General features: G+C 35.4%; 3 protein-coding genes and 1 long non-coding RNA gene across 9 annotated transcripts; 2 read left to right on the forward strand and 2 right to left on the reverse strand.

Moving 5' to 3' along the window:
* Nucleotides 1-17272: 17272 nt before the first annotated feature.
* LOC123525092 (uncharacterized) lies at nucleotides 17273-21198 on the reverse strand. Its single transcript, XM_053538187.1, has 2 exons — nucleotides 19150-21198; nucleotides 17273-17704 (listed from the first exon to the last, which is right to left on the reverse strand). The coding sequence occupies exons 1-2, from the start codon at nucleotides 19378-19380 to the stop codon at nucleotides 17459-17461; spliced, it is 477 nt and encodes a 158-aa protein (XP_053394162.1). The 5' UTR covers nucleotides 19381-21198; the 3' UTR covers nucleotides 17273-17458.
* Nucleotides 21199-29451: 8253 nt separating this feature from the next.
* Nucleotides 29452-40064, reverse strand: LOC128555554 (2'-5'-oligoadenylate synthase 2-like). Of its 4 annotated transcripts, XM_053538184.1 has the most exons (7): nucleotides 37297-37412; nucleotides 34183-36808; nucleotides 33227-33780; nucleotides 32805-33066; nucleotides 32307-32476; nucleotides 31935-32173; nucleotides 29452-31508 (listed from the first exon to the last, which is right to left on the reverse strand). In XM_053538184.1, the coding sequence occupies exons 3-7, from the start codon at nucleotides 33767-33769 to the stop codon at nucleotides 31364-31366; spliced, it is 1359 nt and encodes a 452-aa protein (XP_053394159.1). In that variant the 5' UTR covers nucleotides 33770-33780; nucleotides 34183-36808; nucleotides 37297-37412; the 3' UTR covers nucleotides 29452-31363. The 4 variants fall into 4 exon arrangements, with proteins under 4 accessions (XP_053394159.1, XP_053394158.1, XP_053394160.1 ...); XM_053538183.1 differs by lacking the exons at nucleotides 34183-36808; nucleotides 37297-37412 and adding an exon at nucleotides 40014-40064; XM_053538185.1 differs by lacking the exons at nucleotides 34183-36808; nucleotides 37297-37412 and adding an exon at nucleotides 34015-34161.
* On the forward strand, nucleotides 34394-72475 carry LOC128555556 (uncharacterized). Of its 2 annotated transcripts, none has more exons than XR_008370159.1 (3): nucleotides 34394-34480; nucleotides 45989-46197; nucleotides 72203-72475. It is a non-coding gene; the product is annotated as an uncharacterized LOC128555556 (long non-coding RNA). The 2 variants fall into 2 exon arrangements; XR_008370160.1 differs by lacking the exon at nucleotides 34394-34480 and adding an exon at nucleotides 40104-40197.
* Nucleotides 72476-81524: 9049 nt separating this feature from the next.
* On the forward strand, nucleotides 81525-98577 carry LOC123525090 (probable mitochondrial 2-oxodicarboxylate carrier). 2 transcript variants are annotated; one of them, XR_008370161.1, is made up of 9 exons: nucleotides 81525-81676; nucleotides 84839-84992; nucleotides 87376-87444; nucleotides 88076-88138; nucleotides 90476-90548; nucleotides 91388-91435; nucleotides 92509-92714; nucleotides 94820-97807; nucleotides 97959-98577. XR_008370161.1 is itself a non-coding variant. In XM_053538189.1 (8 exons), exons 1-8 carry the CDS (start codon nucleotides 81619-81621, stop codon nucleotides 94992-94994), a joined length of 846 nt encoding a protein of 281 aa, XP_053394164.1. In that variant the 5' UTR covers nucleotides 81525-81618; the 3' UTR covers nucleotides 94995-98577. The 2 variants fall into 2 exon arrangements, 1 of the variants encoding a protein (XP_053394164.1); XM_053538189.1 differs by having other exon boundaries at nucleotides 94820-98577.
* The last annotated feature ends 6218 nt before the right edge of the window (nucleotides 98578-104795 follow it).

Here is a 104795-nt window from a genome sequence, read left to right on the forward strand (position 1 = left end):
AAACTTACTGAACCATTCATCTAAGTCCACTTTGAATCACTAAACCAGAACTTACTGAACCATTCATCTTAGTCCACTTTGAATCATTAAACCAAAAATTACTGAACCATTCATCATCACTAAATCATAACTTACTGAACCGTGTGGCCCTTTGAATTACTGAACCAAAACTTACTCCTGAAGTGTACTTTTCTAAACCAAAACTTACTGCTGGAGTGTACTTTTTTACTATTCTGAGATGATCAGGCAGTTATCGGAGACACGCGCTTTTCTCAAAAGCAGCTCTAGTTTATGTTTATGATTTAATGACTAGATCTACTGATCTTAATATTTGTGATCATCCTAGTATTATGTCGTGTCAATACAAATCAGTGTGTTGTTTTAATTACTTCACTTCATGTTTTAGCAAGTGTATGTATTCCCATCTTTCAATTCTAAAGTGATGTTTTTTTTTAATATTTATTACCCATAGACGATTCCTTTAGAAACCACATAATTGAATGCATGGTTAATGTTTACTTTCTTTTAAAATTAAATAAAGTTTACATAAAGAAATTCCTTAATAATTTACCTAATTTTGCTACACTTGGCACTAAATCATGACAGAATCTGCCGAATATAACTGCATTTATGTTTCTTGTGCGTCACATTGCCTTATTTCATACGTTTTTATTTTTTTCTCGAGACATAACACAGATACATTTGTATGAATATGAGAACTCGGGGAAAATATATACATAAAATGAATACTAGTACGTTACAAATAAAAACCAAAAGACTAAAACAAACAGCAACTAATGTGTTATTGCAAATTATTAAGGTGCCACCATGATGTTAGTTTTTTAGAAATTTCACTGTGTCTTAGATACTAGTACTCAATAAATGATATCAAAATCTTAACCCTGTTTTTCATAATATTTTACTTGAAAACAATCTATTTTATAGATTTACTGTGAAAGTCTTGGCGGACATCTGGCTGACATAAAGACAGAGCTTGAATATAGATTCATTAAAGAAAACATTTTTTCTACAGTTGGTAAGTATCACTAATCAGCCAATAAGCAAAATTATCAACGCTAAATGCATAGACAAAGAAAGGAAAACAATAACTATGGTAAGTTCAACAGTCTATTACTTTCAGTTATTTTGCGTGCATGCACGAGTATGCATTGTGTGGACAACGGGAAGGGCTTAGAAGTAACGTACTGTTCTGAACTGTATGTTTGCCTTTCAATGATGCCGTGCCATACATATTGATTTGATATTTAGATGCGGTATTCACCACAATACTCTAAATTTATAAATGAATTAATTAAATTATACATCGATAGTAAACGGGAACCTGAAGTATTTTTCATTAAGTGTTTTAACAATTATGCCGATATATCGGTTCTTGCATGTAGTCAATCATCTGTGTTGAAAAATGAAACCACTGATTTAAATAGTAGAAAACCGTTATTACCACTCTTGAGGTCACATTTTAACTGATTTAAAAAACATTTCTATACGGAGAAGGTGTTAATCGCACTGAAATTGCCGGTAGTCATTACGTGTGCATTAAATTTAGTTAGAACAAGTGTCTATATGGGGTGAAAATAACAGGTCGCTGGACCAGATCATTGTTATCACTTTATTGACAACAACCTAAGTCAGAATGTCTTTCTGTATGAAGTGTTGTCAAGTTCGAAACTTGACCGTCTGCGATCAACAACCACAGAAAAACCTTATTTATTCTTATCTCCATTAACCTGGTCGGAAAATTGTCGGGACAAATTTAGACCAAGTTCCAAAAAAGGTCATCTATGATCAAAAACATGGTAATTAATTAAGTCAATGTGTAGATAAAACGTTACTTACATTCTACGGGCTACATTTGCATCCTGATTTACATGGAATTTAGTCAGAATATTTGTCTTGAAAACTAAATCTGGTCAAATTCTAGATAACTAAGTCAAAATACAGAAGAAAAAGACGTTGTTACGTATTTCCAACTTGACAAGTGAGACCTGTCCAGAAAACAGAAAATACATAGAAATACAAACATGTACATCTTATAGAAAATATGGCATGTAGAGTGTTAACAGTTTTTTTATGATGAAATCTATTTCCCTAGTTTTTGAACTCAGATACGTTTACTCTTGTTTCATGAGACTTTATTTGGGAAAACATTTCGATCATGTTTCATCAAGACTAGGCAAAACTCTGATCTTTAGAGTGTAAACAGTCGAATCATTGACGTCGGCCCGACCAATGTTATTACGCACAAAATAATTTGGTATAGATGTTACATATATTATATGTATATCTTTATAGAAACCTTCACGCGGCTAGGAGCAAATGACGAGGAGGTTGAAGGGACTTTTATCTGGTCAGATGGGACAAATATCGTTGATGGGTACACATATTGGGGATTGAGGCAACCGAATGGTGATGGTACGGAAAACTGTATGTCGTACATGCCTTATAGAAAAGGGAAATGGTTGCACGAGTGGCACGATTCAAAATGCTTTAGAAAATGTTGTTGGAGTCTCTGCGAATTTTAAATATGACTTTTTTTATAATGTGATATCTGCGATCATAATGCATGTACCGTGACTTTGTGTTTGAAGATATATGCATTTAGCTGTCATGCATCCGTATTTATGTCTACATGCTTTAGAGGAGACAAAATGTTTTGTCTTTTGCGTTTGTCTGTGTGTAGGTATTTCATCGAATCTTTCGAGACTGGCTTATTTGTTCGTTTGGTGTGTGTGTGATACACGTCTGCATGCTGTGGGTTTCGTTTTGGGAGGCTGCGTTTTTGGAACATGACATTCTCTGTTTGATATTTGTCCTTTTTTTTGGTCAAAACCACTTGAGGGAATTCAGTCAAAGGTATATCTGTCGCATTCTTTTTCCTCTTCTGATTTTTAAAAATGTCATAAGTTTACATATGAAATGCTTTAAAAAAGTATCAAACCTTAAGATTTATATCAAACAGACATAAGTCCAGTATTTAAGACAAATTTAGCTAGCCCCATGCGACAATACAAGCAGTTAAGGTAGTATCACATTTTGAATTTCCAATGAAAGACAAATAACAAAAAAAAAACAACAGTTGTTTACAAAATACAAAAAACGTTTAGTGTCACACTAATATTTTCTTCGCCTATCTGAAAGGAGCCATTTTAATGTCTTAAGAATGAGATTTATTGCTCTCATTACCAGCAATGAACTAAAACAATTGAAATCAGTATGAATGTTTTTGTTATGTTTCACACTATAATGTACTACCACGATATTTACAAAATCAGCGCATTTGAAGAATTGAGAGATAAAACTAATTTTAACAGGTCGTGTAAACCAATGACAAAATGTGTCAAGGGGTAAATGAATCATGACCTAAATAAAGGTTTGCTGCTATTTCTCCATTCCAGTTCAATTTTCTTAAAAAGGCTCTTCTATTCTCTAGTTTACAACACATAAGTAAAACAATAAAAAACTGATTGTTAACTTAACCCAAATCCTATAAGATTCCTACTGGTTCATTCAACTGACACTAATTAGAGCCATTCATATTATTGTAAATAGTCAAACAGATCATCCCTTATTTACATGTGTATATCAAGGATTTATCTAACAAGCACATATTTTGGTAATAAAATTTCAATACCTATTGTGTACTACATTCTAATATGCCTGTCTCTGTTAAAACATACTTACGCTAGAATGACGTCACGTTAACGTGCGGTGACGTCAAAGATTTTGTTGCGACCAAGAAAGAGCGCTACTATATTTTATCTACTGTTTTAGATTAAGGGCATATTAGAATTGAAATAATTCACAACAAAAGCGTGTTTAACACTAGTTATACACTCGGGCGGTAATACGTCGTACAAATAACTTCATTCGGGCTGCGCCCTCGTGAAATCATTACGCCCGACGTATAACCTCCCATCTAGCATAAATAGTGTTAAAACACTCTTTGGCTATAAATTATTTCTTAAATAATTTAAAATATCTTATCCGTGACGTGCCCTTAAGACATATATCTCCTGTACTCACGTCACATGTACATGATGTTGTGTTCCCTTGACTATCAATCCAACATGTGCACATACTATACCGTTAAAACATTGTTTTTTTGTTTTTTTGTTTTTTTTTTTTTTTTTTTTTTTTTTTTTTTGCTTTCAATGCTTATTCTCCTCATCATACTCATAGCTGACGTCTACGTGTGGTAGAACCTATTACGTCAGCTTCTGTCGAAGTTAATTTCTCAATTTGTTCATTGATAACAACACACACACACAACGGACAACGGGTCTTACCTTTCGCAGCGGAGCTGCTTTCAAGGCCGGCTACCTAATACCAACGTACGTTGTATATGCTACACTGTGTATCTTGAAATAGGTGAGTATCCGAAACAACCAATAAAATCTGTAAAACAGATTCTTTGGAAGCAAAGAATGCAACCAAGAAGAATAATAGCAGACTCGGTTTGATTGAGTGTGTTCATGAAAGGTAATGGAATTGTGCAACACCTCACACGCCCCCTAGCAAAGGCTTAAGCGGAACTCTATTACACATGTTGAATGGGCTCCATGATTCCAAAGGACCAAAAAAATATAACAGCACTGAATCCAAGTACGAGGAGACTTTTTACAGCCGCCACACGGCCTTTAAAAATTGCTGTTACCTAATGTCTGACATATTATCGTCTTCAAAGCTATCATCTTGCCCTTTGCACGATAGTAGGTGGAATGAAGTGAGTGATATTCCGTGTGCTGAAAGTTTGTATAATCACCCAGGGAACGGAACGATAACGTATGGCAGTATCTCAACGAAAATTGTACCGATGTCGCTCCGTTTGGCCTTATTGATTCAATTACATCTGTGATAAAACTCATTCTACGTTTTCGTGAGTGAAGTGTAATTTGAACTGAGATATGCTATATTAACTATGATGTCAAACGAACTTATTACGAAGAAAATTATAAACTCTACAAATGTTGCAATCTAGCAACAATAACAGAAAATATATCGTCATATGAGCGCAAAAACTGGATAACTGACATTTTTTTCGAAAATTACTTTTTTGCATATTTTAGTCCAAAGTGATGTCATACATATACCCATCATTTATTTTTTCAAGTTTTTATTTAACACCCCCCCCCCTTTTTTTTTTAGAAGTTTGCAAAAACCTGCTATCTGCAAACCAATTTTAAATAAGAGCAAAAACAGGACAAGTGCACTTGCCTTGTTTTTGCTCTCATAAAATATCATATAATTGCATAAATTCTAAACGCAAAAACAAGTCAAGTGCACTTAACTTGTCTTTGCAGCAATGATTTGTTAAAAGACAATATGACAGATAAGCAAACAAAGTTATAGTTAATTTGCATTTTATTATAATTTTAACATTAAGTGAGTTTGAACACCAATCTGTACTGCTTACTGGTCTTAATTTGTTTTTATAGCTCAAAATGTTTTTGTTATACTTCATTATTCAAAGCTAACAAGCGTGATAGAAACATACATTCTGTATATTAAGTAATTTGCCTAAGTACAAATGAAATAGCTAAATGCAAGTCTCCTTGAATAAAGCATAGTAATAAACTTCTCTGAGCAGAAATGGTACGAAAATGGTTTTTAATTTTCATAATACATTGATTGTATACTTGATACCTCAGTAGAGTTTGACTGCTATCTTTGAAAATACTGAGTTAGGTACATGGGGTACAAGTTCTCTATTTTGCATTCACTCTTTAGATTACATATTGTGGAAGAAATGTAGGTAGGTTTTACTTCTGCCCCAAAGTTATTTTTGAATGAAGTGAGCAAAATTCAAAACGGATCCGCAGGATTCGACCTTAATTTTTCAGTGTTGGAGTTAGAATTCTGTCTCATTAAATCCCTTTACTTAAGGTACCCCAGAAAAAAAAATATATTTACAGTTTTATTTTGTGTTTTATTATTGTTTACTAATAGTTTGATGGGGTTTTTTTTTTATCAAAATTAATGGTAAAATGAATTATCTGCGAACATTTTGGATAGTGGCCATCACTTTGAAATTTGTCTGTAATTGAGCTTGAGGAAATATCATGAATTGTACAAAATTTAAAAAAAAAATAAAAAAACGGCCATGGTAAAAATTCTTTCAAAATTGCAACATAGTGCGAAACATGGTCAACTTTAAGAATATACCAAGCAAATGCCATTCTTTAAATATTAATACCTTAATGTCTAGAGTTGTTTGGTTCGACAGTGAGATGTCTTCAGCTATGGCCAGTTATTGATGACACAAAGTCAGTTAAGATTATTTTTCAATTTATTGCCATCGACAACAAATAACAGAATGCTGTAGTTCATAATTTACAGTTTTAAAGCTAATGAAATTTTACACAGACTTTATAATCAGTTCATCACAGTCTGTGATGAATTCTGTGTATTGTAAAGAGTTGAAATTACAAATATTGTTATTCAAATTATTTAGTTTGTGTGTTTGAGAGCTATTCTTAACAAAAACTGTCCTTGCCAAAGCTCGACTTTTTGAACTGTTGTCCAAGAAGCAGGAATATTACCATAAAAGTATCTATAGAGATTCAATCCAGTATCTGCATTAGTTAACATGAATGCAAAACTTTAACCAGGATTTTCTCTATGTCCAAAAAGGGAAATAATTTGACAAAAATGCATGTGAGAGTTATAGAACTTGTGCTATCACCTAGTTTTATAACCCTGCAGTCACAAGCGAGGTTTCAATTTTAATATCTACCCTTACAAAAAAAATAGTCTGTGGTGAATGGATGCGGTGAATGGTTGGTGAATGATTTGTTAATAGAAAGTGAATGGACTTGGGACCATTAACTTTTCATTAACTTTTCACATGCAAATGAGGTCTGCGGTGAATGACTGCAGTGAATGAGCTGCGAACAGTCTGCGGTGAATGAGCTGCGAACATTCTGCGTTGAATGATCTGCGAATTGTCTGCGGTGAATGAGCTGCGAACATTCTGCGGTGAATGATCTGCGAACTGTCTGCGATGAATGAGCTGCGAAGTCTGCGGTGAATGAACTGTGAACAGTCTGCGGCGAATGAGCTGCGAGCTGCATGTCTGCAGAAAGTTTTCATCTTGTAGGGCAGAATGTCGAGCCCGCCAGCTGTCTGTCAAGTGTGACCTTGACCTTGAACCTAGGGACCTGATTCTTGCGCATGACACTCTGTTACATAATGGTGAACATTCCTGCCAAAACACATCAAAATCCCATCATGCATGAAGAAGAAATGCTCCGGACAAATTTCTATTTGACCTTTGACCTCCAACTGTGACCTTGACCTTTGAGATAAGAACATGGAGTTTGTGCATGACACACCTTATTATTGAGGTAAACATTCTTGCAAAATATAAACAAGATTGGACCATGCATGTCAAAACTATGGTCCGGAAAAATATTGGACGCACGCACGCACGGACACACATACACCAAACCGCCAAAAGTGGTGACTATATCGAGCTCAACGTTAGTGAAAAAAAATCACATTTTACTTTTGACATGCCTAGTGTATATCATAGACAATTCAAAAAGCACTTATTGTAGCTGATACCATGCCATTCACATAAATCTGCTGTGCTCTGAATGGTCCAGAATTTCAAATTATACAAACCATTTTGCCGCCAAAACTGGTGCAGCTATTTTATTTACAAATCATGAAATTCAAGTTTCTCCGGTGAGTAGAAAGTGAATTAATGATACAATATTTAAAATACCAAGTCCTGCGGTGAATAAGAAGCGAACACTGGAGTCTGTGGTGAATAGAATGTTAAAAAAGAAGTTTGATCGCCAATCATTAACCGGATGCGGTGAATGAACAGCGAACTGCTGCAGTGGATAGCTCCATTAACTTTCTATTAACTTTTCATTCACCAGAGAAGGCTTGTTCTGTAAGGGTACGTTAGTTTTGGAGAAAGGAACTTGCATGCAAAATTTTAACCAAATTTTTCTAAGTCCAAAAGGGGGCATAATTTGGTCAAAATGCATGTCAGGTTTATAAGTCTTGATGTTATTACCTAGTTTAATAACGCTGAAGCCAAGTGAAGTTTCAAGTCAATATATGCATTAGTTTTGGAGATAGTAACTTGTACCAAACTTTATAACTGTAGCCAGGATTTATTTTCAAAGTACAAAAGGGGGCAAAATTGGCAAAATGCATGTCAGAGTTATGGGAGTTGTTACTGTGGCCACAGGGGTTGATATTTTAACATAGAAAAAAGAAAAAATAAGTTTTAAGGCCATATGCCTTTAAATAATAGCTATATGTACTTGCATAAGGCATATTACATCTTATGTTACATTTTATTTTGAGAAAATGTTGCATTATTTCTGTACAAGGGGGGACGTAATATTTTGCAATTTGTGCATGCTAAATCCTGAATTTTAAGGCGATTTCAACACTGATTATGGTTGTCAATTACTTTTGTTAAAGTTACATATTGTCATTAAAAAAATTGGAAAAATGTATTTTAAGTAGAAATCTTTATTAGTGTACAAGATCTTTGTTGGAAGTTTTACTGCAGATGGTTCTGAATATTTCAGCAGCCAACTGCTGAATTCAAGTGAGCTTTTAGGATATAATTATCAGTATGGTCTTATAAATAATAAGAAAATATACCAATATATATATAATACTCCAAAAATGGTATTCCCCTCCCCCATGCCTCCTTGAACATATGCTTAGGTTTACAGTACAGAGTATTGTTCATATACTGAAATTATCAGTACAAAATATTACAGTCATTATTACACTACACAGAATCAATCTCATCTTCAGCAGTGTCCAATATTTAAATGAAATGCTGCCAAGAAAAAGTGTTATGCTATAAATGATATAATAATTATACTAACCTTACTATGTGATTATAAAATATTAAATCTAAGGGCAGTTTCGAAACGAAGAAAATGGCTTTCAGAGAAATAAAAATATTGTTTTTTTTTTAAATCTGACTAAGAGCATTACAATCGACATCGTACTTGCGACCACCTCTATTAAGCAATTCTTTTTATTAAATGACCACTCAAAATCCCTCACGAATGTTTTCAGTACATAGATACATTCCATTAAACAGCATTTTTATTAAACAACTATCTACCACATTACTGTAGTCCTGACAGGTAAAATAAAACATTTAGATGTTGATTCTGAATTATTCAGGAAATGACAATTGCCATCTATTTAACAACTTTTCTGTTGGAGAGTGTATTTGTGCTACGAAGGCTCTTCAGAAATTACGTAGACTTTTTCTCTAGCTTTTACATTCTTTAATGAAGCAAAACGAGAAATATAACATCCTGATTTGCAATCTTTGTACTAACTGCACTGCAACTTTGACGTGACTATAATAGAGTTACACCTCTCGAAAAAAGTAACTTACAGTTACACGGACCTGGCGCACAACGATCATATTTCAACGACGTTAAGGACGTTGTGCCTACATTGTGATGCTTTCATTAAGTTTACATTCATTTATATTTGTAAATTTATTTCGTAAATTTTCATGAGCTATACTTAAGTCATACCAAGCTTTTTGGTTAGAGTATAACAATGTATGAACACTTATGACACGCATCTTGGACAGGGTACTCAACGCGAGTATTTGATCTTTATCTACGGCGTCATACATTGGCGTTAACATTCATTTGCAGTTTTTCCATTTTTGCCCTCCATCTTCACTGGCTTTAAGCAATTCTGAACCATTTGAGAAACTTGAAGATAAAGACACAGATAACTGAACATTGTTGTAGTGTCTGCTACATTAGTTTATGAGTTTCAGTTGTTGTTCGCCAAAATTTCTCCAAAACTAAGCAACTGTCTTAGTATCCATGCGAGTCGATGACGACATTACATGCATTATAAACAGTAATACTTAGTTTAAACGTTGTTTTCCTCCGCCTCCCACGTCGGAATGACGCTATACTCTAGGTGCATGTTGCCCTGACGTGTTGCTGCACATTGGCAAACATGTGCTTTATTAGTGCGAATATTAGCGATCGAATACAAATCATGACAGATCAAAAAGCGACTGTGTTGGTAATGTGTAGCTATGAATAAAAACGTTCGACGCACTTCATCTATCAACAAAAATGTTACGAAAAATGTACAGAAAGATTCCGAATTACAACGATATATTTCACATTATTATTTACACAAAATGCAACATTTGACAGCAGAAGTCTACATTATTTTTGAACAACCTTCTTATACTTCAAATTATTGGAGGAATAAACGTATCTATCTATCTATATTATTATGCTGCAAAGGGGTCCAGCACTGAGTGGATTGAGTTTTGTGACTTAATTTTGTGTCTTAGAGCCATATTGAGATTATTGAGATTATTATGTAAGTTATCAATTTCAGTCACTGGCTTGCACTAGGTTTCTATATTTTCAAACCATTAACATAAATGGTTATAATAATTAACACCAATTGTAATTGAATGTAGTAAAGTAAAACATATCCCGCTATACAGCATAGTATCTTTAATCATGCAGATGCTCTCTAAACATACTGGTCATGAGTGTGAGTCAACTTTGAAAACTATTCTTCTTATTATCTAAGCATATACAAAGCTTTATTTTGAGTTTGGTTGTGCAAATATGCATTAGGGAAGTGCACATAGCTACTTTTGCACACACAAAAATGATGCAAAAGCCAGTTATGAGCATTTAGCCTCTTTTTGCACAAAACAATTTCGGAACAAAATCAAGCTATATGCATATTTAACAAAAAAACTCTTTTACAACAATGATTTTATAGAAAACACATGTAAGGTATAAATTCATGTATTTTCAACTGTTGGAAAATTATACACATAAACAATGAGCTCAAATTAAAGTAGGAGTTATTAGTTTTTTGGCTCTCCTGAAAAAATATGAAAATGTCAGTTATCCAGTTTTTGCGCTCACATGACGATTCACACATTCTGAAACAATCTAAAACAATCTCAGCATCTCAGTTGTTATATTAAATAGGCTGTATGAAATATGTATGTGCTCTTTAAGATGAACACTTTTCTTGCATTACTGACTATATGATGTTTGAGCACGAAACAACAATGACTTTGTCAGCTGAACGTTTATTCTACATTTAAGTGTTACCCAGGTTGAAAAATAACTTTCTAATGATTGCATAAAATTGTATTATTATAATAATTCAGTTTTAGCATAAATAAAAATATTATTTTTTAAAAGTTAATTATCTACAATAAAGACAAATATCTTCAGGAGTTCGTAAAATACTTTCATCTTAAATACCACTGACTTTTAGAAGCATTTCGGTGATTCCTGCACAAAGGTATTATCAGTGAAACATTACATTTTTAAGTGTATAATGCCTTCTTTTGTGATCGCCCTTTGTCCGTTGTCCGTCCGTCCACAATTTCTTGTGAACACGATAGAGACCACATTTTGCAACCGATTTTAATCAAACTTGCATGCAACTTGTATTGGCGTAGTATCTCAGTTCCTTTAGAGAACTGGCCAGATCCCATCATGGGTTCCAGATTTATGGCCCCTTAAAAGGCCCACATTTGATATTTTTGATCTATGAACACGATAGAGACCATATTTTGCCTTTGATTTAAATACAACTTACACAACTTGTATTTGCATAATATCTCGGTTGCTTTTGAAAACTGGCTAGATCCCGTCATGGGTTCTAGAGTTATGGTCCCTTAAAGGGCCAAACTTTGCTTTTTTGGCTCGTGAACAATATAGAGACCACATTTTGCAATTGATTTTATTAAAACTTGCGCAAAACTTGTATTTGTATAATATATTAGTTTCTTTCGAAAACTGGCCAGATCCAAAGATGGGTTCTGGAGTTATGGTCCGTTAAAGGGCCAAAATGTGCTATTTTGGCTTTTGCAGCCATATAGAGACTTCATTTATGGTTGTATTCGATACAAACTTGCAGGATATCTTTAACAACAATAGTTCTTGGATCCAATGATAAATCCGTCAGATCCAATCATATGTTCCGGAGTTACGGCCGCTAATTAACCCATGAAATAGCCAAAAATTGTTAAGTTCATCGTACATCTTATATCGATTATGCACTATATTCAGATGTTCTTAATGCAAAATCTTAAATTTAATCTTATTTCATTTTTTTGTAGACCTACTATTTTGCCCCACCCACTTTTGTATGCACTCACAACGTAAATTTTAAAGAAGTACCACTTGAATTGTTCTGTATGAATAGTTATTGGTCATAGCTATTATTTAGAACCACTAACACTCCAAAAAACAACTACGAATATAAATGTACCAAAATTGTTACTGAGATTTGTGGGAAATTTGCCTGTTTTTGCCGATATTTTGACATTCTTATTAATATTCATAAATATGCAAATAAGAAATATATGGTTTCCTGTTTAACAGAATAAAGCTGACTGTATAACCTTTATGTTGATACTAATTATGTTGCTCTACAATAAAAGGTGAGAAAGGTATGTTGTGCTAAAGTTGACTTGATCCGTATCTATTTTTCAATGACGGTTACCATGGAAACGATTTAATATTATATCTTTCAAATTAGTTTATCTTTGGGGACAGGTTTGAAAATTGACCTACTTGACTTTCTTAACAACTTGGTATATATGAAAATTAATCCCAAGGGGGATGCACGGCAGCCACTACTGGGACACAGTGTAATTACATCTCCTTATTTTCTTTTTTAAAAATTCACAAAATTTGTAAATTTACTAAAATCCACCATACTTCTACAGATTATATCATCTCTTCCTTTCCTATACATTTATATTTTTCAAAATGCAATTCATGAACATACTTTCGCTTATATATTTTGAAACTGTTTTCTTTTCTTTAAACACGAATAGTTTCAATCTTTGATCTTCTGCATTTTACTGCCTCAAATTCTCTAGCAAAGCACATTTACGCAAAATTCTTGTACTTTTGCAATTGACTCATACTATATCTTCTGCAATTGACTAATATATTTATTTTATTACGCGATAATTGCACTAGTTTTCTGCATCTGTTTCGCCTCTCCATTTTGAAAGCTGCAATCTATCATATATATTTAAAAACATGAATTTTCTTTAATCCTTAGTTTTACAAACAGATGTTTGGTTATGCTCTATTCTAGATCTTCTTGTAGATTTACTGTTCGATCCAAAATATCTGTAACAGGAGGTTTTAGAATTTTGCGAAACAAGAAAAGAAATTTAAAGAAAACTCTTTATGGTGGCACATAATAGCATACTCGTGCACACGTAATAAATAGTATGTGTATACGCAGTAGGTTATACATGAGCATGTAATGATTATTATAGGCGTACGCGATAGTCAACACTTTGTAATATGGATGGTCTGGTTGGATTACTACTTGAACTGTGCTTAAGCTAACGTTTTCACATGCTTTCGATATGCCAAGCATATATATCACACATTGCGTCTGCACGTATAACATACTGCATGGTGTATAGTTTGATGTCGAGCTCTCCGTGTTCATATTCAAGGTGATTCCCCATATCGCAACTGTTACAAATAACTGCAAAGTTCTGTAGATTTTATATATATAAGTGGTTAATGCTTACAGTCGTGCATTTGAGTTTGAGTTTATGCAAATAATATGCAGTAAATATATTGCGTGAAAAAGCTAGGTCATGCTGCAACGGCATTGTAACCTGCATCCTACATTAAAAGTGATATTCTAATTAGAAACTAGAATTGTGTTCAGAAGACATGGATGCTCCAAATACTGCGCCATCCAATAAATAGCAAAGTTTGTAGTACAGACCATCATCACATGAAGGATATTCGACTAAACGTTTGAAGCAAATTGTATTCATAGACTGTGTCACTGTAGTCTATTTTGTGAAATTCAGAAAGGAACATAATACTTGCAAAATCAGCCACATAAAAAAGTCTGTAATTTATGGTGATCTTCACATCAATATCTTTCATCTGTGAAACTTTCAAGTATATCCTTTCAAAGGTGTATGAGGAGTTGGACACAATATCTTTCTCTATATTGTAAAAAGCAAAGCTATCAAAGAGCCATAACTGTAGTAAAATAGTCACAGCAATCGTTTTTTCCTTTATGGTCATCTGCCATCAAGCTTGTTCATCTGTGAAAGTTTGAAGCAAAGCAGGCTAATAGTGTGGAGGCAGTTGGACACACAAGATGTCGGGACGTACGTACGGATGTACAGACAGCAGCAACGCTATATGTCCCATACATAAATGTAATTGTGGGAGTATAACAAACAAGATCAGCCAATTGTAAAAACTAGTATGCAATCAGTTTATTATGATTATGTTATATTCTATAAAATATTTTTGTCATGTAATTTATATTTTGTTTTCAGTAGACAATACGCGCTTACAAGGCATCAATATTGGATCTATTTTAATAGCACTGTTATGTAGAATTTGCTTATTTGTGGATCGGGTACTTTATGCGGATACTGCTTTAAATGCTTATTTTCCTACGTGTAGTAGAACCTATGACGTCATGCAGCTTCTGTTGAAGTTAATTTCTCAATTTGTTCATTGATTATAACACACAAAGCGTCTTGCCTTTCGAAGGGGAGCTCGTTCAAGGTCGTCTACATAATACCAACGTACGTTGTCCATGCTATACTGTGTATCGTCTTAAAATACGTGAGTGTCCGAAAAAGCCAAACCTTGCGTCTGACAGCATCGTTTCCAAAGCTATCTTCTTGCCCTTTACACAATAATAAGTGAAATGCAGTACACAGAGATCTTGATTTTTTTGTATGTTAAAAGTTTTCTGAATGTATAATAGCTCCGGGAGATATACGTTCGCACGTGACTCAGCGATAACATGTAAAAATGGTATTCTTGTTTAACATGGGTAGGCAACGAAAGTCCCCACCTGGAATGGATGGAACAACTTATTTCCAGCCGAGCCCAAGGCGGGTGTCAGATTTACCTCCCCAGCACCCAGTCTAGGCCGATGCTGCTGGAAACAGTACCAAGTTATGTAAATCACCCAGCACTGAACACTAGTCGGGATATCAGCCGCGACCGGGAATCAAAACCGGACCGCGGGCGTTGAAGTCCAACATGCTAACCACTGCGCCACTGATTTCTTGTATGACAATATCCCAACGAAAATTGTTCCGATGTCGCTCTTATCGGCCTTGTTGATTTAATTACAGTTGTAATAAAACTTGCTACGTCTTCATGAGTAAAATGTAATTTGAAGAGAGATAGCTGTACAGCCATATTGTCGTTTACTGCAGACCCTGCATATAACATAATCGAGGCACCCAAGAAAAATAGAATATAGCATTATTTCACAAGTTTTCTTTTCTTATCCCTACTGTGTAAGGCGTAGAAAGTCAAAAAATCCGACTGTTTAGGTGTGTGGATATTATATTCCACATCTTTCATGCTCTTCTAGTGCTTATCTTTTTTCAAATTTCTATTTATAACAAAACTCGTGCTTTTACAAAACTCTGATAGTTTTTTTTGCAGTTTACTTTTCTTTTCTGTTTATTCTTTTCTTAAAACTTCATTTACGTTAAAGCCCTGCTCCGCGGCTATTCAAATTCTATTGTGTGTGTGCAACCCATGATTACAATAGGTAAAGGTAACGGCCACGCGCCACACTTTAGCACGCACAGGTATTTTATATAGAATTTTATATAAAATAGACTCTATTTTGACAGGCGTCACTGTTCATAATCAGAATTTCATGCTTTTTCAGTGACAATTTAATGTTAAAAGGTAGGACGGCAGCAGATCTTTAAGAGTTTGGGCCGTTTTATAGCAAAATAGCCTCTTATTTCATGGAAATACAAAAATACGAAGTGTGCTTTTTACTTAGATATGCCGTCAAATAAGCTACCATGAACGTGTATGATACAGTATGAAAAAACAAATGGCAAAATATGGCCAATATGATTATGTTCAACATAAAGTGACATTGAAATATATACGAAGTACATATACTAGTATACCACTGACTAATTACGTAATTTCTTTGGATTAACATATCTTAGCTTGTGAATGTATTTTTACACTTGTTCGCACAGAAAGCATAGAAGTTGTCTTATTAATAATAATTGATTTTTGCGGACGTATGTCTAGCGACTAATTTTCATACAAATGAAACCCAAAATCAAGACACAGATAAGGTGAATTGGAAAGGAAATGTCCTTTCAAGAAGAAGACAAACATGCTGAAAATACATAATAATGTCATTCTATACTTGTGTTTTTGCTATATTGTGAACTATAGTAGTCGCTTCAGAAGAAAATATTTGGACCTACAAATGAATATCAACTGCGAAAAAACTCTTGATTAAATACTGAATACATAAGTTACGACGTAAAAAACACAGAACCAATATTTTGAAATTCTAAAGTTAATTTCTAGGTAAAATTTGTTAATTCTTCAACATTCTTCTTTCCGTTCGCTTTTTGCTACTTGCTTTTCGTGTTTAGCTGATTGCGTTTTTCGTTTTCGCATTTTCCTGACGGTTACATGCAAATATTATTAAAAATATAGTTCCCGGTATTGTACCTTTAAAAACAGTTGTAAGCAAAAGCTTATATTGTATAGCTGTAAATACATACTATTAAAACCAACACAATGGAAGAAGCAAAGAGTAAAAAAATCGCAAAAAGGTTTAGCATCACATTTTGGTCTGTACAGCTATACTAGTACTATTAATAATAATAAGTTTATTTAACAAAGATAACTTATTTGGACATAACCAGTTTATTATATGGTTCTCAGAAAATAACAATCAACGGTTTTAATATTTGTAATGTCTGATAAAATGTTAGCCCCTGGTCATATCAAATTGTCTGGGTGGATTATTGACGATCTTTTCAAAATTGTACGTCAACCTTTCAAGCTTTCATTTTATGAAATAGTCACCCGGTAAATATATTACAGGTGCAAGTTTGGCAAAATTAATGTACATTATATGCTAGATTGAAGTCCTGTTTGACGAGTTCTTAGCCATCAACAGTTCACCTGGCCCAGTTAATCACAAGACATCAACGATGCTTCATATTGAAAGTCACAGGGAAATAAATCCACATATATGCGACTGTCTATTTCCATCTATGTTCTGTATTTGAAACGCCGTAAAATAATGGTTCACTAAGCCAAAGTCGGGCTTCTGGTACAACTCTGTCCCAGTCAAACGCTTGACCACCTACAAGTCCATGATACATGTCGTTATAAGGATAAGCAGGATCCATAATATACAGAGTCGATCTAAAATATAAAAAAAAAGTGTATCAACTTTTACCATCATGGTAAGAGAGATATGAAATATAAGAGAAAAGGGCAATGGGATGAAAAACAAATTGTCACCTTGTATTCTTCTATTTATTACTATCTGAAATATTTACTCATTTTCTGCTCCAACATTTTGATAATGTAGAAGTGCTTTGTTCTATTTACAATTATTAATGTTACCTTGACCGTAACATGGTCATGTTGTACTTCATTTGTCGTCTTAGAATGATTTTAAACTGTCTATGGTTAACCAGAGAGGTTAGAATTGCATGCAAAGCTCGAGTCGTCATGTCAAAGCTGACAGGTTCATTAGCTTCAGTCCAGGCATTCATCACCACCAGTTCTAGAGCATATGAACTCGGCCAGTTTGGTTTTCCATATCGTTTCTCAGCAAAGCTCGGCATTTCTTGCTCATCTTTTTCCTGAATCGATACAAGGATTAAAAGGATCCTGAGTAAAACAGGTTTTCCTAAACTGAAAAACTGAGCGCTAGCGCCAGGTCGAAAACACCTTTCTTACTTAAGCAACATGTCAGATAATTGTTCTTACCTACAGTTGATATTGTTGCTACAATTGCAAACATGTTAAAAACTAAAACTCATTCATAAACTGTAACTTCATAATATGACGCCACACTACGACGTTAATATGCACGCGTGCAGCTTATCTTTTCCATAATGATCTCCGACACAGATAACCTTGTCTTTCCCCGCTAGGTAGGCTAGAAAAAATGTATCTATTATGCAGGTATATGAACATATTCTTTCATAGTCTACCATCTGATATAGAAACATTATGTTTACATTATCTATACAATCAAATTTAAATGATATCGCTATATTTCACGTTCATAAAAGTAACTATAATACAATTATTCAATGTTGTTCATCTATGCCATATCATAACACATCACTGTTAAGGGAGAGTAGACGGAGTTGGCAAGATTGGGCATAAAAGTATTCTCGTGCCTTTTCTGACTGTAGATAATTTAGACTTCAAGGATCTTATTATAGATTTATTTTACTGCTAACCAGCCTCTATGTTCCGAAGGGTATTCTCATACATTTGGCTAACCTTTTTTAACTTAAATTTCCGTCTAGCAGTCGCAGATATCGCTATGTATTTTGACTCGGTGCAGATGTTATTTCTGTGGCTTGAGGACCATTCATTCAATTTAATGTTTCTGTGTAAAACAGAGTTCCGCCGGTGCTAGAGAATCACAGTCGGCATCCCGAGAACAGAGTCAAGTGCTTTCTTGTGTCTTACTCTTCAAAAGGCATCTCGTTTGATCAGTATGAAATATTTAAATTATTATAACATCCTCGTTTTATTCCAATGTCATAAAAAATTACGGAGATTATTTTGAAGCATAGAATGCAATCAAGCGAAACAGTGACATGGTCTCATGGAGTATTCACGAGTCTCACGACAGGTAATGTAGTATCCGACGCCTCCCACGCCTACAAGTACCTGCTTAAACATTCAGTCGAACCCGTCTGTAAAGACTACCCGATCTTTGTTGCGAGACAGTCTCTAAAACACAGGTAAATTTACTCTACATGTGTTTATTAATAAACGCGAAGAAATCTTAACGGCATTAATAAGTTTTTATTGAGGTGTCATAATAGCAGCTTTTATTGACAGGAGATCCTTTGCAAAGGTTTGACTGTACATTGAATTCAAAGTCCAGCCATTAATCTTCTTGTCTTTCTTACCATCATGATTCATGTCAATAGTCACTACGCCCTGTATAACTATTTTCTCAGGGTAATTTGGAAATACACAACGGCTTTATAGTGAAGCGTACAAAATATTTTTAAATCCGGTAGAATGCAGGGGAAGATGCTTTCTAATTCAAATGTTTTACCTTTAGTGTTTTGTTTTTCCAGTATTTGATAAGTTTGATAAGGCTTTTTACTTTGGTAGGCAAAACACCAATGATCTCTAATACACGTTTGTTTTGTGTATTAACGCCTGCAGAAGCCCTTGGGATATGTTTGTGACCTCGACCTTCGGTTAATACACAAAACAAACGTGTATTGTCGCTATTCTTGCATAAAAACATTACACGACGAATATCCATAACCGGGGCACACATAACAACAACACTACTAAAAGCGTGATTTGAAGGTTTTTGAGCATCTTATTTTTATTTTTAGTTATTACAAACGTTACATTACACATAATTTTGCATATAACTAAAAAATTTGATAAACAGGAACACAATTATTTTAAGAATAACAACTTTACATTCGAATTATTTTGAGTACGAACAAACAGAGTACGGATGAGTACGAAGCTAGTGACTAGCTTTCGAGGTTTATTATATGAATTCTGCGAACAATCAGGTAAAAACAAACTGACTGAAAAAATCATTAATATAATACCTAAAAACGGGCAATACCACAAGTTACACGCGATACTTATTTATTCACAGTTATTTACAATAACTGAACAGACGTTTTGTAAAGGGAGTAAACTCTAAGAGAAGCTAGTGCGTACATTGATGGGGGCAGTACGTTTGGGGTTGGAAACTGATACAGCTAAACATACTATGGATTACATTGTATCTATAATGCTACAAGAAGAGGTTATTATGGAAGATACAAGATGCAGATGCCAAATATCAGTCTGCGCAGAAATACATACATACTGCCCTGGCAAAGCATTTCAAAAATAAAAATCATTTGTTAACAGCACGTGAATTGCCTTGTTTGCACACGATTTTTCTCCCGTTTACACATGGGCGGATCCAGTGAAAAAAGTAGTTTTTATGCAAGAATGAGAAAAATCGTGTGCAAACAAGGCAATTCACGTGCTGTTAATACCCGATTTTTATTTTTGAAATGCTTTCCCAGGGCCGTATATGTAATTCTGCGCAGATTGACAACTGGTATCTGCGTCTTGTTTCTTTCATGAAAACTTCTTCTTGAAGCATTAAAGATGCAATCTAAACCATAGAATGTTTTAATGTATCAGTAACTAACGCCAAATGTGCTGCCCCCAACATTGTCAACATTGTTCGTACTCGTTTCTTCCCTTGTTTACTTCCCTTTTAGAACTCGGCGTCAATTCAGATTTTGTAGACAACCGTGAATGTCAAAGAATCGCGTGTTTACCTATGCGATTCTTTGTTTTTAGGAATCATATTTATGATTTTGGTAAGTATCAGTCGGTATGTTTTTATCTAATTTCTCGAAGAATTTATATAAACAGCTTTGAAGCTTGACACTACGTTCGTACTCATCCGTACTTCAACTGCGTGTCCGTACTCAATATAACTCGAATATAAAGTTATTATTCTTGAAATTGTGATCGAGTCCAAAAATTGTGAAATGATATGAACAATTATTGGTAATTTTATGTTTGTAATAATAAGAGATAAAAAAAATCGCTTAAAAACCTTCAGGATGTACTTTTGATAGTGTTGTTTATTTCCGGGCTCTGGATACGGATATTTAAAACATGTTTACCGTTTCCAAGAACAACAGGAATGGTAAATAAAAAATGTACCGGAATCGTCAAGTCATCACATATGAAAACAATACATAAATAGTCGTGAAATATTTTTTTATGCAAGAATAGCGACAATACACGTTTGTTTTGTGTATTAACGTCTGCAGAAGCCCTTGGGATATGTTTGTGACCTCGACCTTCGGTCTCGGTCACAAACAATCCCGCGGGCTTCTGCAGACGTTAATACACAAAAAACGTGTATTATCCCTATATTCTTGCATAAAACCTTTGTTTTTTGCCGATTTCGGGCATGCACAAACAGGGAAAAAACGTGTACAAACAAGGAGATTCTCGTGAGCACGCGCTGTTGGTGAACGTTTTGAATATGCTGTTGCGGGTCCAACGTAAGCAAATTATGGATCCCGAATCAGTGTTGGCCGAAGTCGAAAGGTCCGAGATTTATGAAATCTTTTCATCTGCATTTTTATTAAAAATATCATTTTTCAACCTAACTTTACTTTAACTTGTAATAAGCGCTACCTCTCTTGATACGCGACTGAATTGACGTTCCTTATTATTGTATTATTACGCGTATATGACTCAAAGTAAGTTTTCACGCCGCGATTTAATCCCTGAAAATAATAGGCACACAACATTTACAAAAATACAATTTCGTTTTCCAAATTAATTTGAGTCGAGAAAGTTGACATGCTAACTTTAAATCTTACACTAGAACTTTTAAAAAATGTTTGTGTCTACTTTACACATCTATGCAGTCTACTGATGTAGTGATGGTGTGTAATTTAAAGCATAAACATGACGAAGCGTTAAGTTTGAAGGATTTTTCCATAGTTAATGAACATTTGATGAACAGAAGGTATTTATTATATATTTTTCAATTTATTTGTAGATCTCACCAACCATGTTTGAGTTTATAAATCCAATCTAAGTTGATTATATCGATGTTGGAAAAATTCAAATTTTTGTGTTTATCAAACTTTGATCGCGATGCGATGGGGTGCAAAGCAAAATTTTCTAGTTATAGGCCTAGAGATTTCATTTTTAACGACATGAAGGTATCGATACCAGTTTCTATTAAACGATAATATTTACATTTAAAAAGCGTAAGGGACAGACTATTAATTTAAACCAAGCAGAAATGTGTTCTGTCGGCACCTCACCTGCAAATTGTGTAAAGACAGGATGCCGTGTATGCCCTTTTCTCATAATTCCGAGCCTCTAAAGCTAAAATTCCTATCTATATATCGGAAAAAGTGGGAGTCATGCTTATTTTACATATATTTAATATAAAAGAAATTACCACAACAAGAATGTCCGTTCGACATGTATAAAATATGCACTGTTTCTGTATGCCCTGGAAATGCATAAATAAAACATGTGTCCATAACAACCTGAAACGGCCGACTTCGATCGGCTAATGTCAGCTGAATAGTCTTGTTTTTTCGATATATCCAGCACTTTAGTTGTGTTTTATGCAAGAATAGCGATAACACACGTTTGTTTCGTGAAACAACATCTGCAGAATCCCTCGGGATATGTTGGTGCACGAGCCCGTAGGGCTCGTGCACCAACCAATCCCTTGGGATTCTGCAGATGTTGTTACACAAAAAAACGTGCGTTAACCCTACAGTCAAACCATGGACGCTACCGGCCACCGTACTCAAAATGCTCCTTGTTGTTCCCAACAAATATTATAAATTATTATACTTCACTTTTGTCTACAATGATAAAATCCCATTATCCGAGAAAGATATTTTGACTATCGGAAACATTTTCAACAATTTTGACACGTGACCAAGCGAAAGTGACTGTCAGGTCATATGACAGCGTTGATATTTTGAATGTCATATAAGGGTACATAACTGCTTCAATTTTTTTAGCAAAATCTTAAATTATTGCCTCCCTTGTACACATATAGTAATGATTATTCAATCATTATTCAATGTGTGCAAAGGCGATTACCGCGCTAAAGATGAAACTATTGAATTAAATGAATTGAAAAAAAATATTTTTTAACTTTTTTATGCGCTTAATTTTGTTCGGTATAATAAAATAAATATCATATGACAGCGTGTGTGACATTGACATTGTCTACCCTCGAAACAGAATGTCACCACTCGGCTTTCGCCTCGGGTGACATTCTGCCCTCGGGTTGACAATATCAATGTCACACACGTTGCCATTTTTATGTTCCCGCGACATTTTATACAGAGACTATAAAATTTCTCGCGGGTTTAAAATTGCCTACTTAAGGAAGCATGCTTTTTCAAGAAGCAGCCATATTTAGAAAGAGTTTACCCAATAATGTAACAGAAAGCAACGTAAAAAGCGACACCTCATCTAAATTACTACTAAGTCTAGCGCTGAATAGCGCTGCTAGGAAGTGTTATGTGTTTTGCAAAATTCATTACCTGACGTGAATAGACTCAATGAAATAGAGTCTTGCATTTCTGTGCTTCCGCATGATCTTCTTGTTGATTTCATTACGTTATATTGCATTTAACTATGACATCACGAATAATAGCATTACAAATTACCTATGTCAAGCAGGTCAACAGCAGGTAGAATATCAACGTCATGTTTATGCCCCGAACGGCAGGACAGTTCCACTTGCATGGATTATCGTGTTGTTCTTTGATGTTTTGCTGTAGTGTTAACCTTCAGATGCCTATCCAGACTCGAGAGAATGTCACTCATATCCCTCATAAGAACTTCAACATTATCGAAATTAACGAGCATCAGTATGAGATCTATGTCTGACCTGTCTTTCACTGTCGTACCTTTTCCAAGCGAGCCGGACTTTAAATAAATTCAAGTATACTATTTACAGATTTTTATACATATGCAGTTTTCATTTCAAATAAAAAGGTTTTAAGGAGGCAGTATACTTTAACATTTGTATGCTCGCATGCCTAACCGGTAGCTAACGTGGGGATTTACGACAACCTTTACGACTAACTAAATGTGTTTTTATATTTATTCTTCTGAAAAAAAATCATTAGCCTGCCTCTGATTTGATGCTTAATTGTTTGATAATGTTTAAGTAATGAATAAATTACCGCAGAAGCCTTGATGCCTTAAAATGACGTCAGCGGTGTCTTGGCGTTACGTGTTCGTTACCGCGCAAAGTTAATAGCTTCTATCTTAAGTTATTTTATCAGTCTTTTGCTTTGAATAATGATCCATATTTTGCGGCTTTTATGTACTTATACTGAAACTCCTAAAACTCATCTCGAATATTACTAATCTGCACTAAACATAAGTGTTTCAGCACTGATTAAACGCTATTGAAAAAAAACTTATTCCTTCTACTGGCATGCATTCAACATAACACTGACCGGTATAATTATCTTAATAATTCGCCTTGGGTGAATGTTTGTAGGTAACAAGTCTGTGTCTTGTAATTTACGAACAAGGTCGTTTATGACCTCTCCACAGCACCAAAGAAATAATGAGTTGGCTTGAATGCTTTTAGCAACAAATCTCTCTAAAGTGTCTGTACTCTGGGTGTATATATCTAATGATGGCGTTGATAAATGTAGGCCTCCAAAAGCTACAGTTAGCCCTTGATTCCTCTCGTTAAGCGAAAAGGGGGAAGAATACTCATTTCTCTCTCTACCATTTTCTTTCATTCCTTTATGATGTTTAGCCATTTGATGTTGTGTTATGCTGTTTGTTGAAAGGAAATGCCTTGAACATTCAGAACATTGAAAACTTTTGTTTATCTTGCTCATATGCATATGTTGTTTCATGCCCGCTTTCTTTAGAAACTTCCTGCCACAGTCACACGTCACAGACCCATGGACATGTCGTCGATGACTTCTTAGACCTCCTTTGCCCGTAAAGTACATTCGCCCACAATCAGGACATTTCCCCATTTTCGTTATTCTAAAAATGAAATATATCAATTGATATTTTAAACATAAATTGTACTTTCTTTAGTATCAAACAAACAATAACATTCTTTTCAGGAAACATAGACATTTATGAAAAAGAAATACTTTGTCAAAGTGTTAGCTGAAAGACCGTAGAAAAGTATGCAAAATGCCCTCATTTATAATTAAACCAACTTGTAACTATGTTCTCTTTCCCAGTACCCAGTATGTTTCAACATAAGCGGAAACAGGACCAGTATTATTTTCTTTAGATCAACCCGTGAGAGGTACGTTGGTTCCACTGCAACTTAAGTCATGTGTCAAGACAAAAACATCACATCTCATCGAATTTGTGATACAGCGTCGCTCCAAGCTATCTAGCTGTGTTTATAATTATGCGTAATTGATGCATCTGTCCTTCTAAGGTTACAAATACGAAAAAAGTCTTATCTATTAGGTTGATAAAACTATAGCGTAAATAGACGCATTTACCTGATAAAAAGTTAATATCACTCGATTAACAAAATAGTTCAGACAACTGGGCAGTTGTAATGGCCAGATTTGATTATTCTCTAAAGATTCCTTTCTGTAAAAAACAAGGATAAGTATGAAAAAGGAATGTCCACGTTCCTGGAATGCAGCCCCCCCCCCCCCCCCCCCAAAAAAAAAAAAAATAAAATAAAATAAAAACCAACAGCAGTTTATGTGTGTACAACAAATAGACAATCATATCAAGGAGAACTGAGGCACCACCTTGGAACGGTCCGTGGCAATAACAAATCTGGGGAGCTCAAAGTGGTTATACGGCGTGCAAACCCTCGCGTTTTATCCCAACTTAGTTCTCCAAATGGAACATTAGAGTTAAACAGGTTTGGGCATAACATCGCGGAATAAGACGGGGCTCTGATATTAAATCATAGAAACACGTTAGATGAAATGAAACTTGGCGATGAAATGTTCGCTAAAAAATAGATGAAATTCATCTTGCACGTTCAAATTTCTATTGTTACACTAAGCATTTTAGAACTAAAGTACGAGTACTCATAAAATGGTGTGTATTACATTACTTCCGCTCTAAGAAACAGATGCATTCGTAAAAATGATCCAAAAAGATTTTGGTATGCTACTATTATTTAGTTAAGTTGGTCATTTTTCTACCGTTCATGAAGACCATATTTGGGTAAGCTTTATTCGGGTATACAAGAAGTCGGTCATCGCAAAAGAATATCGAATATCAGTTTCAGTCGTTACCCCGTAGAATAATGAATTGATTGACCAATATTTTCTATGGTAAAAGGTAAAGTTGATTTTCCGTTGGCGTCATTTTAAACATTCGTTGGGTGGATAAGTGTTTGGTCTTACCGCTTGTTTTAGGGAAACAACTGGGAAACGCCTGCTTCTTGTGAGAATATAATGAGATAACAATTTTAATGATTAGACGTTAAAGTTAATGAAGAAACAGTAAATTTGAAAAGTATGCTGGTACGGACTATAATATGTAATAATATTTCATTTTTGTCAGTGCGCGCTGCTTACTTCATATGATACCGCCCTTGGTCCATCTGCACAGGTGACAATGGTCAAGCTTCATTTATCACAAAAGAAACCATTATGATTGATCAGAATGAATTAGCAATGAATGAATATAAAAATGTAAGCATACGATTGCCACAAAGAACTCACTGCGATCTATTGAAGCGTTTGAAAGTCCTTGGCGGTAGAGTAGCACGGACAATAACGACAAAGCAATTTAGGAAACTGTTTACGAATAGTATATTTAAGCAATTTACGACAATTATTATATGAGTAACTGAGAATATGATTACTTTATTATCCCTTTGTTGTAGAGCCCTTTTAAACGGCAGATAGATCAATGAATGATTTTTGTGAGCTCTTTATACGTTAGATCAATCGGAATAACTTTTGTTGTAGAGCATTGTGATAGGGAAGATTAATGTCTGTATGGAACAAATTATAAACGTTTCAAAATCTTAAAATATTCCAATCAATGCTTGCAGATGAAAATCGACGCTGATATTCAACAAGCTGTAGGGCATTTCCACATTTTTACACTATTTATTTCTAGATGTTTTGTAACGTCAGTTGTATGTGAGACCATGTATGACAAAAAGTTGTTTATTTTAAACTCAAGCTTTGTATCTGTATCTGTATCTGTAGAATACTGGGCTAGACTTCACTAAATGAATATATTGCCCAGGGGGGACGGTACTACGCCTACTCGCACTGGGAGCCTCTTTGCCCAAAGAGCTCTCCCTTAAATGTCTCTAAGGATGTTGCTGTAGTGCACTTCTCACTAAGATTATTCCAATCTAAGATAGTCCGTGGTATAAATGAGTATTTAAACGTGTCAGATTTGCAGCTATATACTATGATTTTGTTTGAGGTAGATGATCTAGTTTTGCCTTTATTCTTTGTGATACTGTTTGATGTCAATTTATTTCAATAAATACAGGCCCCCTAGCTTATAACGGTACCATGTATAGTCGATTAAAAATATTTTAAACAAAGTTGTAGAGCTACTCTTCGTATTTTTTTAACAACCTACTTGTTTGCTACTTTCACTGTCAAACAAAATATATTTATAAACTTCTTACTGCTCAGGTTGAAAACTTGTAAAAACATAATCAAAATAAATCAACCAAGCAATATAGTTATAGCTTGAATTTGTGCTAACAATAACTTCTATTTCCTTTTCGGTGTACCTTGACACAAAAGATAGCGTATCATGATTTCACTGTCACATAACGAGAAACATTCACATAGAATATAATAGAATTGTATATTTACTAAGGCAGGGGATGTATACAGTTTGGCAGTTGAATGGGTACCTGAGAAGAACCACCAACCTCCGTATGTTAGCTCCATTGGATGGCTTCCTCCCATAAAAAAAATCTATACCAAATTTCTATACCAAAAGTGATGTTTCCAACCCAGTGTGGTGGATGGCACTTATATTGTTTTTGTTAACTACTATCTTTCTATGGCAAGGTGACGCGTAATGATTTGTTCTGTTTTAGGATTTCTTGTATTTACTTTTTGCTGTGCCGTTTTATGTTTTAGTGAGGGTTTTGTGCAATATAATTAATCGGTTTAAAATCTCAAACGGCGTTTTGCCACTTAAATCTTTCCAGGCGATGTCTCACTATGTTTCTTGTTCATTTCAACCTTGTTATGTGTTTGTTTTTTTTTTTGTGTATAGTTCTGCAAAGTTACGATTTGCAGAGAATTCCTTTATGAAAGGTGGCTTTTCCTACTAGATATTTATCCTTGTTTTTATGATAGCACAGGACGGATAACATGTGATACTTAAAAATAACATTCAACCACAGAAAAGTTTGCGTGGATTTTTCTACAAGATATTTATCCTTGCTTTTATGATAGCACAGGATAACATGTGATACATAAAAAATGACATTCAACCACAGAAAAGCTTGCGTGGCTTTTTTTACTAGATTTATGATTATCACAGGATAACATTTGATACATAAAAAATGACATTCACCCACAGAAAAGCTTGTGTGGCTTTTTCTTATAGTTATCTATCCTTGCATTTGAACGGGATAACATGTGATACAGAGACAATGACTTTCAACCAATGAAACGCTTGCGTGGCTTTTTATGCCCCTACGCTTATGTGGGGGCAATTAGCGTTGCTGCTGCCCGTACGTCCCGGAATCTTTTGTGTCCAACTCATTTCACACTGTTGGTCTGATTTGCTTCAAACTTTCATAGATGAACAAGCTTGAGGTGCAGATAACCATAAAGTAATTAACTTTTGCCGTGACTTCTTTACCACAGTTATGTTTCTGTGATAGTTTTATTAGACTATAATACATATATACTAGAAGTATGCGAATATAAAGGAGAACTCTCTAGAGGGGTCGATATTTGAAGGAGGTCGACATTAGATACAATTGCTCTACATAAAAAGATAGAGAAAACTCTTGTATGTCCAACTCCTCAGATATTCTTGATGAATGACCAAGAAGTGAAGATGAACATAAATAATGGATTTTTGTGGCCTTTTTTTTCTAGAACTATATTCCTTTATTAATTTCATAAAATAGAAATTTGGTGTGTTCAACTCCTCACACACTTTTAAATAAATGGATTCAGAGTTGCTCAGATGCACAATCTTACCTGAATACAATTTGCTTCAAGACTTTAGTTGACCATTCTTCATGTTAAGATGGTCTGTACTAAAAAAACTTTACTATTCAGAGGATGGCGCAGTATGTGGGGACATTCTTTTCCTATGACTAGGTATTTATCAAGTTGCTGTAGTGATAGCATAGGATAACGTGTGATACAGAGAAAATGATTTTTAAGGAATGAAAAGCTTGCGTGGCTTTTCCTACTAGGTATTTATCATTGTTTTTAACGGCACAGGAGAACGTGTGGTACAGAGAAAATGACTTTCAACGTTTCTACATTTGGTTTATTTTTATCTTTACTTTTTTCAGTTCATACAAGTTTAATATCTAACAAATCCATCTGCGCGGCAAAATTATCTATAAAATGTACGAATCTTCAACGATCCGTTAATTTCTGGTATATATTCTTTCCTTCTCTTAACATAAATATTGGTTACTTAAGCATGCATGAGATCTGTATTGCATTTAATCAAATTAATTACGCACATAACACTGATACCGAATCCGGGGCAGCCAAAATATTGCATGCTATATTGTTCCGCCGGCACTCCTGCCTAGGACCGGGAAATTGTTGTTGAGTTGGGTTCGGACAAAGAGTGATGACATTGTACCTATATCTCTAGCAAAGAGGCAAAATCAGTGTTCAGTCACACATCTTTTATTCAGATATAAAGTCCTAGCAGTTCCAAGTATAAAATATTCAGTAGTGTACAAAGTATTATTCATAAATTCCACATATCTCCAGAAGTTACTGTTCTGTGACTCTTATACAGTATGCTTATGTCAGGATTAATTAAGAATTGTGGAACCGATCTGTATGCATTCAACATAGGGGTTACTGTCTTCAGGGTGGAGGAAAGATTGCCAAATGAGGAGCCGAAAAACAGGCCTTTTATAGTTTTAGCACAGCTCCGCATACGACAACGGTACGTGAACGGTACGTGACGTACGTGGAGATAGCTACTATCCAATCGAAAATGACGTTACATAAAACGTACGGTGACACCGGAGCAACCGGAAGTAAACAAATGTCGCGGAGCGAAAGACCGATATAAGCGAAGTATTTCTCGCATATCATTCTAAATGACAGTATTCCAAGCGGATCACCGATATAGATATAGATTGATCAAGAACAGGTAGGGCTATCGATTAATACCATGGTTTAGGTCTGACATAAAATACGCGCGTCGAAAACGTTGATGTAACTCAAAAATATACATGTACAAGTTTCAGGTTACTACTTGTTTAGATCAGTTGGACGGCCTAACAATACTGTCATTGGCATTGAAACAATTAATGATTTTAGAGTGTGTAAAATAATCACATGTATCCATGTCTTTCTTTTTTTTTAAAGTATTTAGGAATTCCAACTATGGCAAATCATTTGTATTGAATATCTTTTGATATTAAGGACATCGGTTTATTTCAATGTGCATATTTTATGATGATATATAAACCGCATAGAGGAAGTATCATGTACACGCCATTAGACAAGGACTTTTGTATTTTAATCAGACTAACGTTGTATCAAGTAATATCAAAAGCATTCTAAAACATTTATTCACTACCAGAAAATTACTCAAGCTCTCGTTATTAAAAAATATACATGATTAAATTATGCACCGGACTAAGTCATTTCAAGTAAATACCAATTTATTTTCTGCTCAGCAGTGAAATACTGAAAATTTTCAGTGAAATAGAATTGATATTCTCACTGTTTCAAACAGTGGAAAAATCATTTTTACTTTTCACTGACCCGGCATGAAACTACACTTGAACGCGAAAGAATATGAATTAAAAATAATTGAAAATTCCTTGCAAAAAAATAAAGATGTATGAAAATAAAATCAGGATTATAAAGAGGATATTTGTTTGTTTCAGTGTAAGGTCAAAATCTATTTCAACGAGTGAACACTATATTGCTATATGAATTGCAGCATAAATGTTTATATTAAACACAGTACATGTTTACGTAGCAAGAAAATGCCATTTATTTCTAAATTACATGCGCAATTTTACGTACTATTCCTGAACAAAAACGCGAAAGTCAGGCTCTGTCTTCGTATCGCAATGATGCCTGAAAATAATTCAAACTGTTCTAGTGGGACTCTAATAAAACAGTCTGTTGAACAAACGCATATTGAACTGGACATCAAATACTTCGTTTTGTATGACATGAACGGCAAGACATAATTGTTTACAGCCAAATAAGTGTTTGATTTCCTTCACTGGTTTTTTATATTTTAATTGAATGTATCTACATATAAAAGCAAGCATGAAATCGTTTTCTTCAGGAGTTAAAAATTTGAGCCGCGCCATGAGAAAACCAACATAGTGCGTTTGCGATCAGCATGGATCCAGACCAATCTGCGCATCCGCGCAGTCTTGTCAGAATCCATCCTGTTTGCTGTTCGTTTTCAAAGTCTATTGCAATTAGAGAAACCGTTAACGAACAGTATGGATCCTGACTAGACTGCACATTATAAGTCAACTGATACGTTATGTTATTCTTCGTAAACGATCTTCTTTCTGTTGTTTTCTACAACGCATTTTTCTAAGATACACCATAGAATAGAGGTTTCTCAAGCCAAACTCTAGCTTCCGGAACGACTTGTTCCCAGTCAAAGGCTTCCCCTCCTACAAGACCGTGATACATATCGTTGAACGGATTTGCAGGATCCATGATATACGGGGGTGTTCTGAAATAGGACGTAAAAAATGCACATTTTGACAAAGAGGCCATCATCAATTACTAACTTTCTGTCAAGTTATTGTTTCAAAGACAAATGCATCAATTAAATATGAGTAAGAAAAGTAACCTACAATATCAATTAAACATGTCACATCGAACTAAAATGAAACAATAGATCCCATTCAACGCATTGATCAGCAAGTGTGTAAGATTTGGCATTTGAAAATAGTTACAAAAGAAAACTATTTAACATCTAAAATTTTCGACGAAGCAAAAAGATACGCTACACCATATAATATAAATCAATTAAAGGTTACGTTCCATGTTAATCATTTATATATGTAGAATATACATGAAAATATGATAAATATCAGCGTTACGTCTCTAAAGAAGTAATATATGACCCACCATCAAAATTTACTGTTTCACATACCTTAAAAGTATTTTGTCCATGTCGTATGCCATTTGCTTTTTTAAGAGTATCTTAAACCGCCTATGGTTTATAAGGGATATAAGCAAGTCATGAAGAAGCTTTTCGGTATCAAAATTATCAGGATTTCCTGCCTCATTCCATATGTTTATTACAACAAGTTCTAATGCGTAGGAACTTGGCCAGTTTGGTTTTCTGTATTCCCTCTCAGCAAAACTTGGCATTTTAGCTTCACACTTTTCCTAGAAACATTACTACACGTTTAATCTATAGACAGATTAGACATTTTAAACTTGTTTCTAATATCAGCTTTTAAATTTGATTGCTAAAATTAAACATAAAGTGAATATAAAATTATACATGTTATACATGTACCTTTAGCTTTTTATTTTTCCAGTATTTGACCAGTTTAATCAGGTTCTTTATTTTTGCTGGCAGGGGGGAAATTATCTCTAACTGGAGAGGTGCCAGTGTCACAGAGTACTCGTGAATAGTGTCTTTGGAGGCCCCTTCCATCTTTCTAAATACTGCTGCTGGGGAGTATCCTGTATTACATAAACAAATATCTAAATTTCATTCTTACTGCAGGTGCTCGCCCGTGCCTACAGTTATGTTCAGTGAAGCACATTCAGCCTTCATACACCGATCAAAGCTGAAGAGTCACCATATGATAAGAAAGGTGTCAATGAGACATACAACCAAACAAAACCTTAATAAATGTTCTTAAGTATTTAGGAGGTAAACTGGCTTAAAATCAAACACTGCTTTCACAAATTTTAAATATGAAAAAATATTAATGAGATATAGCAAATTGATCAAATCTAATTGAAGCTAATGTATTTACAAAGCATCTAGATATGTTTGATTAGATACCTAGTCCTAGTAGGTCCACAGCAGGAAGTATGTCAACATCGTGTTTGTGTCCAGTACTGCAAGTTATCTTAACCTGCACAGAATATCGTGTCGTTTTCTGTGGTTTGGATTCAGTGTAACTGATCAGATAGCGTTCAAGATCCTTTAACAGACTATCCATTTCCAACATCAACGTTTCAACGTCTGTATATTCGTTTAGCATCAGCACAAGGTCTATATCGGCTATGCCTTTTACAGCAGTACCTTTACCCATGGATCCTGACTGTTAACAAAGTATAAGATACCATAGATACAGTAACTGAACAGTTTACTATATCATAAAGCTGAAATATAATGGAAAATTTATGCATGCGGGTTTATTTATCAAAAATGAAGACTAAGCTTTTTCGAATAGAAAATAGAAAATATATATTTGGTCTTACCTTGATTATTTGTTTTGGCTGAAGTTTCTTTGAAACTTTCTTGATTTCTTGCAACTTGCGAACAAGAGTATCTATCACTTCTCCGCAGCAACCCAAAAATAAAGAATCCGCCTGCACGTGATGAGCGATAAAATTGTCAATGTCTTGGCTTTGTAACTGATATAGATCAGGATTTGGCGCAATAGAAAAATCTTCCATAGCTCTGCTAAGCTCAATCGCACTTGGTCTCGCAGACGTTGATAGCAATGTGCGGTCTTCATTTGCTTCCAATATTACCTTTCCTTTATGGCAAAGGTTCTTCTGATGTTGTAGTAACTGATGCTCTTTGGGAAAGCGCTTAATACATTCTGCACATTTAAACCGTCCTGTATAATACCCTGGTATATGTACTTTACTCATTGACCTATGCTGCTCCATGTATTCTCTTTTCAGAAACTCTCGACTACAGTCACATTTTTCAAATCCATGTTCTTCTCTCCGATGAAATCTAAGATCTTCTTTTGTTAAGAAGTTAGTAAGTGAACAATCTGGACAATTTCTCATTTTAACCTTATCTGAAAATTAAAAAATAACAATGTAAACCAAGCCGATGGGTTCATATTCTAATGCGTTACATAATTATACACATCAAAACCTAATTCGAGAACTATTACAAGAACGTCTAATAATGACGTGAAGAATCAGTCATTTTCATGTTTTGTTGTAAAAAAAAACCACCGAATGTTTATATAAATAAAATGATTTCTATGTTTGTAAATGATCAAGAACTTATACTCGTAATGTCACACCAATAAGCGCTCCAAGAAATGTAAATGTAGGTTCTTTAAAAGTATTTCCTTGAATCGTAAGAAACACCCGTCAAATCATATTGGAAACAAAATAAACAAATTTTAAAACTACAGGCGTATTAATACATGTAATTGCATAAAACGAAGAACTAAACAAATTAAATTTACCTCTGTGTGTTAACCTTGGTTTATACGCAAATGTTACGCTCCGACTTGTATCGATCGCAGCGTACAATCTTGAAGGTCATCGTTTTCAATAGAATTTCAGAAAATCAACACTCTAGCGCAGTAGTTTAAACGCACATGATACGTTTGTATAATATATTTTCAGAAAAATCAACAGTCTATTGCATTCTATACATAGAGCGTGACGTCACACATTCCGTCTAACCTCTATACTAGGAACTGATAACTAGCCGATTTTGGATAATTGTACATACACTAAAACACAGTCCCGCGGAGGACGGTAAATTTTCAGAATCTACTTATTTTTTGCATGTTATTACAAGAAATGTGCATAATTGTGATTACTTAAACTTTTTAAACCGTTATCGTTCTCTGACTCGTGTCATAGAATTATTTTTTGACAAAAAGGAAAATCTACTTTCACTTTCCTATACTGTAGTATTGCAACGCAATTATGGTATATTAAATATGGATCGGGAGACTTAGATATCATAAGATCAATGTCCTAAACGTCTAAATGATGCACAAATAGAGTGCTTAAGTCATGTCATCAAGAAGCAATACTGTGTGGCCTGATATACCAGCTGGCACCCCATGTCAATGTACATGTACATGTAGATCTATATCATATTCTGTTCAAAGTGTTAATAACCAAACACTTACTCTAAGTTTACATATTGCAATTCTGATAGTCTAGTCCTTCCCTTGGTGCACCACTGACAGTTAGACCAAAGAGAGAATAATTTCTCTGCTATTACTAACTGGAAATGCTAAAAAGTACTTGTTGTTTGTATGAATCATGGACAATGTAATACTGACAGGATTTCAGTTTTCAACACCACTATCATGAGTGAAAAACAATCACCTTTGTAAATTCCAGTTTTATTTGTACATATATTAAAGTTCATACACTCTATTTTGCAGTCTATTTTTTATTAATTAACAGGCCTACTAAACATGGGGAACATATCAAACAAATACACTTCAGGTAAACATATAAAATCCTAAGCACAGACTGTTTAACTTCAATACAATATTATTATTAATGGAAGTATTTGCTGGTCAATAGTAAAAAAAGGCTAAGTCATGAATACTGACTGGCAAGTCATTCAATATGTGGTATATAACATGACTTTAGACATTAATATTAACTATTATTCTCAAATATTAGACATGTCATAAAATACAAATATGGACCAGATATTTATGTAAGAGGTCATGCAATATTACTAATAATTATTAATATTATTTCTGGTACACACATTAAAACATTTTATCAGATCAGTAAAACGTAAAAGGGTAATACGCTTGTAACTTAAATGAAAATAATAACTAGAATGTTAACAATGTGTATATATATATATATATATATACAGTCAATAAAAGATGTTTAAAATGTTTCTAGATTCTGTTCAATGTTTTAATTTGATAGTATTTCACACAAAACTTCTATTTCCCAGGCTAGTTGTAAAATATTTAGTTTATTCTTCTCTCAGAAAGTAGGTTTAATTTCCAATATTTGACCAAAAATTCTCTCCATCTTTTTTACATCTTCCAACCAAATTTTTTAGTAAATATTATGTCAACCATACCATTTAAAACACAAAGCAATATGTTAAATCAAGTCCCTTTCTTCTGAAATGGATTTTATTCATAATTCATTCTGATACAAAAATAACAATGTGACTTAGTTTCAAAAGATTTTATTATTTCTATCACTACAACTTCCTGACAGTTCATGCAGCAGATTGAGAAATATACAAGGATTATGTATAGTGACCTTAACAAATATGTAATGTAATATACTGTTACTAGTATCTTGGTCTGCAGTATTCATCTAAAGTCAACTTTTACTAAATAAAACAAAAATGTCCTAGTTTGTATTACCTATTGACCTGCAGTTATAAAACATGGGACATGCCTGTTTCTCAGTTGAAAAAATCTAAATGTTACATTAGTATATACCTACCGTTTCATGTATCTATACTATAGCATTATATCAAAGTTAATCGGATATTGTGCTCAACAACAAAATTTATAACAATAAATTAAAGCATCAATCTCTTAAGTTTTCCATGGCAAAATGCTTGAAACACTTTCTAAATGTGCTGCGTTATGAAAAATATTATAAGATCAAATGTACATACATGAAGAATTGAAGATTTATGTGTTAAATTTTGGAAGTGTAAATTGACATAATTGGAGGTAATAAGGTTGACAAGGTCAGAATTCGAACCTGAGACCTCCCCATGACATTGTACTTCTATGTCTGGGGTGCTCTAACAAACTGAGCTACCTGTCACCGACTGTCCTCACCGAAAAAAATGAATTCTGAGATTTTTTACAATTTTGAAGCAAGCTGAAAAATCTTTATTGAATATGATTTTTACTATTCCGGTATCATATAAACTCGTACTAAAAATCAACTGTTTATTCAAGAAAAAATATCAATTAACAAAACAAGAATACAATACAAGAAAACAAAGTGTGCATCTGGTAATTAGCCTTTTAGGTCTGGTATTTAGCCTTTTAGGTCTGAACCATTTAGGACTAGACTGTACATTTACCCTTACTGGACTACATCAAACTGATACTTTGGAAATTAGTCCTGCAAAAAATAAAAAAAATGTATGACTGACATTATTTTAATTTATAGTTATGCTAAATTTGAAAATGGTGCGTCCAATACTTTTGTACATTCGTTTAATGAAATGATGTACATGTATATACAGCTCAGTAGGTAGCGCGTAGATCTACGGATCGAGAGTTCGATCCTCGGGCGGGGCTAATGTTCTTTGCGACTATTTGATAAACAATATTTGTGTCTGAAATAATTAGTCCTCCACCTCTGATTCATGTGGGGAATTTTGCAGTTACTTGTGGAGAACAGGTTTGTACTGGTACAGAAATCAGAAACACTGGTTGTGTTAACTGCCCGCCGTAACATGACTGAAATACTGTTGAAAAACGGCGTTCAACCCAAAACAAACAAATAAAAAACTGTACAGAAATATATCCCCGTGATATCGGTTTTCGACGACATAAGAAATAAACAGACCGCAAAATACAGTAATGGGAATAAACAAAAATTCTTACCTGTCCGATGTGAAAGTAACACAAGATCGTTCATGTCATGTATGCATAATTTCCAAATCAAAAGTTTACATGTTTATTTCGGATAAAAATGGAAGTCGTAATAGAGCACCTGCTTGTGCATTACGTCATTCAAATTCGACGAATCCCGCCAATCTCACTAAAAGTCTATACCGTTCATTAAAGTTAGCTCAACACATGGCCGTAGTCTGTAAAAAGTTAACAGTTAACAGTTAATCAACAATTAAACCCAACTCAACTGTTTTAAACATATTTACAGTTATTTTAAGGTAAGTCTTTTTTTAATTTGACTTTAATTGTTTTTATTCATTCTTACACTTAGGGCATAAGAATGAATCACCCCTTCTCAGTACACGAACTTCAGTGCAAAATGACAAATGCACCCAACCATTACATTTGTCGCACTTTCCCCACTTGACTATGTATAAGAAAGGTTTCTTGTGCATGTCCTTTGGGGTGAATTGTTTGCAAATAATGCACTTCTCTGACTCTTCAATGTCACTGTTTTCGCTGTCAGAGCTCTGAGAATCTTCAGGGACCTGTTTTCTCTTTTGAGACTTTGATTTTACACCCGACGGACCAGGTGTTACTGCTTTTGTTTTACTTGTTACATTTTGAGATGATGTCTTTGTAGATTTTGTACTTGGTTTTTGCGATTCTATGTGGGTTTTTATGGCCTCCACAACAGATGGCTCAGTAATTGCTTTACCCCCAACAACTTTACTTAGAGTTTTTCTAACTTTAGCCTGTTTTACATTTTTCAGAATTTGGCCACCCTTTTTCTCTAAGAAGTCTGCAGCATGTCTGTGTGAATCTTCTGTAGTTTCAGAACCTTGCTTATTGTTAGTGTCATGTCTTTCAAATGACGTTGAGGGAGCAACAGCAGAAGTGCTGATTACATTTGGGTTATATGGGTAAATTCCAGACTTTTTGAACGATGCTTGTACATTGGCAACACTTAATGTAGAACTGTAAACATTACAAGCTATTCCACATACATCATATCTTGTGATGGCAGACCCCCCTTGTTCTCGTATGAACTTATGGCAAGCTGAGTTCCAAGCAATTTCGAAGGGGCCATAACAGCTGACGTCTAATGGCTGTAGAAGATGGCTACAGTGAGGGGGCAGGACAAATAAAATGATATGATTTTCAACCGCCCATTCAATCAATGGAATAGTGACATGACTCTTGTGGCCATCATACAAGACTAGAGCATATGACCCGTCATCTCTTGAAGGCAGATACTTAAATAGATGCTCTTTCATGTATTTACAGAAGATGTCTTTATTTGACCAACCCGATTCAGATATGTCTCCATTTGCCCCAGGTGATGCACCCTCTAGAAGCGAGTCTAACATACGCTGACCTGGGAAAACAAAAAAAAGGTGGCACAAGTTGTCCAACAGCATTTGCACAACCAATAACAGTAACAGTTTTCCCTTTGCCAGAAGTTACTGCCTGTGCCTTGTAGGTCTTACCAGCAACAATTTTCGGTGGTTTGTGATCAGTTGAAAGTCCTTTTTCGTCAACATTATATAGCATATGTGGTTTATCTTTAAGGTCATACTTAGTAAGAATACTATTCAGCTCTTTAAAGTAATTACTTATAGCTGATTCTGTGGCACATTTAGCTCTGGCGATCTCCAAGCTCCTTGGTTTAACCAATTTCAAATCAGGCCATCTGGCTAAGAAGTCATAAAACCATTGCAAACTCAATGGATGCTGCTTGTCACGCAGACCTAGATGAATGGCATAGTCTGTAGCAATGTTAATGGTTTCTTGTCTGGAGTACCCGTACCCAACTTCACTCATGGTAAGCAAATAACGTGCTAAAATTGCCTCATCTTCTTGGGAAAACAGAGGTGATGGACCTGATTTAACTGTCTCTGAACTAATTCTACCTCTCACACGTTCTTTGAGTGTGGTAATTGGTACACAGTACCGTTTAGCAGCCCTTTCAACTGGTAACCCTTCATTTAAAACAGCCTCGTAAGCATTTGTCAGATCCTGAACATCATATGATCTGTAGGGCCCCCTCACTCTGCTAGAATTCTGTAAAAATATATAGGGAACATAAATACAGGATTAATACAATATATATAACATTAATATTTATTTTCATAAGGGGACCATGTTGCCTAGGTACACATTATCAGCACTGTATGGTATAGGTTTTTGATAATTATCATATTCACAACAACAACAAAGATGGCCGCATATGCAGACGAACTGTCAGATTATTTTATGCATTCTAAGTTGTTAGATAAAGGGTTTATTTAAGGGACAATTTTGGGATTAGTTAAAACATGTATAAAAAGGTATGTCTATCATAATTTGATGATTTACTTACCATTCTTATCTCCATAATGTTGAAACTAGGTCATGTTTACAACTTTGTTTACGTACTATCAAAACATCACGTGATCGGCACCTGACGTGCGCGCGATATGCAAATTGACCGGAAATTACGGCATCGTCGAAAATATATGTCCATCGAAAATGAATATCGTGGGGATACATGTACAATTTTGCAGGTAAACAAGCTAAACGATGCCGTTTTTCATGTATGAATCGATTTAAACAACTGCAGATAACTTAAATTCATCATTTCAAATGATACTAGAATGGATACACTAGAATTAATCATACTCTGGAAACAACAATGGTGAATATTAAACTAAAAATGCAAAGCATACTTTCACTTCCTTGTTTACGACTCCATGTTGAAAATAGTTCTTACCCATAATGCCCCGAGCGAAAGTACACAGGTCAGTGCGACAGTATGAAAGCGCTACCGTAGTGTACACAATGCAGTCTATTGCGTAGTTTAAACGCACATGTTATGTTTGTATAACACTGTGGAACCCACGTGACCAGAAGGTAAGATACTGAGCCCAATTTGTAAACAAATCGGCTCGCTTCAGGTAACATTTTTGGTCATAACTTTGTTAATTCTCGATGACATTTCATGAAATAAGGCCTAAAAAATTTCTTTGTTTCCGGTAACATGCTAAAAAAATTAGGGTAGGTAGGTCGGAATTTTTTTCTTTTTTTGGATTTTTTGTTTATTAAGGGAGACTTTTCGGAAATTATTTTTGTGGCAAAAAATGAATACAAATAACGGGGTTATGTCTTTAGAGCATCAGTAAGTTGATTTCTAACATCACTGGTCATGTTTAAAGCATAAACAGTGCAGTTTTGCAACTTTTTGTTAAAAAGTTGAAAAAAAAAATTTCCAAGGCCATAAAAATATTTAGGGTCGGGCAAAAAATTAAGGGTAGGTCGGGATACCGGAAACAAACAATTTTTTTACGCCTTCCTCTTTAAAAGACAAACTCTCGATGCTGGTAAGAAGCCAGATTAATTTGATACTTTTTGCAAAAGGTGCAACGGCAAACTTTGCTGGTCACAAAATGTGCTATGGTAACGGAGCATTTCACTTAAAAATGGTCTAAATGATCAGTATGTTCTTTTTGCCCAGTTTTCCTAGTAGAAACTACTAGGGCCCCTGCTTACTTGTGAAGCAATTAACCTTATCACTATAGCAGTAAAATTCCTGGCCCCTGTGGAGTTATGGGACAACAGGTCATCACAATAGTGACTTTTATTTAAACTCATTAAGCATTTTATACTTGTTGGATTTTTGAAGCAACCTGTCTGTAATATTTTTTCCGTTACAGCTTCTATTTGTTGTGGGCTTACAGTAGTTTGCAAATGCGTGGCTCTGAGGCTGTGTTTGTGGTGCTGTGCTTCCAAGAAATCTACCCTTACCTATTATCTTTTATATTCATTGCTAAAAAGTATTATAAATGAACTTGGCGTATCTCTCGTTTTCTAACCAACAAACAAAATATCCAAAAATACACAAATGTAACAGAACATAAAAAAGAGAAATAACAGAAAAATCTGAGGTCTAACTGGATTTAGAACGCATACCACGTCAAACTATGTATTTCAGGCCGTACCATTTCATTTCGAACCATGGTTTGTGGTTCCCATATCTTTTCTTAACTCACTTTTTTTAACTCGAAACTCACTTTTTTGACTCGAAACTCACTTTTTAAATTTAACTCGAAACTCACTTTTTTAAACTCGAAACTCACGTTTTTTAACTCGAAACTCACCTTTTTAAACTCGAAACTCACTACTCGAAAAATAGAAATCCTCATTAGCGATATAGGGTCATCATAACCCTCTTGTTTACAAAATGATGTCCGTCTTTTAACACCGCAATTTTTGGTTAAATTTGTGTATGTAAGCTGGCTTATCAGTACTTGCTAATGGGAATGGATTGAAACTTCACACACTTGTTCACTGTGATTATCTGACATGCAATTCACAGATTTCATACTTCTACTTTGCATTTTCGTAAAATTAAGCCCCTTTTTCGACTTATATATTTATTCAATTGACAGAGCTGTAGAATGAAGCGTTGATGTCCTCTGACGGCTCTTGTTATTGATACATAGTTAACAGAATGATCGTAACACTAAGTAGATGCCATCAAAATTAATTGCCTTATTTTTTCAGTTCACTTTAATAATAGAGATAATCATCTTTAAGATGTGTAAGTGCTTTTTGCATTGTTTTAAAGAAAAGAAAGTAATATTCAAATCACTGAACTTAACGCAATATCGGTTAAAAACCAATAATTACCGGTATGTTGTTAGTACCAGGTAGATAAATGGTTTATAGCGGTGGAAGAACAATTCATCAGATAATAGTTTGTACTGTTTTTCAAGGAATTTGTTTAATTTTTCAAGGTTTCTTTTTAAGAGTTTTACTTCAGTTTAGACCACAATTACTGTATGTGCTTGTGAACATGTAGAAAATATTATGTCTTCTTATAAAACAATACATTAGATAAGGGGTTTCACATTCTTAGTACATTTTCATATGTTTTTATTGAAAAGGAGAAAATCTGGGTGAATTCGCCAATTTCTCAATAGATACACTACTTATTCAGCAGATGTGGAATAAGTACATGCACTTGTTAAAGGACGTGGCTTGAAGAAGCTGCATAAAAATATTTGGTATTTGATCTTTACAAGGAAAAATAAGTTTTCTAATACCACTTGCATTTGGTCTCCATTAAATGTTCATTAACATTAAGTCACTGTTAAATTTTCTTTGGAAGTAAGGTGCATTTTCTTACGGGTGGTGATCAAATATTCATGCATTAAGATTTTCATTAAACAGTTACATATTTTGTGTGTTTCTGTTTAACATAACACTGACACGAAAATGTGTCATTTGATGATTTTCCAGCCTTTCTGGTACTATAAAAAAATCCAGGTGCCCCTCCATGCATGGTACAAGAGGAAAACACCAGGTGTCCCTCCATGCATGGTACAAGAGAAAGACCTCAGGTGCCCCTCCATGCATGGTACTAGAGGAAGACCCCAGGTGCCCCTCCATGCATGGTACTAAAGGAAGACCCCAGGTGCCCCTCCAGGCATGGTACTAAAGGCAGACCCTAGGTGTCCCTCCATGCATGGTATTTCCATGCAAGGTATTAGAGGAAGACCCCAGGTGCCCTTCCATGCATGGTACTAGAGGAAGACCCCAGGTGCCTCTCCATGCATGGTACTAAAGGAAGACCCTAGGTGCCTCTCCATGTATAGTACTAAAGGAAGACCCCAGGTGCCCCTCCATGCATGGTACTAAAGGAAGACCCCAGGTGCCCCGCCACGCGTGGTACTCAATGAAAACCCTAGGTGCCCCTCTATGCATGGTACCAAAGAAAGACCCCAGGTGCCCCTCCATGCATGGTACCAGAGGAAGACCCCAGGTGCCCCTCCATGAATGGTACTAAAAGAAGACTCTAGGTGCCCCTCTAAGCATGGTACTAAAGGAAGACCCTAGTTGCCCCTCCATGCATGGTACCAGAGGAAGACCCCAGTTGCTCTTCCATGCATGGTACTAGAGGAAGACCCCAGGTGCCTCTCCATGCATGGTACTAAATGAGGACCCTAGGTGCCCCTTCAAGCATGGTACTAAAGGAAGACCCTCGGTGCCCCTCCATGCATGGTACCAAAGAAAGTGCCCAGGTGCCCCTCAATGCATGGTACCAGAAGAAGACCCCAGGTGCCCCTCCATGCATGGTACTAAAAGAAGACTCCAGGTGCCCCTCCAAGCATGGTACTAAAGGAAGACCCCAGGTGCCCCGTCACGATTGGTACTAAATGAAAACCCTAGGTGCCCCTCTATGCATGGTACTAAAGGAAGACCGCAGGTGCCCCTCCATGCATGGTACCAGAGGAAGACCCCAGGTGCCCCTCCATGCATGGTACTAAAAGAAGACTCTAGGTGCCCCTCCAAGCATGGTACTAAAGGAAGACCCTAGTTGCCCCTCCATGCATGGTACCAGAGGAAGACCCCAGGTGCCCTTCCATGCATGGTACTAGAGGAAGACCCCAGGTGACCTTCCATGCATGGTACTAAATGAAGACCCTAGGTGCCCCTCCAAGCATGGTACTAAAGGAAGTGCCCAGGTGCCCCTCAATGCATGGTACCAGAAGAAGACCCCAGGTGCCCCTCCAGGCATGGTACTAAAGGAAGACCCTAGGTGTCCCTCCATGCATGGTATTTCCATGCAAGATATTAGAGGAAGACCCCAGGTGTCCTTCCATGCATGGTACTAGAGGAAGACCCCAGGTGCCTCTCCATGCATGGTACTAAAGGAAGACCCTAGGTGCCTCTCCATGTATAGTACTAAAGGAAGACCCCAGGTGCCCCTCCATGCATGGTACTAAAGGAAGACCCCAGGTGCCCCGCCACGCGTGGTACTAAATGAAAACCCTAGGTGCCCCTCTATGCATGGTACCAAAGAAAGACCCCAGGTGCCCCTCCATGCATGGTACCAGAGGAAGACCCCAGGTGCCCCTCCATGCATGGTACTAAAAGAAGACTCTAGGTGCCCCTCCAAGCATGGTACTAAAGGAAGACCCTAGTTGCCCCTCCATGCATGGTACCAGAGGAAGACCCCAGGTGCCCTTCCATGCATGGTACTAGAGGAAGACCCCAGGTGCCTCTCCATGCATGGTACTAAATGAAGACCCTAGGTGCCCCTTCAAGCATGGTACTAAAGGAAGACCCTCGGTGCCCCTCCATGCATGGTACCAAAGAAAGTGCCCAGGTGCCCCTCAATGCATGGTACCAGAAGAAGACCCCAGGTGCCCCTCCATGCATGGTACTAAAAGAAGACTCCAGGTGCCCCTCCAAGCATGGTACTAAAGGAAGACCCCAGGTGCCCCGTCACGCGTGGTACCAGAGGAAGACCCCAGGTGCCCCTCTATGCATGGTACTAAAGGAAGACTCCAGGTGCCCCAACATGCATGGTACTAAAGGAAGACTCCAGGTGCCCTCCATGCATGGTACTAAAGGAAGACCCTAGGTGCCCCTCCATGCATGGTTCTAAAGGAAGATCCCAGGTGCCGCTCCATGCATTGTTTCAAACACAACCATCCAGCTAGATGGCTTCCTCACCCAAGAGTTCTGCATCACAAGCAAGGTTTCCAACCCAAAGGGTGAGTTTAAAATTTAACTCGAAACTCACTTTTCCAACTCAAAACTCACTTTTTTAACTCGAAACTCACTTTTTTAACTCAAAACTCACTACTCGAAAAAAAGAAATCCTCAAATTTATTCGAGGCATCTAGGTTCGAACCAACTGAAATAATTAGGTAAGACATACTAGAGAAACATGATGTACTGCATATCTTACTAAGCAACTGACTAAAAAAGTATGGAAATGCTATGAATTACAGTTTTATGCTTATTCAAAAAAAAAAATCACATTAATTGTATACCGTATGAAGATAGAGGTTTTATAAGGACAATAGCAGGCCGAGTTCGTGCAAATGAAGTTGAATGTACCATAAAACTTTATACCATGCATTCAACGCTTTTTATCCATAAAACCTTTTTATATTTACTACAGCTATAATTCCAGTAACTTTATGCTGCCTTCAGATAAATTTATGATTTTATGATTACTTTTAAAAACAGTGCTGTGTTCATAAAGAATAAAACAAAATCAAGAACTGTTAAATTCAAGTATTTTTTCATGCATTTGGCTTAACATTCTGTACTCAGACAGATGGAAAATAAAAGTGTATTATTGTTGGAATCTTTCAACCAGTGAATAGATAAATTATAAAATCATGTATCTGGTCAGTCTTATTTCTGCAGATAGGATAGCCATGCAGTGGTTTCTTAAACCATAGTTAGGTGAGGCATTACCACTGATCATATCAATTTGCACCTTGTCTGAATAAACAGCTTTTGATTAACTAATGTCCATTAAACGGTCATAAAATTAAATGCATGGATTAGGGGAAAGCAGAGAAATTCTCTGAGATCTGGGCAAAAAGTACAAACTGTTATTTGCAAATTTACTCCAGGCTGCAATTCTTTACTTTCTAAGCAGTCACTCCCAATGTTAGACTGCCGGAAAACATCAATGCTTTTCGCAATAACATGCTGAAAACAAATGCGCTATGGTCCGGAGCGCTTCTGGAAGATGCTCTGGTACGGAGCAATTTTTTCAACATTTTACTTTCTTGGATGTTATATCTAGTTTTTAACCTTCTTCACGTCATATAAGTTTTCAAAGTCATGCGACTTGACAAAATATAAGAGATATTATGTCTGTTACTTTCATTTTCAGGTTTATTTTAACTGAAGGTCGTCAAAATATCAACTCCTACGACACCGCCAACATATGACTCAAAACATGAATGTTGCCAGTTATATAGACGATAAAACAGAAGGTTTAACAGTCGCATTTGAACGTTTTCTCTAGTTTTACGACAGATGTCATTAAAAAGTACTCAAAATGTATCGAAACTCAACAAAAGAAAGCACGAATCGCCGTCTGTAAGTCTTGTAAATTGGACACATTTGAATTTGCTCAAAGGAAAAAGGGCTAGAACTTCGTGTAAGACTACACCAAATTTAAGCTTACCCTATATATGTTTCATCCCAATCCCAACCACTATGTAGATATTTAAATTATCTGGACTTAAATAATATATTTATATATTCCTTTCACTATGAATTATTTCAATGTTTAACATTGTAATATTGTTTAAATTATATGGTGTATTATACATACATATTTTACATGAATACTGCCAGTATCTTTGTATCTCCTGGATTGAGGTCCCCATGTCCCCAGTCCCCAGATCTTCAATTTAGGCTAAACATGAGTGAACTTTATATTTAATTTTATTTTTAGTAACAGTTCCTGTGTTTCTGTATTTGAGGTCCCCAGGTCCCCATGTCCCCATCAAAGTAAAATGTTTCTGTCTGTTTTCTCAGCGGCATGTTCTAATCTCTGGCCTGGCCTGTCCTGGCCCGATGAGCCCAATTTGCGACTGGGCCGGGCCAGGCCAGGCCAGGCCAGATTTTATTGTACATAGAGAAATGAAGGCATGTTCTAATTTCTGGCCTGGCCTGGCCCGGCCTGGCCTGGCCTGGCCTGGCCCGATGAGCCCAATTTCCGACTGAGCCGGGCCAGGCCAGGTCAGGCCAGGCCATAGATTTCAATTTCGTGAAAGTGATTTCTATAGCATCTTTAAAATCTGATTTTTGGAATAAGTTTGTATATTTCAGACATTATATAAATACATTTTGAACTCCCACTCTGTAAAATTATACACCTGGGAATAAGCCTGTAGCTAACATAACTATTATGTCTAATTTAAAGGTGATGCCTGATTAATTGTTATGACTATTATCAGGGATCTCCACCTCAATTGACCCTTGACTGGTGGTTTGGTTTTCCCCAAATCGAATAACCTAACTAATTTTATTATTTTGTCTATTGAGGATTATTTAGTATTGTCCGAAATTATTGAACTAGCACTCAAGAATATATTTTGTATGCTTCTGTAAAAAAAATTGTGCCTAAACATAAATAAAAATATAAACATTGAAAACCAAATAAAATATAAACATTTCTTTACTGCCAGGTCGTACATGCAGATAAAGTTGTGCTGACAAAACGTTCAGCTACCAATCTCGGGACTGTAAGTTCGAAACACCTGTTTGACCATTTTCATTATCATTTTTTAAAATTTCCTCTGTAAACTTAGAATGCAGGAAAATTATCACTTACGTGATTTATTGTTCATTTATTGAAAGAAATACACAAGTATTTGACATTCTTCTACATAGTAGATTATTACCATAAAATGTTGTAAGAATAAAACCAGTATCAATAAAATGACATTATATTGATTTAATGAAAACAATCTGAATTGAAATCGAACCCACGGTAACATGTGTGAAAGTCGGAGAACTTATCACTACGCCACTGTGCCATTGGTAAACTTTGCATGTTATTTTGGTCAATTTAGATATTTTCAGGTTACAAATATGATGTAAAATAAAGAGTGGCACCTGTCAATACTAACGGACAACAACTTTCAATTTCTAAAATAATGCTACCTCCGTTCTAGAACCTGGGATAGTATGGTGCGGGGAAGCGATATATAAATTTTGTAGTTTAGGTTATACACATACTGAATATTTTTGTAAGTTTGTTTTTATATTGATCTACGTATGTGAAAAAAAAATCATACAAAGTCTTGTGAAACAGGCTCAAGAGCATCTTTTAGCATGAAATATATCACTTAAAAATAACATAAACACAACGCACCATTATTTTTTTGTGCAAGAAAAATATCAATAATCTAAAATGCCAACACCCTGACAATGAGTTAGAGGTCCCACTTTATTATTTTCATTACTCTTCCATAAATTGAACATCAGCTTAACTAATCCAAACACATTAAAAGTTCATCTGAACAGTTGAAAGGTCAGCTAAGGATAGTAGGGACACAACCTGTAATTACAATTCCCAAAGAGATGTGTTCTCAGTGCATGTAAATATTCAGTTATATTGCAGCAGGTAAACTTATCAATGAAATTAGCCATTAGTTTTAAAACTAAGTGTTAAAGTTGACTTTAAATAATTTGATTACAGAAAAAATGGGTAGTTATCATTTAGTTACACCATTTTCTTCAGTGCAAATCTGTATTTCAAATAAGATAAATGACGGCTAATTAATGATTCTCCAGAGGACTGGTTGACATGCAGCAAGTAAACAATGCAGGTTAATACTGCCTGCTATTGTAATTGTATATCTAGATTTTATGCCATTCATTTCTCTATGTATAATAAAATCTGGCCTGGCCTGGCCTGGCCCGGCCCAGTCAAAAATAGAGCTCATCGGGCCAGGCCAGGCCAGGCCGGGCCAGGCCAGGCCAGGGATTAGAACATGCCAGAAATGAATGGCATAAAATCTAAATATACAATTACAGTAGCAGGCAGTATTAACCTGCATTGTATACTTGCTGCAGGTCAAACAAAATGAGAAACCAATCCTCCGGAGAATCATTAATTAGCCGTCATTCATCTTATTTGAAATACAGATTTGCACTGAAGAAAATGGTGTAACTAAATGATAACTACCCATTTTTTCTGTGATTAAATTATTTAAAGTCAACTTTAACACTTGGTTTTAAAACTAATGGCTAATTTCATTGATAAGTTTACCTGCTGCAATATAACTGAATATTTGCATGCAGTGAATGCATCTCTTTGGGAATTGTAATTACAGGTTGTGTCCCTACTATCCTTAGCTGACCTCTTAACTTTTCAGATGAACTTTTAATGGGTGTTTGGTTTAATTAAGCTGATGTTCAATTTATGGAAGAGTAATGAAAATAATATTCATTGTGGGACCTCTAACTCATTGTCAGGGTGTTGGCATTTTAGATTGTTGATATTTTTCTTGCACAAAAAATAATGATGCATTGTGTTAATGTTATTTCTAAGTGATATATTTAACACTAAAAGATGCTCTTGAGCCTGTTTCACAAAACTGTAGGAATTTTTTCACATACTTAGATCAATATAAAAACAGTCTTACAAAAATATTCAGTATTTGTATAACCTAAACTCCAAAATTTATTTATCGCTTCCCTGCATCATACTATCCCAGATCCTAGAACGGAGATAGCATTATTTTATAAATTGAAAGTTGTTGTCCGTTAGTATTGACAGGTGCCACTCATTAATCTTCGCCAATATTTTTGGGCGTTTTCTTTATTTTACACCATATTTGTAACCTGAAAATATCTAAATTGACCAAAATAACATGCATAGTTTACCAATGGCACAGTGGCGTAGTGATAAGTTCTCCGACTTTCACGCATGTTACCGTGGGTTCGATTTCAATTCAGATTGTTTTCATTAAATCAATATAATGTCATTTTATTGATACTGTTTTTATTCTTACAACAATTTATGGTAATAACTTGTATGTAGAAGAATGTCAAATACTTGTGTATTCTTTCAATAAATGAACAATAAATCACGATAAGTGACAATTTTCCTGCATGCTAAGTTTAAAGATGAAATTTAAAAAAAAAATGATAATGAAAATGGTCAAACAGGTGTCTCGAACTCACAGTTCCCAGATTGGTAGCTGAACGTTTTGTCAGCACAACTATATCTGCATGTACGACCTGGCGGTAAAGAAATGTTTATATTTTATTTGGTTTGCAAAATTTTGTATTTTTATTTATGTTTGGGCACCGAAAATTTATTTACGGAAGCATACGGAATATTCTTGAGTGGTAGTTCAATAATTTCGGACAATTCTAAATAATCCTCAATACTATTATAGACAAAATAATAAAAATTAGTTAGGTTATTCAACTGGGGGAAAACCAAGCCACCAGTAAAGAGTCAACTGAGGTGGAGATCCCCTGATAATAGTCATAACAATTAATCAGGCATCACCTTTAAATTACACTAATAGTTATTTTAGCTACAGGCTTATTCCCAGGTGTATAATTTTAGAGTGGGAATTCAAAATGTATTTATATAATGTCTGAAATATCCAAACTTATTCCTCAATTAATAAGTTCCAAAAGTCAGATTTTAAAGATGCTATAGAAATCACTTTCACCTTTAACAAAATTGAAATCTATGGCCTGGCCTGGCCTGGCCTGGCCTGGCCCAGTCGAAAGATTGGCTCATCGGGCCGGGCCGGGCCGGGCCAGGCCAGGCCAGAGATTAGAACATGCCATTCTCCGCTGCTCTACACACCACTTTGATACTTTGACATTATGACTGTCTTTGTTGTTACATGTTGTTGTATGTAAATTAATGTATTATTTAAGAATGTATATATATACTATATATATATATATAGTCATGTACTTGAATATCAGCAACATTTACTACAAAGGTTATTATAAGGAAAAATAGTTAGATAAGCAAAATCAAAATTTATATCAACAAAAATATTAATATAATGAAAATTTATAAATCATAATATATGTAACATCTTACATAATTATATTTGTTTTACTTCACTGCAAAGGAAAAACAATGCATTATTACCAGTTTTTTTATCAAATTGTTCTAGAAATAGAAAAGTAATTACTGTTCTGGATTTTACTGAAACATATTAAAAGCAACACACACATACACACACACTAAAAAGATTGAAAAAATAGGTAGATAGAAAAATAACACAAATAGAAACTGTTTTGTTTGTAAAAACTTTCACATTAAAAATGATATACAATGTAAATTCAGTAGTAATGTTTTAACACATATATATAACACATGATGACTTGACCTAAAATATTTTCTTAAAGTTATTTTTTTATTGTGTAGGTAGATGTATGAGATACAGAAGATTGTGGTAAGGTTGATTGATCTATAAAGATATAAATAAAATGATGCCCTAAAACTATAAAAATAATTATAGAACAGCCAGCAAAGTCCATTTAACTAGAATTGTTTTGACATTCTGATTTATTACTAAGCCAATAGTCTCTGTGTGGTTGTACATTACAATTATTTGCTAATTTCATTTAAAGATGGAGGACTCATGGGATTAGATTGCAGGATATCTTTCTTTCATATGTAGGGTTTTGTAAAATGGTCATCAGTTCTAGCCCACTTAAAAAACGAAAATTTAAAGAAAACATTCAAAAGAAGTAAAAAAAAAAACATTCATTTAAATAAATATTGTACATTTGTGTAGAAAACTATAAATTCACCTTTTTCATAACAGAATTTTAGTGTACAATTTGCTTTGTGTGTTTGATGACTAAGCTTTTGTTGTCTTATGATTATCATTTTATCAGAGTCACCAGTGTTCCTTGAATGTGTATGATTGCTTATTAAATTTTGCTCCCCACAAGTAACTGACAACTTCCCAAAATCAATCAACAGTGTAGAATGAAGTCAAACCAAAAATGCATCCCCTTGAATCATAGCTCTGCTCTCTACCTACTGGTAGTGCAAGATTGAAGATTATATGACTAACTTGATTTAATATACATTTGTGTTACGTATGAAGGGTTTCTACCATATTTTAGAGCTAGTTTTAAAGATATCCTTTACTTATGAAATAGTTGACTTTACTCACTGAAATAGTTCAAACGAATTTAACTTGGCTAAATATATAAACTAAGAGTGTTTGTAGAGCTACATTTACATTTAAATGTCATGTTTAGCAGTCATTTCTTATATGCTTTTGTTATTTCATAGAAAGAAACTGCAACACCTTCTTTCAACGTGTCTTTACGGTCTGTTTTAACATGACAGATACAGTATTGGTGATATGCAAACATTTGTGGTACTGTAATATACAGAAATGTTTTTATATTCTGGCTATTCTATATTTTTCAAAAAGCAGAATACATGCAATAATTATCTATCCATCTTTTTTATAGAAAGTATCAGAAAAAGAAAATTTATCAAATCTGAAAATTCATCTTGCAGTTTGTTATAAGGAATATTGTAGAAAAACACTAACTGAACAGAACTGCATGGTTCTAATAATATTATTGTAAAAACTGAGATGATTTTAAACTGAAGTGTATGTATAATGCAAAAAAGTGTGACAGATAGCCATCAGATAAAACTTTAAATGTACAAATTCAGGTATAAAACTCATTGTTATATATGTATATTTTATTACTTGTATATATTCCATAATCAGTTTTTACTGGTGCCATTCCTTAATCATTGCACTTATACTGCATTTTTTCACCAGTTTTTATGTATCATACTATGATCCTGTTTATGATTTTTACGCCAAACTCTTTGTTTAATTTTGACGTTGTCGTCATCGACGTCGTTTGACGTTGACGTCACTTCCTTTGTTATGTTTATTTTGAACCCTGAAGAAGGCTGATGTAGCCGAAACGTTGGTTAAAAATAAAGTGCCTTGTTTTTAAAACGTTTTTGTAGTTTTGACTACTTTTAATACTTATATAGGTATAAAACTCAGACATTTTTAGTTACTAAGCTCTGTACCTTCACCTACACCCCTGCGGGCCCCATGCCACTATTGGACGATCTGTGTATGAAAAGAATTACTTTGATCGTGAGAGGCGACTAATAGGTTCAGAACACTTGATTTTGCTTTAACTCTGTGATTCCATATCTTTTGATTTTATTTTGGTGTAAATAGATGTGAAGCAAAAATTTTCGGTCAGTCCTCTATGACGCGATGTGTTGGTGTGCAGTAAAACCCAAATCAGATCATATCAGAATTCGCCTCGATAGCCTTAAGTGGTAGAGCGTCCACTTAGAGTGCGGGAGGTTGTAGGTTCGATCCCTGGCTGCGTAATACCACAGACGTGAAAAATGGTACCAGTAGCTCCCTTCCTTCAGGCGCTCAGCATTAAAAGGGAAATGGCCTCTTCTCTCATACCCTTGTGGCGATGGATTCCATCAGGAATGAGGTATTGAGAGTGATTAATATAAGTTGTAGAACTTCCTTCGCAATCAACCTAAAATAATGTATTAACTAAAATTCGCCCATGCTCATTGTGAATTGGATAGGGTAGACGGATAGGGTGGACGGATAGTTCAGTGGTTTGCAAACTGGCCTTCCAATCCTGAGGTTGGGGTTCGATCCCCGGCAGCTACTCGGGAATTTTCAGAAACGCTTTTCAGTGTTTCCCACTCAACTAGAGGTGTACTGGTCAGGAACCCAGGCAATCCTTGCGTGTATCAGTGCTATACACTGGGCACGTTAAAGAACCAGGCTGTCTATTCGCAACGAGCTAGGCTAAGTTAGCCGGATAAGCCTGTATTTGATTTCTGATCTCTCTGTCGTGGGGGCTTTGTCTCACTCTGTCCCTCTGGTCAGATCGCTCTGTGTCTGTACTAGTAGAGGACGAATTATGCGCCCTGCATATGTGGCTGCATTTGAGTTATGTAAAGCGCCTTTGAACGTGTAATTGACTATGAAAAGGGCGCTATATAAATCTGGTATAATAATAATAATAATAATAATAATAATAATATTCTTATAGTAGAAAGTACAATTTTTAAAATATGCTGAAGTTGTGACAAATAAATTATGCTTATTTCGTTTTAAGATGCTCACAGTTAGCCGTGCAGAGGAGAGGGTTGAGGTCAGGACACTGTGAGCATTATCCTCAAGTACTTTTCATCCATTTTTCTATATTACGTAACACTTCAAATGCATCTCTGCAGATAACGTGAAATTTTGGTTTAGTGCCTTTTGGCACAGGTGGTAGTAGCTTACCTAGGATACATACAGTATGGGTCCATGAGCCATATACACTTACATATTTACCAATTGTTATGTTTTTCTAAGGAAAGAAATGCCAAAAAGTCATTTTGAAATTTTGCCCCTGTGACAATGAGCAATGAGAAAGGTAGATATGAACATTTTGACATGTGCATTGCTTCCAGGTCTGTATTGTTTTTTCAAAAGACTTATTTTTTTACAAATTGTTGGCCGTCTTTTGGGCAAGTGAATACTCTTTCAGAAAAGTCTTACTTCAAAGCCAAGTTTCAAACTGTTTACGCACAGTGAGCGAGCAACGGCATAAAAACGGTAGTGTTTTCTCTATCCGAATAAATCCCACATATTTTTAGTACCAAAGTCTTCCCCCTAAAACACACCAAGCACACCTTGCCAGTTTAAAATAACGTTATAACTCTTCAGAATAGGCTAAATGCAAATTAACACATGACCAAAAATCAAATTGTTTCTCAAAATGACTTTTTGTCATTTTTTTCTTAGACTAGAATGTGTCTGTAGGACACAGGGTGTGTCCCCCACTTGTACATTTGTCACAAACAAGGGGCAATAATTCAAGTGTTTGCAGTCTTAATGGGGTATAGCCTCAACAAACATTTTATGAAAAGGATTCATTATTCTAGGCCCTATACTTTTTGAGCTATGAGCATCACAAACAAAAAATCCACTATTTTGGCTATTTCAAGGGCCATAACTCTGTAATAAGAGCTAAGATTCTCAAGTGTACAAGGTCACGTACATCACGTTAAAAACTCCAGCAAGGTTTCCTGAATTTACATATAATACTTTTTGAGCTAGGCACATAATTAGGTGAAAAAATGCATTTTTTTACTATTTCAGGGCCATAACTTTAAAAATAGGGGATGGAGCCAGCCAAAAAATTAGAGGTGTGCAAATCTATATCAAGATAAAGACTTATGCAAGTTTTCAACCATTTATATTAAATACTTTTTGAGCTAGGTGCATCACAAGGTGAAAATGTACATTTTTGACTATTTCAGGGGCCATAACTCTAAAAATTGGGGGCAGACCCAACTGAAAAATAAGAGGTGCGCAAGTTCATATCATGATTAAGACTCCTGCAAGGTTTCATGAATCTATATCAAATACTTTTTGAGCTGTCACAAGGTGAAAATGTGCATTTTTGACTATTTCAGGGGCCAGTACTGTGAAAATAGGGGGCGGACCCAAATGAAAAATAGAAGATGCGCAAGTTCATATCATGATTAAGACTCATGCAAGGTTTCATGAATCTATATCAAACAGTTTTTGAGCTAGGCGCGTCACAAGGTGGAAAATTTTCATGTTTTACTATTTTAGGGGCCATAACTCTGGAAATAGGGGTCGGAGCCAGACGTAAAGTAGGAGATGAGCAAATTCATATCATGATAAAGACTCATGCAATCTTTCATTAATTTATATCAAATACTTTTCGAGCTAGGCGCGTCACGAACTTCGGACGGACGGACAAACGCACAGATAAGACCAAATCTATATGCCCCCATCACTCATTGGGGGAGTGGAGGCAGAAAAACAGGGTAACAAACTGACAATACCTTGGTTACTTCCATTGTATTGTCAGTGTATTAACCTATGACATTTAGATTAGTACCAGAATTGTTCAATTATTGCCAGATATATCTGACATCACTCTGGAAATACAATGACAAAATTTACTGTATTGGTCGTTTATTATCAGCTGTTCCGTGTTGTCAGTGTATTACCATACTTTCCTCAGTTAAATGCCAGTTTTGCAGTCTGTCTATTGTCATATGTGTCTTAAATTGTTAATATATTCTAGTAGACAAGGTTTGCGTATATTCCTAGCAGACAAGATTTGAGGTCGTCTGAAAATTCTGAATGTCATTATGTTTTTCCATACAAGTGCAAAACATTCAATGATAGAAGTTTCTGTACTTTTGGTCCAAAACTTTGGAATGAAATGCCCTTAGAACTACGCAAATATAAATCACTTGACACATTAAAAAAAATCTTAAGACCCTGTATTTCAGAGATTCCGCGGCATTGTCTTAAATTTTTGATAACTGTTTATTATGCGAGGTGATTATAAGTCCTTAGATTTTTGTAAAAGGTTTTACATTTCAACTTTTATATTTCCAAGGTTTGTTCAATTAAACGCACGTTGGTAAGGCTCTATGGGTAGTGTGGAATTTCTTAAGTATATGATGGCACCATTAACCTGGGGGTGTGATCCTCTATATGCAGCTCGTCTGGGCGTAGCATGTGATGATATTCGCAATAGGGGTAAAATGACCTCAAGGGAAGGGGTGCGGGCATGACTGTTTGTTACAATAAGGCTGTTATTGTTATTATTGTCATTATTAGTCCCCTACTTTTTGAAAACCAGTTTCAGGAACTATAGGAATGCGCTTTTCCGTCATTCCGTCATTCTGTCATTCCGTCATTCCGTCCATCCGCAATTTCGTGTCCGGTCCATAACTCTTTTATCCATGAAGGGATTTTAATATTACTTGGCACAAATGTTCCCCATGATGAGATGACATGTCAGGCGCAAAACTCGGACCCCTAGCTTAAAGGTCAAGGTCACAATTGGAGGTCAAAGGTCAACAGGGCTTTTTTCCTGTCCGGTCCATAACTCTCCCATCCATGAAGGGATTTTAATATCACTTGGCACAATTGTATCTCGTAATAAGATGATGTGTCATGCACAACTTTGAGACACCTAGCTCAAAGGTCAAGGTCACACTTAGCAGTCAAATGTTAACATGGCATGAACAGGGTCTGTTTCGTGTCCGGTCCATAACTCTTTCATCCATGATGTGATTTTAATATTACTTGACACAAATGTTCCCCATGATGAGACGACGTGTCATGCGCAAAACCCGCACCCCTAGCTCAAAGGTCAAGGTCACAATTTGAGGTCAAAGGTCAACAGGGCTTTTTTCCTGTCCGGTCCATAACTCTCCCATCTATGAAGGGATTTTAATATCAATTGGCACAATTGTACCTCATAATAAGACGATGTGTCGTGCACAACTTTCAGACCCCTAGCTTAAAGGTCAAGGTCACACTAAGCAGTCATACGTTAACATGTCATGAACAGGGTCTGTTTCCTGTCCGGTCCATAACTGTGTCATTCATTAAGGGATTTCAATATTACTTAGCACAGGTGTTCCCCATGATGAGACAACATGTCATGTGCAAATCCCGGAGCCCTTGCTCAAAGGTCAAGGTCACCATTGGGGGTCAAATGTCAATAGGGCTTTTTTCCTGTCTGGTCCATAACTCTGCCATCCATGAAGGGATTTTGATATTACTTGGCACAAATGTTCCCCATGATGAGGCAACATGTCCTGCGCAAAACCCGGACCCCTAGCTCAAAGGTCAAGGTCACAATTGGAGGCCAAAGGTCAATAGGGTTTTTTTCCTGTCCGGTCCAGAACTTTATCATCCATCAAGGGATTACAATATTACTTGGCGTAAATGTTCCCCATGATAAGACGACATGTCATGCGCAAAACCCAGAACCCTAGCTTTAAGGTCAAGGTCACACTTTGAGATCAAAGGTCAATAGGATTTTTTATAATAGGATTTTTTGTCTATAACTTTGTCATGCAAAACAGGATTTAAATATCAGTTGTCACAAACATTTCCCTGGATGAGACAACATGTTGTGCGCAAAGCCCCGGCTCTAGGTCTAAGGTCAAGGTCATACTTAGAGGTCAAATTCAAGAATGACTTTGTCTGGAGCATTTCTTCTTTATGCATTGAGGGGATTTTAATGTAACTTGACACAAATGTTCACCACTATGAGACGAATTGTCGCGTGCCAGAACCAGGACCCTAGGTCTAAGGTCAAGGTCATACTCAGAGATTAAAGGTCAAATTCAAGAATGACTTTGTCCGGAGCATTTCTTCTTCATGCATGGAGGGATTTTGATGTAACTTGGCAGAAATGTTCACCACTATGAGGCACACTTTTTTTAGAATTATGTCCCTTTGTTATTACTATAAATAGATTATATTGTAACTTTTTTATTACTGGCCATAGGGAAAAATTGAGACCACTTTTCTGTGGTACAACATGCACGGTACATCCAAATTTTAGATGTATTTTGATCTATACCTGGTAAAGAGTTTCTTGTGGACTTATATTTTATAGATTTTTTTTGATTTAGGGTTAATTTCACTTTGTTGTTACTATAAATAACTTTTATGATAACATTTGTATGATCGGCTAAAAAAATTCAAAATGAAAACAACTGTACGTTTTTATATATGCAAATTTTAATCCAAGTGCTTTGTTATATTATATTATATATATAGTACAATATTGTTTATACATCATTGACAGATATCAGTTCATTATGTTATACTGCAGTAGAGAAAATTAGGTGCCTTCCAGTGGGGGACTTTGTATTGCATGGCAATACTTCATTCACTTGTTAATATTGTTATAATAAAAATTATTATTATTATGTACAACGCCATTGAATATATCGTTGTATAAAAATAGGCGTTTAATCAAATTATTCAGTTTCAGTTTTAATAATTAAAGTGTACTTAAATTCAAAATATTTCCTGTATTCGTGATTTAATTAACAAATAATCGAGGCCTTTGAGTGATTTATCATGTAATTTATTACGGCTCAGAGTTCAGATGTGTAGGAACTGAACCATGAGGGCGTTAGCCCAAGTGGTTAGATGGTTAATTAGATGATAAATCACAACGAGGCCTTGACTGTTTTCATTCTGACATGCTCAGTGAAATATTTTAATAAACATTATGCTAGACTTCATTTACCCGAGGAGTAATGAACCGGACGTCATGCATCAATATGACGTCATAATTGACTTCATAATGCTTTTGCTCTTACCGGTCCGCATGCCAACCGTTGTTTATCGCAGAATATACAGAGCTTTCCAGACGAAATGTTGACCATGGCTGACTATGGTCAGCACGTTTCTTGATGGTCGACAAAACTAACGTGGTCAACTATCAAATACCATGGTTAAACATGGTCAGGACCACGGTCATCCATGGTCAACCATGGTGAGATAAGATTGGCCATGGTTGACCACGGTCAGAAAAGTCGATCAGTAGTTTGACCATGGTCTACCATGGTCATATTTTTCTTCATTTTTTTCAACCATGGTTGACCATTGACTACCATGGTCATGTTAGTGATTTTCACACTTGGCAAGTTTTACAATGCACCAAAGACGCCTGACTGCATTTTGGCTCCAAAGGTTTTCCTAACTATAGAATAGTTTTTCCTGCATTTATAGACAGATTCAAAGGTAAACTTTCATAATAGATATAGAATAGACTGCAATTGTCATGTATTTTCATAACCCTTTCAAATTCATATTTATACAACTTTTGATAGTCAATAATCACCACGGTCGACCATTGTCGTGGACCTTGGTCAACAATGGTTGTCTGTGGTCCATAACCATGGTCGACCATGGTCTGATACCATGTTCTATAACCGTGGTGCCGATTACCACAGTCATGGTCACATGACCATGAACTACCATGGCACACAAACCTTCGATTACCATGATCGACCACGGTTTGTGACCATGGTCTGATACCATGTTTTATTACTGCGGTGCCAATTACCGCACATGGTCAATCAGGGCTAACCACTACCCCATTAACATGAACTACCATGGTAAACCATGAACTACCATGGTAATAAACTATCAATTTCGTATTGGACCCGTAAAAGAGTACCTCTTTTTTGAAGAGTATTCATTTCCTACCATAAACCTACTTTGATTGCAATTTTCAGGTGGGTGTAGGTTCAAGTCCCACTCAGAGACCAATTTTTTTTTCTCCATATTTTCCTTTTTTCTAGTAAGGTATTACTTCTTTCAAGACTTATTATTGTTGTATTGTACAAAAGTGGAAAATTTTCATTTTATAAGCGATTTCTTGCTGTTCAAAGTGAATTCACCTCTGAATCAGGAGGCCTCCAGGGTAGAGTTAGACATCATTAAAATTACTGAGTTACATGCGGTAAATGTTCTCTATTTTGCCTTCATTCATTAGAATACATATTGTGGAAGAAATGCAAGTAGGTTTTACTTCTGCCCCAGGGTTAGTTTTGAATGGAGGGAGCAAAATTCAAAACAGACCCACAGGATTCGACCTTAATTTTTCAATGGTGGAGTTAGAATTCTGTGTCATTAAATCTGTTTACTTGAGGCACCCTAGAAAAAAATATATTTACAGTTTTATTTTGTGTTTTATAATTGTTTAACAATAGTTTGATGTTTCTTTTAGCAAAATTAATGCTGTAATGAATTATCTGCAAACGTTTAAGATAGTGGCCATCACATTGAAAATTGTCTCTATTTGAGCTTGAGGAAATATCATAAATTATACAAAATTTCCAAAACTGACACAGTAAAAGTTGTTTAAAATTTGCAACACAATGCGAAACATGGGCAACTTTAAGAATATACCAAACAATTGCCATTTTTTATACATTACTATTAGGGGTCCAATAATCAAATCGACTCATGTTAGAATTAACAAAATTTAATTTAATAGTCAAGGCATTCGAGTGGTTTATCGTTTAGTTCAAAGTTCAGATGCGTAGAGATTGAACGAGGGCGTTAGCATGAGTGGCTACATACTGAAGCATCTGAACGATGAACCGTGGTAAATTAGATGATAAATCACAAGAAGGCATTGATTGTTTTCATTCCGACATGCTCATTGTCATAATTTAATAAATGTAATGCTGGACTTCATTTACCTTAGGAGTAATATAACAGACGTCATGTGGCAATATCACGTCATAATTGACGTCATAATGCTCTCTTACCAGTCCGCGCATCAAACGTTGTTAGTCACAGAATATACCGAGCTTGATTTCCGTCTTTGTTTAACTGGAAATCAAATCGAGCCATGTTAGAAAAGTGTTTTGGGTATTAGTGTGTTTTTAGTTAGTTGTCAGTTTAATGCCAGATTATTGTATGATATTACCAGATCTGGTATTACACTGATAATAAACTCAATACACACTGTGATAACTGGTTATAACAGAATAACAAGCTGGCAGTCAGCTGGGAAAAAAAACATGAAAATACACTGGGAATACAATAGTAAAACACTGACAAAAAACTGGATTTACACTGTCAATGTACACAATTTTAGTCATGGTGTTCTTTGTTGTGTGTGTTTGTATGTATGTATGTATGTATGTATCTCGTATGTATGTATGCATGTATGTGTGTAGCTACATATGTATGTATGTATAGTTTTGTTCAATTCCCTGAATGAACTGTTATTTTTTTACATATTTTTCGTAATTGTACGTAACTGTACTCGATTCTGTGTGGAGCGGACTGTTTACTGATGTTGGTTACAATAATCCTGGCCTAATCCAATTATCAATATAGGCTATATACCAATAAAAGAAATTGTTCTTTGTTTCATATAAAATTCAGCTACTTCAGAACAATATTGTTACAGTTTCTAGATTTTCACTCCGTCGTAGACCTATTTTCCACAAGATATCCATACATTTGCTTCATGAAAACGAAAAGAAAAAGGGGTGTTGAATAGAATGCAGTGAAATGCAAGTAAACTGAAGTCAGGTACCCTCATTTCAGAAAGCGGTCTGCAGAATAAACACCCTACTTTCTTTTTCAAGTAAACAACTCAAAAACATGCAAATATTAGCATGAAAAGTGTCCTATTTTATGTACAATTCATTCCACGAGTGAAATAGATATCCCCATTTAGCCCCCGATTTACGCGCAAATGCGCGAAAAATAGAAAAATAAATAGAATCTACTTCTTTCAATACACCACGGAAGCACATTTTTGACCGAATTACTGCATAACCTATAAACAAAATATTATTAAATCAAAATTGCATTTTTAAATACATGATATACATATTAGTGTTTTTACAGTATAAATTAATATAGAAGTTAAACTGATGTTGCAGCAATAAAATTTGAAAATCTGATTCAATCCAGGTCTTGGAAAATTGAAAGTTGTAATGTCATCCTAGTATAAAATTGCCAGGAATCCGTTAAGAATTCTTGTATTAACATTTAGCGATCTCATTTGATAAATGGCCATTTAGAACTATGGTTAACTGACCATTAGAGATCACACCTAACTGATGTGATATAAACCTTTAATCACCCATGTCCCAAAGGGACAATCTATTTACCCAAATTACTTCTTGTACACTGCCATTTCCTTCGGCAGCCTGGAAAACCTGGGATGGGCTCGTGGAATGGGCTCATGGGATGGGATGGGATGGGCTGAAGGTCATGGGATCGTGGGCCCAAGGTCAGAGAAATATATAGTGAGGAACATGAATTAAAAGTTCAACTGGGCAATTAAGAGGTCAGCTAAGGATAACAGGGACACAGCCTGTAATCACAATTCCCAGAGTGAGACTCACACTGTATTGGCCGCCAAGAAGGGAAAACAAAGAAAAAAAATACCAACACTTAGTCCTCTAACTTGTTAGAATGTACTTCTACGGTTCCAATATAAGTGATGAAAAATTTATGGACTGTATTTTTAATCATAAGTAAAGCAAAAAAGCAATTATTTTGAACAAAATATAATCATTTATTGTCCACTTGGTGATAATGTAAACATCATTTCTTATTATAAGTAAAGCAAAAAAAGCAATTATTTTGAACAAAATATAATCATTTATTGTCCACTTTGTGTTAATGTAAACATCTTTTTTTATGATAAGTAGAACTGAAAAGCAATTATTTGGAACAAAATGTATGGTCATTTATTGTCCACTTTGTGTTAATGTAAACATCAAAATCTATTACCAATAAATTGAAAATTGCCATATGTTTGAGAATCTCCCTTTTCATATGTTATAATATGTCTAATATAATAAATTCATTTCTGTTATCTTTTTATATTGAAATTTGTCAAATATTGTTTTCTTTTTATTTTCAGTAACTTTTATTTTCAGAAATGATTTATCATAAGTTCCATTTCATATTTTCTCTCAAAATTAATTTTCATCAAACAAATTAATGTTGTAGGTTCATTCTCTGACTTGGGTTATAAGAGATCAACTGCTGAATTCATCATTTTTCTCCCTGTGACATATATACATGTAATTTTACCCTTTATCTTCATAATTCTTCATTCTACCGAATTGTTTTGTTTTGATATTCAAATACATTTTACGTGTTTTTATTTTTCATAATATTACTTTAAAATTATTACTGTTTTATTAAGTGCACTACTGACTGGATCAAGAGAATTAACAATAATAATGATAACAATAATAAGAAAATGTATTTACAGTTATTAGCCTATAGAATCAGACATTAAACCATTTTGTTACTCTCGACCAGGTCTTATTGACAGTATGGCATGAATTCCCAGGAGTATCATTTATTTTATAGAAAATTGTTCACCTTAAGAAACCTTGAAGAATCTGAGAAAATGTTAGGGGCAAATAAGTTCAGCCCATGTCCTTGAGCCCATCCCATCCCATCCCACGAGCCCATCCCATGAGCCCATCCCAGGTTTTCCAGGATCCCCTTCTAAGCAAGTTTGGTAGTTTTTCTTTTTTTTTTTCATTTTCACCAAAACAGCTTTTGTTCTGGACTGCAGTTTTAATGAGTGTGTTAAAGCAAAATCTAAAACACCGATCAACACTTAGACCAATCAATAATCAAAATGACATTACAAATGTAAATGCTATTTTTTATACTGTTCATTTTTATTCACGCATTTGTAAGAAACAGGTGAAAGATGCAAGAACTTTATCATCGATAGTCTTGTACTTTCTGAATTAAAAATTTACATTATTTCAAAGAACCTGTGAACAGGCAACAGGGTCTGGGTCTTAATTGCGGTATGATACCAGGAATAAGAAACTAAACAGCACTTTTTTGTAAGATTAATGTCATTTATTCTCTCTCTTTTAGAAATAACGGTTACAAAAAGGCACATAGCTGGGCCTACGCACTAACGCACGTTTATGTTTCATTTTCAGAAGTGAAAAAAAAAGTTTTCTTTTTTAAAAAATGCAATGAAAAGTCTAAGCGGGGTTAGGACTTATTAAGATTATTGTGCAAAATATCAAATCAGTAGCAAGCCTAATAGAGTTTGAGATATACAAATTTTAGTGTTATAATTGTAATATGAAATTATGTCTAAATATGTACAATATTTGTATCAGATCTGTAAGACTGTAATCAATAATCATTATTCATCAATGGTAATGGAAAATGTATACTGAATTAACCTAGGTCACACGCAGAAAGAAGGTAAATATTGAGATATTTTATATTTTTCACTTATAAATATCTATAAACATGATAGTGTAGGCAAAATGATTTTTTCGTAAGTTGATCTTTTGATCATTAATTCATTTTGATGATTTATAGAAATTTTATGGAAGATATATTAAGTTATATCTTTTAAAGCTGTGGTAAACAGATATTTCCTAACAGGAATCAACTTCCACTATATAGCCGGAACTAAATAAAGATAAACAACAAGCTTTGCTTATTACAAGTGGAAACTCCACAGGTCCCTCAACACAACAAAAACGAAAATGTTGCAGGCCTTGGTTTGATTGAGCCTGTTCATGGACGGTAGAGAAAATGCATGCTAACATCTATGCGCTCTAAAACAATACAAAAATGTATGTTCAAGGGTACTTTTGTTACAAATAAATCTAGAATACGTATAGTCAATAAAAGAACAACAACTGTTTTATGTCATATATTATACAATTATTGACTCTTGAGCCATTGGATATGATGTGATATTCACCGGAAGATGGCAATATTCACCGAGGCGATAGCCGAGTAACACTTGTAACTTGATTTCCCATTGTTCATATTGTAACTAGAGCTACATGTCAGTTCAACTTCCATTCTATTTTTAAAAAGTAATGTTTAATTGGGAAAATCCACTAACCAGTAAACATGAAATATATTTTGAAAGATGATGACCGGTTTCGGCCAATGAAATTCAGGTTATTTTTAGAACATATAATAAACATTATGTCAGTATAGACTAGCTCCTAGTCTATGATATATCCTTTTACATTTTTATGAATGAATATAGTGAACTGAGCCAGTCTAGATCCAATGTCTAATATCATTGTCTGATAATATTACAATCAGTTCTCTGTGAAAATATCTAAAATAGACTGGTTTTTGTCTCTGTGAAATTGAATTCGACAAAAAATATGTTTATTATCAGTCTGTAGTGACTGGTCTAGTATCAGTTCTATAAGAAAACAAGAGCTGTCCGTAAGACAGCAAAGCTCGACTATTCGAAATATTGTCACAGAAGCAGGAAATTATTACCCAAAATGTTAAATATCAAAAGAGTTTTAAGTTCGAAAGGGGACATAATTTGACCAAAATACATGTCAGAGTTATGGGACTTGATGCTATCAACTAGTTTTATAACCCCGAAGAAACATGTTAGTTTCAATTCAATATCTGCATTAGTTTTAGGATAGTAACTAGCATGTAAAATTTTAACCAGAATTTTCTAAGTCCAAAAGGGGGCATAATTTGTTCAGAATACATGTTAGAGTTATGGAACTTGACCCAGTGAGGTTGGTAATTGACCTAGAAAAAGAATAAATAAGTTTCAAAGCTATATGCCTTTTGGTAATAGCTGTATGTATTTGCACACAAAACTTTAACCAGGATTTTCTAAGTCCAAAAGGGGGCATAATTTGCCCAAAATACATGTCAGAGTTATGGGACTTGGTGCTATCAACTAGTTTTATAACCCCGAAGACACATGTGAAGTTTCAATTTAATATCTGTAGTAGTTTTGGAGATAGTTACTTGCATGTAAAACTTTAACTAGAATTTTCTAAGTCCAAAAGGGGGCATAATTTGCTCAAAATACATGTTAAAGTTATGGAACTTGACCCAGTGAGGTTGGTAATTGACCTAGAAAAAGAATAAATAAGTTTCAAAGCTATATGCCTTTTGGTAATAGCTGTATGTATTTGCACACAAAACTTTAACCAGGATTTTCTAAGTCCAAAAGGGGGCATAATTTGCCCAAAATACATGTCAGAGTTATGGGACTTGGTGCTATCAACTAGTTTTATAACCCCGAAGACACATGTGAAGTTTCAATTTAATATCTGTAGTAGTTTTTGAGATAGTTACTTGCATGTAAAACTTTAACCAGGATTTTCTAAGTTCAAAAGGGGGCATCATTTGGCCAAAATACATGTCAGAGTTATGGGACTTGACCCAGGGAGGTAGGTAATTGATCTAGAAAAAGAAAAAATAAGTTTCAAATCTATATGCCTTTTAGTAATAGCTGTATGTACTTGCACACAAAACTTTAACCAGAATTTTCTAAGTCCAAAAGGGGGCATAATTTGACCAAAATAAAGGTCAGAGTTATGGGACTTGGTGCTATCAACTAGTTTTATAACCCCGAAGACACACGTGAAGTTTCAATTCAATATCTGCATTAGTTTTTGAGATAGTAACTTGCATGTAAAATTTTAACCAGAATTTGCCAAGTCCAAAAGGGGGCATAATTTGGCCAAAATGAAGGTCAGAGTGATGGGACTTGGTGCTATCAACTAGTTTTATAACCCCGAAGACACATGTGAAGTTTCAAATCAGTATCTGCATTAGTTTTGGAGATAGTAACTTGCATGTAAAACTTTAACCAGAATTTTCTAAGTCCAAAAGGGGGCATAATTTGCTCAAAATACATATTATTCATATCATATCACTCCTTGATTAATTAGTTTAAAAAAAAAAAAAAAAAAAAAAAAAAAAAATTATTATCACTAAAACAAAAAAGAATATATATACATTTACTAGAAAACAGAACGGTTCCGTTTTGTGAAAGATTTACAATATTTATGAGAAAAACTTGAGCGACGTGTTTTCGAAAAAGAAGCTGGAAAGCCAGATGCCTGACCAAGATAATAATAATTATGCAATTTTCAATACAGTGCTATCCCATTGAGACGTTGTTGTTTTGGATTTTAACACTGTTTTTTTAACAGTATTTCAGATTTGTAACGGTGGACAGTTAACCTAACCAGTATTTTTAGATTATGTATCAGTACAAATCTGTTCTCCGTAAGCATTAAACTGTCAACTTCCCCACATGAATTACAGGTGGAGGATGAATGAGACACAATTTTTTTTTTGTTGTTTTTCATCACGGAGAACATATGTCGCGCCTGAGGATTGAACTTATGACCCTACAACTCGTGTTTTCCCTATTGAGCTAAGAATGCAGGTGATCCATTGAGACGAGAGTCGGAAATATATCCTAAGTAGTTTCATTTCCCCCGTTTTTGAAACATTACCCTGATCTATCACTCGAAAATTATTACCCGTATTTTGAAAACAATGGCAATTAAACTGTTGCCACCATCAACATGTTACATGTTTTTACATACAATTTTTATGCCCCCGAAGGGAGGCATATAGTTTTTGAACCGTCTGTCCGTCTGTCCGTCTGTCAGTCTGTCCGCAATTTTCGTGTCCGGTCCATATCTTTGTCATCGATGGATGGATTTTCAAATAACTTGGCATGAATGTGTACCACAGTAAGACGACGTGTCGCGCGCAAGACCCAGGTCCGTACCTCAAAGGTCAAGGTCACACTTAGACGTTAAAGGTCATTTTTCATGATAGTGCATTCGTGTCCGGTCCATATCTTTGTCATCCATGGATGGATTTTCAAATAACTTGGCATGAATGTGTACCACAGTAAGACGACGTGTCGCGCGCAAGACCCAGGTCCGTACCTCAAAGGTCAAGGTCACACTTAGACGTTAAAGGTCATTTTTCATGATAGTGCATTCATGTCCGGTCCATATCTTTGTCATCCATGGATGGATTTTCAAATAACTAGGCATGAATTTGTACCACAGTAAGACGACGTGTCATGCGCAAGACCCAGGTCCGTAGCTTAAAGGTCAAGGTCATACTTAGACGTTAAAGGTCATATTTCATGATAGTGCATTGATGGACGTGTCCGGTCCATATCTTTGTCATTCATGCATGGATTTTAAAATTATTGGGCATGAATGTGTACCACAGTAAGACGACGTGTCGCGCGCAAGACCCAGGTCCGTAGGTCAAAGGTCCTAAACTTTAACATCGGCCATAACTATTCTTTCAAAGTGCCATCGGGGGCATGTGTCATCCTATGGAGACAGCTCTTGTTTTTATGCTTCCGGAGGGAGGCATATAGTTTTTGAACCGTCTGTCAGTCTGTCGGTCTGTCAGTCTGTTCGCAATTTTCGTGTTCGGTCCATATCTTTGTCATCGATGGATGGATTTCAAATAACTTGGCATGAATGTGTACCACAGTAAGACGACGTGTCGCGCGCAAGACCCAGGTCCGTACCTCAAAGGTCAAGGTCACACTTAGACGTTAAAGGTCATTTTTCATGATAGTGCATTCGTGTCCGGTCCATATCTTTGTCATCCATGGATGGATTTTCAAATAACTTGGCATGAATGTGTACCACAGTAAGACGACGTGTCGCGCGCAAGACCCAGGTCCGTACCTCAAATGTCAAGGTCACACTTAGACGTTAAAGGTCATTTTTCATGATAGTGTATTCGTGTCCGGTCCATATATTTGTCATCCATGGATGGATTTTCAAATAACTTGGCATGAATGTGTACCACAGTAAGACGACGTGTCACGCGCAAGACCCAGGTCCGTAGCTTAAAGGTCAAGGTCATACTTAGACGTTAAAGGTCATATTTCATGATAGTGCATTGATGGGCGTGTCCGGTCCATATCTTTGTCATTCATGCATGGATTTTAAAATTATTGGGCATGAATGTGTACCACAGTAAGACGACGTGTCGCCCGCAAGACCCAGGTCCGTAGGTCAAAGGTCCTAAACTCTAACATCGGCCATAACTATTCATTCAAAGTGCCATCGGGGACATGTGTCATCCTATGGAGACAGCTCTTGTTTAAATATATATCTTAATATATAGTAATAATAAGTTAATAGTGTGTGGTATATATTGTACCTGTTTCAGACTCCTGTAATTTTTTAATATAATGGTTTTGCATATGATTTTATGTTCCTATAAATTGTAAGTGTGAATTGTATTTTAAAATGGGAGGTAAACAGAGTATATATATGAGACGTGTCATGAGAAAACCAACATAGTGGGTTTGCGACCAGCATGGATTCAGACCAGCCTGCGCATCCCCGCAGTCTGGTCAGGATTCATGTTGTTCGCTAACAGTTACTCTAATTCCAATAGGCTTTGAAAGCAAACAGCGTGGAACCTGACCAGACTGCAGGGATGCGCATGCTGGTCTGGATCCATGCTAGTTGCAAAGCCACTATGTTTGATTTCTCATGGCACGGCTCATATGTACCTACCCGGTCACTTACTTAACATACGTATATTCATGTAATCACACAGTCTCTTACTTAACACCCATACATGTATTATGTACTCACTTCGTCACTTACTCAGCATCTGTATACTCATAAACTCACTCATTCACTTACTCAACATAGGTACTTTCAAGCACTCACTTGGTCAGTTACTCAACATTTGTACACTCATGTACTCACTCAGTTAGTTACTCAACATTCGTACATTCATGCACTCACTCAACATCTGTACATGTGTTATGCACTTACAAGGTCACTTACTCAACACCATACATTCATGCATTCATTCGGTCACTTACTCAGCAGCCGTACATTCATGTACTCACTTAGCCAGTTACTCAGCATTTATACATTCATGTACTCACTCAACATCTGTACATTTACTATGTACTTACTCGGTCACTAACTCAACAGCCGCACACTTATGCACTCACTCGACCACTTCTCAACATCCATACATGCACGTAGTCACTCGGTCAGTTACCCAACATTCATGTACTCACGCAACCCCTGTACATGTATCCATGTACTCACTCGCTCAGTTACTCAACATTCGTGCATTCATGTACTCACTCAACACCCGTACATATATTATGTACTTACTCGGTCACTTACTCATTACTCAACATCTGTAGACTCCTGTTCCCACTCGGTCACTTACTCAATTTTCGTACATTCATGTACTTAATTGGTCAGTTACTCAACTTCGTGCATTCATGTACTCACTCAACATTTATACATGTATTCATATACTCACTTGGTCAGTTAATACAGCAGTACATGTGTTATATATATGTACTTGCTCAGTCAGTTGCACCACATTCATACATTCATGTACTCTCTTAACTTACTCATTTGATTTGCAACTCTCAGCTTTTAGCTAGTTTCACCTTGAACAGAGATTTTATTCATACTGGTTTTATAAAAGCACATTTGAATATGTATATTGTCTCTTGTAGTTCTAGTAAGAACGGTCATTTACAAAACAATTGTTTTATGCTGTATGTAAATTTATATGTTTGTAAATGAATGAGACGTAAATAAACTATAAAACTGTTAGCAGTCAAAGTAATCTGACGCATACAGTTTGTTTTACATCGTGACGGTCAAACTGTAATATAAAAAAAAATTGACCAGTGATTTATATAAGGAGTCGTGTTGTAATGAAAGTTATAAACATTTTACATACATGTATTACACAATCTTATTTACCATAATTTTATCATTTGATAAGAGTCAAATTTTCAGTTATTTGCTGCTTTGAAATTGTTATCCGTTGGCAATTTTATTTGTACAAATCAAGAACTTGAAAGCTTAAAAATATACGTTATGTTCTGTTCTGGCCTCTGTTCTGTCATTTTCTTTTGACATTTATAATAACACATTTTGACCTAACACTCTCCACTGTTTCTATTTTTTCCGTGTTTTGTCAGAGTTGTACTGGGGAAAGGAAATATGATGGTTTCTAGACGAATCAAACTCTATGATTGCATACTTGCATTAAATCCCCTTAATTGTCATATTAAATACTGAGACTGTATTCTAGAGATAAAAGAAGTATACAATTCATGATTCAGAACATATAAGATGAGGTTTGAGTACACTGTCAGATAAAGGTCTCGAACCCACAACCCAGAGATAGGTAGATGAATGTTTTTGCCTATGCACATGCGACTTGGTGATGATTGATTTATTTATTTTGCTTATGCACATGCCACTTGGTGATGATTTATTTATTTATTTACATTTAGGTCACAGCATAATTAACAAATGTATATCTTGCATTGTTTTTCGATAGATATATCCCTATTTAATATGTTCAGGCACCGAAAATTAACTTACCGAAATATACAGAGTATTCATGAGTGCTAGGTCAATACTTGTGGAGAATATATTGGTGCATTATATTTGTATTATTGCATATACAGACAAAACGTTCAAAGATTCTAAATTAAATAATTGTTGATAAAATAATGACAGGACATTAATATGCAAGTCAGTATAGTTTACTATTGAACATATACGCTTTCAGTGAAATTTAATACCGGTACACTTTATTGAATATATATATATACATCTGACAAATTCTAAACTGTAAAAATCATGAGATATAATTGTATGCTACTTCACAGAGAACTAAAGGAAAATTGAGTCTTGCAGTTCTTCATAGTTTTCTGCTGCTGGGGACCTGGGGACATGGGGACCCCATTTACATGAAATACAGGAAAACCTGTCAGAAAGAGTCAGACAGAGTTATAAATAGCATGCTTCTGGGGACCTGGGGACCCTGATTTGCAAGGTATACAGAAAATTTGTTCTAGAAATATTTGTAATAGAGTGAATTAAAAGATACCTAATATATCAAAAAGTAAATTATATACTAACTATAGATACTAAATAAATAGAAATTAAAAGTGATCTTAGATGATCAGATCTGGGGACCTGGGGACATGGGGACCCTATATTGCAAGGTATATAGAAATACTCCGTAAGTGGATCTATTTATAAGTGATTAGGATATCTACTGTAAAATATCTCATGTACTAACTATAGATATTTACATAAATTGAAATGTATAGTTGGGGATGAAACATATATAGGGCAAGCTTAAATTTGGTGTGGTCTTAATTGTGTCTCATTCTAATCCTATTCCTTGAAATCCTGTTGAAATAAAAGGACTTTCTTTTTGAAATCAGTGTTTCTTGTGTGAAGGGAAACAGCCGCTTTAATGATATCTTGAACTATGTTGCTTTATATTAGCTATAACAAATGAAACGGTCGTCAGTATTTATAATATATTACAAAAAAACATCTCCCAGTCAGTTGAAGAAAAATTACTTAGATTGAGTTATCTTGAATTTCTTACAGTGGACAACACAGCAATGCTGCCTTCCTCAGACGTTATCTGGCGGAATGCTTTACAGAACTTTCAATGATACACAGAGTGCAGTTCCATGAAAAGCAGCATATGGTCCCCAGATTAAACAAGTGAATGAATATTGCCATGCAATACAAAGTCCCCTACTGGAAGGCACCTAATTTAACATAATGAACTGATATCTGTCAATGATGTATAAACAATATTGTACTATATATAAAATATGTTATAACAACACACTTGGATTAAAACGTGCATATATAAAAACCCACAGTTGTTTTCTTATTGAATTTTTTTGGCCGATTATAAAAAAGTTATCATTTAAGATATCTATAGTAACAACAAAGGGAAATTAATCCTAAAAAAGATCTATATAATATAAGTCCACAAGAAACTCTTTACCAGGTAGAGATAGGTCAAAATACACCTAAAAATTGGAAGTAACATGCATGTTGTACCACAGAAAAGTGGTCTCGATTTTTCTCTACGGCCAGTAATAAAAAAGTTACAATATAGTCTATTTATAGTAATAACAAAGGGACGTAATTCTAAAAACAAGGGTACCTCATAGTGGTGAACATTTGTGCCAAGTTACATCAAAATCCCTCCATGTATGAAAAAGAAATGCTCCGGACAAAGTCATTCGTGAATTTGACCTTTGACCTCTAAATATGACCTTAACCTTAGACCTAGGGACCTGGTTCTTGCGCATGACAATCTGTCTTATGTTGGTGAACATTTGTGCCAAGTTACAGCAAAATCCCTCCATGTATGAAAAAGAAATGCTCGGGACAAAGTCATTCTTGTATCTGACCTTTGGTCTCTAAGTGTGACCTTGACATTAGACGTTGGGCCCGGGTTTTGAGCATGACATGTTGTCTCATCCAGGGGAATATCTGTGCCAACTGATATTTAAATCCTGTTTTGCATGACAAAGTAATAGACCGGAAAGGAAAAAAATCCTATTGAACTTCGATCTCAAAGTGTGACCTTGACCTTTAAGCTAGGGTTCTGGATGTTGCGCATGACACATCGTCTCATCATGGGTAATATTTATGCCAAGTAATATTGAAATCCCTTGATGGACAGTAAAAAACCTTATTGACCTTTAACCTCTAATTGTGACCTTGACCTTTGAGCTAGGGGTTCGTGTTTTGCGCATGACACGTTGTCTCATCATGGGAAACATTTGTGCCAAGTAATATTAATATCCCTTTATGGACGGCAGAGTTATGGACCGGACAGGAAAAAAACTCTGTTGACCTTTGAACCTAATTGTGACCTTGACCTTTAAGCTAGGGGACCGGAATTTGCGCATGACACGTCGTCTCATCATGGGGAACACTTGTGCCAAGTGATATTAAATTCCCTTAATGAATGTCAGAGTTATGGACCGGACACGAAACAGACCCTGTTCATGCTATGTTAACATTTGACTGCTAAGTGTGACCTTGACCTATGAGCTTAGGGTCTGAAAGTTGTGCATGACACATCGTCTTATTATGAGGTACATATGTGCCAAGTAATATTAAAATCCCTTCATGGATGGGAGAGTAATGGACCGGACAGGAAAAAAGCCCTGTTGACTTTTGACCTCCAATTGTGACCTTGACCTTTGAGCTAGGGGTCCGGGTTTTGCGCATGACACGTCGTCTCATCATGGAAAACATTTGCGCCAAGTAATATTAAAATCCCTTCATGGATGACAGAGTTATGGACCGGACACGAAATTGCGGACATACGAACGGACGGAATGACGGAAAAGCACATTCCTATAGTCCCCGAAACTGGTTTTCAACCAGTAGGGGACTAATAATGCCTGTGCCCTAAACGAGAAAACAAATGACAGAACCAAACAAATTGGAATTTAGAGTGGGGATCTGTGTTTATGGAGCCTGCATATCACAGAAACTGCCAAAAGACAGAAATAAAAACCAGGTACCATGTCCAAAGGGTGATTAAACACTACACACAGCTTTTAAAGCAGGAGTTTTTGAACTACCAAAGCCGAAATGCTCAAAAAGAAAAATTAAACAGTTCACTTACACAACATAATGTCGTGATGAACGGTCTCAATACAGTAAAAAAGGGTGGGGTGGGAAAGTTGTCCGTAGGTAAAAAGGTTAGATAAAAGTGTATGAAAGTGTATGACATTTTTGTAAATATTTTGTATATTACACGAGGAATCTTCTCAGAAATACCTTAAACACGAACATGTTGAAATAACCTACTGAAATTGACAGTGTATATATTGAAGTAGACATGTGTAATTATTTTATTTAAAAATCTGTCTGGGGCAAAATCTAGGAAATAAAACCTATATGAATGCACATGTTATACGGATTATCTTAAAATCGGGTATTTTCGATTTGGAAACATAATTGTAGGCCAGTCAAAGCAATCGAGTATTTTCGATTTGGAAACATAATTGTAGGCCAGTCATGTACAGGTATACATACAACTCAAACCAAAATATAAACTTGCCATTCTGTAACAATTTTCTCTTTGGCAAGTATGAATGTGTTCAAACTCCTGGCTAATTTCTTGCGGTAAGAAGCCAGATTAATTTGGTACATTTTGCAACACGCGCAACGACGTATTTCGTTGGTTACAAAATGCTGTGCTAAATCACTTGGTGATTTTAGATTTTCAGGAATGCAGAATATCTTCTTAAAAGGTGAAGTGTTAAAATACTCCTCCGCACCAGAGCATCTTCAAGAAGTTCTCCAAACCATAGCGCTTTTGTATTTAGGAAGTCACGGCGAGAATCGCCGATATTATCCTATAACATTTCTATTGTCAGTTTATAATCTGGAGGGCTACTTAAACACTAATGAATTGTAACCTGAAGATGATTTACAAATTATTTAGACCATTTTAAGTGAAATGCTCCGTGCCATAGCACAACGTTTTGTGACTAGAAAAATACGCCGTTGCACTTTTTGCAAAAAGTATCAAATTAATCTGCGTCTTACCAGCACCGAGAGTTCGCTTTTTAAAGAGGAAGGCGCTCGTCTTTATTGAAATTCCATGGAGTATTATCAAAGTTATGACCACCAAAAATAATACCTGAAGCGGGCCAATTTGTTTGCAAATCGGGCTCAGTACCTTACCTTGTGGTCACGTGGGTTCCCCACAGTGTATTATAGATTTTCAAAGCAATCACCACTCTAACGCAGTAGTTTCGGGGATACAAGAAAAAACAAAAGCTCGTAGAACACGTAATCCCCTCTTGATGCATTCAGTAATTGCACAATGAACAGAAATCATTTGGTCACTGTACACAAAAGTTCTACTGCTCTAGGTCAATGTGACCTTAACCTTTGACCTATTGACCTCAAAATCAATAGGAGTCATATGCTGGACATGATCAACCTCCCTATCAAGTTTGGTGATCCTAGGTCAAAGCTAGGGTTCTCAAGTTATTTATCCTACTGACCTCAAAATCAATAGGGGTCATCTGCTGGTCATGACGATCCTCCCTATCAACTTTAATGATCCTAGGCCTAAGCGTTCTTCAGTTGTCATCCAGAAACATTTTAGCTGTTCCGAGTTACTGTGACTTGGACCTTTGACCTACTGACATCAAAATCAATAGGAGTTATCTGCTGGTCATGACCAGCCTCCCTATCAACTTTCATGATCCTAGGCCCAAGCATTCTTGAATTATCATACGGAAACCGTTTAACTGTTCCGTGTCACTGTGACCTTGCCCTTTGACCTTCTGACATCAAAATCAATAGGATTGTCTGCTGGTCATGACCAACCTCCCTATCAACTTTCATGATCCTAAGCTTAAGCATTCTTGAGTTATCATCCGGAAACCGTATAACTGTTCCGTGTCACTGTGACCTTGACCTTTGATCTGCTGATCTCAAAATCAATAGAGGTCATTTGCTGATTATGACCAACCTCTCTATCAGCTTTCATGATCCTATGGCCAAGCGTTATTACGTTATATTCCTGAAACGGATTGGTCTACATACCGACCGACAGACCGACTGACCAACCGACATCTGCAAAACAATATACCCCTCCTTCTTGAAGGGGGGGGGGGGGGGGGGGGGGTGCATAAATACTAATAGAAACTCTTAACGTCTACGCGAAAATTATGCGATATTTTCAATTATTTTAAAAGTACAAAAAATCAGTTCACAGATGTGGGTTCGAGCCTCGCTTGGGGCGGAGAGTTCTTCCTGTGAGGAAGCCATCTAGCTTCGGTGGGGACCGTCTTTTATGAAATAATGCCCGCACTTCCTTCGCCATAAAAAGCTGGAAAGTCGCCTTTTAATTAACCTATAATTTGGTCGATTTGGGGTTAACCTATTTATGAAAGTGGGTTTACAAACAGTTTCATTTGAAGTATTGATAGTGGTTTCAGACATTGTTTTCTAGTCTACAAAACTTGGATGAAGACTGTATTCTGTTAAGTAGATAAAATAAGTAAATTGTGATCTTTTTAGTCACGTTAATTCTCGTCTTAAGAATTATAAGGGCAAGAAAGTCGAGTTTAGGGGACCCATTCATGATTTACTATTCCATACAAAAATGGTGCAAGGGCCGTGAGAGGTATTGCAAATTTCATTATATCTCATAAATCAACCAATCAATCAATCCGGCACCGTTATCAACTTGCTTCGAACTTTGTGTTCTATCCTTTCAAATGATGTTCTTGTAGATTTTAGTTTTTCTTGCTGACTCTTTGATATTAAATAGATGCATGCAAAGTCTGATAAGTTGCAAACACTTGAAGTTTAAACTTAATCCATCCACCTTGGAAAACGTGACAGTATGAAGAAAAGTGCAAACTTGACAGTATGAATTTGTTCTTCAGGACTATGGTTATCACAGGTACGCAAATATTTTTGTAAAATTTTCTATCTGCCAACAATTAATATAATGTGCTCAATTGTAGGTATAAGTAAAGATTTAAAATGTTTTACCGAAGTGACATTTTATATATACTAAGAAAGGCCATTCCAAATAGCTGAAGGAAAAAACTGACAGGTTGTTTTTTTTTTCTGAAAAATTAACAATTTTGTTCGGTCGTATAAAGTTGGAGGCTAAATAGGATGCCATCAATATGCAACGCAAATATACGCGGATCATTGAGCCAGGAGCTATACACTATATGGTTTTATACTTTGAAAGTTACACGTTCAGGATAGGCCATCCAATTTAGTTCCAATTTAGTTCATAAAACTATGTAACAGACGGAGTTTCAAAAACTTTATCAAAAATGGTTCTTTTAGCTCTCTTGAGAAAACGAATTAATTAATCTTCTGGGGATTTACCACAATTTACCCACTTTATACAACAGTGTTCATACATATAGTTAAAATGATGTAAACTTTGTGCGTTATAAAAATGTCTACGCGTTGCGTTTATAATGCTTGACAACGCAAACAAAAGGGAACTGAGCCTTTTAAGGACAAGATCAATATGAATATTCCAAATAAGATTGCTGTCAATATTAACACCAAGTATTATTGTAACTTCCTCCCTTGAAACTGATATAACAGGCGATGATTCTGCAATGCAATGTTATGTTTTGACCTTTTGAGACACACTTCATGTTTGGTTTCAGAATTTTTACAACTGGATCTTACACTTTCCATTTTCATGTTTTGATTATGTTTGATGAGACAGACGATTTTTGACTCCATGTTAGCTATAACGCCAACTGGGACTGAGCTGCTCTGATACATGCCGTTTGTCCTATTCTGTCTGGTCCTTACTGGTCCTTTGTTGCTATGTCTTCTGAAGCGATATAAAATTGAGGCATATGAATAATAAATTCGTTAGGTTTTCTCTAATGTGTATCTTTTTAATTGTTTAATATTTTCTTTGTCCCTTACCGCCCCACCACCCACCAGACCTGACCTTAACTTTGTAACTTTAATATTATGTTATCCTTTATAATGACAAAACGTTTCCCTATTGTTTGACCTAAGATAGAAACATGTTTGTTAATATATTGTTGCTGGATTATATAAAATTGTTTCGCTTTTCTAATATAAGAGGTGTATGCTTTAGATTGTGCAACATTTCACTGATATATACAGTATTTTAACATTGATACATATCAATTTAGAAACGTGATCAGGGTAATTTTAGTGCATTGTAAATCAAGAAAGTTAAGGGGTGGGGACACCCTTCTGTTTGCAGCATTGTGAATCTTTGCTCTCCTAATAATACAAACATAAAAATAAATAAAAAGATGAGGGTAACGTTAGGGTTGGGGCAGTCGGCTCGCAGTTTTCTTAGCTTTCTTGAATATTTTAAATCATGTAATTAAGGTATATTCAGGAATGTTAGCCTTTTGGTTCAGGGTGCTTTTTAATTACATTTAGCATTATGATATTGTCATTTCTGTTCCAACTTTTTGTCAGTTCTCTGATCTCATGTAATTTTATACAGCTGGTGGTTTTTGTTGTCCAACTTTGTGTCATTTCTCTGATAACATGTATTTTACTAAATAGTAATTTGATCTTTCTGATTTACCTTTTGTATTATTTGATCACATGTTTATACTAAACATACATGTTATGAAAATAAACACGTCTGGCATCCCCAGACATTGTCAATCAACTGTGCGTTTTATGTTGAATTCAGTATTAGATCAACCAACTGACATTTGGTATTACACAAATTAACGAGGAAGGAACTTGATACAAACCATAGGCAAATATAAAACACGTTTCAACACATCCGGTCTCATTTCCAGGTTAAACAAATGTCTTCATATAACAACGTAATGCTAAAATGCCATGTTGCATACATTAATGAAGTCAACTGCATGTCTATGCTGTATGTTACTATGCTTTATGTTAGAGTACTTGATCTTTAATTCATTCAGATCTATAGATACGCATTTTTTTACGTAAGTAAGTATGAAAGGCTTGGTTTGTGAGTCTTCAGATGACGTGTGTAATGACAAAAAAAAAAAGGAAAATTTTCTGGTCATTTATAGCTTTGTTTTTCAAGATTACAATATTATAAGCATGAAATTGTAAAATTATATCGATAAGGTTATATAAAGTATGAATTTTAATTGAAAATTAATTCTTAACCCATCTTGTGTTATAAATATCGGACTGTAAAGACGAGTTCGTTTAAAAGTTTAAAAGTTGCAAAAATAGATTTTTATTTTCAAAATATTATTATTATGTTTCCAGAATAAAATACTGTAAATCCATGACAAAAAAATGAATTACAAGGTTGAATAGGTCCATACATCTACTGATGACAGTTATACACGCAGTGTGTTCAAAATGTTAATTATAAGAATTAAACTGGCATACCCTTGAACAGAGAGGAGGCTATCCCCACCTATCTGCCCATAGATGCTGGATTTATTAAAATGTTGTTTTAAGTGAGGTCATTACTTGCATCGGTTTTATCATGTGTCCAGAACAATGATAGATGTTACACAGAATGTAAACCCCAAAATACATCGGAAATTTCATACCTTTATTTCAATAGTTTTCTAGAGAGATCCTCTGACCCCCTTTCATGCAAGGGGTCTCCCTCTCCTGTACTCGCCGATGAGCCCTTCACCCTCAACTTGTGCCCCGACATGGTGTTTTGGCAGGATACAACTTTTTTATTAATGATTTTCTGAAAACGAATGCGATAAAGTGCTGTTCCGGCTAACATGTTACTTACAGATTAACACTAACCAAAGTTTTCAGTAGATTATTTCAGTGACAGAAATCGTGTTTACTTGAATATAGACGGGCACAGGCAACAGAATGTGGCGCTCCAATGTTGTTGCTTTTAGCAGCCACTGACTCTTTAGCTCTTACGTTACCAATCAGGTCGGTCAGGTACATATTCAACTTCTACCAGTTTATGGTTGTAAGTATTTCTGTATATATATGATTCATTTTAAAAATACCGTCCACTGTTTTTGGTAATACTGGTAAATTGGTTATATTTCTATTATCAGTTGTATCATGCAGTAAACAAACACACGTTTATAATTATAATTAGTTTAAATAATGCATATCTTTTGAAATGATTTTTCATATATATAATTTTGTTGAAAACTTAAAATAATTGAATATTGCGTCAGATCGTGGCGTAAATTATACTTAACTTAACATGACGTGCCGTCTAAATATTTCAAAACTTTAATCAACTATCGTTGATTTTTTACCGTTACCTTTTTTAATTGCGTCTTAAGAAAATAAATTTTACAAATTTATGATAGTTCAATACCTTTTACACAGCCTTACAATGAGCTGTGAAATTAAAGCTCTGGCATGACATTTTATGGATTATCCTATACATAACTGATGAAGGCCGCAGTGGCCAAACCTTCGAGACGAAACCAACAGTATCAAGCTCAAAATGTTCAAAAATGGACATAGATCATTAAATAAAAGCTAATTGAGTCTAAAAACAAGCCATGATATCCACATATTAAAATGATACTTTCATAACATAGTAATTGAATGTGCATGTCGGTATAGATATGTAGTTCAAACTTTATATAGCCTAAGACAGTTTGGTTCATGTTTTGTTTTTAATAATAGATATATTATTATGCTTTTAAAGTTACCTAAATTTTGTTACAGATTATATTTTAACGTGACGTGTCTGTCATTTTGTAGCTATGTTTGTATTCTTAAAAAAACCACTAAATAAAGTTTTTTTCGCAAGTAAGCTTAATGTAACTAACAAGTACATGTCTCTTGTAAAAACTGTCCAATGTATCAGAGATAACGGATACTCTAAAATGGCAAACCAATAAACTACTTGGCACTAACACTATTCATCAAGACGTCGCACTACACTAAATAGTATTCTCTATATATTAATACAAAACTGTCATTTTTCAAAGAGCTACCAAACCTACCTAGAGCAATTTCAAACAACAAATCCTTACCTCATTTAAGGAGTTATGATAAAACTGACATAAAATGAAGAAAAAAGGAGGGGTCATATATCTTCTAAGAAATTTTCTCTTGTCACATTTGCTACTGTAAAATCACATCAAAATCACACTGCTGTGACCTAGAAGTACTACTCATACAAAAATTGGGTTTCACTTCAACAACAACCTCCTCTCCCATTTTTTCTACAAAAATGTCAAAAAAGACATCCACCAATGAAATGTAAATAGTTAGACCTCTGTTGCCACGCCAAGTGAAAAATTAGTGTTCAAAACCTGTCCGCAAATAACCCATATCAATTTAGTGTGTTTATACCTGATATTGGAGGCGTGTCATCAGTAAGTCATTATTATTGGTTATTTATTCTCACACCTCTTGCAAATTTAACCAATGAAAATGTCTTTAACTAAAGCTGTTTGTTGTTGAACACTCGGATGTACTCTACATTTATCCACAAATTAAAAAAAAAAAAAAGAAACTAAAATTAAAATCAGATACCCTCAACAATGACACATAGCGAAAAGAGGTCTCACTGGTTCAGGGAAGGAGCTATTGGCCTTGGAGGTATATTTAAGTTGAATAGAAACATGTATCCTAACAAATTAAATTATACCATCCAGTATTCATAGCTTCTCCGAGCTCCCTGGTGCGTGCACGTCGCGGAGAGGGCACATATGGCGCTAACTGGGTCAGCGCCCTAACTAGGTCAACGCCTGATCTAGTTAGTGTCACATGACGAAAACCAGGGAGTGTGGCCGTAAAAAGTGGACATACATCGGCTGAACTTCATCGTGCCTACTTGCCATCGTGTTAGACCTTTCTTCTACAACCGGGGTGCCGGGTCTGGTTGATCCCGGCCAACTCGATGCCGGATTACCATCTTTGAGGGACGTTTTGGTCTTGATAATTCCCAGGAGCATTTACTTCAGCTGGTTCATCGACGAGGTTGATGTTGGCTCAGAACCCCTGACTCGATGCCGGATTACCATCTCTGGGGTCTTTCAGTACAGTGGCCACAGCTGGTTCATCGACAAGGAGAGACCTCGGGACCAGGCTTCCAGATGTGACACTTCGGGCAAGACAGTTAGTGGAGGCGACGTACAACGCAGGGACGGAGGGCGGGATAAAGAGCAGACGACCAGATCGTTTAAAATGTAGACACAATAACAGCGATGCCAACAACAGTAAGAAGACACACACATAACAGATGTTACATAATCACGATGACATACATAACAGATGACACATAACTACGATGATCATGTTACTAAATTGATGTACTTTAAAGGGAGTGATGAAAAGATGATGTACGAGGAGGAGGAGAAGAATAATTGTAGCTATGCTCGCCCATATGGTTTTAACCGGTGGCGAGGGTAAACAAACTCAACACACACACACAGTATTCATAGTTCTTTCTCTATGCTGAAGTCAGACAGATAAAGTAGGTTAATTGACCACTACATTTAGGTCCTGTACTGTATGTAAATAATTACCAGGTGAGGGAGATGGCCTGTTTGCACCAGCTGGTTCATTTGAACCAGGCTGGTCCAATTAACCCATAGTAAGACATGTACACATGGACCTAATGAACCATATTTGTCATAATCAAATTGTGAAGAAAAACTTGTAAAAAAATATGTGCTTTAGCCTTAGAAACACATTCGCAATCTTGTTTTGAAGTGTATGTTTATTTCTGAGCATGCACTTTGTGCTCAGACAAGTACAAGCTATATAAGCTGCCTTGACTAGATTTTTTGCCGCAGAACGACAAGAATATGAAACAGTTTTAAAACTGTCAATAAAGCAGGAGTTATTTGCATCGAATTTACTGTAATTTTCAACTTGTATATATGATTTTGCTGTGTTCACCGCCATTTTGCAATTTTTCCTAGCTGTATTATGAACATGACTGAAAGCAGCCATTTGATGCGGGCGAAAGCAGGGAGATAACTGAATAGTATAAAGGGAGATTTATGTTGCCATATTTTAGTTTTGGATGCAGGGGGATACAAATATGCGGTTGCATCTCAAATCAGCTGAAGTCAGTATGTTTTCTTCCTCCTTTATCTCTTGGGTTTTACAAATGGCAGAAATAAAGACTTTTCAACAGTTACATTATTTTATTTTAAGAATTTTGTGAAATCTATGCGTGACCTAAGTGTACAAAATAACATACCTGTTGTTTGCAAAGCGATTCGCAGGTTGTTGTAAGTGTCAAATTCATTAAAATGTAGTTGCATTGCATAAGTAAAAGTTTAGTTAAATGTCCGTATCATGATGCGAATATCCACATTTGTTAGTTCTCTTCTAAAACCAAAAAAAACGTGCGTCACATGATTTATGGTTCATTAGGCCTATGTATACATGTCTTATTATGGGTAAATTGAACTAGCCTGGTTCAAACGAACCAGCCTGGTTTAAAAAGGCCATCTCTCTGACCTGATTACATAGTCACAGTATATGTTGCTGGATTTTCTTCTTCAAAGAAACATCCTGTTCACATTCTGTTATTTAGCATTCAAAACCTCTTTTCTTGCATTCAAAAAATGGAACTACTAATCTATGCAGAACTAAGATGTAAGGCCAAAATAAAAAGTATGTGTGGTTCAGGGACCATTGCCTCAAGAGTTAGGGAGTAGATAGGGGCTTTTTTTTTAAATCATCTCATTTTCATGTGTACTAATTTGCTTAACTTAAAGATTGTACTCTTTAAACCATGTAGCATGTATATTCCTTTCTTATATGCTTGCTTTATTGAATTATGTTGCACTTCAGCATACTCATCATCATTTATAATAAAGGCAAACATTCTATACTGATACATTATGGCCATGCGTGGGGGTTAGAGAAAGAAAATGACTGTTAGGTTTCCTAGCAAGCATCGCTGTCCGTTGCTTTTCAAATATAACTTAGTATTTTAGTAATTTAAACTTCATTCTCTTCCTTTTTATTAACTCAATTCAGACCTCTGATATATGAGAATGGTTGTGGGAGTGAAGTAATTTTTCATGACTTTGGTATCTGTTTCGTACTAAAAATATTTGTACCCAAAAAATTGGGAATAAATATAAGGGTCGGCAGGTGAAATTAGGGTCGGTCGGGTTCCCTGAACCACACATATTTTTTATTTTAGCTTGATGCTGGGGCTATATATGCCTTTTAATAACAGACACCCAAGATTTGTTTGCTTCTAAACTGCCTCACATATTGACATTCTAGAAATAAAGGGTCATAAGAGTTTATTAATTTCAACCTTTTATGACCTATACATTTTTGGAAACTGCATTCAGAGAGCCATAAACTGAACTCATATATATATGGCTATGTTCATGGAACCAAATTGACATTAATGTTACTTAGTAAAGGAAGGTAAAGGTAAGCTTTATTTAAGAAAGGTAAAAATAAGCTTTATATAATGCCGCAAACGTGTGGTTGTAATTTTCAGTGGGAAAATTTGTGAAACAAAATGTGACGTTTTATTTTTTCAGTATTCTCAAAGTACTGTTTTTCACTTATGACCTTTTATTTCTGGGATGTTGATATTAGGCAACCAACCTATGTAAAGCATAGTAAAATATGATTAGAGCAGTCTTTTTGTTTATTTTTTTGTGTTTTTTTTTTCATTGCAATTGGTACAGTATCTTTAAAAATGATCTGGTTGTTTTATGACTGGGCTCGCTTGATTGTAATGTACACAGGCTTGCAAATGTTTCCATTATATTTCAGTTGGAGTGTTGTATGGCGTAACTAATACATGTGTAGGACATCCATGGGATACCCTGAAGACAAAAATGCAGGCACAGGCAGGCTATGAGAAGACAAGCATGTTACAGACATTGGTGAAGACACTCAGAACTCAAGGAGTCATTGGACTGTATAGGTACTGTAAAAGTTCTGTCCTGAAGGTTCAAGGGACCGTAATTGCACCGTAGTTGAGGTTGCAGACTTCATAATTACCTCTAGCCTGAACTTGCTCAAAGATTTGTTAGGGTTAAATTCCTTCATTTGACAGAGAAAACCAGCTTGCTTGGCTGAAATTAGGTGCTTTAATCTTACTAGATTACCTACCAGTCAACGAAAAATTATTCAAATGGGCACTAAATGGTTCTTTCTCATCTATTTAAGAAGGAAAAATAACACCTCATATTATTTACTGAAGTTCGTTTTCCATGTAGTCTTTTATACCTAAATGAAAACGATTTCCAAAGAAATACATCAAGAAAACCTTCCATTTTGTCTTCATATTTATCTACCCTTACAGAAGAAAAAGGCCTGCTGCATACTCTTGCTGTGTACATACAGCGTATATGATGCGTACATGATGTGTACTGAAATCAAGGGCTTTAAATAGTACGCAGGATATGCACCGCACTTACACCGATAGTACGTTTGTAGTACATTTTTGACATGCAAATGAGCTCTGCCGCGTACTACTTGCTGCTTACATGCTGTGGACTACATAGTACACAGGATGTACGCTGGAGGAATTTAGTATACGGAAATAGTACGCAGCATGTACGCGGCACATACACTTTTCACATGCAAATGAGCCTGCGGTGTACTACCCCTGCGGCGTACATGCTGTGTACTCCTGCGGCGTACATGCTGTGTACTCCTGCCCCGAGTCCTGCGGCGTACATGCTGTGTACTCCTGCTGCATACATGCTGTGTACTCTTGCGGCGAAACCACTGTGATAATGTAAATTCCTTACCCCACCAACTTTCGTATGCAAATGCTGATCATTTGGACAGAAAAAAAACAGAAAAAAGATAAGTGACATGCATCAATAAGTATTTACCCTTACCAAAATAATGTAGATTGATGTTATCAAATAAATTAGTATGCTTTTCCTAATCCACTTTTCAATGAAATAAATCAATTTTTGTAGCATGTAATTTGGTAAACATTTGAAGAAAATGGCATAACTGCATCAAGGGGAAACAACTTTAATGCAACTAAATATAAGTGTTATGATTTATTATAGATGATGTGTGCGTAGTATGTATTTATTTTGATTAAAATCCATCTGAGAACAATCTAGGACTGGAATTATATAAGCATTTATACACTTTTACGTCCGTAAAAAGTAGCGCACCAAAAAATTTTGGATTGATTTTTTCCAATGGGGCGAGCGCAATTAGCCAAAAACATTCTGAAAATATACGAGCGGCAAATCCGAAGAACAACTTTTTAATTTGGTGAGGCCTTAATGAGTTAACATAATGAGCATTTAAGCCTTTATAAAACATGATAGAATGGGGTTTTGCTTAAGAGAATTCAAATAACAGTGAGAGCTATTAATTCTTCTCATTCGGGCACTGTTGAGGCATTATCTTGGTAATTATTTCATGTATTACAAAATGTAATGCAACGAAGTTCAAATAAGGCTTTTCAATTATCCAAGTTAGAAAGCTCCAGGATTAATTCAAAATGAAAAAGAATATATTTTTACACTGCATGCAAGGTGCAGCTCAGAAATCACTAAGATGTAAGCTTCACAAATGAATATTGCAGATAGTTTGGCAAATTTTCATTGTTCAGAATACCGGTAATCTGAACTACTCTATGCTATTAAGATAAAAGTTACTCGGAAATCAAGTTCTTGCTTCCAAAAAAAAAAAAATGTACAAATCCTTCCTGCATGAAGTGTACTTCAGACTTTTACCTAAAAAAATTCAAAGTATAAACACCAAAAGAAAATGAACAAGTCCCTCCCACGTATATGAAGTTTACTTCAGACTTTAACTTATAAAAAAAAACTAAGTATAAATGCCAAAAGAAATTGTACAAGTCTTTCCCGCGTATATGAAGTGTACTGCACAAATTTCAAAGTATCTGCGGTGTACATGCAGTGTACTATTTTCTTGTACAAGTCCCTCCTGCGTACATGCAGTGTACTCCTTAAATTTTCAGAGTCTGTGCTGCGTACTTGAAGTGTACTAGTGACCTCCTGTGTACATGCTGTGTACTCGTCGAAATAGTACGCGGCATGTACATGGCATGCAGTGTATGTAAAATGTACTCCTCTGGCGTACTACTGTGTTCGCGGCATATACACAGCAAATACCCAGCATGTACGCCACAGAGGCTTGCTTCTGTAAAGGTACCTTTGGGAAACTTCCTCTCTTTTCATTTCCCAAGGAACCGCTTTAAAGATGGGTGTGAGTTTATTTCATGTACTCCCTGCTGACAGTAACAGTACATTATGTACCTGCAGTCAGGATTGTTATATTTTCTTACAATAAACTATGTATATTTTCAGGGGCTGTATTCCACCATTGTGGGGCTCTGGCATATACAGATCTATGCAGTTTGCTGTGTTTGAAGGCGTGTAAGTAAATATACTGGAGAAATGTTCACTTTTTAAAGTAAAAGTAAAGAAAAGTTTCTTGTTTAAGGTGGGTAGTTGACCTCACCTGGAAGGATAGAACAACTTATTTCCAGTTGAGCCCACGGCAGGCATCATATTTAACTCCCCAGCATTCAGTCACAGATACTGCTGGAAACAGTACCAATTTAAGTAAGTCATCCAGCACTGAACACTAGTCAGAATCAGTAAGACAGACTTTTTTCCACTGCAGCTCCTGAAAATGAGATATAATTTCAATTTGTCTTGATTTTGCTCAAAATTTATTATTCAACTTTATTGTCATACATTTTAGGCAACAGTATCTTTCTATTTGGTTGATGAATTTCAGGATTATATATGTTGTATCAAAGAAATGATATCTCTGACATTTTCTCATGAAATCATTTATCATTTTGATAGATAATAAAAGATGCCAAGTACAAAAAACACTATGATCCTCATAGATAAATGAGATCTCATTTGGTGACTAATATGTGTGTTCTTATGAGAATTTTAGATAACTCTGTGGTTGTGTTTTTGAATTTTGTTATTCAGGTCATTGCAATTTTAAAAGTACCTTCAGAAATGAATTGGCAAAACATTTTATTTTCAGATACACATTTTTAGACAATCCATTGATGAGGCATGAGATACCGCTCACTGCAGGGCTACAGTTGTATGTTGATTTCCTTACATCTATTACTTTGTATAATGTTATATCCCCCACAAATTTTGTTTGGGAGTGTTTATGTAGAAATATCACTTTGTCTGTCCACTATAGTCCCACCTCATTATGCCCCCCTTCAAAGAAGGAGGGGTATATTGTTCTGCAGATGTCTGTCAGTCTGTTGGTCCGTAGACCATTCCATTTCCGGGTGATAATTCAGAACACTTAGGCAAAGGATCATGAAAGTTGATAGGGAGGTTGTTCATGGCCAGAAGATGTCCCCTATAGATTTTGAGGTCAGTAGGTCAAAGGTCAAGGTCACATTGATCTGGAAAAGTTAAATGGTTTCCGGATGATAACTCAAGAAATTTTGGGGCTAGGATCGTGAAAGTTGATAGGGAGGTTGGTCATGGCCAGCAGATGTCCCTTATTGATTTTGAGGTCAGTAGGTCAAAGGTCAAGGTAACAGTGACCCAGAACAGTAAAATGGTTTCCGGATGATAACTCAAGAACACTTCGGCTTAGGATCATGAAAGTTGATAGGGAGGTTGGTCATGACCAGCAGATGACCCCTATTGATTTCGAGGTCAGAGTTCAAGGTCACAGTGACCTGGAACAGTTAAACATTTTCCGGATGATAACTCCAGAAAGCTTGGGCCTAGGATCATGAAAGTTGATAGGGAGATTGATCATGACCAGCAGATGACCCCTTATGATTTTTAGGTCAAAGGTCAAGGTCACAGTGACCTGGAACAGTTAAATGGTTTCCAGATGATAACTCAAGAACGCTTGTGCCTAGGATTATGAAAGTTGATAAGGAGGTTGGTCATACCATCAGATGAACCCTATTGATTTTGAGGTCAGTATGACAAAGGTCAAGGTCACAGTGACCCAGAACAGTTAAACAGTTTCCGGACGATAACTTGAGAATGCTTCAGGGAGGTTGACCAGCAGATGACCACTATTGAGGTCAGTAGGTCAAAAGTCAAGGTCACTTTGACCCAGAACAGTAGAACTTTTTTTGCCAAACAACTAGAGAATGCTTTGGTTTAAGATCACATTTGATGACCAGCAAATGACCTTTATTTATTTTGAAGTCAGTAGGTCAAAGGTCAAGGTCACAGTGACCCGGAACCGTTACACCATTTTTGGATGATAACTTTAGAATGCTTTGGCCTAGGATCATAAATTTTGGTTCACAGATAAAACATCATAAAATACAGGTCAAGTTTGACTTTGAAGTCAGTAGGTCAAAAGGTCAAAGTCGTAAGGACCTAGAACAGTTAAACATTTTTCCCGATAATATCTTGAGAGTGCTTGGGCCTAGGCTCATGAAAGTCAATAGAGAGGATGGTCATGACTAGCCAATGACCCCTTTTCATTTTGAAGTCAGTAGGTCAGATGTCAAGGTCACAGTGACCCAGAACAGTTAAACAGTTTTTGGATGATAACTTGTGAACACTTGGGCTTAGGAACATGAAAGTTGATTGGAAGGTTGACCTCAACCAGCAGATGATACCTATTGATTTTGAGGTCAAAGGTCAAAGTCACAGTGATGTGTAACAGTTAAACCCTATCCGTATGATAACTTTAGAACGCTTGGGCCTAGAATCATGAAAAATTAATAGGGAGGTTGATCATGACCAGCAGATGACACCTGTTGATTTTTAGGTCAAAGGTCTAGGTCACAGTGGCCCGGAACATTTAAACTGTTTCTGGATGATAACTTGAGAATGCTTGGGCCTATGAACATAAAAGTTGATAGGAAGGTTGATCACGACCAGCAGATAACACCTCTTGATTTTGAGGTCAGTAGGTCAAAGGTCAGGGTCATGGTGACCCATAACAGTTAAACCGTTTCCAGATGATAACTTAGAACGCTTGGGCCTAGGATCACGAAACTTGATAGGGAGGTTGAACATGACCAGCAGATGACCCCTAGTGATTTTGAGGTCAATAGGTCAAAAGTCAAGGGCACATTGACCAAGAACTGTAGAACGTTTTTCGTATGGTTGACAGATTTAAATAATTTTTGATACACAGGTGTATCATCGTCAAATATAGGACAAGTACGACTAAGACATTGGCTTACTTCTGTGACAAGGCCATATTGTGGGGGTATAATTTGTCACTCATGTGATAGTTCTAGTTGTTATTGGTCAATGCTATCATAAGGTCCTGATACATTTGTGCATTATGCACACTGGATAAAAATATTGGTCTCAAAATAAATGTGTAGAATCTGCCATTTTTACCATGATGTGTGCATATTTTAGTATAAACTTTACACATATACTGCATTTAATTTAGTGTATAAACGTCTTACAGGTATATTTTCTGTTACAGGAGGGTATTAGCAGCTGGAGCAGTGGCCTCAACAACTAGAGCTGTCATAGAAACACCGCTAGAGTTTGCAAAGGTAAACTTATTTTTACATGCTTTATGTTCTACATGACTTATATTATATATTATTATATATGCGAGTTTGAATTCTAGCATAAAACTGTTGTTCTTGTCACTTTCCGGGGGTGTTTCAAAAGGAGAAAAAACATGTGTAAACGGACAGATTCTTGTGCTCACATGCTGTTAAAACACCCTTTTATATATGCACATTCTGTTGCAAAGTGTGAACACATTACGGCCCCAAAACAGATAATTCAACAGGAAATGACATCAGTGTGAAAAAACAACACTGACATTCCCACGCCTTTCATGGAAAAATGAAGTTGAGCAGTGTGGAATTGTAGCCTCTTTTACACAAACACAATCATAATCCATTTCAAAAATGAATAATTTACAGTGTATTAACCTGCTGTCTTCAATAAAAAGTGATATTTTATTGCTTTTAAATGATGGTACATTTTTGGAGAAAGATCTATGTATGTCTTATATTCTGTTTATTTTTTATAGAACAACAATTTCTTTATAAAAGAGCAGTACATGATAAGATCATATAAACTCAATAGAAGCATGTATAAAGTATTAAAATTCATTAATCAATAATAGCCAGATATTGAATGAGTAAGCTTGCAAATACAGACATACTGGTATTCCTTCTGTTTTACATCAAAGTTCTATTTCAAAAAGTCGAAAGGTATGGGTCTGCAGGGGTTGATTTTAGTGGGTAGGGATACAGGCATGTCCAACATATTTTTAAATATATTTAAATTTATTAATTTCTGGACTATGTTGCCTTATGTTTTTATATAACTTGTATTATCCCATTGTAAAAAACAAATGCTCTTCTTATAATTTCAGATCAGAAGACAAACGCAACAATCTTGGGAGTTAAGAAAAGTGTACACGGTAAGTATTTCACTTGTTGCACAGTGACCGTGATATATTTAAAAATTTAACAAGATGTAGGCTCTTACCATTTTTCCAGATTGAAATGTTGTTTTATAATCTAATAATAATCGTGCTTCGGTGAGCACAAGTTATTCATAGGCACATGAAGTTGCAGACTTTCTAAGATTAGATAAATAGGAATTTTATTTGCAAATTTTGTTTTAATTTGGTGGATTGACACAACCATGGAAACTATTCTCTATAAATAAGAATGATTTCGCAGGAGCCACCTGTAAATAGTGTGCTGTTAGCCAACATTATTTGACTGCTTATCCTGTTAAGAAAAAAGATGTTTTAACAAGAATTGTTTGTGCCTTCATTTTTCAGAAGTGCTACTGTTCTTTCAATTTTTTCATACTGTATGTGTATGGGTAGATCTACTTTGTATTGTTGAATTCAGCAATAATATATAGCAGAACCGTGTTTTAACATTTGGAAAATATGGAGAGGTTATATGCCTTCAGAATAATTGCACCAGGGCATAGCCTGATGACTGAGTGTGTGAATTATACATGCTGCATAAAATCAATTTGTGTTGTCAAGATATATTGAAACATAGCTCTGCTATATATTATTTCAATTCTAATAATGTCTTTTATGTAAATTAGTAGATGAACTAGGGAAACACTGTTTCACTGTGCATGTATGGTGGCAAATGTAGTAGGTTGACTTGATATCAGCACATAACTGTTAAACAGGGGTAAAGTATGGGAGTAACATGTCCCTCCAATAACATAGAAGTATCTGAAACATCTTTTATATAAACTAGTAGGTCAAATGTGGTAGCACTCATTCTTTTTACCACTCCTGTATGGCACCAAAAAATATGTTGAAGTGACATCAATATTGCAATGTTTTAACAGAACTGTGCATGAATTTTTCATATTAGTATGTCATTTAGTAAATTTATGGAGGAAATATAGTGAACATTTGAAAAATTTATCATTTGTCAATAGTTGTCTACATTTCTTTTTCAGTGCATGTATATATACCCATACAATTATACATTATGTGTTGTGTTTGATTTTCAGGGCTTTGGCATAACCTGGGTACGAACTATGGGTCTCATGTGCTCATACTTCATGCTGGTAGATACTGGTCGCAGAAACTTTCCAGAACATTTTAAACGTCCCATCCTCGGTCCATTCCTTATATCGGGTTGTGCAGCTACACTAGGATGGTGGATTGTGTGGCCATTTGAGTACATGAAGTCCCAAGTACAGAGTGGATATGGAGGGTAAATACCTCACCTGTTTCTGTTCTATTAGAGAGATTGAGTTTTCATATATTATTTTCACAGGATGTATTATGCTATATTCCCGATGTCGGTCGATCCGTCCATCAGTTAGAATTCGTGTCCGCTCTGTAACTCTTGAACACCTTGAAAGATTTCAAAGAAACTTGACACAAATGTTCACCACATCATGATGGCATGCAGAGCTGATGTTCTGGATTGCTTGCTTCAAGGTCAAGGTCGCACTTAGGCCCTAAGGTCCTTAGGCCCCTAATAGAGGTCAAAGGTCATGTAACTTTGTTTTGTGTCCCCTCTGTACTCTTGAACTGCTTGAAAGACTTCAAAGAAACGTGGCACAAATGTTCACCACATCAAGACAACATACAGGGTGCATGTTTCAGTTGGCTTGCTTCAAGGTCAAGGTCACATTTAGGGGTCAAAGGTCATACCTGAACCCCTTGAAGGATTTTGAAGAAACTAAATACAAATGTTCCCCACATCGACACAACATGCAGAGCACATGTTCTGGATGGCTCACTTTAAGGTCAAGGTCACACTTAGGGTCAAAGGTCATATGACTAGTTTGTTTTATGTCCTCTCTGTAACTCTTGAACTGCCTGAAGGATTTTAAAGAAGCTTGGAACTCATGTTCACCACATTGAGACGACATACAGAGCGCATATTTCAGATGGTTTGCTTCAAGGTCAAGGGCAAACTTAGAGGCCAAAGGTCATACCTTCGGGTAGATTTTGCTCTGCATTGCGGTACTCTTGAAATTTGTATTGCATTGTTTTCATTCTATTTTTAGCTCGACTATTCGAAGAATAAGTAGAGCTATCCTACTCACCACGGCGTCGGCGTCGGTGTCGGCGTCGGCGTCACACCCTGGTTAAGTTTTTCGTACCAGTCCACATTTTGACAAAGTCTTTTGAGATAAAGCTTTGAAACTTTCAACACTTGTTTACCATCACCATGTCCAGTTATAGGCAAGAGTACATAACTCTGTCAAGCATTTTGACTGAATTATGGCCCCTTTTGACTTAGAAATCTTGGTTAAGTTTTTCGTACCAGTTCATATTTTGACAAAGTCTTTTGAGATAAAGCTTTGAAACTTTCAACACTTGTTTACCATCACCATGTCCAGTTGTAGGCAAGAGTACATATCTCCATCAAGTATTTTGGTTGAATTATTGCCCCTTTTTGACTTAGAAATCTTGGTTAATTTTTTCGTACCAGTCTACATTTTGACAAAGTCTTTTGAGATAAAGCTTTGAAACTTTCAACACTTGTTTACCATCACCATGTGCAGTTGTAGGCAAGAGTACATAACTCCATCAAGCATTTTGACTGAATTATGGCCCCTTCTGACTTGGTTAAGTTTTTCGTACCAGTTTATATTTTGTGTAAAGTGTTTGACATATGGCTTTGAAACTTTTATATCTTGTTCAGTATTATAGTCTCTATCAATAGGCAAGAGTACATAACTCTGTCATTTTTTTGGCTGAATTATGGCCCTTTTTGAACTTGGAAATTGGTTCTGTTTTCATATATGTCCATGTTTTGTAAAGACTATTTGACATATGGCTTTTCAACTTTAAACACTTGTTTATCATTATGATTTCCATCTGTAGGCAAGAGTACATAACTCTGACGACTATTTTGGCTGAATTATGGCCCTTTTTGGACTTTGAAATTTTTGTCAAAACTATTTGAACTGTGGCTTTGAAACTTTTAACACTAGTATATCAACATGATTTCCATCTGTAGGCAAGTGTACATAACTCTGTCAACTATTTTGACTGAATTATGACCCTTTTTGGACTTGGAAATTAGTTAAATTTTTTTATACAAGTCCATATTTTGCCTCACATATAACTTAACATATTTGCCATCATGGTCAGTCATTGCCATTTACTGCAAGACTAATCGAAATCCACAAATACAGGAACATTTTTTGTTTAATCCATTTTTTTCTTTTGTCTGAAAATCTATGGAAATATTTTGACCCCATTCTTCAATCAATTCTTCGAATAGTCGAGCGCGCTGTCATCCGACAGCTCTTGTTCCTGAACTAACAGTCCTTCTAATAAGTATTTATTCTTTTACAGTAAACAAATAGCTGTATACAAGAGAATGGCAACAATTATCAGAGAAAAGGGATTCTTCTCTTTGTACCGTGGAATAATGCCAGGAACCATTCGCAGTTTTCTTGCCAATGGAACCAGTATGGTCGTCATGACATTTGCTCAGAGAAAAGTGACAGAACTTGGACTTAGAGATTGAAGAGAGAGTACAAAATGGAAGTTGAACTTGCATTGATTCCACAAGTGTATATCTGTGATATTTGTATGGTTGTAATTATGTCTTCCAGTTAAAAAGACAGTCAATGTTTTGTTACCAAGCTAAAAGCTTGTTCAGACAAAGTGAGATAAATTTAGAGGAAATAAACTAGACAGGTAACAAATTTATATAGGTCAGTGTTAAGATATTATTCAAATTTCTGGCATTTTTATTGGCCTAGAGACATCTTTCACAGACCTGATATATTCCATATTAGGTTGAGTAAGTGATCCTTGATATGGAAGTTTTGGCTTTGTTAATAAAGTCAGAATTCTGCAGAAAAGGCAGGGTAGTCAGTAACATAAAATCGTTACATGACTTGTTTTGAACAGACAAGGGATAAATGTTCCCATGTTTTGGCCTAACATGGATTTCCAAGGTAATGTGCCACAAACCATTGTATCTAATAATACCTTACCATAGGGAAAATCTGTGAAAGCTACTACTAATATGTACTTTCCTTCAATCATCACCTTCTCTGAAACTGTTTGGCAGAAGTTGATGAAACTTAACCTGAATGTTCCTTAGATGGTCCTCTTCCAGACTTGCTGACATTGTTCTGCTTGGTTGGCAAAGTAGCTTTACCCTTGTCATAAACTGCTGGTCCTATTCCAAATTGGTTTGCAAATGATCCTTGGAGGTATATCCCTCTACTTAGATTGTTCAAATTTTTCTGATTTGTCAAAAAAACATGGTTTTCAGAGGGAATATATTGTATACATAGCAGAAATTTCAAAAATCTTGTAAGATTTTAATTGTTTTGCAGAAATGATCCATGGGTCATGCACAACCAATGTTATTAAGTTATTCTGACTTGTCCAAAAAATATGGCTGCCAGAAGGTGTGGTCACTTTTTCACATATGTATATAATATCTTCTTGTCAGAAACTGCTGGCCTGATTTTAAAATAATTTTACATAATTGTTCTTGTGACCCTTTACTTAGTGTGTAAAATTATTCAATTTGCCAAAAAAAAAACATGGTCACAAGAGCTAAAAATAGAAAATTTTTAAAACATCTTCTCCAAAACCATTGCTCCAATTTTATAATGATTTTCTTCTCCGAAGATTGTTCAGTTCAGATTACTTTGATTTATCAAAAAAAAACATGGCTACTATAGGCTGTTTTACCTGTATAAATATGTTGTGGGAAATAAAAAAAAGTCTTGTCATAAACTGCTGGCCCAGCTTCAGAATCAGTTCACAGGAAAGTTTTTAATAACTCTGTTCCAAAATTGTTCAACTTGTTCCCGATTCATCATATAACATGGCTACCAGTTTCCTTTTATGTATACAGTGGATACATTTAAAAAATCTTCTTTGAGTAATGAATTCACACTTCCCTTGGATGACCCTTACATAGATTTTAACTTGATCAAATTTAAAAAAAAAAACAGTATGGAAACAAGAGGGCATGGTCACCTTTCACTGTATATACAAGATGGCCCCAATTATTTCGAGTTCTAAGAAACAATTGGCTGCAAGAGCAAAAAATAAAACAATTTGCTACAACATCTGTTCATAAACTATTGGTTTGATTTTGAAAAACCGTCGTTTATATGACTGAAAAATTGTTGAAAAAGACGTTAAACTCGAACACACACACACATTTTGAAATACTTTCACAGAAATGTTCTTTGGGTAACCCTCTGCTAATCCATTTAAAGTCATCTTGATATGAGAAAAAAATCCTGCTTGGGATGAGCCTAGTTTTCTGTATATGGCTGATCGGAAAACTGAAAGTTGCCTTCTCTGAATCTGCAGACTAGGCTTCAAAATAATTTAGCAGAATTAATTCTTATTGTAGCTGTTCGAGCTATGAAACTCTGATGAGCGATATAGGGTCATGATGGCTCTCTTGTTATTTTTAGGAATTCTAGTTCTTTTTGGCCCAAATCATGAAACTTTATTCTGGAGACTTTATTTGGAGTTGCCTTAATTTTTGTTTATCTTTTATATGTATTTACAAATTTTAAGATCTGTTATGTGTTGAATTTTATATTCTTAAACATCATTGGAACCATTTGATGTGTTTGACATGCCGACTGGTGGGAGACCACATAATGACTGTAGACCAGCATATTTTTTTATCATAGTATTTTTATGAGCACGTTAGAATGAAACTAATGCAGGTCTTTGTGTTGCTTATCATTGTCCAAATACAACAATATACTTGGAAATTTTATCAGTTGGAATAAAGCTGAGTAATTTTCAACTGCCTGTATGCCAACATTTTTGGTATTTTGTTTTTATATGAATTATGAGAGATTTTTTGCAACTTTTGATATTTTGTTGAAGGTATTGTTTTTGCATTTATTAATCAAAACCCATACCAAACTTGTCTAGTCCTTAGATGATGTGTCCTAGTCTTTAGTTTTGTTTGAATTGGAATCTCAAGGCATTAAGCAATTACATAATTATGCTTACACTGATGTAAATGGCATATCTAATATCAATATGGCAAATCTGTATAATTCAGGGTCCATTGTTTTGATAGAAGCCCTGTAGTAATCTCTCTGTCTATCCATCCTACCGAACACCTTTGTCCGAGCTTTACCTTTGTAACTCCTGGTCCAATTTTATTAACCGAGTTATTAGATTGGGGTATGTCGTTGGTCGGGCAGGCGGGCGGGCGGCGGCGTCAAACTGGTGTTTCCAGTCAATAACTTTTGTTTCGGTAAAGATATTTGAATAAAACTTGGTATGTATGTAGCTTATATCAAGACAAAGGCTGGGATTGATTTTGGGGTTTCTGGGGTCAAGATCAAGGTCACTGTTACTTAAAATAGAAAAAGGGTTTCCGGTCAATAACGTTTGTTTCGGTAAAGATATTTGAATAAAACTTGGTATGTGTGTAGCTTATATCAAGACAAAGGCTGGGATTGATTTTGGGATTTCTGGGATCAAGGTCAAGGTCACTGTTACTTAAAATAGAAAAATGGTTTCCGGTCAATAACTTAACTTAGGAATGAGCTATCATGATGAAACTTGGTGTATAGAAAACTTATATAAAGTTGTAGCTTGGGATTGATTTTGGGGTTTCTGGGATCAAGGTCAAGGTCATTGTTACTAAAAATAGGGTTAGGGTTAGGTTAGGGTTAGGGTTAGGGTTGTGCTTTAAAGTGGTGCACTGTGATTCAGTATACCTTTTTATTCTTATGAAAAGTGTTGAAAACCTGGTTTCATGGCATTGCCGCGTTTCTTGTTAATGCTTAACAGCATAAGTATTCAGCACAAATTTTCTGATTGCAGTACACAGAATTTTAGGTCAGGAGAGGTCAAAGGATCATAAAATATTACACATTATTGCCTGTGCCAATAATTTTCACTCTTACTGTAATTTTATTTAAACTTGGTATATAACATGACATGGTGATATGTTTCAATGAGGGTCAGAATGGTCTTAAAATATTGTACTATTTTGGACATCTTGTATGCTGTTTTTTCATATTCTCAGGGGCCTAAGGGATTGTTTTATTTCCAATAACAGATTAACCATTTCCTAGATAGTATTTGGGTTTATTTTTTATAAAAAAAAATCATTTGTCATTCAGATGGAAACATGAGATGTTACAGAAATTATCCCATTAATTATTTTGATACATTATTCAATACCAACCCCAACCTTAGACATTGACCAAGAGTTTCTTGTATTCCCGTGGATATAGATTCAACACTTAAGCACAAACAACTTGCAGAATTTTAAACATATAAATTACCATGGTGCAATAAAGAGACATATTCTGTAGTAAATACATTTTGTACGTCAAGAAATATGACAATTAATAGCATACTGAATAATTTATGGCAATTTTGCTTACCCCAGCAGGGAAACATAACTGGCATATTACTGAATTTTCAAAAAAATCCTTATGATAAGGATTTTTTTGAAAATTCAGTAATATGCCAATATTTCATCCATTTAGAGTTCAAATCATTTGAAATTTTCAGTGTGTCAGTTTTGACCCACACCTGTCTAGAAAAAACTAAATATTATTTTATTTGATAACTTTAAGGCAAAACACGAAAACATGAGAAACCCTGAGAAAACGAGAAAAGGGGATATAGGTCATCACATTGTGGTCCCTATTCAGTTTTTATCTTAACACGGCCCAAATCTTATCACAAAATTGTGGTGTGTAGTGCTAAGAATCCATCATCCTATGTACAAGGTCAGTAGGGGTCAAAAGGGTCTTACAATATTACACTTTCTTGGTACTGGGCCATAACTTTGTTACCCTTAATACAATTTTTTTTAAGTTTGTGAAAAAGTATATAGCCCACCATTGTGGTGTGCAGTGCACAGCGTCTGTTGGCCCATTGCAAAGAAACTGAAACTGTTTTATTTGATTAAACGCCTATTTTTACGCAAAACATATTCAATGGCGTTTTACAAATACATAAAAATACGACAAAAATTAAGATATTTAATGACATATAACATAAATGTGCATTATTAAAGGTCAAGAAGGATCAGAAAGGTCTTAAAATATTACACTTATTGTTTTGGTGCATAACAGTGTTACCATTATTGTTCTTTTTTGTTAAACTTGGTAGAAAGATTTTTAACATTTTTGTGTGTACTACATGGAATCTGCTTGTTTCAAGCTCAGTGGTTGGTACAATGGCTTCACAAGAGGAAAGCTATTGGTTTTAACCCCATTGTAGGCTGCATTCTCCATATGAAATTATGATTGTCTATCAGATGTCAGTCTAAATCAAGGTTCTGTGCATTACACTGCTAGTTAAATTAACTTGGAACCATCTGGAATTGAAACATCTTCCGTATCTTGCAATACCCTCCAAGAACCTTAAACGACAAACACATTCAATTTTCTGAAGTTTATCTATTTGGGTTTTGCGGCGCACCAACACAGTATAGGTTATATGGCGCCAAACAGGACTAAAAATTTTGGTTTCACATCTCATTTACATCGAGATAAAAACAGAGGTATGGAATCAAAATTTGCATACCTGCTGGAATCACAGAGTTACAGCAAAACCGAGTGTTAAGACCCTATTAGTCGCCTCTTACGATCATGCAAGGGTAAGGCAGTGGTTCCAATTCTTTTCATACACAGATCGTCCCAGATCCACATGGGGCAAATTTTCTGAAGTAGTCGTCTATATGGGCAACTAGAAGTAAACTTAGATAGAAACAAGTTGACAATATAGATATATTATATGCTTTTCGGTTGAATATTTTGCAGTGATGTTGTTACTGATATGCTGATGTTGTTTTATCAACTGCATTTTTAATTATAATTATACTTATATATGTATATAAATTTCCTTTTATATTTGTTTTTTTTGTGGACCATCAGTGATATTTGCATGCATTTCTATAAAAGACCTGTATATTACATCAAAACTCAGTATTGATAGCTGGTTAGATTATGTTTTATTTATAATTCTGTTTTGATACTCATATTACATGATGCTGTGCTATTAAAAATTATATCTTCCCTTATTGATTCCCTTGATTTTTGCACTGGTGGTGGGGAAACGAATAAGCATCTAGATGTACATCAGGGGTCAAGGTCATTGATTATAACAATATTGTTTCTCTACACAAAGTATGATATTATGTTATGTGTTTACTTCATTAGTCAGCTAATCAGCATCAATGACATGAAAGGGACATTGTATAAGCTGGTACTCTGGCATCTGACTTCCATTTTACTTTTTTTTGTTTTTATATTTGTAAATAACTTATGTGCTATAGAACAAGGGGCTAAATATAGCATTTGGTGGCTTATTATTTTGAGAACTTTTTTGGCAGAAGGAAAGGAAAACCAGCTGATTTTTAAGTCTTTTATCAAGAAAACTGTTTTTGGACAAATATTTTTGTGTCACTGCTATTTATAACTTTGCTTGCAGAAAAAAAGACAAAAATGATAGTATTTTAGGCCACTCTTCAAACGTCGCATTAGCTTTGTGGATAAATGTCAGTTCTGCGTATAGAAAATTAACAGATGGCTTTTGTTTACAACCATGCCATCTTTCAGATATTTTTTTCATGAAAAGAAATTGGTGGCTTTATTTTTGAGACTGGCTTATCCTAAGAACTGGCTTATTACTGAGATTTTGGGATATTTGTTGTTTCGTGATAAATGAATGATGTGTGACTTCAATCAAGGACATTTGTTCAAATCTGGCTATTTAATATAAATACAACTTTGTCAAAGTTTGTGTAAACTGTTAATTTGTGAAACTATTAAAATTTTTACACCATATTTGAATTAGTAGAAATTTTAGTCTGAAACTAAAACTAGACTTAGTGCATGTAGTATACTTATTGGGACTAAACAATTCACAAACTATAGATCTCAGTCAAGTTTCACTAACATTTTCAAGTTGAGATTATTTTCAAATGAAAATTTTCCAGCACAGTTTTTTTCTTCTAGATTACTGAAAAATCTTCAGTGTTACACAGAAATTATAATAAGTACTTGTAAGCCTTACAAACATTTGACAAGAGGGGATTCTCAACTTCAAAATGCGAGTGAAACTAGGACAGCAGTCAACAATACTCAAGAAATTGTAAATAATTTCATCTAAACCTTGAATGGTGTTGGTAGACATTTACATGTACCTACAAATTGCATGTTATATAATATTATGTTTTTGAAGAAAAGATATCAAAAAACAGTTACATTTTGTATTTTTTCTTTTCAAAAATGTGTCCCCGTACAGCTGTCAGGAAGTTCAAGAGGATGGCCCTTACAAATATTTGTAGAAATCAGTTGAGAAAGTCCCCGTCACCTCAACACCTAACATTGAACACAAGATTAGGTTTCTGAAGGACCTCTGAATCAGGACTGGAAACAAGTCATTACACTATGGCATCTGATTGGTTAATTGTTACGTCAGTTTTGAAATTGACCAGTTCCAAGTTTCAGTTACAAAACTGGTTTTCAAAATCAGTTTTGAACAGACTCCATCAAACAGAGTCTGCTATTATTCTTCTTGGTTGCATTCTTTGCTTCCAAAGGATATTTTTACAGATTTTATTATAACCCTTTGACCATGCAAAAACCTGGGGTCAAGCTTGAACCAACTAAGTTAACTAATATTTGGATATAAGAGTCCCAGATATTGGCATTATACACCGGAAACATTACAGAATGACAGGGAAGCTTCTGGAGTTTAAGTATCTTCTGTATCTTGCATTTTCCTCCCTCTTATATGGATTACTGGTTGCCACTGTAAATAAGCTTACATACACACATGTAACCATGTGTTCTACCATCACTAAGATAATGGCCACTCCTCTAAGAAGTCAAGAGATACAACTGCTACAAACTTTGAAATGCTGTACAGTCCAGTCCACTGGTAATATAAGTTATAACTGAAGGTGATTATTACTCAAAAGGCAAGTGTGGATTTGGTACAGGGACAGACTGGTGGCAACTTTGACCAGGTGCCCTTGGTCATGTATACTGCAGTGTCTTGATGAAGGAAACACTTGCTGCTAGTTTTATGAAAACCATTCAAGCAGTTTAGAAGATGCAGAGGGAACATCAAATAAAACAAAAGACTTTTCTAGTACAAATTTTGTTATCCCGAACTGGACAGAACTGGCAAAATGTGTTCTAGTTATCAATAGTTTTAGCTATCATACAATATAGATTATATAGGAATTTGGCCGGGACCTAACAATGAGTTTGAACAAAGGATGGTGTCTGAATTATCCAAGTTCGAGTGAACAAGTTCAATTGTATAACATGGACCTTGGACCTAGTGAATGCATTTGACTTGGACTATGATATAGAGAACTTTTCCATGCAGTATTTGAAAATGATATGCTTACAGAAAGGAACTGTAGTTATTTGAAAATGATATGCTTACAGGAAGGAACTGCAGTTATTTGAAAATGATACGCTTCCAGAAAGGGATAGATGCACCTCATACTAGTAAATGAATACAGTTAAGTTTGGTGACTTGGTTGTGTTCTGTTGTTTGTTTGGTTTACAATCACGTTACATGGCAACTTTTCAAGCTTTTGATGGGTGAAGACCCCAGGTGTCCCTAAGCATGTCAGGTACGGGTAGAACCACTGACCTTCAGCAAATCACTGGATGGAGAAATCTACCTCCCAAGTGAGATTTCCAAACCCACAACAGTGATGGGCAAGTGATTTGATGTTGGCAACCTCAACCACTCAGCCATGAAGGCCTCCTGGTTGCACTATGATTTACAGCACTTGGCAGCCATAAAGTATCCCTGTATCTTTTATCATTTCAGGTTCTTAAGAATCATGGGAGTTCATACAATGTTTCTGTACAGAGTATGGCTTTTAAGCAATGTCTCCTTGAGCATCTAATCTTACTAAGGTAGGGGTTTTTTGGGTTGGTTTTTTTTTTCACGAAAAACCATGTGGCACTGATCATTTCTCAGAAGTTTCATTCAAATCCTACCAATAGTATAGCAGAACTTGTCTGGAAAACTTTTATATAATACGACATTTAAGGCACACAACTCTGCAAAAGATATAATCCTAGCTGCAAGTATCAATTATATGCAGTCACAAATAAATGGTAAATAAAACAAAAAGACTAAATGCATTCATCAAATATAATTTTATAGTACTGAAGAAAAAAATACCTGACATATTCTTACATCATCTCCAGTAGCATTGCTACAAATTTTAATATATATTTGAAACTCCTTAAATTCTGTTCTTCTCAAACAAAATTGCGATGATTCTATTTTTTGTAACTTTTTTGAAAATAGTTTTTCATAAAACTGGTGTGTAAAGATATTTTCAGATGTAGATCAAATTATACAACTATGATGACTAATCTAACATTCCAACTTGGTTTTTTTATCATTAAAAAAAAAAGCAGATTTGGCAGTCAAGAGGAGATAATATCATACTTTCAAAAAATGCTATTTTTAAAGTTTGCAAACAATAATTTAATAACAAGTATTCAACAACTGATCAACCAAAAGTTAAAAGAAAATCACATGTATCTGCATTCCTCAAAAATCTTGAGTCTAAATGAACCTGAACTGTCCAATATTTTTTATTTTCTGTGTTAAACTGTCACATGTAATCATGAAAATGTTAGTCCTACAACTAATATGAGTTTTTCTAAAGTTCAATGAAGTTGCATTAAAGGAAAGGTGATGGTTAACTTGATTCAATCTTGGTCTGAATTGTAAGATCAAGGATGTTGAAGAATACCAGGTCTGGATCTCCGCCTTCTCATTGGTTGATTCAAAGCTAAACTGAAATTGACCAATGACTAGACAGCATCTAAACTTGGGTTTTACTACCTTATTACCTTATATTGAGTGATCTTAGTGCAAGTTTATTTAGCAATTTAAGGTATCCGATCCACAAATAAGCAAGTTCTATATAACTGTGCTATCAAAATATATATCAAATATGATGTCTGGTAAGCGCATATAATATTGGTATCATTTGAAAGTGAATTGTCTGCTGAAAAAGAAAATATAAATTTCATGACAAAAATATGTTACAAATTTTACTTTATAGTCTTCAATGGAACTTCAACAGAAATTCAGTTAAAACAGTGTAAGATATATCTTTTCGCAGTCAAAAAACATGACTGTAGACAGGCATCAATATGTTACCTATTCGTGGATCGGATACCTTGTTAGCCCTTATCATGCTGGGCACAAATGATTCTGCCTTTGCAACCAGTGCAGATCATGATCAGCCTGCATATCCATGCAGTCTGATTACGACCAGCACTGTCCGCCATTCAGTCAGTAT

The sequence above is a fragment of the Mercenaria mercenaria genome, chromosome 3 (genome assembly GCF_021730395.1).
Source record: "Mercenaria mercenaria strain notata chromosome 3, MADL_Memer_1, whole genome shotgun sequence".
Taxonomy (NCBI): Eukaryota; Metazoa; Mollusca; class Bivalvia; order Venerida; family Veneridae; genus Mercenaria; species Mercenaria mercenaria.

Coding starts and splice junctions, on each gene's coding strand:
- LOC123525090 (XM_053538189.1), top strand. CDS start 81,619: ATGACACATAGCGAAAAGAGGTCTCACTGGTTCAGGGAAGGAGCTATT. Junction 88,139..90,475: donor CTCACTGCAGGGCTACAGTT/GTATGTTGATTT, acceptor TTTCTGTTACAG/GAGGGTATTAGCAGCTGGAG. Junction 91,436..92,508: donor AGTTAAGAAAAGTGTACACG/GTAAGTATTTCA, acceptor TTTGATTTTCAG/GGCTTTGGCATAACCTGGGT.
- LOC123525092 (XM_053538187.1), bottom strand. CDS start 19,380: ATGTGTGCCCCGGTTATGGATATTCGTCGTGTAATGTTTTTATGCAAG. Junction 17,705..19,149: donor GGAAAAACAAAACACTAAAG/GTAAAACATTTG, acceptor GTATCGATTCAG/GAAAAAGATGAGCAAGAAAT.
- LOC128555554 (XM_053538183.1), bottom strand. CDS start 33,769: ATGAGAAATTGTCCAGATTGTTCACTTACTAACTTCTTAACAAAAGAA. Junction 32,477..32,804: donor TGTGGACCTACTAGGACTAG/GTATCTAATCAA, acceptor TATGTAATACAG/GATACTCCCCAGCAGCAGTA. Junction 32,174..32,306: donor GGAAAAATAAAAAGCTAAAG/GTACATGTATAA, acceptor TAATGTTTCTAG/GAAAAGTGTGAAGCTAAAAT.